Source organism: Aulonocara sp. 'chitande type north' Nkhata Bay, linkage group LG12 (assembly GCF_057382095.1).
Source record: "Aulonocara sp. 'chitande type north' Nkhata Bay isolate Kocher_YH1m ecotype deep benthic linkage group LG12, A_spYH_male_GT1.1, whole genome shotgun sequence".
NCBI classification, from domain to species: domain Eukaryota; kingdom Metazoa; phylum Chordata; class Actinopteri; order Cichliformes; family Cichlidae; genus Aulonocara; species Aulonocara sp. 'chitande type north' Nkhata Bay.
In genome coordinates this window covers 15445212-15554202 of record NC_141355.1, presented here as the reverse complement: position 1 = coordinate 15554202, position 108991 = coordinate 15445212, and the positions used below count along the sequence as shown (strand labels likewise).

Genomic DNA, 108991 nt, shown 5'->3' with positions numbered 1-108991 from the left:
TGAGCCTCATTGTGGACAATATAATTACAAGTACAGCTGTACTGTGAACTCTATGATTAGCGGCGTGGGCCACAGTCTGTGAGCTACAACATCCAAAATGTAATATTTCAAAATATAAAAAAATTACAATTCTGTGTAGGTATGACAATGATTAATGAAGAGCTGTCCAGGTTGGATTTTCAGGTACCTCTGAGGTTGTTATCATCCCACATAACATTTCTTTCCATCAACCACCAATATTCTTCTAAAATGACATACATACATTTTAACTGTACAGCCACATATTTGTAAAGCTTTTAGTGCCCTAATACAATTTTTTTAAACACACTGTTGAGTTTTTGATGAAAAGATATGCTGGTTTTCAAAAGATTCCCTCTCTCTCTTTTTTTTGCTTATTTCACTACTTTTCCCTGAAGCACTTGACTCATTTGCCGATAAAGGCATTTATTCAACTGTTATGTACATGTTAGTCATAAACATGTGTTTTGGTATGATGTAATGATGCTGTGTGATTCATATTGGATACACAAGTGCTTTGAAAATGTGTGGTAAGTGGGTTGCACTTATACAGCTCTCACATCCAGGTGGCAGCACTGAGAGCAGTTGTCTTTCTCCGGGACACTGACTTGTCAGACAACTCTATCATAGTCCCCTCAAACTCCTAAGTTCCCAATATATGTATATCATTTTGCTGTGGATGGATGTAAAACGGATAGTGAGTGCATGTTTAATGTAGGTTATCTTGACCCAACTATGAGCTGCAAGAATCAGTCAGGATTTAATGTAGAAAGTGTGTGAAAAGAAAAGGAATAAGATGAACTTAACCTAAGTTTCACTGTTGTTTTTTTCCCCGGAAAGTACTTTGGTCAACCATGTTGTTTTTAAAGTGCTCTATAAGGTTGGATTGTTGTCTTTAAAGAGGAGAGTACTGTATGTTCCTGTTTGTGGCCCCATATAACTTCCATCGCCTTTGCACATCTGGCTACAGCATCTGTCACTTTCCACTAGTCGGAGTCTCTGAGGCCACCGAGGCCTCGGTCACACCCAATGACAGACAAATAGGGAGAGGATGACACAGATAAGGTTCTGCATCCATCAGTGAAACAAATTATAGGTTAAGTCTGTGTGATAGTGGAAAGAGACCGTTAGCAATGTAGTGTGATTCCACTGCATCAGTTACATGGTGTACTCACTCTTCTGTCATATCGGGTTCAGAAGATGTGGTCAGTGATTAATAATGCTTTGTCACTGGCATAAGATTCAGGTTGGAAATCCATCGCATTTTAGCTGTGTGTCCAGACAATGTGATCTTTGTGGTCCTCTGTCACAGCAACACCACATGAGGACACCTCAGCTGTCTGTCTGAGCAGCTGCTCCCGTTAACGCCATCTGCGAACTGCCTTCGCCCTGGGGCTCCAAACAGGAGTGTGAGAAGTGTCCCTGAAACACGCTCATAAGCATCCTACCTACACGGTGTTCCGCAATCTGGGGATTAATACTTCCTGTGTGACCCAGACCTCGGCCTGAGGTCAGGTTAGCCTGGTTTAGGAATTAATGACGGGGGAAATGGTGCTCCTACTCTAGTCTTGTCCTGACTGAAAATAATCCAGCCACGTTCAGTCAAGTTGTCCTGTGCACAGTCATCCAAAACCTGCTTGTTTTGGCCACATTTTCTATCTTAACGTTTAATCAAACCGGCAATAAAAAAACCCCCCCAAAAACAATAAGCAAAATGGGACACTGAATCAGCACACACTCAGCCTTTTGTAATGTCTCTCTGTACAGTTTTATTTACATGATACTATTCTGTTGTAATGCTGGATAGCAAGATTATATGTAATACATAAATATCAACACAGTTTTGTTTTTTCTTTTTTGTACAAATTTGCATATAACTAAGAATCAGAAAGGAAAAACTCAAACGGATACATACAGTTAACTTTAAATGAAAAAACAAAACAAAAAACACATCCATACGGGGGAGAAACAAGTCACAAACATACATCGGTTTCAATGTGTCAGGCAGCCATGAAAACACACTGTCGCACAGGTATGTGCACGTGCACTCACACAAAAACACACGCACACTTTTTTCCCCTCCCTTTTTTCCCCCTTACAGTGCTCTATAGCAGAGACACAGAGACCAATAGCTGTTAGACAGATGAGAAGTTACATCTAATCTTGGTATCTATTATTTTTCATAAATCTAGCTCTGGCATGCTCCTGTAGTTCTGTAAACATGTGCTGATAAACTGGGTAGCTCTACAGTCAAAAGGGATAAGGAAGAGGTGAGGACAGAACACATGCACACAGCCCAACACACACACACACACACACACACTGTGCTCACACGAATGTTTTGTTAGCGCATTTAAAAAAAAGAAATCATGGTTCACATACCCTAACTCCATCAATGCACTGAATACATGTGCTAACATCAGTACAATGGAAGAGAAAAATAAGCTAATAAAACATAACAGATAATTGTCTTTCAGCAAATAAAACATCTGAAACCCTAAGTTGAATGATATTTGTGAAACACTAAACACAGATGAAGAGTGACTCATGCATTTATCCCATTCATTCATGCCCCTACAATATTGAAGCCTACATTGACCCTACCAGACCCATGGGGGAAGGGTGCCATCCTTCCCCTCAGGCCACACGTCGGCTCACACACACATACACACAGTCCGGCAACAGTTGGTGGAACTCCTTCAGCGAGTAATTTGTGTGTCCCCGTCTAGCATGATACCTCCAAACAGCCTCAATCAAAACCCATCAAAGTGAAAGCAAGGTGTGCCGATTGGAGGGGTTAGGGGAATTCACCGACGCCGACTGTCACGATGATCAACTGCTCTGATGGGGTCGAAGCTGACGAAAAAAGTAAAAGGGAAGACAACGTAGCTTAACGCGGCAGCCGTGAGGTAGGTAAAGCTAGGAAAAGACATCGCAACAAATCCCCCCCTCCTCGTGCGAGGCAGGAGACGCTGACCGACTCCAGCGCCGACGGAGCACAGAGCGAGAAGTTCAAAGGTTGAGGGACACAACTTGTATGGACTGTTTCTGTGTAGTCTGAATGCTTTTGAGAGACCAGCCAGTGTCTTGACACGTGGCGGCGCGTGTTAAATGGCCGTCTACGGTTTGGCACAATAATGGCGCCTGGTATGGGTGAGAGGAGCACAGCTTATCCTGGACATGTAGCCTGGTCTGCTCTTAGTAAGACAATACATATTCTTAGAAAAAACAAAACGTCGGACTGAACGGCGGCAAAAAACGAGAAAAACAAAAAACCACACCACAGAAAACAGGATAAAAACTAATGAGTTAATCAAAAAAAAAAAAAAAGAGGGAGAAAAGTGATCATTCATGCATCTTCCTCAGACAGGATCTTTTACGTTTTTCTTTTTTTCCTCTCCATGATCTTCTTGAGGTTGTAATTTTGTAAATCAAGTCTGTTCCATTCTCATTTATGCTCATTTCAAAGGTTCGCACTCATACTCCAGTCTTTTGTCAATGGTGTTTCATTGTTGCTGCCACTGCTGCTCTGTCTCATCTATTATATTCTCTGGATCTTGTCAGCCACCACCACGGGGTTCTCTTTGCGGATCTTGGCGGCAGCCTCGGCCTTGTAATCATAGGGACAGTTGTGCTTGTCAGAGTACCGGTGGATGCCGCAGAACAGGTTGCCACAGCGACAGTCGAAACCTGGAGGCGCAAAAATCAAGGGTTAAAAGCTGGAATGGGAGCGTTTCACAAGTGCACTGACAGAAATTCATGCTGAACTGCGACCTGCTCACTCACCTGTGAGGCCCACTCTCTTGCGGCACATGAAGCACCTGTTCTTCTTAGGTTTGGGGGTGTCACTCTTACTTTCTTCACTGCTAGAAGAGGCTACAGGAGTAGGGCTAGAAGCAGCAGGCTGGCTTACAACTACGCAGAAAGAAAGACAACGGGAGGGAAAAAAAAAAAGTCATAAGTCACGGAAGCCTTTAATGTGTCATTATCCCTTTAATTCCCAGAGCAGCAAACAAGGCTGTTTGTCATACTTTTACAAGACAATGAAAGCCAGTGGCCTCTAAAATGTTGCATTGTTGTCCAAGATAATAGTAATTAGTATTTTCCTTATCTCTAAATTGCCCCTCTTGTTGTTGGCAGCAAAGAATACACTATTCTGAGCAAGCCTCTGGCAGGCAACGTTAAATCTGAGTGTCCTGAGAGTGGAGGTATTTTTAAACAGGTTTATTTTTAGACACCCTCTCTTTCTTGGAGGCTGTAAGTGAAAACCAACAGCGGAGCTTAAGGTATGCAGCGAAGCATCAAAAATAAAACTGAGGCTACAGAAAGAACTATGTAGCAGTGTTTGCCTCGAGAAGTGTGTTTTTTAGCTGTCAACTAGGTATGTGTAAAATGCCTGCAATGTTGCCAGCAACCAATAGGAATGAAAGCATGTTTTTACCAGGCTCTAGGGGTTCAGGTTTGTCCTCTCTGGAGATGCTCATCTCGGTCATTTGCTGAGTCACAGGAAGAGATCCTTGAATGGTTCTGCAGGTTTAACCAGCGGGGAGCGAGGTGAGTCAGTCATCACATTGCTCATTCAATTTCAAGAAAAGTAACCAGCAAACATCACGAGAGCTAATGGCAGCGGATACTGACCTAGACATGTCTGGTGAAGGGGCAGGGGAGGCATCAACCTTTGCTAGACTGGCTTCTAGTCTCTGGATGGCAGAAGCCTCTGAGGTAGGACTAGCAGTTGAGCCTGTATGATGACAATGATAATAAATTTAAAAATCCAAATAAATATAATCCAAGTGATGTGGGTTTGCATGCCAACAAGTGAGCTGAATAATAGAAACTGTTTTCAGCAGTTTCAGGCCTATCTAAAAATGTATTCAACGTCACTTCTCTTTTGGGACATATTCTCCCTTGTTCCTTGTTTCAAAGTACTGATAGTGTTTTGCATCAAGAAAAACTTTAATGTTGGATCACAGAAGTGCTTAAAGGAGCACCCCATCACCCTGACCCTGTCTGTTATTATCCACAGTGGAGTAAAAGCTTTAAATATACTGATTAAAGTTCATGTATTTGTTTACATAGAAACTGATGTAATCAGTCTGAGCTGCAGTAACTCTGAAGGAGAAGACAAATCAAATTTGTGTGTGCGGTCTTACCCATTGGGCCGAGGGGGCTCATGCGGTCGCTGCTCTGCTGCCGTGTCAGGTGTTCCTTGTAGCATACGGAGCACATACCATTGGTTCTTGGGTTGCCATAGAAACCGCAACCTGTGGCACAAAGCATGGGCACTGGACTCTGGTTCGTCTCTTGAGCCATTGCTGAAAGAACGAGGGAGACAGAGTGAGAATGCTTCTTAGACCGACGTGCAGTTTGCAACACCAACACCTCGATCTGACACGTGCATGGAAGAAAGAAAAAAAAAAAAAAGAACTGAAATGTTTTCCTGGACGCATTTCCACCCCTACCGCTCTTCCTGTTAGTCTGGTTCCAGAGAAACTGGTTGCAGTATCAACATAGCTGACTGATAACACGGCTGTCATTTTATGTAAATTCAGCTTTCTGTTTTGACTTGCCCTTTAGCCTGAATACAGTAATGAATGTGTCTCCGCAGGAATCCCACAGAACAAACAACACTCACTGTTCTCTGTTCAACACCTTTGGCAAAGGCTCGTATGTGCTCTGTTCTACAGCTTTGTTCACTGCAGTGTCACCTCTTCCCTCCTGCCGGCTCTTTTGGTGGTTCTGAGAAAAACTGAGAGGTATTCCCATTATCCCCCCCATCCTCTGCTTTTTGTAGGCTTTAGTGTCAGCTGTTCTTCTTCCTCATACCAAATTCAGGCCCTTACTTCCTCCATCTAATTAAAAACAAAAGCTCTGACTCACTCGCGGTATCATGATCGCAAAAGAACACACGAAACACTTCAGATTAAATAAGATTCTGTTTTTGCTAAATGGCACAAGGCTATAAGCGATAAACAAAGTAGGTCAGCTGTTTCACAAAGTGTTCCCCTCCCTACCCTTGGCTCTTGCCTTACAAGGCATTTCAAAACCTCCCTAGTCATTTCTCACCACGCATACGCCCAGAAAATGAGCGTGCATGTGCGTAACTTGGCAAAACAAGTAGTCCTGTGACGTTTGCTACCCGTCTTTGTGCAACAGCGCAGGAAGTTGTGTAATGGGAGACGGTGACTTTGAGGTGATTGATCAAAAACAGCCACATGAAAGGAAAGATACACATGGAAGGCCTGGATTAGATAGGAAAGAAGAGCTGTGCCTGCCAGCCCTGTCCGGGCCATTTTACAACTCAGCCGATCACCTATGATTCTTCTCCCCGCCCCCCACACACAGAAAATAAATAAAAATAAAATATAAAATCCACACACAGCAACGGGCTCATATTTCCTCTGTGGACAACCTTTGCCCTGTTCTGGTGCAACACAGCAGCTGCTTGCGTTGGTGTGAAGCTCGTCTATATTCTGGTCACGGACACAAACAGGGCAGGCGAGCTCAATGTTCTGGCAGTTGGTTTAGAACGTCCTGTCAGTCCACCCGAGGTGTCCTAAATAACAAGCACCATTAGCTATCAGACCCCCACCCAAACCTGTCTTCCTACCACTTCCTCGTTTCTCTTCACCTGGATGTTTTCACCAGTATGTCAATAAAGGGTCTCCTTGGAAAAGCCCACAAAGACCTTTTTTTCCCTTTCATTTGTGTCACGTGTCCAACTGCTGACTGCTGAAAAATACCAGACAGGGGGACTCAGCTAAAAGCTAGTAACTAATGCGTAGCTCAAAATGCTTTTCATTTCAACCCCCTTTATATGGATCATCAGTAATTTCCTTTTAAAGCTGACTGACTTATCAGTTTATCGTGTTGACTAGATGTAGACTGGACGATTTTAGCTCCACGTTACGCAGAAACACTTCAATAAAAGAAAAGGTATTGATTTAAATTGCGACTAAATCACATCTGACGATGCAAAAACATATTACAAAAGAGGCCCATAGCAGTTAACACATTAACTTTATGACACAAAGGAACAATGGGTCCAGGTGTTTGATAAACAGCAGGCATGGTAACCTAATATTTACCAAGACCTTATAAGCACAGCGATAAGGTAAAAAAGACATGGCCACGCTGAATACTTCAAAAGACTTGCATGTTTTTCGAAACAAAGGGGGATCTTCCAGAGATACATAAAGCATACTGAGGGTCATTACACATTCACCTCAATCAGTCCCTACCTATAACAAAACATGCACTTGTGAATTATTCCAGACAATCCTATGAAACACTACAGATGTGAAATTGTAAAATACCCCAAACAAAAGGAAGTCGGGGGCTTTCCAGCACAGAGCAGATCATCAGTCACGACCAATAAACCCAACTTCCTTTCACAAAGGATCCAAACCCTTCACTATAACCAAATGTGAAAACTGGTCTGACTAGAAACTATGCCATTTGATTTCTGCGGACAACAAAAACTACTGCGGAAACAAAAAACGTACGTGTGATAATCTCCAGCAAACAAAAGGGGGAAACTGTGCTTCTTTATCAGGCGCAAGCCAAGCTCATATTTCAGGCCCTGCTGGGCTTAAAAAGTCCTGAGTCACACTGAAGGGCAGGGGAGAGAAGAAAAAAAACAAAACATTTGGGCTTGTCACATGCTGTAAAATTTGCTCTTTAAAAATGGACAGTGTTGAAAACAAACCACGAGAAGCCTACGGGAAGATAACGGCACTAATGTTTTCTGAAAACCCACTGTCTAGACAGTGAGGTATCGGCTCCCTTTGTTTCTTCTTTCTTCCTTTGTCTGCAATCTCCCTGCTTCCTGTTTAGACATCGTTTTGTAGTTCGCTTTAATCACTTTATTTGTACTGAAATGCGGTGTTCTGCGTGATTTAAGCGAAGCTATGCGGACAACCACGGTTATATAATCACACTAAGGCACTTAGAAAGAGACTTGGTGATGCCACATAGTTCTACACATCGAGCAAAGCTCGTCTGAGCCAAAGCTGAAACTACTTCCTCCATCGGCCGAAGCCGTGCGAGAACTTATATTCAAGAAAATGTTCTGTAGCAATTTCGAAAGCAACTCTCTCGCCCTGCTTGCCTATTCAGCTTATGAATTTTCTATTTCTAGACAGGAATTAGCTGGCTTTGGTGCCCCATCCCCCAGCTCTCGGGACAAACAGAAAAATAGGCACAGCAACCAACTAGCTCGCTCCCTCCCTTGTTATTTTCACCTCCTTGAAAGAGACGGAATCACGTTCGAGGGCTTTTGACATTTCTACTCAGGAGGAGGAGATGGTGGTGATGGCAACTTTAACAAGCTAAAGAAATGGGGGGTGGAAAAAGCTTGTTTATCACACTCAGCCATCACGCAACGCACCGCCTGACCTTTCAATCCACCGTTAAAGGTCGCCATCACCGACCGCCACCTCTGCAAACACCCATCGTTTGGCTGATTACCTCGATAAGCCGAGCTCACTTCCAAAATCATCCATATTCAGAAAAAAATCCCAAAAAACAATAATCCAAGATCATCACCTGCTAAAAATCGATGAAGTTTCTCGCGAGACGACGGGGAAAAGTGGCCGTTAGTGTGGGCAGCTGGAAAATGTCGATTGATTTCAGGTCCCGGTGAGGTCCTTTTCTCTTTCTTGCTTCGGTTATGTGCCGTCGTCCTCGGTGCCAGACAGGTTTAGAGGGGTTTTAAGTCTCCCTTCCTCGGCCTCCTACCTTCCTTCCTCTCTCTCTTCCTCTCCCGTTCCTTCTGTATGGATGTTTGTTTCCCTCTTTAGTCAGAGGAGTGGCGGTGATGTCACGGGTAAAACAACGTGTCCCCATTGGCTACCCGCGGAGCCCTCGAGCTCTGTGTACAGCTCTGCCAGAAAGGGAGGGCGCTGAAACTCAGTCTGCGCTTGCGCCACTTCGTGATTGCGTTATTACACATCTATTCGTCATCCTCCTACAAGGACGACCATATTGAGTAATCCACCTAAATGATAGGATGAATGAATAATGGTGCTGACAATGAGTGAATTAAAACAAGAAGAATGCAGGTCCGTGATCCGTGATGCCTCTTTGTAGAAGATTCTACACACTTATCTGTGAGATGGCACTATTAATGTGACAGCCTCGCCCCTCCTGCTACTCACATGGCCTATGATTATTTCTGTCAGAAGAACAAAGCAAGTACAGGTTGTAAACATGTTTTCCAGGAGACAAGCCAAGCGGACTCATTTCACAACATTTGGCTACAAACTGCTAATGTCCCAGTTACTGATACTAAATAGTGACCTTGACATTATCAATACTGTTAGGCCCAGTGAGGGCCCAGTCAGTCGTTAGGCCCTGATTTTAACCCTATTTCAAATCAAAACTGCTAACATCAAACAGCTCTTACAAATTGTGGATGAAGTTAAAAATGTTCAGACATTGTAACTATTTTGTCGAGTCAAACTAGTCTTCACAAAGATAGCTGTATAAGAGAAAAACACCCGAGCACCTGTGTTGATGTTGGGGAAGTTTTCAAGAAAAACACGTGAGCAGCACCATAAGATTGGAATTTTTTTAAAGGTGTACATCTGTTAGAATAATGCCTTGAGGAAATAATAAAGGCTGGCGCTAGTTACTGGACTGTGACCACTGAAAGAGCTTAGTGGGATTTCTGGGAATTTATAAAAGAAACTGAAAAGAGATTTTAGTCACAAAACATTACTCAAAGTGAGCTTTTAGAACAGCAAAATATCTTATTCTGCACAAATACAAGTAGTAGTCCAAATTGTGCCATTATGGGTAAGGCTATATTACCAAAGTAGCTGTGTTAAATATTCCAGTTAAATTAATTTACTAAAAGTAGAAAACATCTTATAAATTATTTTTGGTGGCTTGTCAAATGTCAAATTGGCAGCAAAGGCACTTTGGCCCTCAGTATTTCTAAAATAAAGTCTTTCCTTGTGGTAAAAAATGTTTATAGTGAAACAAAATAGTTGACACAAAGTTTGAGGGGTCGCTTTAATTGACTTAACCCATTGTTTTTACATCAACAGCCACCAGAGCATTACATCCACTGGATTTGTTTTTATGATACAAAATACACCTGTACTCTCCACTCACTTGCAAATGCGTCATACTACATAATTAAGTACATACATAGGGTACTGTGCCTTAAGGTCTAACAAGTCTCTACATATCCCCTCCCACCTTGTCAGCATAACATCACACAAATCCCCAGGCACTACAGGTCAGAGCTGAAAAAAACAAAAAAGTGTTGAAGTCGGGTGGTGTGAGCTTGTGTTTGGGGCGGGGGGATGTTGTCATCTCTCTGTGTGTCGATTCGTGGAAATCTAGAAGCTTACAGAAGTCTGGAAATCACTGAGATTTCTCAGTGTGTTTGATCCGGTTCAAACTAGCTTTATATGGAAACTGAAAAATGGTGGTAGCTAAGTGAAAGCAAAAGTGACTGCTGATCTTCAGCTGACTTTTTCAAGGGGAAGTCCTTCTCTTTCCTTCTTACACACACACACACACACACACACACACACACACACACACACACACACACACATGCGGAAACATTGCTGCTAAAACTGGTTTCATCATACACAGATGAACAGAGGACAGCTTGTGGTCTGACCTACTTGTCTTTTATTAGCTTCCTGTGCTGTGTCCATTTGGACAGGTTTACTTGATTGCATATTTACTCGTTATTTTTATGGTATATTTTAAGAGTAAAGTATTTTAAAAGAAGAAAGGTAAAAATCATGAAACGACTGAAATGCTTTGTGTTTGACTGGGTGATTTGGAGAGTTAATAAAGCAACTGATCTCCAATAAGCAACATAACTAAAGGAACATAGTGCATGCATGCCAACAAACCCTAAGGAAGACTCCTTACATTATCATAAAACAGCGTGTTTTTTGTACAAGTTAATATCACGTGGCATCACAGTTTTATTATCTTTTGAGATTTTCAGAAAGACAAGCTTTGATGACCATGACTTCTTTTATATAGCCTTTATAACCCGGTCTTTCTTCTCTAATCAAACCTCAGTAAAAAGATTCCAGTTATAGTTTAACTCACAGCTCACATATTACAACACAGGCTCAAAACAGTGCTTGTGGCAACCCACCACGCTGCAGTTTCATGCTAATGGTCTTCTGTGTGTACATACATGCGTGTAGCACTATCCCTCTGTTGACATTAGCCCGAAAGCTTTTCATATGTGAATGAAGAAGGGTGGATGGAAGACTGGGATTACACTGAGGTCTTTGTGCGCATGTGTTGTGTTAATACACAGCCCTGCAGGGAGCAGACGAGAAGGAGCATGTGTTGAAACGTATATCTGTTCAGTATGTGAAGGTTCACGGTTTTCAGTGAGAGGAGGGGGCAGCCGAGGAGAGAGTGGGAGGTGTTGAGTATCGTTACCCATCCCCCTCGCTGTCATAGCTAGGCTTTTGTATCTGTTTGTTGAAGCAGTATGTCCCTTTTTTATACATTAACATGTCATACACGTGAGGGGCTGAGTAACAATGCTGCCGTGGCAACAGATGCCTACAATTTCTTTTGTTTTCTTTTGTTGTGTGTTTTCTTGTGCGTGTGTGTGTTTGTGTAAGGGTGTGAGGATTACTTATGTGAATCTGGAGCAGTCTGTCTGTAGTTACTAGGCAGATATTGGTCGACCCAACACAAACACACACACACACATGCATGTGCAAACACACACAGAGGCACAGCTTGCCTGTGTCTGGCGTCGGTGTGGTGAGACACTGTCGATAAAGGGGCTAGTGGTGGAGATGGCAGCTTATCCATTTACATAAGCTGTGTGTGGGGCTTGATAAGCTCTGACTAAAACCATCGGTTCTAAACTTGATCTCCCTACCCTGCTCTGTCTACGCTCGGCTTCATGCGCAGCCCCCATAAAGAAGGGGGTGGTACTGTTTGTGTGTAGATGTTTGTGTGGTCTACAGTAAAAAAAAGAGAAGCATTTTTCATGAACAGACTGTGTCTATCTGATGTGGTGGGAGATCAGGGAGAGATTTGCTGAAAATTCCTGTTGCTGAAAATGTTCAGGAAACATTCAGTGAAGCACTTTGGAATTAGAGAATGCTTCCAAGAGATAGGCAGACAGAAAATTAAAGAGACTCAAACCATTAAAGGGGAAGAATGAGCAGCACAACAGGCTCAAATTAAGGACCACTGAGTCTGTTGCTTGTTCTGGTACTGCACACCTCCCCTGAACCTCTCGTGAATGTGCTTCTTGTTATTTGTGAGCAGGGAGGAGTTCCCCAAAAGTTTCCCACCACAGTCTCTATCTAAAGTCCCTCCTCCTCCTTCTTTCCTCTTCACACACAGGCCTCACTGTACACGGGTATCTGGGTAATTGTTGGATTAATATGGAGAGTGTGTATAGACTTGTGCACACATGGTTCATGTAAAAGGCCAATGAAGAGGTGATGCATATGCATTTAAAAAAAAAATCAGTTTCCATTTACAGGCTCTGTGTGGGTTTGCCCTTCACAGCTGATATAAGACACTCTATGTATGACCTGACCACATGTCTGCATGTGGTGATCAAATGTGAACCCCTGCATGTGTGCGTGTGTGTGTGTTGGTGTGCAGCAGATGTCCTGTGGCCCAGACTGGCTGGTCTTTGTTGCTGCTCCCTCGTGCAGACGGGCCTAGCCACGTGCTCCTCTGACTGCAAGGGCAAGCCACGCCTCCACCACTGTAATCTGTCAATTGCAGCAGCCAAGTCCCACCCATAAAAACACCCACAGTCTGCCAAGGCCTGCTTGCCTGCTCGATGACGCTGCTTTACTCACGCATACTTACCATGCTCTCTGTTTGTCTCTCGCTCACACCTACACACATCTGTTGCTGGCCCGTGAACATGGTGTGCAAATTTGAGCAGCTCACTTTCTCTTCATCCATGTAAACCGTTTATTTTCCCCTTTCCCCCTCTGCCTGCTTTTGATATATTGCAGTGTGAAGGTATTTTTTTAAGCATTTATTTCCGTGTTGGAGAAATAGTCAAATCCCCTCCTCAGAAACACCCAGAAACAGGAAGAAGGAATTTCTTGAGGGAAAAAAACACAAGACAGGGAAACATCTAGATGGGCAAGTAGTAAAGACTTGCTATTAATCCTGGCAAAATGCCAACAGCAACACTTAAAGACGCCTGTTTTTCTACAGTCTGTACTATTGATAAATGGGTCTAATCTTTGCTCAGGTGCAGTCACTCATCCCAGATAGTCTTTGGGGTAAATAATCTATTGAAAGTGCACATCAAACATTGTGCCTTAGACATCCTTATATGCCAGGTCTCTGTTTACAATGATTACGTCATTTTTAGTCCCCCCTGGCAAATGTCTATAGTCTGAGTCACACCTGGATTAGCTTGCACTGTCCTCTCAGCTCTCTTCTTTCTCCCTGACAATAACAGCCAAGTTTTACCCTTAGGGCCAAAACCTCCTGCTGCTTTACATTTAGTGTCAACAGTCGTGCAACTCAGGCAAAATAAATGCTATACAAAGTTCACTGGTAGATTGTTGTTATCACACACACACACACACACACGCACAAACACAAAAACTCCACATATTTATTTTGGCATAGTACAGTACAGTGCCTGTAACCCTCACTAGACATCCTTCCTCTAAGTCTATGCTGCTTTTCTCTGGCCTGCATTAGGGGACAGGGGGCTTGGCTACAGACATATTCTGTTACAGAAATGCTATTTGACTCATACAGTACATGCAGGCAGTTTGCAGGTCTCAGTAGTCTTTTATCAAATGATGAATCACTGTCTAACGCCTGCACACTGATATCTACATTGGCTGTTTAACTAAAGAGCAACAGAAATGCACAGATAAACTCTGCGTTGCATGCACTTCAACATGCTCCTATCATTTCATGCTCACTCGCTCAGTCTCTTAGACATGTATGAGTTTATGTATATTTCTGTATAATTTCTATTATTATTATTATTCCCAGTAAATACGCCTCTTTTGGGTTTTGTTTTGTATACTTTTACAAATATTTTTTATATATATAATATTTTCCAGCAACCAATCAAGGCAATATTTTTTTTATTCTTAAATGTCATCTATACTATATTTTAGACAGTGTGAAGCTAAAAAAAGATGAAAGGTGGGCTTGTTTGTACAGGCTTCTGAACCGTTAAGGCTTGTTGCTCCCACATGCTAAGAAAGCATGGTGGTGCAGCGGTAAACAATGCCAACTCATAGCAAGAAAGGCGTGGGTTGTCTGAGGAATTTGCAGTAGTGCTGAGGACGAAAAGTGTGCTTTCACCTTTCCCCCAAACAAAGTGGGCATGTTTTTCTGTTTTTCCGAGTCTTTTTTCTTTTTCATCGACCTGAAACATTTCATCTTTTATTTTTAACAAAATCTTAACTGCATTTGGCCATTTGGCAAAATTGTCTTTTAAGCAGCTTCTCAAGTTTTGCTGGATGAGTAAAATCTAAGAGAAAATGACCGGTCATCAGCTCACTTGTGTCTTACAAATTCCAAGTTTTTAATAAGTTTCATTTTGGTCTCTATTGGTTGCATTCAGTAGCAACTGCTGCTCTCAGAGTCCTTTAAATTGTTTAAATTTTGTTTCACAATCATTTTTGTACTGGAATAAATGTGAATGTGTTGCTTTTGAATATGCTTTAAATCTACAAGTAATGAGTAACAAGCAGTTTCATAGCAAGGTAACTTTATTCCCTGATTATTCCATAACAAACTTTGCAGTCAGTGATTCCCAGTGAGTGTTGAACTTGCATTTGGGAGCAAGTTCAATTCTTGGAATGCTCATATGAGGCTCAAAGAGATGTTGACGCAAATGATGGAATCTGTATTTAGACTGAGTAATCCAAACGAATATACAGCAAAATTTTAGGACACAAGTAAGATCAGTTAGACCAAAAGTCCTGGAAGAAAAAGGAAGACAACTAAAGTGAATGATTGCCAAATTCGTTCTTTAAGAAAACCACTTTACAATATCCAACAAGTTGAGGACAGTCTCATTGAACTATTATTGTCAAAGTCTACAATGAAGAGAGACCTTCATTAATTGAAATACAAGTTTATAGAATATTTGGTTTACAACAAGGTCCAAACCAATGGTTGAATTCAAGTACAGAAAGACCAGATTAGACTTTGCCAGAACAAATCTAAACGAAGCTGCACTGGTTCTTCTTTGGACAGAAGAAAGATTAACCACATTATCAAACATGTTTTAGGAAGCGTTACAGCATTGGTATGTGCGGCTGCCAGTAGAACAGGATCTCAGGTATTTACTATTTTTATGTGACTGCTAATAGAAATAGAAAGATACAATTCTGAAGTGTACAGGGTTATACTCTCTGCTCAGATTTAGCTAAATGCTCCAAAAACTGATTAGCTAACACTTCACTGGGCAAATCAATAATGAGCCAAAGCAAACTCCAAAAGCAACCGATGAGTTTCTCAAGGTAAAGAAATTGGATATTATTCAATGGTCAACACAGTCACCTGACTGCAACCCAACAGAGCATGCTTTGCAATTACTGAAGACAAAAATTAAAGGTGGGCGGTAGAGACCCACAAGCGAGCAGCAACTGATGGTTGCTGTAGTAAAGACCTAGCAGAACATATTTGGTGAAGTGCGCAGATTCTAGACTTCAGGCAGTCATTGACCGAGTATTAAAAGCAATCCTCATATCTGAAAATTGAATCCACTGTGGTTACAAAATTGCAAAAATTGTGCCATTCTCCAAGTACTTACAACCTAATATGTATACCTGTATGTTGGCTGTGAGGTTCAGGCAGGGAAGTATCTCTAGAACAGCTTTTGTATCTGTCAGACAGGACTTTCTTGCTTACCGTATCACACCTTCGTAACTGAATCTCTGTCTTGTGATCTGTCATGTGCCTCTGGCTGTATGCATTGTGCTTCCTTTTGTGCAAAAAATAGATATTCTTAACAGGTATCTCCTACCTTTGTTATGCAGAAAATATTTAATTGCACACCTCAGACACGCCTCTGATGATCTGTATTAACTCTATATAAGATGATACATACTTTTCTTACACCTAAAAATTTTCAAGACATTGTTTTAAACGTGATGTAAACTACTATCTCTTTATCTTCTTTCATTAAACTTATCCTGCTTAATGTAGGTATCTCAACACACCAGGCTTTGAAGTTCAACAATCTTGTGAATTGCTTATTCCCTTATGTTTCTGCCAATTCAATTCAATTCAATTCAATTCAATTCAATTTTATTTATATAGCGCCAAATCACAACATAAGTCGCCTCAAGGCGCTTCATAGATACAGAGAAAAAAAACCAACAATCATATGACCCCCTATGAGCAAGCACTTTGGCAACAGTGGGAAGGAAAAACTCCCTTTTAACAGGAAGAAACCTCCGGCAGAACCAGGCTCAGGGAGGGGCGGCCATCTGCTGCGACCGGTTGGGGTGAGAGAAGGAAGACAGGATAAAAGACATGCTGTGGAAGAGAGACAGAGATTAATAACAGATATGATTCAATGCAGAGAGGTCTATTAACACATAGTGAGTGAGAAAGGTGACTGGAAAGGAAAAACTCAATGCATCATGGGAATCCCCCGGCAGCCTATGTCTATTGCAGCATAACTAAGGGAGGATTCACGGTCACCTGGTCCAGCCCTAACTATATGCTTTAGCAAAAAGGAAAGTTTTAAGCCTAATCTTAAAAGTAGAGATAGTGTCTGTCTCCCGAATCCAAACTGGAAGCTGGTTCCACAGAAGAGGGGCCTGAAAACTGAAGGCTCTCCCTCCCATTCTACTTTTAATTACTCTAGGAACAACAAGTAGGCCTGCAGAGCGAAGTGCTCTTTTTTTTTTTTTTTTGCCTGTCCCGTTTGGCTCTTTTGCCATCAGAATTGTTGTCTAAAGGCAAACAAAGATGCCCAACGGATTTACTTTACCAAATTGACCATCCCAGCCTTGCCGTAATGGTCCATTTGATTCACCTTTTATTGTTTATTTTATTTTCACTTACTGAATACGGGACAGACTTGACTGGGGGAAAGAAGGGGAGAAAGAAAGAGGGAAAGAGAAACAGCTGAGAAGAGGGACGGGGGAGAAGGGCACAAAACAAAAACCAACAGAACGGGCAGAGAGAAAAAAAAATGCATATATCAATCACCTGGATCACCTGCTGAGAAAGAAAAAAGAAAACAAGCAGAAGAGAACAAGAGTAATAGAATAAACAACATCACAATGATATATGGGAATATGACAGTAAATACTAAATATTAAACATTATTGTGCAGCACATAAGATCAACAGAACACAGTGTGCTTTGAGGTAGGAGCCAAAAAGGGTGTAGTTTGTGGGTGTGATCACCCGTGTGTACACCTGTGAGCATGGACGCGTTTGTTTTTTGTTTTTTAAAAGGTTCCTTCATGTAATAATCTGCTAGAGGGTGTGGGGGGGCCACAGCCCCGTCCTCCAGGGCATGAAGCAGGTATGGAGGAGATCAAAACTCCAGACATCCATAGGCCCCCAGAACACAAGAGACCAAGGAAGACCAACAGAGGGGCAGCTGCGCCACTGTCCCAGAGAGAGCTGAGGAGAGTCCCAGATGAGGGCTCACTCAGCAGCCGTGGAGCAGAAGCCAGGGGGAGTTGCAGTGACGCGCCCGTGAGCTCCGCCGGCAGCCAGCCGCGCCTGAGTGACCAAGCCCCAGGCCGAGAGGCCGGGGGCACCCCACCTCCGAAGTGGCCCGAGCGAGCCCCAGGCTCCAGGCCCCGATAAGCGGCCGCCAAGGAGTGAGCCGGTGTGTACCTGGACGCCCATCCCCGGACACAAAGAACCACCAACGCACCGATGTCTGAGGGAGTCCGCCACTGGCAGGGGAGGTAGTGGTAGGGGGAGATAGGCCTCCAAACCTTGGAGGGCCTGAGATGTCCCCAGAGAGGTGGCGTCTGATACCCAACCTGACATATAGACACAGACATACAGGCACACACAGATACAAACATCCATTCCCACCCTCATGCTCTCATATGCACTTACTCCACACTCAACCAACGTGGAGACAGACATAAAGAGACACTGTACACACGATCACACTCCCCAAGCGTACTCTACAAACCGGGTCTAGGTACCCTTGCCCCTGGAGGGGGGAACTGCACCCAGACCCAGGTGGTGTTACCCTTTTCCCTGCGGTGGGGGGAGGCAGACCGCCCCGACTCCGCAGCAGCAGGAAGGCCCCACACTCCAGACCGCAGTCGGACGGCCAACTCCTCCTCCTAGCCCCCCCGCTCCAGCAGGTCGCAGAGAATGGGGGTGAGAGAAGACTCCAAACCTCCCTCCACCCGCTCATTGTAGTGTTGATGCATGTGTGTTCTAAGGTGCATTTAAAACCCAGGAGGGCATGGAGCTACCTGCCAGAGAGCAGCAGGTAAGCGCATGGTCCCTCCTGCTAGCCCTCAATGTCTACGTGTATTTAAAATTGAGAGGTGGGCAACGACGCCAGGGGTGAGGTGTACACCCTGATGGTACTTTGGATTCCGTGTATCGTGCCCACCCCCAAGATCCTATATGTATGTGTAATGAGAGTGTGAGTAATGTGAATGTCTAAGTTGTGGGATAAAATTGAGGCAGAGGCAGCCAGAAGGGGACGGGGGGGGGGGGGGGGGGGGGTAGCCTCCTCTGCACCCTGGTGACATACCCCTACTCCAAGGTCCTGCATGTGTGGGTGGTTGTGGTGGAGCGGGAAGAGGGAGGCAGCTGGAGATGGGGAGGGAAGGAAGGGAGGGGCAAGTGACCCCTCCCTGGGGCCAGCTCCCCCGCTGACCCCAGTAGGCACCCCCATACTCCGCGACCCGCCAGGGAAAGGGGGCCCAGGCCCATCCAGACCGGGGCCCAGTGCAGCAGCGCCTCCCGGCCCCACAGAGCCCGGGACAGTCCACCCAACCGCACCACAGAGAAAACTGCACCCACCCCACCATCCACTCATCTTCCAGACTACATAAGACAATAAACACCCAGGCTGAGCTCTTCCTCCACCTCTCCTGTATCTCCCCCTCCTGCAGAGGGAGCTCCTGAGGAGAGGAAAGCTCCTGCAAGATGTGACAATCTCCCCCACCAGTTGAAGAGCCCCCCAGGTGGCTCGATGCACCGGCGGCACCCTGCTCCAGGGCTGGGCCCCCATGCACCCACCCGCCCACAACCCCGGCAACACACCAACCAGGACCCAAGCCCCCGAGGCCCGGTCCGGGTCCCAGCCCAGAGACGGAGCGCCCCCAGAACCTCACGCCCATCCCGGACCCACCCAGGGGCAGCCAGGCTACCAGGTCAGTAACCCACGTCCGTCAGCACAGACCCTCCCCTAGCCCCGCTGCACGCAGCTGCGAGGAAACAGTCACCTGAGAGCCAACAGAGCCCCTAACCGGACATGACCGCTACCCCGGGTTGAGCCCCCCAAGGAAGATGCCTCCGGGGAACCCCCCGACGCCCTAAGCCTGTCCCTACCCCCACACCAATCACAACAGTGAAGGCGGGACCAAACTATGACCCCCCACCCCCACTAGGTGATGGAGCTGATCAAAGGAGCCCAGAGCAATTGATCTGATGTGGTGGCAGAGGCTGTATCAAGACTAATGTAATCTAATAGATAATTTCTATATTGGTTAGAATTAAGATTATTTTTATTTTTCCAGTTCATGAGGACTGTTTTCTTGGCTATGCATAGGGCAGTGAAAACCATATGGGCGATATTCTTTTCTGAAGTGACATTATCTAAGCTGCCCAACAAACACACTAAGGGGGAAGTTGGAATGTTACATTTCAGACACTTTGATAAGTCTTCACATATCTCGCGCCAAAACTTCTGAACTGGTGGACAGAACCAAAGAGCGTGGATATAATTGTCCGGTGAATTGGTTTGGCAGTGTGAGCAGTTGTTGGTAGACGTAAAGCCCATCTTGAACATCCGATGACCTGTATAGTGCACTCTATGTAATATTTTGTATTGAATTAATTGAAGACTGGGATTTCTAATTAGATGAAAGGTTTTTAAGCAAATCTGAGACCAGAAGTTTAGGTCTAAGTTAACTGATAAATCCGCTTCCCATTTTGCAATAGGAAGTGATATTGATTCATCTGTTTTAGAAAGCATTCTGTATATTTTGGATAGTAATTTGGGGGTTTTAAGAGTAAGAAATTGAACCACACTTGGTGGTGTTTGTAGTTCAACTTGACCCGGTTTAAATTTCTTTTTTACTATGGATTTAATTTGTTGATATTCTAAAAATCTTTTCTTGTTGATCCCATATTGTGTAACTAGTCCATCAAATGAAATAAATTCTGTTCCTTCTAGTATATGTTCTAAATATTTGATTCCTTTACCACTCCAATCTGAAAAGTTTATCATATTATTGTTTTGTAATATGTCAGGGTTGTTCCAGATAGGTGTACGTTTGCATGGGATTAATGAAGACGCCGTCAATTTTAGAAACTCCCACCATGCTGTCAGAGAAGAGCTGATGTTGATGCTTTTAAAGCATTCATGTCGTTGGATGTTTGAACTGATAAATGGTAGGTCTGAGCGAAGTGCTCTAATAGGGTGATATGGTACTACAAGGTCATTGAGATAAGATGGGGCCTGATTATTTAAGACCTTGTATGTGAGGAGCAGGATTTTGAATTCAATTCTGGATTTAACAGGAAGCCAATGAAGGGAAGCCAAAACAGGAGAAATATGCTCTCTCTTTCTAGTCCCTGTCAGTACTCTTGCTGCAGCATTTTGGATTAGCTGAAGGCTTTTCAGTGAGTTTTTGGACATCCTGATAATAATGAATTACATTAGTCCAGCCTGGAAGTAATAAATGCATGAACTAGTTTTTCAGCGTCACTCTGAGACATGATATTTCTAATTTTAGAGATGTTGCACAAATGGAAGAACGCAGTCTTACATATTTGTTTAATATGTGCATTGAAGGACATGTCCTGGTCAAAAATGACTCCAAGGTTCCTCACAGTGTTACTGGAGGCCAAGGTAACGCCATCCAGAGTAAGAATCTGGTTAGATACCATATTTCTAGGCTTTTCAGGGCCGAGTACAATAACCTCAGTTTTATCTGAATTAAGAAGCAGAAAGTTAGCGGCCATCCAGGTCTTTATGTCTTTAAGATTGCCAGGAAAGGGATATTGCTATATTCACACTCAGGTGAGATAACTTTGTTTTTATTGTATTGTTTAACCTATTCTTATACAGGCAATTCCATTGAGACTCAATGTCTCATTTACAATAGAGGCCTGTTTTAGACAAGTTTTACTCCAAATTTGCAATACCCTGTCCTCTGCCTTGGCAATGCTTTGTCCAAATTCTGCTGCCAAGCTTTTGGCCACATCATCCAAGAGGTCTCATGTAACACAGGTTTAGACTGTCGGTTCATTTGTTTGGAGCCTTGTGTGGCAAAAACCTCTGGCTACAAAGCAGCAGAATACAAATTTTGCTTTTTAAAAAAAAAACAAAAACGTCACTCTCTGCTCTAGTAGCCTTGTCAACCTTCCTCATCTTGCCACTTCACTGACACTCTCATAGCTGCATCTCACTTTAGCTTTAGAAAGCCGATACCCTTCCCATTTTTTTCTTGTACACATGCACACAAACATGGTGTCATGTCTCTGAAACTCTGGGCTTTCCTGCACAAGGTTACAGACAGTCATGCAGAAAACAAGTCACGTGACTATAAAACATAACTTTAAGAAGGTTGATGTGTCATCCTGTCTCTTCCTGTTGTTTGGAATCCACTTTGGACTCAGTGTAGAGCAACACCACCCTCTACAGGTTCTTTAACCTTGATTTCATCTCTCCGTATCTAAGAGTTACATTTTTATGAGCTATAAGTTCATCCAATTCTTTTAATCGTCTGAGTCTAATATCCATCATTTATTCTGTTGTTATTATATATTAATGTGATTTCTTTAACTGAAAAAAAAATCTTTCTACATCTGATTTAATGATCACATGGTTTGTTGTGTATGAGCCACTTTCTAAAATGTAAATATTTTCACCTTCTCTCTAAATCCAAAGAAGAAACTAAGGTCTAACTAACCAACCAACAAAAAAAAGGATATTTAAGCTCAAATGTAAGTTTTAAAAACATTCATACTTTTGTGTAGCCACAGAGCAGACTCAAAACAGACTTAATGGCTCTGAATTAGGCTCAAAACCAGACATACTGGAGTCAGACAAGACCACTTTTACAGTATGTTCTTCAACAGTTTGCATCAAAACACAATTAAATCCAAATTTATTTATTTCAAACACATACTACGTGGCACATATTACTATTTATTCAGAAATGACGGGGATATATGTTGAAGAAAGTGTGTGGGAAAACAGTTTCATTGAACTGCTGGGTATGTAAATAAAGAAAATCGGAACCCTTTACCCTCCTTGAATCAAGGGTCCAGTTTACTTCTCGGGTGGGCAAGGATCCGGAGCTGGTGCATGAGGTTGAGAAATAGTGGCTAAATATAACTGTCCTCACCTCAGTGTAAAGCTTGGGCTCTGGAACCAGTTTCCTGTAGAGGGGCTGAATTCTGTTCCACTCTGGAGTTGGTTTAGGTAGTGGCGGTAATCCCACAACCAGACTGCGGACATCGGAGGTGAAGGGAGCTGTCAGGCTTATTGGGCTTATTGAACCCCAGGGGCAGCTGACAGGTACTGGCACCACCAGTGGAGTGCACCTTTAGTCGTAGCTGGGGTGAAAATTCAGGTGCATGAGGAATTCAGTAAGACAAAGGAACAAGACTTGCAAGACAAGACTCATGTCTCTGCAACATTGCCTGATGAACTGAGGTGGTGATTCTGGATTGGGAGAATGGGGTGATTGTTGCCCTGGGGGACCAGAGTGGGACCCCCAAATATAGGGGGCTCACACTCATCATTTTTTCCAAGGAAGTCGATACCAAGGTACCCAAGGTACTGCAGGGGAGACTCAGGAGGAGCAATTCGGTTTGCGCCCTGGATGAGGAACACTGGACCAGGTCTTTATCGTCTTGAGGATATTTAAAGGTGCTTTGAAGTTTGCCCATCCAGTCTACAGTGACAGAAATTGAAATCACCAATTGAGTATGTCTGGGTATTGTCCATGAGTGAGGGGAGAGTGGAGCGTGAAAAGAGAGACATGCACTTCAAAGTGCTGCTAAAAGTGGTTGAAATTAGTTTCCTTCAATAGGTGGCTTGGTTCTTCTTTAGAGATAGAATTAGGAGCTCAGTTATCTGACAGGGACTTGGAGTAGAGAGTAGGTGGTTCAGGCATCTGGCTAGGATACCTCCTGGGCAAGGTTTTTTGTCGTACTGGGAAGATGTCCTGGGGCAGCCCTCGGACTCACTTGAGAAATTTTATCTCTCAGCTGGCTTGAGAATGACTCATCGTCCTCCCAGATGAGGTGAAAAAGGTGGCTGGGGTGAGGCAAGTCTGGGCTTCTCTGCTGAAGCTGCCTCCACGACATAAACACAGGTAAGTGGTAGAAAATGGATGGATGGATTGAATGCTTTCAGGACACTGATAGATATTGGTATTGGTAGTATTTTTAGGTATTTCAGGTATTGTAAGGTGAATGCAACTTTTTAAACGTCACTTTTCCATTTCTCACTGAACCCCAGCAACTCAATCACAATGAAATTACACAAAGCCATATGTCAAACAGTACTGACCTTCACTTTGGCTGGCTGCTCAATTAACCCCCTCTGCTTTGGTCTTTCCACCTGCATAGTTACAAGTACACACTCGCTCATAAACATTCACACACAGCCACATAAAGAAAGTCATAACTGTTTTGAATAATTGATTGCTAGTGAAATTGTGTGGCTCTAGGGTTTCCAGGCTATCAATGTCCCTGTTTCGGGTCAATGGGTGGCGAGGAAAAAGTAAACTTCTCATGCGAATTACTCATCATGTACCAGCCCTAAACACTCACCCCCACCCCCACACACATTTGGATAAGTTGCATCCTCACCTGAGATGCAGAAGATGTAAAAGGAGGGAGACCAGTGTAAGACCACTGAAACACTGTAGCTTTACTCTTTTTCTAGCTTACATGACCTCTGGATGGTGGAGAAATTCTTCCAGGACCATGAGAGGAAGATGCCTCGGGACAGTCTGATCACCTCTGAGAATGACAGTAAGCCCATTAGCATGCTTTTACATATTCTTCAGAGTTTTTATGACGGCAACACATTAATTCTTTGTGGCTGGGATGATACAAGTCGATTAGATTTACAGGCCTTTACTGGAAAAAAAAATCTAATTTCTACACAAATATCAACATGTTTATTAGGGAAAATGTTGATATTGGTAAATACTCATTAGTTAAATAGAGGAAGAGCTTTTGGTCTTTGTGGTAGTTGTAGCTATGATAACTGATTTGAGTGTATTTTTCTGACAAAACATCCTAATTTATTGAGGTTAATGTTCAGTAAGATGAAGTACAGTTACTTGATGTCTGCCTCTAATTAATAAAATCATTAAAACGCCAGCTATTGCCCAGCACAAAGATGTTTAATCACCCAGTTCTTGCCTCCTGTTCACTTTGCTGCATATTTGGGAGCTGGCCTCTTGCCCTTGGCTGTCTCCCCCATCCTTGTGGGCTTAGTCATCCCGTCTCCCTTCATTAAGCCATTGTTTGCCTCTTTTGTGCCCTTCTGCTGCACCCAGCCATAATGACCCATGTGATGGCCACTCCGGTTACACTAAGGACACACATCAAAAGGCCGACTACATAAATATCTGTTCAGTCTGTCAGTGGTCCTCTTTGTTTTCCTCTTCATCCCCCTTTAGTGCACAATAGTTCGAGGTGCATAATGAGGTAGGTTAAGCTCCACCAGTGAAAGGGTTCACTGTGGTATTGGAGATGTGAAAAAAAAAACAAAAACAGAAGGGCTGGATTTATAAAGAGGTTATCTAAAAGGTTTAGTTATGTTGTAAAGAAGTCAGATGTATTTATCTTAAAAATAACAAATGTAAAGTTGCAGGAAAAACACAGCACGATAATGTTAAAAATGTTTTATATCATGGAATACAATATTCAGAAAGAGAAAGAATTAATACTACTCATCTCGCTGCAAACCTAAAAAAGCTCTTAAAACAACATCTGGTCTGTGAAATAGCAGGAAGCCTACATGTCTTGCTTTCAGCAAATCTTTCCTTTCTTATTGTTTTTGTAGTTTCTGTGTTTGCAATATGTACTTTATACTAAATCTGCACTTTAAAACATCATTATACTGTATCAATTATGACTTAACATGATCAATAATGACACACATTTGTCAGTTTTTAACCAGGAGATCTTGAACTTTCCAGTAATCTAATTATGATCATCACTCATGCTGAGTAACTTAAAAAAGTTGTCTAAGACCTAAGTTTGTCTTTTCTGTGGACCCTTAAATTAAAGGCATCACTTTAAAAGGCACATTCTTTGCTACAAATATGCTCCCATACAACTAAACTACAGTCTTAATTTTTAAATTCATATATACTCAATGGACATTTTATGGAAACTTATCCTACTGGAATCAGAAATTTTGACTCTACAATCCAAACATCACAGCAGAAATCACCCAGAGAAAAAGCCTTGAGAACTGCTGCTCACTGGACATTTTCAAACCATTCTCTGTAAACACTAAAGCATCTCTGAAACACTCAGACCATCTGGCACCAATGACGATGACACATTCAAAGTCACTTAGAGCAGCTTTCTTCCCCATTCTGATGCTCAGTTTAAGCTTCAGCAGGTCATCTTGACCTCGTCTATGCGTCTAAATGCATTGAGTTGGTGCCATATGATTTGCTGATTAAATATTGATTTTAAAAGACAGCTGAACAAGTGTAACTAATGAAGTAGCCACTGACTGTATTAAGCTGGGACTCTGGTAACAGAAAATAGAGGGGAGCCTCAAGGTCATGAAAATTGCAAAGACTTAATGGGTTCCAATGTGATGAACACTCATCTATTTGTAGTGTGCTCATATCAAACTTGCCCTGATGATTAAAACAAAGTTTAGTTTGTGTGAGAACATAATTTTTAAAAGACATGATACCACAGATTATCGAATTTAAAAATGAAGCATAAGATAAAACGATTATGAGGCAAATGCAGTTATTATGGCTAAGATGAAAAAAACAAGGTATACTCAATTCTTTAATTAATTTTCATTGATAAAATATCTGTCTCCCATTGTTCACACTGGACTGGATTTTGCAGGTACTTATGCAGATGAAGGTTAGTCTTCAGCTTGTTTATTAAAAATACTTTAAATAAGCAAAATTACTAGAAAAAACAAAACAAAACAAAAAAACTTTATTAGACTTTATTTATGTTCGACTTTTGGCAGAAAAATAATTCCATGCTCGTGTTTCGTTTCTTCACACAGATGCTCCACTACTGTTGCCACCAACACACTTTGAAAATCATTTGAAGTTCTTTTGATTTTCCTCAGTCATCACAGTACTATCATGCCTTAAAACATGTGATAGCATGAGAGAGGAAAGGAAACTATTTAATTTAGCACGAGCCAACTTCACAGTATCAAAAGATAACTTTCTGTGAGCATCGCAGTGAAAAGAAAGCAACAGTACTGACAGATTGACAGTGTTATGTGAGTATAAATAGTAAGAAGTTAACAAAAAGTAATGTTTAAATGTCAACTGCAGGTGAACAAGATGCAGATTTGTCCTTGCAAGAGGAACATGAGAGTAAAACACACAGAACAAAAAGAAGAGATGGTGACAGGCAGAAAAAGAAGAGGAGAAATGAGAGAAGAAAAGGAGGAACAAGAGCGGGAGAAGGGGAAGAGGATTTACAGGCCGTATCTGAGAAAAGAGAAAGAAGCAAGCGAAAAAGAGCTAAGAGTAAACAAGAAACAAGCAGAAGAGAGAACAACGAAGAGGAAGAAGCTCAACTGACAGGTGGCAAGGGAACAAAAGCAAGAAAGGATATCAGAAATGAAAAAACACGCAGAATGGAGAAGGAGGAAGTGCGAGAAGTTGATGAAAATGTTGATAAGGGAAAAAAGAAACAGGGAAGTACCAAAAAGGGAGAGAAGAAAGAAGATGGAGGTAAACAGCTGGTAAAGGAAAAAGCCCGGGACATAAAAAAAAAAAAGCACAAGAAGGCTGAAACAAGGTAGTGTATCATCTTATAATTTCACCTTATCTATGGAAAACTCTGTCAGTTAGACAAAAAAAGGGCCCTAAAAGACATTAATGCTTCAGTTCAGAGCCAGAGACAAGCGAAGAGGATGATGATGAAGAAGAGGACAATGACAAGGATGTGGTGAGGCCGGAGTGTCTCTCTCCAGAGGAGCTGGAGAAGCTGAAGGAGGCAGTGGATGAGAGGAAGAAACTGATCCAAAGTCTAAGGGGAAAACCCTGGCCAATGAAAAAGAAACTTGTCACTTTAAGGTACTTCATATGGATAAATCATTCTGATTTGTTCTGCTGTAATTCAAAATACCAGAAGTATTTTGAACTCTAATATTTGCTTTTTTATTTCAGGGAGTCTCAGGAGTTTGTGGAAAAATATGAAGGTGCCTTGGGAAAGGGAAAAGGCAGGAAGCTCTATGCATACAAAGTCCTGATGACCAAGGTGAGGACTTACTTTTACTTCTTTATGTAATCATTAAATAACATAAACAAATACACGATTCATTAAAAAAATTATTCATATCATTAGAAATGGATGAAATTCCAACGGGACTTTGAAAACTTCAAAACTGCATGCATCCCATGGGAGATGAAAATAAAGGAGATTGAAAGTAGGTGTGCTTTTATTTTTTAAATACAAAGGGCTGCTCAATAGTCGCATATATCATTTCTAATTTCCAAGGCCTTATCTTTTCTGTGAGAAGCAGGATAGCTTACATTGTGGTTTTATAGCAGATGCACATATTCATTTGTTCATATGTTATTTTGTACTCTGCTCTGCAGGTCATTTTGGCTCCTCAGTTGCCTCATACTTTATCTTTCTGAGGTGGATGTATGGCATCAATATGATCTTGTTTGGTCTGACCTTTGGCCTGGTTATGGTACCGGAGGTATGCTGTCTTTTTTTTCATGCACCGCACCTGAATTATGTCTTTTGCATTTCCCCCCAAAAACGATGTAATCCTTCTCTGTGCATTTTGCTTACAGGCATTAATGGGGCGACCTTATGGGAGCATGCCAAGAAAGACTGTCCCCAGAGCTGAGGAGGCCAGTGCGATGGACTTTGCTGTTCTTTGGGACTTTGGGGTCAGTGGGTATTATTTTATTTGTCTTTGTTGGCAATTTCTCCTCTGATGTAGTAATAAATAGTCACCCCCAATTAAAGTATTGTATCCACAGGGTTACGCACAGTACTCAGTCCTCTTCTATGGCTACTACAACAATCAACGTACGGTGGGCTGGCTCAAGTTTCGCATGCCTCTGTCTTACTTCCTGGTTGGTGTCGGTACAGTGGCCTATAGCTACATGGTGGTCATCAGAACGTATGTTTGCTATGTCTATATACAAAAGACAAATCTATTCTATCCACAGTGTTTTAGTGAATCATGTACTTACTTTTAAATTAAAGGATGGCACGTAATGCAAATGAATCAGGGGTCGGCGATGATAACAGCTTCAATTTCAGCTGGAAAATGTTCACCAGCTGGGACTACCTGATAGGAAATGCTGAAACAGCAGACAATAAGTTTGCTTCCATCACCACCAGCTTCAAGGTTAGTGCAGCTCACTGTCTGCTTTCCAGTATGCTGATTAATGCAAGCCAAGTATCATACAGTACATTACACTCTACCACTTCTTCTACCACTATAGGAGGCAATCTTAGAGGAGCAAGAGAGCCACAAGGATGACAACATCCATCTGACTCGATTCTTGCGTGTGCTGGCCAACTTCCTGGTCTTGTGCTGCTTAGCAGGAAGTGGATACCTCATCTACTTTGTAGTGCGGCGTTCTCAGAAATTTGCCTTAGATGGACTGGAGAATCACACGTGGTGGGAAAGGAATGAGGTAGACATGAGAGAAAGAGAGAGGGGGAATTAATGAGAAATAACATTTACAAAAGGAAGTTTATGAATAATTTTGGCTGCAAGCAAAACTTGCTGAGGTTTAATTAAATAATATTTAGAATTTGTCCTGCAGTTCTTGTCCAAGGCCAAAATAGTGACAATAAAAAGTGCAATCCAAACCCAAAGAAAGGAGTTTTATAGTTTAACATAGTCACTAAGGAGCATTTTGGGAAAGTGATCAGGTCATTTGGAGAGGGGGTGTGGTGGGTGAGTCCAGATAAGATTCTTTACACAAGGTGAGAGCAGGTGAGAGTGCTGTGAGTATTTCTGGAGGAATGGACCAGTTTGACTGTGACGGGTAAGTAAATCTGAGAAGTGAACTTCTCTATGGGAACTGGGGGACACTGGAAAGCATCGAAATAAAGGCGTTAGACTTTAAAGTTTACAGGAGAGCATAAAGAAGCCTGCTTAGCAGTCAGGAGAAACGCGTAATCTGACTGGATGTTGGAGATGTTTCTTAAATATTGGCTGATGATGAAGCAGATAAGTAACAAGTTCCATACCTGAGCAAACTCACCTAGACCCAGATCTAAATGTTGAAGTTCGTTAGCTGTAGCACATACCACGTGTTCTACATAAAGCTGTTTGAGGTGAGTTGTTAAAATATTCTCAGTTTGCTCTGTGAATTACACTGAGGAAGAAATTTTAAACTGACATTTTGAGTCATGTGAAAAATAAAGTTTTCACAAGACTTTATGTAGACCATGTTGAAGACAGCAACACAGTTTACGTTTGTAAATTTCACCTGAAAAAACCACAAGACATCTGGACCAATGTCCTCTGAACTGACAAGACCAAAGTGGAGATGTTTCGCCATTAGCACCATGTTTGTGAAAAACACAGTAAAAACCAAACACAGAATATCAGCAAAACTGCCTCATACCAACTATTAAGCATGGTAGTGGAGGGCTGATGATTTAGGGTTATTTCACAGCCACAGGAACTAGGACCTTGCAGATATTGAACTGAATAAATGCATACTAAAGTATTCTAGAGTCAAATGTTCATCAAAGGACATCTGTCTGAAAATCTGTCTGAAAGCTAAAGACCTGCCTATGAGCTACAACTCTGCAATCATGGCATGTACTTAGTTTTCACAGGAGTGCACACCGTTCATGTCAATGGTAATATTCTGCCCAGATTTACAGCGATCACAGCCACCAGCTATTCAGTTGCATCAAATGTCATTTTTGTAAGGCGTTATACAAAGTTACACACTAAATAAAAAACCCATGCACTCCCAAGTTGTCCTCAGAGTAATTACATTAGTTTTCTGATGTATTTCTCAGGTGAACATGGTCATGTCATTACTGGGGATGTTCTGTCCGATGCTGTTTGATGTAATCAGCACCCTGGAGAACTACCACCCGCGGGTTGCCCTGCAGTGGCAGCTCGGTCGCATCTTTGCCCTCTTCTTGGGAAATCTCTACACCTTCATTATTGCACTCATGGATGAGATCAACCTTAAAGTGAGAAGTCATTGTGTATCGATTTATGAGATTGTAATTTTATAGGATGATTAATCCAAAGTGTTTGTCTCAGAGGAAAGAGGAAAAGGTAGTGAAGTTTAATATAACCATGTGGGAGGCCAGTCTTTACAATGGCACCGTTTTAGAAAACAGTACTGCTCCACCCGTCACAATCCACCCTGCTGATGTGCCCAGAGGGCCTTGCTGGGAGACAATGGTAGGCCAGGTCAGTGTGCATGTGTGCGTCTGTACTATTATGTAACTAAGTGATGTAATTGTTGTTATGGCATTAGGCTGTGGATACCAATAAATAAGGAAATGATAAAATTAATGACAATATGAAACAATCACATGAATATAGTGGGTAAAATAATTTAACTGCAATGAGGGGCCACTGGACGAGGCCATGAAGTATTTAGCCATGTTTTGTTTGGAGGTCAAATCATTATTTCACTCAATGACATGCAAATAAATTAATACTTCTGAGCTGAAATGAACTAACTTACAAATTCAAATAATTATTTCCCCCATTATTATAATGCTTTAGTTGAAAATCAAAGTAAACATTGTAGTTGCAGTTTGTACTTTAGTTAACTTTGTATTAATGGATTTCTGTTGCATTAACTAAGGAAACATACTCTGATCTTATTGTTAAAAGCAATAAACATTACAAATGTTCAGGGGCTTTTATGTTGAAATAAAACTGTTGTTTTCAGAGTGGGTGATGATGTTAATTTTGATGTTGACAAGAAATTAATGCTAAATGATTTCTTAATTTGTAGGAGTTTGTTCGCTTGATCATATCTGACACAATGACAACTTACATCACACTGCTGATTGGTGATTTCCTGAGAGCAGTTCTTGTTCGTTTTCTCAACTACTGCTGGTGTTGGGACCTAGAGGCTGGCTTTGTGAGTCATCTTTTCTATCACTTATTTGTTACTCGAATTTAAAAATGTCACTCTTTGGAGAAAAAAAAAGTGTGGCAAAAGTAATAGTTGCCTTTAATTTCTCATTTGTAAAAGCCATCCTACTCTGAGTTTGACGTCAGTGGGAACGTTTTGGGCCTGATCTTCAATCAAGGAATGATATGGTAGGAAAGCAGCAATTGTTTCACTCAGAAGATTCTTATTTCAGGATGGTGTTTTACTTTCAGCTAGGTTCATCATGGTTTTCATATTGATAAAAGCCTCTTACTAGCTCAGCATCTGTCCTGCTTTTTCTAATCTTTGCTTTCAGGATGGGTTCCTTCTATGCGCCCTGTCTGCCTGCCTTAAACGTCATCCGGCTCCATGTCTCCATGTACCTGCAGTGCTGGGCTGTTATGTGCTGTAATGTGCCACAAGAAAGGGTCTTCAAAGCCTCTGGTTCCAACAACTTCTACATGGCCATGTTGCTGGTCATCCTCTTTCTGTCCACACTGCCTGCCATCTACACCATTGTCTCCATTCCCCCTTCATTTGACTGTGGACCTTTCAGGTAATGACACTAGTTCAGGGTATCTAGCTTTAAAATAAAAATGACTTGGGTTTTTATAACCACTACCATCTTTTTGACAGTGGTAAGAACCGCATGTTTGATGTGATCCACGAGACTCTGGAGTCTGACTTTCCTCCATGGTTTAGCAAAGTTTTCAGCTATGCCTCTAACCCTGGATTGGTGCTACCCTTCATACTTCTTATGGTGTGAGTTAACAGCAGACTATGTAAATCCATAAATAAGTATATTTCACAATGCTGTCATCATTTTCTTTCAGTGTTAAAGTGGTAAGAACTTTGGTGGTAATCATGTGTTATTTTATCTTTCAGACTGGCCATTTATTACTTGCAATCTACATCCAAAAGCTACAGAGAAGCAAATGTGGAGCTGAAGAAAAAGCTACAAATGGTAATTTCAGTTTTGCTTTTCCTCTAATGTAGCACGTACTGCTGTAGCTGTTTTGTGGTTTCTCTGACCAGAAATTGCACCTGAATAGCATTCAGAATCAAGTGACGAGTTTTGAGAGTAAAAAATATCCCAAGAAATTTCATGTATCTAAGTTGGATGTTCTCTAGGTTTGTTTTCATAGTTAATTTTAGCAGTTGGTATGCTTTCAAACAGCACTGAAGTTCACAAAGAGACCGCCCGAGGCCACTGTGATGCATGACTGCTGTCACGCAATTGTATTAGTGTTATCTCTCCAGCAGAGAGCAGCAAAGCCTGACAGTTCAGATCTATCCAAAAACCCACTACAGGTTCCACCAATAACAAATCTGCAGAAGAGATGCTGGGTAAATGTACGTGCTTGCTCTGAGTGATCTGAAAAATAACACGTGTGGGTATCTTTTGTTTTTGTTTTGTTTTTGTCTCTTGGTGATTTTTTTTAAGCAAAATGAGGAGAACAAGAGGAAGAACAAACGAGCAGCACTGAAAGCTCAAATGGATTTGGAGGAGGCCAGAAAGACTGCACAAGAGCAACAAAGGAACAACAATGCTTCAGTACAGGATCAAGAAGGTGAGTCTTTTGATTTCAAATATTAATAAAGAAGGTAAACCTGAAGATTTAAGATGATTTAAGATAATTCACAACTTCAAGATTCATCTTATTGTTTTAGGAAATTTGACTTTGTTGTGAAATTAACAAACATAAAAGTAAAAGTTGGGATGCTGTAAAATGAAAGAGAAATATTAACAGCACCATCAGTGTTATATTAATATCAAATACTGGATTTAAAAAAAAATGTATTTATTTACTTTTTACCATTTGAGAAAAATATCAGCTTATTTTGAATTTGATGACAGCAACACATCTCAAAAACCTTGGGGCAGGGGCACGTCCCCTCTTCTTTTATGCTGTTTACAACCCTTTTCACCTTTTCAACCCCAAGTTACCCAATTAGTTGGATGATCTATTGTAGTGTTTCAGAATAATTCAGAGTGAATAATCAGAGATTTCAGTCTAATCCACCCATTTTAAAATGGAGCCTTAAAGTGATCAAACCTGCGGCAAAGGCTCAGTTATTAAAGGAGTTTAAGAAGTAAGATGAAAAACATGCACAACATTATGTCAGTCTCTAATTACATAGAGGCAGTCCACCAAATCATCAAGCACTTAAAGTAGCATTATTCAGTATAGACACTGGAAAATCACCCTGCCACTCCATAGACTTGTACATGAAGCGAACTGTAATAGTTGTTTTATATTAAAGTTTTTGAATTCATATGAATACTCCCTTTGTTATGCAACCTCAGCACAGAGCAACATGTACCCCAATTTCACGAGTGGATAACATATTTGTATTCCATCACATCAATGTAGTGGGAGTCATCCTGCCATGTTTAGAGTGGAGTTAATCCTGTAAAATGCTGCCATTCATACCAATATACTCTTTTTAGAATCTCTGTCTTGTCTCTCGCTCTTTCCACCCTCTACACTTAACTAGAAAATACCAAAAATATAATCTCATAATAATTATTATAAGAGCAAGTAAGGGATCCACAATGGACAACAGTACAACACACAGCTGTGAAATTATCATTATTGACTATGGGTAAAACAGAAGTTGCGCCTTTATCATTTTTGATAAATTTGACCACATGTTCTCTTTGACCTGCCTCTTTTTGCTCTCTCTCTCTCTCTCTTTGCTGTCATCAGCCCTCTCTATCCTCTTCTCTCAGTCTTTGTGCCGTCACCGAAAAGTTAAATGTGAATGAAAGACATAAACTGATCCACATCAGTTTATACCAATATTAAGACTTATTTAGTGTATTGATGACAAGCCACACTGCTGAAGCATCAACACCTCTGTAGGAGCGCGCTGTAACATCATGACATCAACAACACTGGATATTAAACCTGTTTTCATTCTATCCTGTACTTCTGTCAATAGAAAACTTAGGAAAATATAACATCTGAAGATAATGAGGATGAATGAAGAGTACTAAGATATGCTGTCATCACAATTATTATTTTAGTTACTTTTAGGGGTGCTCTGAATTTCCAGTGCTCTAAATTTGGGGGTGCTGGAGAACCCTCAAAGGTCTAAACTTGCCTTTGCAGAGGCTATAGCATCCATGTTTTCCAAAAAGAGTTTGAAATTTCAATTCATCTAAGCATAATGCTGTTTTCCACTTTGGCTCAGTTGGTTTTGAATGAGTGTTGACCCAGAGAAGACAGCATGTCTTCTTTGCATGTGCTTTAATGTCCATTTGTAGGTGCTCAGGAGTGTTGGCAAAAGTACAGACATTCTGTGCTTAAGTAGAAGTACAAATACTACTGTTAAAAATACTCCAGAAAAACTGAAGTACTAATTCAACTAATTTATTCAAGTAAAAGTAAAAAAGTACTGGCTCTGAAATATAGTCAAACCAAGAAAGTGAAAAGCAGCTCTTTGGATGAGGTTTCTATTTTTTTGTGCAAAGCTAACTGAACCTTGTGTTATATTAAAATAATGATAAAATAATGTCAGTAGATGTGAATACAAACTATAACTCTATTTATATAGTATATATAACATATAGATATATCTACATTTATCCTATTTTCTGTTGCATACATAATAGAGGTTGACGTTGCTTCTAAACAGTAAAAGATACACATGAAAAGTGCTTGCAGTTTCATGCGACAAATTTGGAAACACAAGTTTTTTGCAGATGGATGAGCCTCTGCTTATCTTTGCTTCTGAGAAACTCTACCTCTCCAAGACACTCTTAGAAAGAACCCAATCAATGTTACTGACCTATTGCATGTTAACCTTCTGAGATATTTTCCTATCATAAATTCAAAATAAGTCAGTATTTTTCTTAAAATTGTACATCTTCTCAGTTTAAACATATGATATATTTTCTTTCTTCTATTGTGAATAAAATATGATTTGTAAAGTTGAGTGAGCTTGCAAATCATTGCATTCTGTTTTTATTTAGATTTTACATAGCATGACAACTTTTGCTGAATTAGCTAATGAGATTTTTTTTTCAAGAATAGAGATTAATCTGGAACACAGAAGCAGTATTAGTCTTCGTAATATTAGCAGTAAAGGTTTACAGTGTGAACTGTCAAATGTTATTTTCCCCACTGGATTATACTCTGTGTTGATGGCGGTTAGCAGTGTCATTGTTTTGTCCCCACACCTGAAATCATAGATTCCTCTTATTTTGATTGCAGATGATACAGATATCCACGTCAGCGGTCAGAACCCTCCTCCTGTTGGCGGCAGAGGAAGCCAGATGCCGTCCAGCAGAGACTCAGGCTCAAGGACCCACGACCGTGGCAACCACGGGCCTTCTGGATACCTGCCTGGTTTTGCTCGGCAAACTGAGCCCAGGATGTACAGGGTGCCGAGCCTGCAGAGACACTGACACAACAACACAAAACAAATATGGGAAAATAAAGCACTTTACTGAGAAATTCATGCTGGACTGATAGTAGTTAGTGCACATTAATCGCTTCTTATGAATACGTTTTTTTTCTCCTTTACAGTCTGTGTATATGATGAAAAGATAGATGAACTGTACTGTCACTCCTTTGTTTACTAAATATATGTTAACAAAATCAGTGCTTTGTTTTCTTTTTAATTTTACATTAAAGTTCTCATGTAGTCCTTGTCTTAAAGCTATTAACCAAATAAGGCACCCTCTGGATCTGCAGACTTCCAACAAGGTTAACAGTCCACTTCTCTATGATGTGTAGAACCATGTTTTTAGCCTGGAAATTTCAAATACCGCAAATATCTGTATTTCATCTGTATTTCTAAGAATATAAATATCTGTATTTCCTAAGAATGGCTCCAGAGTCCAGTAACCTAGCTTTTTTTTTTTGATCGGTCAAGATAAAACCGTACTTTCTGTGTTGCAGGTTAAGCCAAATTTGACTGTATTCCTCTGGATTGATTATATTGAATGTGGGGAAAAACTAGATTGTGAAAAAAACCCTCTTAAGCCTTTTTAAAAAAAATACAATTTCAGATGTCTTGCTTTGAAATGATCTTGAACTGTGGAATCCAGCAATGCCTCATTTGGACATATATGAATAAAACTCAACCCTTTACTGGTGCTATGACACCAAAATATAATGGGGTCTTCCTTCACTTCTTCAGCCTTCAAAGTAACCAGCCTGGTAGTTTCTTAGAACTGTGACCGGGCCAAAGTATTAAACAATTCATTAGACACGGAGGCCATTTAACCTAACTACCAAGGTTTAAATGAATCATTCACCTCTTGCTGGACTAGATGCTCAGCTTGACTCTAATTTTTTATCTACATGTGGTAAATATGATACAATCCATGAGTTTTAAGTGCCACATCAGAAGCCAGGTTATTAATTTTTGCCAAAGCAAAATGAACAAAACTGTGCCAAAAATTCAGATTTGACCCGCATCATGTAGCAGAGATATCTGACTCGTATCATCTGATAAATGAGCGGCCTTATCAAGTGTCCCTACAGCTAATTGCACTCTGCACTTGCTGGACACTGAACAGTCCTGTCAGTCAACCTGACATTTAAATCAATGACGTAACACCGTTAGCCAAAACTAACATTAATTGAACTTTAGTAACATGACAGTCTATATTTACACTTCTTTCATCTCAGTTTTGTGCAGATTTGATTTGATGAAGTTTTAGATCTGTACAATTTCCAGGTGGCTGCTGAGGAATAACTGTTGTTTCTACATTATTTATGACAACAGGCTAGCAAGCTCATAATGCGACAGACCTTCAGTGTCAGTCAAATCCACTTCTACTGATGCTCATGATCAATTCATGGCGAGTAAGCATTAAGTATTAATTCTGCAGTTATTTGAGATCCTGAGAATTGAGTAAGTCTCTATGCTTTGTTCTTTCACCGGCAGCCAAGGGGCTGTCAATCACAATATTTAGTGAAAGCTGACGCAACTTTGATAAGCAATAAAGAATCTGCATCCTCTCTGTACACCAAGACTCAGTCATAATCTGCCCCACACTCTATTTGTCCAGGTAATTTCAGTCCTCTGATGACCCCTGTTTCACCCTCCTTCTGGAGTTGTGTTTTGGCTCTGTCCCCCAGTGTCCCTCTCTTCTGGTGTCCCTCTCTTCAATGTGGCAGAAAACTGAGCCATGACAGGTTGCACATTACCGGATATCTCAACGTCAGGTGATTGCAATGGGCATCTTTTATTCACTAATAACAGAGAAGGAAGAAGTGAGGCATTGTGGTAGTATAAGCACTGATTTGATTCCTTGGAGGGTGTCCAGTTTTGGGTTTGAGAGCAAAGGTCAGTACGGTTGTCTCTCTAGCCCTGCCTGAGTTTTCACAGAAGACTCAACATGCTTCACAGAAACATGTGAAATTGTTGAGACCAAGCACAGGCAATGCTCAAGTGCCAAAAACTGCACTTCTTAAAGGAGCTACTTGAGACCAGCCTTTTAAACAAAGTCGGGCCCTGATAATGAGCAGCATTTCACTAGAAATAAGCATATGTACAGAAATGTTTACACAGGAAGTGGAAGCTCACTTCAGCTTCACTAAATGGACCTGCTGACTGTGTTTTTGGTATCAGTGCCTTTTGGAGCATTTAATTAAATGATCTATTCTATGATTGCTTTGGGTGATAGCCTGGACTTTGAGCTTGGGCAGTTCTTTACTTGTAGATGCGGCCGCAGAACCTGAACCCGGTTACATATACCTGTAATTGTGGAGAATTGTGCTTTGCAGAGACCTTTACAAAATGGTGAAACATTTCTTGATTTAAGTTTTATCCATATGTATCAAATCTAGGCTATCTATCTCTATCTGTCTGTCCGTCCAGTGGACAACCTCATGTTTAGCAGCATTCAGCTGTGTTAGTTTAAGGAATTCTTCCAGGCAGTTTTATCACAAACAACCTGTCAAAACACTGAATGAATTTGACCAATCAAAAATTGCTGCTTCCTGTTAATTTAAACTGAATTTATTTGCAGTTTTGTTTCACTTTAACAGAAGAAATGACAGCAGCTATCACCTTCTCTTATTATTCTACAGGGTGGGCCATTTATATGGATACACCGTAATAAAATGTGAATGGTTGGTGATATTAAAGTCCTGTTTGTGGCACATTAGTATATGTGAGGGGGCAAACTCCTCACGATGGGTGGTGACCATGATGGCCATTTAGAAGTCGGCCATTTTGGATGCAACTTTTGTTTTTTCAATAGGAAGAGGACCATGTGACACATCAAACTTATTGGTAATATCACAAGAAAAACAATGGTGTGCTTGGTTTCAATGTAACTTTATTCTTTCATGAGTTATTTACAAGTTTCTCTTTGTTCACAGCCATTGACATGTCAAAGAGGTTAACACGTGAGGAGCGAATCGAAATCGTGTTGATATCTGGTGAACGCAGTAACCGGGTCATTGCAGCAGATTTCAATGCAAGACACCCTACGAGACCACCCATCTCCCATGCTACAGTTAGCAAACTTCTTGCTAAGTTTCGTGAAACTGGTTTAGTGTTGGATTTGCCAAAATGTGGATGCAAGAAAACTGTCACTAATGAAGAAACATCAGTGGCTGTCCTAGCTTCTTTCAGCAAGAGCCCACAGCATAGCACTCGCTAACCCACATTGGATCGATCCCTCCAAGACTGTTGGAATAACAGAAGTGATGGTTTGGTGTGGTATATGGGGTACAACGATAGTGGGTCCATTCTTCATCAATGGAAACCTCACGGCCACTGGATACTTGAAATTGCTACATGATGATGTGTTTCCCTCTTTATTCACTGAAGCTGGCACGTTCCCTGAGTTTTTCCAGCAAGATGGTGCAACCTGTCACGGCTGCCGAGGCGAGCCGTGTGGAGTTAGAAGAAGGACCCAAGATGCATGCAGTGGATGAGATGCCGTTGAGTTTATTAACAGAGGTGTAGTGGCAAACAGACAGTGGGGCATAACAAATAACTGAAAACACCTAAACTGGGAGAACTAAAAAATAACAGACCTAGGAGCATACGACAAAGGGCAGAGAGGCAGACGACGAGCAGGACACCGAGTAACACAGACTGGCACGGAGGAACACAGACGAACCGGCAACAGGCAGAAGAACACACTGGGCTTAAATACACACACCAGTAATCAGGGGATGAGAGACAGGAGGGCAACACAGCTGGGAGGAATCTGAGCTGACGGGACAGGGGAAACGTAAACTGAGCACACTCACATATGACACAGACCTTCACAATAAAACATCACACGCAGGCTCGACATCGAGAGACAGACAGGAAATGACATAAGAAACTAAACCCGCATCTTAAACCCAGATAAACAGAAACATGGAACTCTAATAATAAACATCATAATCATCATCATAAACACAACAAGAGAACAAGAAAACAATCCCCGATGCAAACTAAAACCCAAACATAATAAAACTCAAAATACTGACCCAGAACCGTGACAGCACCACCTCATTATGGGTGCCAGGTCCGAGCATTCCTAGATGAACAGTTTCCTGGAAAGTGGATTGGTCGTCGTGGGCCAGTTGAATGGCCCCCAAGGTCTCCCGATCTGACCCCCTTAGACTTTTATCTTTGGGGTCATCTGAAGGCAATTGTCTATGGTGTGAATATATGAGATGTGCAGCACCTGAAACTACGGATACTGGATGCCTGTGATGGCATTTCTCCTGCGGTGTTGCTATCAGTGTGTGAAGAGTGGGAGAAGAGGGTTGCATTGACAATCCAACACAATGGGCAGCACATTGAACACATTTTATAAGTGGCCAGAAACTTGTAAATAACCCATGAAAGAATGAAGTTACATTGAAACCAAGCACACCATTGTTTTTCTTGTGACATTACCAATAAGTTTGATGTGTCACGTGGCCCTCTTCCTATTGAAAAAACAAAAGTTGCATCCAAGATGGCCGACTTCTAAATGGCCATCATGGTCACCACCCATCGTGAGGAGTTTGCCCCCTCACATATACTGATGTGCTACAAACAGGACTTTAATATCGCCAACCATTCCCATTTTATTACGGTGTATCCATATAAATGGTCCACCCTGTACTTTAACCTAAAAATCAGGATCCATTATTGAATCAACAGCTTGTGTCTTGCCTTTAAAGTAACATAACTGATTTTTACTCCACTAGTTTGCTCGTTCTACACCCTAGAAGACGTTGTGTATAGTATTTAAATACAGCGACTTGTTTCACTCAGGATTACTTAAGCTTTCATCCAACTTTAATGTGGCCCAACCTTTATTTCTGCATTTGCTTGGGTGTCTCCTAACGGGGTGGCAAGTAAGTGAAGGCGACCATCAGTTTTCCTTTTCAAAACGGTTTTGTTGCATTGCTAGATGTTGTATATGACAGTGACTCAAGATATTGGTCATTATCCAATTCAAATAAACTTGAGTGTTAAATCACCAAAAATTTATATCTTCTTATATCTCTCCCCTGTATAATATCAGTTAACATTTTGATAGACAAGTCCATTGTCTCTCAGATTCTCTCTGGCTCCTGATTATCATCTAAGGGCTGGGTTTCTTTGGCTGTTGTCATGGAGCCCAGCCTTTGAGCAGCACAAACAGAGGTGTGTGTGTGCTTATGTGGTTATGTATACTGACTTTCTTTCTGTACCTTCACAGTGTACTGTGTCAGTGAACTGAGTGACTCATGGATGAAGATGAGACTGAGTTGGAAGTGAGTAGGGGACAAAAAGAATATATAAATAACTAAAAGATCAGAAGGATGCCTCCAAAAAGGAAAAACGATGCTATAATTCAGGCTGAAGATGGTGAGAAGATGTTTTAATGCTATTATAGGGAAAACTGACTCATTCATTCATTGCTATATTTATTTAAACATTTGAATCTAAATGGTTGTATTCATGCATCTGTTCAGTTGGGATGGAGGTGGATGCTACGTTGGACAGTGGGAGTGAAGGTAAGTCATATGGGACAATTTTTCTGTCTTTAGTTTAATTTAAAGAAAACGTTTTGAAAATGTTTATAGCTTTTAAGGCATTTTCGGCCCTTTTTGTCAGTTCTTATTGTTGATGGTTGTATTTGTTCAGGGACATGTTATTGCATTTTCAATATCAAACCTTGTGTAAAAAAATAATATATATTTGTATGTGTGTGTGTGTGTGTGTCTTAGATGAGACCAGAAGGAGAAGCAAAAACAGAAGAGCCAAAGCACAGCGTAAAACCAAACAGGTCAGTGATGATGAGGATGATGAAGAAGATGAAGATGAGGCACCGAGGAAAAGGGGACGAAGGAAGAGGACCAAGCCCCAAGACAGTGACCAAGACGATGAGGAAGACAAACGAAGGGTGAGACAGAAAGGAGCCAAAGCTCCCAGGAGGAAAGCTGCAAATGAGGAGCGTGATGAGGAGAGCGAAGAAGATCAGGGTAAAAGGAAGAAAGGAGGAAGAGCGCCTTCCAAACAGGAGAAAGAGGATCAGAATAAGGAGAAGAAGGGAAATGTTAAAGGCAAAGACGAGACAAATAAAGGCAGTGAGAAGGACAAGAAAAAGAAGAATGGAAAGCAGAGCAGGTGCAGTATTCTCTGAGAGCTGTACCTACGGTTTCGTCCATAAATATTTACAGATATAGGTGTAGTTTTTTTCTTGGCTCTGTAAATTACCACTATGAAATTTAATTCAAACAACTCAGATGCAGTTGAAGTGCAGACTTTCAGCCTTAATTCAGTGGGTTGTCCAAAATAAATTGCATAAAAATTTGAGGGACTAAAGCAATTTCTTTAAACACAATCCCTTCATTTCAGGGGCTCAAAAGTAATTGGACAAATTAAATAACTGAAAATAAAATGTTCATTTCTAATACTTGGTTGAAAACCTTTTGCTGACAATGATGGCATGAAGTCTTGAGCTCATGGACATCACCAGATGCTGTTTTATTTCCTTTTAAATGCTCTGTCAGGCCTTTAATGCAGCGGCTGTATGTTTTGGGTTATTGTCCATCTGTACTATCAAATGCCAATCAATTTGACCGCATTGCTGGGACGGGATTGCTGTTATCAAATTCAAAACGTGCTTCAAAATGGTACATCTTCACATTTACACATCTGTTGTCTTTGTTCCATTGTGAATAAAATATGTGTTTATGAGATTTGCTACTCAATGCATTGTGTTTTTATTTACATTTTACACAGAATCCCAGCTTTTTTGGAACTGGGTTTATTAAGTGAACACTGCACCGTGTGCAGTTAGATATAAATCTACTAATTAAAACCACCAGGAAAGCTTTTCTTGAGGTGATGAATCGTGTGAGAATTATGCCTTCTCAAAGTCATTGCGAGTGACGGTTGCTTCCCTTTGGCAGCTCTCCAGCTTCTTCCTCTGAAGACGAGTCTGAAGACGAGTCTGATGAAGAGTCGATGTCAGAGGGAGAGATCGCTGCCCTGAAAGAACAAGTAGAAGAAAAGAAGAAGCTGATTGCTACATTAAGGAACAAACCTTGGCGGATGAAGAGGAGGCTTGTACTGCTAAAGTAAAAATGAAAACAAAAAACTGTGGCCAACTCTTAATCCTCTTCTTTGGCCTGCTTTTTGTTACAACCGTAACTTCTGTTCATTAAAGATGTTGTTCATTTTGAGTGCCTTTTTAAAATTGCTTATTACTCCATTTTTGCTGGTGCACATTTTCTTTTAATACCATGTGAAGTTGGACATTTATTATTAAATCTTGCTCACTGCTACTTTACCTCTTTGGTACTTCCACTCATCAATGCTCAACTATACAAACAGACAAAACTACTTTTAAAAAATGTGTTTTTAGACAGGGCAAAGCATGTTTCTTCTTTTGAGTCCTGCAACCTATGCAAATGTTTAGATCTAGGCTTTTATTCATCTACAGTGCATCTGGAAAGTATTCACAGCACTTCACTTGTTCCACATTGTTTTACAGCCTTATTCCAATATTCCAACATAATCTGTAAATGGAAGAAGTTTGGGACCACCAGGACTCTTCCTAGAGCTGACCGCATGGCCAATCTGAGTGATCGGGTAGAAGGGCCTTAGACAGGGAGGTGACTGAGAACCTGATGGTCATTTTGACAGAGTTCCAGTATTGTTCTGTGGAGAAAGGAGAACCTTTCACAAGGACATCCATTTCTGCAGCACACCACCAATCAGGCCCATGTGGCAGAATGGCCAGACAGAAGCCACCTGAATGCCAACTCGTTGGCCCGTCATGTCTGCATCATCATGCAGACACCTCTCATCACCTGGCCAATACCATTCCTACAGTGAAGCATGGTGGTGGCATCATCATGCTGTGGCGATGTTTTTCAGCAGCAGGAACTAGATGCTTTATGGACCTCAGACTGGTCTGGTTTATGTTCCAGCAAGACTGCGACCCTAAACGCACAGCCAGGATGACAAGAGTGGCTTTGTGACCGCTCTGTGAATGTCCTTGAGTGGCCAACTCTGAGCCCAGACTTGAAGCACAGTCATCTGAATATGGCTGTGCTCTCCATCCAATCTGATGGAAGGGTTCTGAAAAGAAGAATGGGAGAAACTGCCCAGAAATAGGTGTTTCAAGCTTGTAGCATCATAATCATAAAGACTTGAGGCTACAATCATTGCTAAAGTATTGAGCAAAGTGTAAGAATACTTACAGTACATGTATGTGATTTTTGCAAGAATTTCAAGGAAAATTTTGTTTACTCAACATCACAATGGACATATTGAATGCAGAACAAAATGAACTTAATCCATTTTGGAACAAGGCTGTAACATGACAAAATGTGAAACAAGTGAAGTGGTCTGAACACTTTCTGGATGCACTGTATGGAAATTCTGCCCTTTGTGGAATTTGTATACATGACAACAGGGTCCTATAAAATCTCAGCACAAGCCAAGCTGGCTGTATCTCAGCCTGTTAGATATGTTAGAAGACAGCAAACTGTTCTGGCTTCCTAGCTAGGGGTAAGGCTTGTGTAAGTCAGTGTGTGTTTGTGAGGTAAGTATGTATGTTTGTTATGTATGTAGGCAAGTTTCTGGAAAGGGAACATGATAGCTGAGTTGCCTTAACTTTTCATGAGCTTGACACTGTTTAATGCATGTTGTTGTGGTGAGCTGACCTCCTGCTTGCTGTGTCTTCCTGCCAGTGCTCTTAACATATGCAGCGTGTCATCAGTCAGTAAATCATTCCAAACCTGTTGTTTGTACATCCTGTTCACTAACTAAATAATTAATTCACTGAGTAGATCATGATTTTCAGTTGGATGTGGGCATGGATGGTATTTCATTGCTGAACATTTGTGTACTGCCTGAAACAGGGAGGCCCAGGAGTTTGTTGAAAAATTCGAAGGTGCTCTCGGGAAAGGAAAAGGCAAGAAGTTGTATGCGTTTAAAGTCATGATGACCAAGGTAATGTCCTCACTGTGCAAAATGCATTGATTTATAATTTGAGTAATATTGTTTAAGTTTGCTTCTCTGCACTCTCCCCTAGAAACTTATCAAGTTTAATCGGGACTTTGAGAACTTCAAAACAGCTTGTATACCCTGGGAGAGGAAGATAAAGGAAGTAGAAAGTTGGTACCACAAAACCAAATAATCACTAAGCTATAATCTTACATTTGCTAATAAGCTGTCCTCACAATTATGTATTTTCACCCCACCCCCTTCCCCCCAGGTCATTTTGGATCATCGGTGGCATCTTACTTCATTTTTCTGAGATGGATGTATGGCCTGAACCTGATCCTGTTCGGGTTCATGTTTGGTCTGGTGGTGCTGCCAGAGGTAGGCTTTGTCTATATGTATGCTAGCAGCCAATAGCTAATGTGGCAAATGCTGAGCTCTCTCCATCCATCTCTCCATCCCTCTTCTCTGCATTTAGGTTCTCATGGGTCTCCCCTATGGCTCCATTCCCCGGAAAACTGTGCCACGATCTGAACAGGACACAGCCATGGACTTCTCAGTGCTCTTTGACTTTGGTGTGAGGATCCTAGCTTCATGCATCCCTTAATTCATTTTTTCCTCACACACGAGCTCTCTTTTTTCCCCAGACTGGCTAACAGTAGTTTTTGCCCTTATACCAAAGAAAAGAAAAATACATTTTTTTTTAAATTTCTAATACTTGTTTTTTTTTTTTTTTTTTAACTTTTGATAATGTTTTGGTAAGATCTGGTGACTGTGGATGCCATAAGAGTTCAGTTAACTCAGTGTCAAGTTCAAGTAGCCAGCCTGAGTTTCTTGTTCTTAGATGAGGGGAGCATCACCTGCTGTTGTAGCTCACCTGCTTCAAGGTTTAAGATGTTTAGAGAGGCTTTCTGCATATCTTGGTTTTAGTTCCCTTTCTATCAGCTTAAAGGCTTCTTGCCATTCTCCTCTGACCTCTGGCATTGAAACAGCATTTTATCCCAGAAAATTACAGCTCACTGGATATTTTCTCTTTTTTGGACCATTCTCTATAAACTCTAGAGATGGTTGTGTAGGAAGGCACAAGTTGATCAGCAGTTTCTGAACTACTCAGACCGGCCTGCTGGCACCAACAAGAATTCCTGGATCACTTAAATCACTTTCTTCTGAATTCTGGTACTCAATTTGAACTTCATGGCAGCACAATGGTGGTTATGAGGATCAGCACCTCCAAATCTGAGGCCATGGTTCTCAGCCGGAAAAGGGTGGAGTGCCCACTCCGGGTCGGGGATGAGTTCCTGCCCCAAGTGGAGGAGTTCAAGTATCTCGGGGTCTTGTTCGCAAGTGATGGGAGAAGGGAGCCGGAGATCGACAGACGGATTGGGGCTGCAGCTGCAGTAATGCGGACGCCGCACCGGTCCGTCGTGGTGAAGAGGGAGCTGAGTGTAAAAGCGAAGCTCTCAATTTACCGGTCAATCTACGTCCCTACCCTCACCTATGGCCACGAGCTGTGGGTAGTGACCGAAAGAACGAGATCGCGGATACAGGCGGCAGAAATGAGCTTCCTCCGAAGGGTGGCTGGCCTCTCCCTTAGAGATAGGGTAAGAAGTTCGGCCATCCGGGAGGGGCTCAGAGTAGAGCCGCTGCTGCTCCACATCGAAAGGAGCCAGCTGAGGTGGTTCGGGCATCTGACAAGGATGCCCCCTGGGCGCCTCCTGGGTGAGGTGTTCCAGGCATGTCCCACCGGGAGGAGGCCCCGGGGCAGACCCAGGACACGCTGGAGAGATTATATCTCTCGGCTGGCCTGGGAACGCCTTGGTATTCCCCCGGATAAACTGGAGGAGGTGGCTGGGGAGAGGAAGGTCTGGGCCTCTTTGCTTAGGCTGCTGCCCCCGCGACCCAGCCTCGGATAAAGCAGATGAAGATGGATGGATGGATGGACAATGGTGCTTAGCACTGATACCTCAAGGCAAGAACAGTCATGAGTTTGACTACATCATCTGGGTGGGGTTGGGTTAATTAGTGCTTCTTAATTGCCCAAATGTGTAAGTCTGAATGGTTGTCTGTCGCTCTGTGTTAGCCCTGTGTCAGGGTGGCAGCTTGCTCAGGGTGTACCCTGCCTGTTGCCCTATTTTAGCTGGGATAGGCTCCAGCCCCCTGTGACCCTGATAAGCAGAAGAGAATGAACATTCGCATGTTAGCAATATAGATAGCAGCCTTTACACCCTCAGAGATGATAGCATGGCTGTTTCAGTCACCATTTTGATATTTTCTAATGTTATTTATACATTGGTGTGGTGAGAAACTTACCTTGAGTACAGACTGTATTTGCATGTATGCGTGACTATACCTTTCTGTTTCTCATCAACAGGGATACTGCAAGTACTCTATTTTGTTTTATGGCTACTACAACAACGAACGAAACATTGGCGTGCTGAAGTTCAGACTCCCTCTGTCATACCTGCTCACTGGTGTTGGAATATTTGGATACAGCCTAATGGTTGTCATTAGAATGTAGGCAAGACATATGCGGGCATTCAGATGAAAATCATGTAGAAGTTTTTTTTTTTTTTTTTAGGGTTTCTTTATCATTTCTTTTTGTTTGTCTCTTCAGGATGGCTCGTAATGCAAATGAGGGAGGAGATGGGGGTGATGAAGGAGAGTTCACCTTCAGCTGGAAGATGTTCACCAGCTGGGACTACCTCATAGGAAACCCCGAAACTGCAGATAATAAGTACGCCTCCATAACCACCAGCTTTAAGGTTAGCGTGTGTGTGTGCATGTTGGAGGATTTTCAGAAGGAAGTTTTCATATGTGGTGTAAATAAAATAGGTCCATGTTGGGCATGTCATTCCTGCTGCCAGCAAACACATCCCACTTGTTAATTTGCCACTGATTTCTCCATCCCCTATAGTGTTACAGCGAAGAGAGAGGTGCGAGCATAATGTACTCCACGTCAACATTTTCATATGCTGAGCCCCAATTTAAGATGGTTAATCATAAAAATCTACTTAATAAGGAAAGTGGGGAAAACTGTTCTGGCGCCATTTGCAGGGAGATTTAAACTTCTGAAATGTGAAGGTGCTAAATTGTGTAACTTGAAACTGAAAGAGATCTTAAGTGCTTCTTTATTTGTAATGCAGGAGTCCATTGTAGATGAAAAGGAGAACCAGAAGGATGAAAACATCCATCTCCAACGTTTCCTCAGGATTCTGGCAAATATTATGATCCTGTGCTGTCTCGGTGGCAGTGGTTATCTCATCTACTTTGTGGTGAAACGTTCTCAGGATTTTGCTAAGATGGATCCAGCGTCTCTCACGTGGTTTCAAAAGAACGAGGCAGGTTTACACTGAGCACATGGTGTTCTTTTCCGACACAAGGAGCGATGAAAAGTTGGGATAGTTGAGGCTTGAAAAAATAAATGTTTACATTCTCTCTTGTCTTTTGTATCAGGTGGAGTTTGTGATGTCTCTATTGGGACTAGTGTGTCCTCCACTGTTTGAAACCATTGCAGAGTTGGAAGCTTATCATCCCCGTATTGCCCTTAAGTGGCAGCTGGGGAGAATTTTCGCCCTCTTCCTGGGAAATCTTTACACCTTCCTCTTTGCTCTCTTTGATGAAGTTAATGACAAGGTATGGCTGATGTGCCTTCATGCATTAGTTACAGTTGCATTTATACACTGATGTGAAAAGTAATGTACACTGCAGAAGTCTTGGTTTTTTTGCATATTTGTCACACATGTTTAGACACATTTATGAGGACAGAAAATTGACATGCCACTATACGTGTGTTGACCAACAGTCACTTGGGGACAAAATGTGCGTCCCCACAACGTTGAAGGCACTTTTGATGCTCGAAATGTGGTTTTAGTGTCAGGGTTACAATTAGGTCATGGTTAGGTTTAGGCTGAGGATTAAGGTTAGGCGTTCATTTATTGATGATGACGGTTAGGGTAAGCGGCTAGGGAAAGCATTATGTCAATTAGATATCCTTGCTAAGATATGAAAATGAGTGTGTGTGTTTGTGTGTATGTGTGTGAAATATTGCCCCCTAAACCTCATAGCCGGTCATGCAGGTTTTGTTTTCCTCAGTCAGATCCTGGCTACTGTTCCTGTGTTTGTGCTAAATTAAGCGACAGTGGTATCGGACCTTTAACTCACATCTTAAGCAGAAAATAAACAGTCCTTCCCAAATTCCCAATAATCAGTTATTTTTTAAAACCTGGAAACTACATTTATGTGTGTATGAAATATGCTACATGAACACTGACACCTTAATTTTTCTTTGATGCATTAAATGTTTTTCAGCTGGAAACGGAGCAGGAGCTCAAGAATGCCACTGAATGGGCTATACATGAGTACAATGCCAACTACAGCTCCTACTACAACACGACGGATGTGCCTCCACTGGTCGTGAATCCTGCAGATGCTGTCAGAGGACCTTGTTGGGAGACTGCAGTGGGAATAGTTAGTAGAAGCTTTATGTATAACAGTGCTGAGGGAAACACATTACAAAGTACTGCATTACTGTAATTACACTAAATTGTCTGTAACACAATAATCACATCACAGTTACTCATAGAATCACCGGTCACAATTTGTGTTGCACAAGTTCATTAATAACCTGCATAGTTAAAAAAATAAATCTCCAAACTGGTCTATTTATCTATGCTAGTGCAGTGATCAGTGCAACATTGTTTCAATTTGGTAGGGGTCATAGACTCTACATATGTTCTGCCCATGATGCTGACTAATTTCATTACATGTAAATGTTCCATGTAATCTTGTTACATAGGTACATTATAAAATGTGAATTTTCTGATCAAACAAAACTTATTTGATTGGTATATATTTAGTTCATACCAAGCATATTCCCTTAAAAATTAAGTATTTGAATAAATAAACATTTGATTTTAAGTATTTGGGGACAACATCACAATTCTTTCTTTTCTTTATGTCTTTACTTTTACCTTGCAGGAATTTGTGAAACTTATCGTATCAGACATGCAGGTAACCTTTTTGACTATCTTGATCGGTGACTTTGCGCGAGCTATCATTGTTCGCTTCCTCAACTACTGCTGGTGCTGGGACCTGGAGGCCGGATTCGTGAGTACTCCTAATTGTGTGTCAGTGGGTCACAGTGTCCCGTGCCCTTAACATATGTCCATCTTAGTTTGTTTGACTGAAATAATGTCGTGCTCATCAGCAATGTTTGCAGGGAACAGGCCTCAGCAGGCCTCAAAACTGATTGTTGCTCAATTGCCGTTAACACAATTAAAATAAATAAATAAATAAAACGTTTAAGTCTGCACTTGCACCACTTGTCTCAAGTCCTGCATGGGAATTTAAGGTGATTGTGTCAGTTTAAGTAGTGGTTATGTCATTATCATTCAGGTATTACTGAACACATGAACAGAGGAGGAGGTGCAGACTTTCTGCTTTAATTCAAGGGTTTACCACCGCAGTTCGTAATGCATCTACATCAACCTGATACTTTGCAATGACATCTGGCAAGACAGGTGATCCTGAACATAGAATGAAACAGGACACTACAATGAGAACTTAATTACAGAGTGAAAGAGAGAGAGAGCAACAAATGCAAAGTGTATTGACCTGCTGTTTATTAATTCAGGAGTACATACAAATCATGTTGTTTGTGTGTTTATTCCAGCCATCATATGCAGAGTTTGACATCAGTGGGAATGTGCTGGGGCTTATCTTCAATCAAGGAATGATATGGTGAATTACTCCATCGATGATTTTATTTTCTGACTCCTTTCTGCTTCACTGGAGATTCTCTAATGAGATGAATAGCTCACTAATAAGCTTCCCTCTGCTGAAACACAGCTCACGTTTCTTTGATCCGCCTATCATTAATGCAGCAATCACAAAATCTCTAATAACACTAATTACACTATTCAGTGGCTGATTAGTTTGAAATTGCATCGTGATCTTTTTCCTTTTTGAACAGTGTTGCTTAATATGTTGTTTTTCTTAGGATGGGAGCATTTTACGCTCCAGGTCTGGTGGGTCTGAATGTGCTGCGTCTCCTGACGTCGATGTACTTCCAGTGCTGGGCAGTGATGGCCTGTAATGTTCCTCACGAGCGAGTTTTCAAGGCATCGAGGTCCAACAACTTCTACATGGGCCTGCTGCTCCTCGTGCTCTTCCTTAGCTTGCTTCCTGTCGTTTACACGATAATGACCCTGCCCCCGTCCTTCGACTGTGGTCCATTCAGGTCAGTATGAGGTTAAAATAAGAGATCTAAGGTGGTGCATGAATATCTTTTTTCTTTTTCTGCAGATTTACATTTTTTATTCGGTTAATAATCTGCATGAACAAGCTTATTCAGATTCACTAGATGATCATTAACATAATTATTAGAGTCAACTTAAAGAATGAACATAATAAAAGTTTTTAATCTGCAGCGTCTTGGCAGGTTTCTCAAGCATACTTCTGCATGCACATGTTTTTTTTGTTTTTGTGTTTTTTTAAATCCAAGGGTTAGTAACAATAATGATAACAGCAACAATATCCCCCCAGTGGTCAGGACAGGATGTACGATGTGGTTATGGAGACTATAACACAGGATTTACCAGCTTTCATAGGGACCATTTTTACATATGCCACCAATCCTGGACTCATCATGCCTGTCGTCCTCCTCATGGTGTAAGTATAATTTAAATAATAAGTCAAACATGGCTTCTGTACCTGCTAAATGAAGATACATTTTTACATTTTGTGTGTTTTTAAGCGTGCATGATAAATGTAAGAAAACAAATGAAACCTTTTGTGCACTGCTAATATATTTAAGGTTGCCTACACAATCTTATTATTTATTTAGAAAAACAAATTGTGTGCATTTCAGTTGTCTCTATCTTAGTGAATACTGATAATGTGGTGATGTTACCCTTACACTGTCTTTTTTGACACTACCACACAGTGGCAGCAAAAGTCAGCCTTTCTTGGAGGAGTACAGTGAAAATGTGGGCCGTGATAATCGGAGGGTAGTCTTGGTTGGTCTCTATGGAATGTGTTTGTCAGATACTCACCCAGATTAGGATCTGAAGAATTCAGAGAGTAGAGAGATTTTAAGGTGTCCATCTGTTCCTGATTTTGTGGTGTGGCGGATCACATTGTCCTAACTGAGTGGCACTGATTTTGAGGAATTCACTTTAGCCCCACATCACAACAAGAGTCCCCTCAAGGTGCTTTATATTGGAAGGTAAAAACCCTACGATAATACAGAGAAAATCCCAACAATCAGATGACCCCTTATGAACAGGCAATGGACAGGAAAAACTCCCTTATAACAGGAAGAAACCTTGGGCAGAACCAGACTTAATGAGGGGCGGCCATCTGCCGCAACCGACTGGGGATGAGGGCAGGGAAAGAGGACAAAAGCAGTACCAGTGGCATCTATAGTTGTGGTGAAGATGTGGTCAAGTAAGCAAACACATTTTACAGTTAACAAACAATCTCTTTTCTTAATAAATTTAATTACTGTGGTCAGCTGGCAGGTCTAGTTTCTGTACAGGTGCTCCTAAAGAAAGGACCAGCTTTAATCCTCCATTTAAATTTAAATCCACAAATAAAACATGTGTGCTGTCCTGTGGATTTTTTTTGTTAGTCTTTATCCTTGTTATGGCTCTTAATGGGGAAAACGAATGCTTGTGAATATTTTTGTGGTAGTTGCCGTACAAACATCTCTGTCATCTCTTCTCACAAGCAACAAGTTTCCCTGCAGACAAACCCAACCTAGCTTTCTTGCTTTTTACACCTGGCTCAGTATTTTGAATTTTCCATTCTTCCATTTGTTTTTGTGGCCTACCCCGTGGCAGGTGGCTACAGTGGATACTTTTTGTGCTGTCTTTCTCATATGCATGTAGCTGGCCTGAGCCCTGGAGTGGTATATCTAAGCAGGCAGCTTAAGTTTCAGGAGGCTATTCATTACCTGCTTTTCAGTGTAGTGGCATTTTATTTGCTCACCCTAAGCTTTCTGGCAAGAAAACCAGTGTTTGCGAACAGTGTTTTGTTTCCACTCTGACATTATCACATTACGTTTGGGTAGATAACAAAGAGCAGATAAGCTACCTGTGCAGCTTATGAATTTAACAACAGTTCTTTTACACTTGTAACTGATGAGGCGAAGTAACACACGTCATGGCACCCAGACAAAATATAAATTTGCCTAAAATTTCCATGATCAGTGCATGTACATAAACACAGAACAAAATGACAGAACAATATGATCTAGCACTGTGTGCAAAGCCTGACTGTAATCTAATCCATCTGCAGTGGCACAGTAAAAGACTTATACTGTGTAACAGGTTGGCCATCTACTACCTTAACACAGTGTCAAAGGGATACCAACAGGCAAACCTGGACCTTAAAAAGAAGATGAAAATGGTCAGTATGAATTTCTCTTAATTTCCCATATTTAAGCAAAAGTTCAAGATTAGATTCAAATCAAATGACTGTCGGGTTTGTTGGTCATCACTTCAGGCCCGAGACGAGGAGAAGAACCGCAGGAACAACAAGGACAGCACTAATCAAGTAATGAAAGACTTGGAGGACCTTCTGCCAAATAAATCTCTAATACCGCCTCCCACTGAGGAAGAGCCGCCTCATGGTACACTCATATACAGGCTTCAGCTGCATATACTGTAGGATAATTAACACCCCACTGACCTGACCACGTTTTCCAACTCTCAATCTGTCTTTTTAGATATTGTAATTGAGAAGGGAAGCAAGTCTACCAAAATGAAGCCAGGATCAGCGGGGAAAGGGGTCAACCTGCAAAAGGAGGTGTCACTGGCTGCCACAAACCCCAGAGGGCCAGTAGCCCATCCTCCTCGGGCACGGGGAGGGCCTCCTGGACATCTCAGGGGCCCTCTACCTGGGCCTGGCAGAGGGAGAGGTCGGGGCGCTCCTCCGAGGACATAAGAAGCATGATTCACAGTTACAGATATCTGCTAGGATGGCTCCAGCTGCATATGGAGGAGGAATCAATTTGGGGTTTACTGCAATGATGCAAATGAACACAAATTTCATAACATCATTTCTTATTGGAATTTTATTATATGAATGAAAAGCATTCAATTAGTATTTTCAACATGGTAGATGAGACATCAGTCATACCTAACACTGGAAAAAGTCTGTAGTTACTGCAGCGACTCAGTTAAAAGATACAGAAATGGTGTGTTATCTGTGTCAGTAGTATTACAACTGCAAAAATGTCAACAAACTCTATGTCTCAGCAACTTCTACCAAGGACTCGGCTTTTTTTCCTGTTTACTACAGTGGAATCAGTCTACAGTTTACTGCTTATCTATACAGACGACTGATTTCATGTGGAAATCCCTGTACATAGTTTTTAAAGTGACTTTCTAATTTTTTGCATGACATCTATTAAAATGTTCTATTTATGAAAAATTGCCATTTACGGTGTAACTAAACTATCAAACACACGAGAAGCAAAACTTCAAAGAACAATCTGTTTACAAACCTGTACACTAGAGGACCACCATAGATAAAAGTCATGTAACCCTGGCGGTATATGACAAAAATAAAGAAAGTCTGTGCAGAAAATGGAATAAATATTCACAAAGTGGCTACAAAACATGCAGGTGCAGCATGATCTAATGATCTGACTCTGGCTGATGGTTTAAACAGGAGAAATGTAGACTGGCAGTATCATGAGCTCTTCTGTGATATTCTGATTGTGACTGCCTTGATTTCAGTGTACTCCTGCAGTGCATATTCCCCCCTGAAATAAGAAAAACAAGCACTACTGATTAAAAAGAGAAAGAGTTTACTAGTCAAGTTGCAGTGCATTGTTACAAAGTCTCAAAGCAACGATTACGTAGTTGTTTGATGGACATTAATGCAGCAAATGTAAAGGTTAATTTCCTTAGATTTCAAAATGGCAACACTCACAGTTCTCTCCCATTCCCAGACATCTTGAAGCCACCAGATGGACACTGAATACTCATGGCATTGTAGCAGTTCACCCTAGAATTAAAGCAGCATTAGTTTCACCTTATTCCTTAAAAACAGGCATACAATAGTAGTAGCTGCACTATTCCAAAGTCTAATGGGACTTTAAGAGAGGCTTCAGTTATCATGCTCTGTGCAAAGGATGTGATCCATACCAGACCATGCCGGCTTGCAGAGCAGAGGAGACTGTAAGGGCTTTGTTGATGTCATTAGTGAAGACTCCTGCTGCCAACCCGTATTGTGTGGCATTGGCTCTCTCGATGACTTCACTTATGCTGCGGAAACACATAATCTGCTGCACCGGGCCAAATATCTGCAAGAGGATGGTAGAGAAATCTTACAAAAGCAAAAAAATGAGCAGTAGAATTAGACTACGTATTTTAATATGTGCTCCACCGTTGGGGGTGTGAGTACCTCTTCTTTAGCGATACGCATATGGTCTCTGACATTTGAGAACACGGTGGGTTGGATGAAAAGTCCCTGCTGACCCCCTGGAGAGCCACCGCACTCCAGAGTTGCACCTTCTCTCTTCCCGCTTTCTATTAGCTCCATTATCTTATTAAACTGCTTCTGGTTGATCTGAGGAAAAAATAAACAAAGCTCATATTATTCTGACCTGTCTGACTTGTTAGTTGGTGTAACAGTATTCAGGCCACAGTATACCTGTGGTCCCTGGTCCACGCCTGGCAAGAGTGGGTTTCCCAGGACTTTGGATCTGGCTTTCTCTACACTGCGGCGGACAAATTCCTCGTAGATTGGTTCCTCTACAAACACCCTGGATCCTGCCAGACAGCACTGGCCCTGATTGAAGAACAGACCACTGTGTGCCTGCTCCACTGCGTACTCTACTGCAAGACATATACACAGAAAAGCCACCTTTAACTGCTGGTAGTTGGCAGATTTCTTTTTAACAACAGATGCCCTTTGTGACACGACCCCAAAGGGATTCTTCTACTCCCAGGTTCAAACGAGGGATCATTCACTTGTTAGGGAAAACCACTACAGTAAGATAATACTACTACAAGATATATCATATAAAGATATCAAATCTAAAAGAAAGATTTATACACCACAAGTGTGACTTAATATGGTGCTGCACTTTATTTGTTCAATTCAGAAATGGTTAGACATGGTAAAGGTATAAAAGAATATGACATTTAAAGAGAGAAATGTGACGTAATCAAGTGAAAAAAGGTCCCACTCACAGTCACAGTCTGCAAAGACAATATTAGGATTTTTTCCACCAAGTTCCAGTGTGACTCTCTTCAGGTTGCTTTCACCTGCAGCCTTCTGGATGAGTTTTCCAACCTGGTAACCAGTGACAACCATGTGAGCTGCATGGTTACAGTAAAGGAGTTCATTTGTACATGAGTGAAATGCACAAAACCAGAAGAGAGCAAGCTGTTCACACAGACACACTGTGCTGAGATTTATACTAACAGCAGTAGATCCGGTAAAGGCTACTTTGTCTATATCCATGTGGTGAGAAATGGCACAGCCTGCTGTCTGACCATAACCAGGCAACACATTAACCACTCCAGGAGGAAACCCAGCCTGAACACAGAGAGTTGAAAAGAGAGCCACTCAGTCATCTTCTTTCAGTAAGAAATGGACTTGCGCCAGTTTTTGCACTTATATAATTGCATAAGATTGTTGTGGGTGATTAGTAATTTGAATCTAACTACCTCTTTGATGAGTGCAGCCATATGCAGAGCTGATAAAGGGGTCTGTTCAGCTGGCTTGATGACTACAGTGTTCCCACAGCACAGAGCAGGAGCAATCTTCCACACGAACATCATCAGTGGGAAGTTCCACTGAATGCCAAAGTGCAAACTCAATTTTCAGTTTTCGCTTCATAAGACTTTTTGGCTTAAAAGATTTATGTGATAATGAATGTGACACAATCAGAACCAATCAACAAATTATCTCAGGTTCAGCTAAAAAACAGGTTAAAATTTTTTTCACCACATTCAGGACCATTACTTTACTCACAGCTGGCTGAATGTAAACACTGAAAAAACACAAAAACTTGGTAACATAACAGTTGAATGTTTGCCATCCTTTAGTGTTTATTTCACTTACAGGAATGATCTGACCACATACTCCAATGGGCTCATGCCGTGTGTAGGTAAAATATTCTCCATCTAAAAAACAAAAAAAGAAAAAACACACACAGTTCATTTATTATAGCACTGAATGCATCCAGTTTTTGTTGTGCTGATGGTTTTAAATATGGAAACACGTGTAACCTCTGATCTAAATAAAAAAAAAACGAATTTAACTCACCTACGGGGATGGTTTTTCCGTGAATCTTGTCTGCCCAGCCGCTGTAATATCTCAAGGTCTTGATTGTAGCCATCAGATCTACAAAATATGCCACGAGGAAAACTTTGCCACAGTTTAGAGCTTCTAGTGTCTGGAAAACAAGAAAAAAAGCACACACAGCGTCATTATAATCCAGTCGTGATGTTTTGTGGAGCAACATTTACTGATGATTTACTTCAGGTACGTGTATGTGTGTTTCTCACCGCTAGCAAGAGCCGGTCTCGCTCCACCAAGTCAGCAAGTCTGTTAAGTAAATGGCCTCGGTCTGAGGCATCCATGGATCTCCACGGTGATCCCATCTGGAAAGCAGCTCTGGCACTCCTCACTGCCTTGTCTACATCGTCCTGTTATTAGCACAAGTTAAGGAGGTTTCCACCACAATCACGCCAGATCAAGTTTATGTGTTTACTTGAAAAATTTGCTTTAAGGAGATTCCCAATCTACACAGCATACAACACGTTAGACGTTGTACAAAAAAGTGCTCACAATGTAAGTCATAATAATGCTCCATAAACATTCAAAAGCTTTTCTTGTAAAGCTCATCTAACTTACTAGCGACGTGTAAAATACTCACTGAGTCGGCCTCCTCCACTTCACACAGCAGCTTCTCGGTGGTGGGATTATACACAGGAATCTTTCTGCCACTGCATGACTCATGCCACTCGTTACCGATGAACACCTGATGGTGAAAGATAGAGACAAAGATTGTGTGATATATCCCCCTCACTCTTTGACTTTACAGTGATAAGCACACAGTGTGGGGTATCATCTCTGAATGCTGTTCCAGGTAATTACTGCATCCTAACTGATAAAGGACTGGTAAATATTTCCTATATTCAAATTATTTCATCTTATAAATATGCTTTGCTTCTTGGCTTGCAGCTTACCTTAGTGTAAACAATTTGGGGGTTTGCAATTGGAGTGGGCAGTGCATTTGTCTCCAATCCATCTGCATTCTGGGAATTGTGGTCCTGGTGGTTGAACCCATTTCCAGACTGATGTTCATAACCATTGGCTGGCTGGGAGCTCAGGCTGTAATTTTTTCTTTCTGAAAAAACAAAAAACAGAAATGGAACACAATGTTGTTCAAGTCTCTTTGTCTGATTAGGTGTGTGAATACACAGATACATACACACACACGTGATTGCGAAAGCTAACATTTGGGTCACTGAGTGAGGATAGTAACCCTGTGCACACGATGCTATCCCAACCCAGTGGAGTAAATAGAAACTGTGCCAAATTAGTTATTGGCATTGTCAGCTTTTTTAAACCGGATGGTCAAGGGTCATGACCATGCACTGACATGGTTTGCTAGCTCAGAAGAATGGACTAGACCTTAATTAAACTGAGAGAATCTGAGAACATCAAGTGCTGTGCCAGGGCAAAATATGAGCAGAGGTGCATTTCACTGTAATTGCTGAAAAACCTGATCATGCATGGGCTCATATGGAAGAAACAAGTTTAATTAAGGCATTGTGGATTTCTGTGTCAGATAAAAGACAGTTTGAATATGTTACTATATCACTTGTATAATTTTGTAGAGAAGCCAGACAATAGATTATGTATACATAACTATGTGTCAATATAGCACTTACAGACTTTTAAATCTGGCAAATTAAGCCTATTACTTTTGAACATTTATGTCTGTCACAATAATAAAAATAATGATAATAATTATTTTTATTTTTATTATTATAAAAGCACTTTTATCTGGTCTTTCAACAAACATTAGAAAATGGTTGTGGAATTACATTACGTAAACATAAAAAATTGTTCTACCTGTGGGTGATGCTGATGCAGTTCCCCCCGACTGGTGTATTCCCACTCCGATCACAGGCATGTTGCAGCTGCTCTCTCCTTCCTCTCGGTGTCAGCTGACCGGAGAGTCTCCGAGCTTCTTTATATACTTTCAGCTCTCAGCGTCAGAAAGCAGAAATGCGCAGGATTGCGCGCTGTCACAGAAGGATTTCTCCTGGGTCATTTGAGGGTCTGCCTGCACGTGCAAATAACCATTAAGATGGACCCAATCCCAGTTTACCTCATGTGTCCCGGGAGGCGGCAAGCTCACTAATCATCTGACGTGACAATGGAAGTACAGTATGGTTAGACACATTTTTAATTATTAGCCATTTTTGCAATCAGCGGGAATTTATCAACTTGACAGTGTTTAAATAATTCTTCTACTTCACTATTTTTATTCCTTCACTACAATTTGAATCCTGCAGATTTACTATTACTGCTTATTAATATTTTACTCAGAAAGCTTCTAGTACACTGGCAATAAATAATAAATAAATAATTAGCACCATCTATATCAGAATACTGATTGGTGGTAATATAAAGGGACTCTGTGGATAATTTTAACACCCCTGAGTTACATTTTTCTGCTAAGCTAAGATTATTAGATGTTATCTTACCTTGTTAAATCTTTGTTAAATCTTTCTGTGCATAAATCTTCCATTTCAAAATCGCCTTAAGTTAAGCACACTTCTAAACATTTACCAAGATAATTTTACAATACAATAAACTTTTTAGATGTTGAAGAGGAAGAACCAAGCCCGAAAATCTTGAAAATCTTGAATTTGCCATCATTTTTACTTCTGTCTTCTATGAATCAGTTCAGCCCAGTTGCCTGGTTAGACCCACCTCCAAGTCAACAAGCATAATTGGGAAGATGTTTGCTTTGATAAGGGGCCTCCTGCTGCTTCACTGTCTCCCAGGAACAATGTGATCACATAATTTTGTCTGGTGTGCCCATTTTCTGTCTCGATATACACACATCCTTTTGAGAATTATCCCCTTTGACAACACAACCTGATTTAACCCTCATTAAACAAAGAGAAGATTTGTAGAGCTGCAACTAGGGAGTGTTGAAAACATAGTGAAAACCATCCTCCCATACTAATGCGTTCACCTCTTATTTGTCACACACTTGACTTGAAGCCTTTTTCTATGAAAGAGTTTGGACTGGAACTACAGCACACTGTAAATAAGTAACCTAGATTCTTTGGGTCTACTTATCTCCAAAGGGTTTGTTCCTCATTAGGGAAGCACATAGTCAATGTTGATCAACACATACTCGATCCTAGTGTCAGGTGGGGTCTGCGTAACAACAACAACAACAACCTTTATTTATAGAGCACATTAAAAGCCTTAGGCATACCAAAGTGCTTTACAAAAAAACAATAAAATAATACAGTTAAGAGCATTAATAACAAATATAATAAGAACAGCAGACAATGTTCACAGTAGAAAGCCACTAATAAAATGGACTGCAACACATAGATTATAGCAGACCCAGTGCCGCATGATAGAGAACACCAAGAATGAAGGAATAGTAAAAAGTTAATGCAATAGGTCACAGTTAACAGTCAGCATTTAACGGGTAGAGAAGGCAAGTTCAAAAAGATAAGTTTTAAGGCGTGCTTTAAAAGAAAGAATAGAATCAGACTCCCGAATGCCAATCGGGAGGCTGTTCCATAACTCAGGTGCAGCAAAGGCAAACGATCGATCGCCTCTAGATTTCAACCGAGATCTGGGCTGAACTAACAATAACTGCGAGGATGACCTTAAAGCCCTGGCAGGGACATAAGGGTTTAAAAGTTCCTTAAGATAGGTTGGTGCAGTATTATTGATAATTTTAAACATAAGCAGCAAAATTTTAAATTGAATACGGTATTTGATAGGCAGCCAATGCAGCTCAGCAAGAACCGGAGTGATATGGTCAAACTTCTTGGTTTTAGTAAGAATACGTGCCGCAGCATTCTGAACTGTCTGTAATCTATGTAGAAGGGTAACATGGAGACCAGAATAGAGTGAGTTACAGTAATCTAGTCTTGACGTTACAAAAGCATGAATGAGCTTTTCTAAGTCATTATACGGGATATAGTGTCTGGCCCTGGAGATGAGACGAAGCTGATAAAAACTAGATCTGACAACAGCAGACACCTGTTTATCAAGTTTAAAGGAGCTGTCAAACAAGACACCCAGATTCCTGACAGTATCAGAGAAAGAACTAGTAAGAAAGCCAAAGGCATCTTGAAGTTTGGCGCGAAGGGCATTACTGCCAAAAATCATGATTTCAGTCTTTTTTTCATTGAGAATAAGAGTATTTGCCAACAGCCATTTCTTGACCTCACTCATGCACTCACGAAAGTTATTTAAAGATAAAGCGAGATCATCATGTAACTCAAAATAAATCTGGATGTCATCCGCATAATAGTGAAAAGCAATGTGGTATTTCTCAAAGATAGCGCTTAAAGGAAGCATATACAGTGAGAAAAGGGTCGGGCCTAACACAGAACCCTGGGGGACACCACAGCAAACAGGTACAGGGGAAGAGGAAGATGAGGCCAGATGTACCGAAGAAAGCCGATTGGAGAGGTAAGATTTGAACCAGTCCAAGGCAGTGCCCTTAATGCCAACAGAGTGCTCTAATCTTGCGACTAGGATGTTATGGTCAACCATATCAAATGCAGATGAAAGATCCAATAGAACTAAAACAGAAGGACGACCATTATCAGCCATAAGTAAAAGATCATTAAAAACACGAAGCAGCGCTGATTCAGTGCTATGATGTTGTTTAAAGGCTGATTGGAATTTATCATTTATATTATTCTCGTCCAGGTAGGTCTGCAGTTGAAGTAGAACCACCTTCTCAAGGATTTTAGCCAAGAAAGGAAGCTTGGAAATCGGTCTATAGTTGGCAAAATCACTATGATCCAGGTTATTTTTCTTTAAAACGGGTTGAATAAAAGCATGTTTAAGAACTGAAGGTACATAACCAGAAAGCAAGGAGAGGTTCACTATAGACAATAGACAGGGTCCAATTACATTAAAACAATCCTTGACTATACGAGATGGAAGAACATCATGTACACAATTAGTATTGTTTAGTTTCTCAGTTATACGCTTCAGAGTGGGAAGTGAAATTAATTCAAATTGATGTAAGGCAGCAGAACAGTCAGGATTAGACATACTGTCAGCCACCAAAGGAAGCGTAGATCTAAGAGATAAAACTTTATCTAGAAAGTAGTTTGAAATTTTTTCACAGAGACCTGGGGAGCACGAGAGTGGCATAGAGGGACGAGGATTCACCACTGAGTTAAAAATTTTAAATAGGATGCGAGGATTGTCACCATTAGAAGTAATAATCTTAGCGAAGAAGGCTGCGTAGGTTAGCTATACATTGAGCATGTACACAAACTCATTCAGACGTTTTGAATGGAGTATTAAATCTGTAACTCTGGCCTTGTTTTAATGTTCGAACATATGGAGCACAATTGCTTCATAGAAATTCTACCATCCAGAGAGTCAGTGTGTGTCTGCCAGAGTTAAGGACAAAACTGGACTGCCTCTGTCTACATAGGATGTGGACCACCAGGTCAAAGGAGCTGTCGGTCGGCCTCAGACGCCCGTGTGTCCCACAGCTGAACTTGACCTAAATTGACAGTTTGATAGAGGGCAAGAAAAAAGAAAGGGAATAAAAAATGGAAAGTAGGAGATGGTGAAAGAACTGGAGACAGTGCAGTCATGCATGGGGTGGCTGTAGCTCAGGTGGCAGAGCAGGTCAGCCACTAATCAGAAGGTCGGTGGTTCGATCCCAGGCTGCCTCCTGGCTGCATGCTAAATATCCTTGGGCAAAATACTAACTCCATGTTTGCCTACTGGTGGTGGTCATAGGGCCCGGTGGCACCAGTGTCTGGCAGCCTCGCCTCTGTCAGTGAGCCCCAGGGCACCTGTGGCTACAATGTAGCTTGCCATTGCCAGTGTGTGAATGGGGAATGACTGAATGTAGTGTAAAGTGCTTTGGGGTCCTTAGGGACCGAGTACAGCGCTATACAAATGCAGGCCATTTACATTTTTACCATGAGAATGAGAGAAAAGGTGAGTGAGCAGACACTGGAATTAGTTAGGGCTATTTATTAGTCGAATTTATTAGAAAAAGGAGTAGAAATGAAAAAAATGAGAGGTAGAGGAATGCAAAGACTTGTGTTTGTAATTTACTGCATTGTTCTGAAATTAGGTGAATATGTCATTCTCTTAGGATTAGTAAATATTCCCAACATGAAGCACTAATGATTTAATTCACAGCCTAAATATATGCAGCTACATGTAGTAAGCAGCAATGATTTGGGAATGCATGTCAGTGGACAATCAGATGAAGAGCACTCCCTTGTGACACATTACAGAAATTACATTGTTCATACCAGGGGTCCAGTACAGGCAGATCACAAGGTGTCATAATTCATTCTCAGTAAAATTCTCAGGAATTTGCACTTCAAAGGTTTTACTGCTCACGTCAGTGTATAAAAACAACACATGTCGTATGGGATATTGCAACCCCCACATGGCCTAGGTGAAGACACTTCTCACTCCTTTAATAATGCAGATGACCAGTGATGACATAAACACAGTGAAGTACATGTCCTCTTCTATTTCTATTACCTATGGCGTGCCACAAGGTTCTGTTTTAGGGCCCTTTCTGTTATATCTGATGGCTCTTCAGCACGTTTTGAACATTTTTTTAATCACTGCTACATTCAGATGACATTCAGTTATATATCTCTTTTTAGTCCCAAGATAATTCTTAGCTACAGATCCTACATACAGTGGGGCAAAAAAGTATTTAGTCAGCCACCGATTGTGCAAGTTCCCCCACTTAAAATGATGACAGAGGTCAGTAATTTGCACCAGAGGTACACTTCAACTGTGAGAGACAGAATGTGAAAAAAAAAAAATCCATGAATACACATGGTAGGATTTGTAAAGAATTTATTTGTAAATTAGGGTGGAAAATAAGTATTTGGTCAATAACACAAATACAACTCAATAGGCTACTTTGTAACACAACCTTTGTTGGCAATAACAGAGGTCAAACGTTTACTATAGGTCTTTACCAGGTTTGCACACACAGTAGCTGGTATTTTGGCCCATTCCTCCATGCAGATCTTCTCGAGAGCAGTGATGTTTTGGGGCTGTCGCCGAGCAACACAGACTTTCAACTCCCGCCACAGATTTTCTATGGGGTTGAGGTCTGGAGACTGGCTAGGCCACTCCAGGATTTTCAAATGCTTCTTACGGAGCCACTCCTTTGTTGCCCGGGCGGTGTGTTTTGGATCATTGTCATATTGGAAGACCCAGCCTCGTTTCATCTTCAAAGTTCTCACTGATGGGAGGAGGTTTTGGCTCAAAATCTCACGATACATGGCCCCATTCATTCTGTCCTTAACACGGATCAGTCGTCCTGTCCCCTTGGCAGAAAAACAGCCCCATAGCATGATGTTTCCACCCCCATGCTTCACAGTAGGTATGGTGTTCTTGGGATGCAACTCAGTATTCTTCTTCCTCCAAACACGACGAGTTGAGTTTATACCAAAAAGTTCTACTTTGGTTTCATCTGACCACATGACATTCTCCCAATCCTCTGCTGTATCATCCATGTGCTCTCTGGCAAACTTCAGACGGGCCTGGACATGCACTGGCTTCAGCAGCGGAACACGTCTGGCACTGCGGGATTTGATTCCCTGCCGTTGTAGTGTGTTACTGATGGTGACCTTTGTTACTTTGGTCCCAGCTCTCTGCAGGTCATTCACCAGGTCCCCCCGTGTGGTTCTGGGATCTTTGCTCACCGTTCTCATGATCATTTTGACCCCACGGGATGAGATCTTGCGTGGAGCCCCAGATCGAGGGAGATTATCAGTGGTCTTGTATGTCTTCCATTTTCTGATGATTGCTCCCACAGTTGATTTTTTCCACACCAAGCTGCTTGCCTATTGTAGATTCACTCTTCCCAGTCTGGTGCAGGTCTACAATACTTTTCCTGGTGTCCTTCGAAAGCTCTTTGGTCTTGGCCATGGCGGAGTTTGGAGTCTGACTGTTTGAGGCTGTGGACAGGTGTCTTTTATACAGATGATGAGTTCAAACAGGTGCCATTCATACAGGTAACGAGTGGGGGACAGAAAAGCGTCTTACAGAAGACGTTACAGGTCTGTGAGAGCCAGAGATTTTCCTTGTTTGAGGTGACCAAATACTTATTTTCCACCCTAATTTACGAATAAATTCTTTACAAATCCTACCATGTGTATTCATGGATTTTTTTTCACATTCTGTCTCTCACAGTTGAAGTGTACCTCTGGTGCAAATTACTGACCTCTGTCATCATTTTAAGTGGGGGAACTTGCACAATCGGTGGCTGACTAAATACTTTTTTGCCCCACTGTAGGTGCTCTGACTTAATAAAGAAAAAGCAGAAGTCCTTATTTGTCCCCTGACAGATTTAAGTCTAAGATAATGGAAACTCGGTCCTTGTGCCACATTTGCTAAATCTTCTCTCTGGAACTTTTGTCACGGTTGCAGCGGCAGCCATGTGGAGTCGTGAACGAGAGACCCAAAAGCCAGGCACTGGCTTTGATGTGAGTGAACTTTATTTTCAAAATGGTGAGAATACAGACTGAGTGGACATGGGAACAACAGAAACTAAGATAAACCTAAACTGGGAAAAACTTACTAAACAAACCTGAAACCATGACTCGCAGAAGAAAATGCAGAAAGTCACGCAGAATGATATGCATGATAACACACAGTGCGAAACATGGGATGACACGTGATATGACATGGACATGGCAACAGGGAGGGAACACAGAGACGTAGGACCAGGGCAGGCACAGAGACACAGAACAGGAGGAGCTAAGAATACAAAACAGAAACCAAACCATAAGAACAAGAAAATCTTAACAAGAATTAACCTGAAACATAAGATAATAATCAAAACCACTGAGTCCACAGACTCAGGGCCATGATAACCTTGGCGTAACCTTTGCATGTTGGACGTTCATGTCAAATCGCTTGCTTGTGTTACTTAAGAAATATTTCCAAGTAAAGTCTCATTGTGTCACACTCTGAACTGGAAACTGTTATTCATGCATTTATTTCATCACGTATAAAATATTGTAATTCAGTGTTTGCTTGTCAGAGCAAGTGAACAATGAATTACTGAACTTGAAATCTGTGGACTCTGTGATCGCCTTCATAAAACAGCTAAAACCGCATGTTTTCACACTTGCATTTGGTTAACCTTTATTTCTATTCTCTGGTATTTTGTTATAAAGAATTCTGTAGTTTTTGTGTAAAAATGTGCTATGCAAATACGTTCTTACATGTGAGTCCACGTCAGCACATGACCTTCACAATCTGCTCCCATGTTTTAAGGTCTTCCCCTCATCAAGAACACCTCAGCTAAGTCGGGCTTGTGAGCTGTTGCTAGTTAGCTTTGTTGTCTACCAGCTTAAAGTTAGCTTATATGACCCTGTTGTTGTCAGTTATAAGACTGTAGGTGATGAATATGCTGTCTGTGAGGCCCAAATTTTGAGTTTTTTTGTTTTTTTTGTTACAGTTTATAAGCTTTCTGGATGGTGGATAGTACTTGGACCTGACACCACTGAAAAGTCTGGCTTGAGTAATTTACTGACTCTGGAGCCATCCATGGTAGCTTATCTAGCACAAGGTGTGCACAGCACTGTATGTTTTATTGAAGCTTGCTTCTGCCACTGAAAAAAACTTTTTGTTGGCCTGGAGTAACATTATTTTCCCTCAAGAGGGCAGTGTCATCTGCCACTGGGGAGATGTGGGGAGATGACACTGCTCTCTTGTGAGACAGGAACCAATCTCTCAGTCAGAGAAACTAGTTGGCTCACTCACCTCCAGGCCTCTGGAGAGAATGTGTGTTAAATATTTCTTAGGTAACTGCAGCAACTGTTCAGGTTTTGTCACTTCAGTGCCCAAACAAAGGTGGTTCATGGTCACTGGGTAAATGTTAATGTTGCATTATGCAACATTAACATTCTTTAATGTATGCAACTTGCATACATTAAAGAAAGCATCCTGCATTTGCCTAACTCAAAACAGATCTGAGACCTTGGGTAGAGACACGCATCCCTGGGAGTGTTGCGTCAAGAAATGGTATATAATAAAATCAAAGAGAACAGGAAAGACAAGGGGCATTCCCATCAGTTGTGGTTCCAGGTCAAACAAGGTCATTTCCTTTTAGCAGAACTTTGGACTCACTTCTCTCTTGCTTGTGTTCAGTCACCTTTGCGTAGTAACCTGGAAGCTTCTGCAGCTGTTCAAATTCTCAAAAAGCTGCTCCAGCACCTCCTTTATTACTTCCTTCAGCAACAGAACTGGACTATCCTTTGTGAAAGGGAAAGAGAAAAATAAATGAGTATAACTGATGAGTGATGCAGCTTATCCATCTTATTAGTGTAATTTTACAATTTTGTGCCATCCATCCTCCTGCCTGTAACCTGGAAATCAATCTAAGTGCACCAGCAGGTCCGTTACTAAAATGTATCTGGAGGACAGTGGAGGGGGAGAGTGGAGGTAGGGGAGCTGTAATGCATACTTTGCAGAAAAGATTAACAGGATCAACAAGTCTTAAGATCCTTTATGTTTGTAGATTATTTTAGTTCAGCTGTGTTCAATGTTCAGCTGTCTGATCATATCAGTTTTGTATTTCATCAAACTGTTATATTTATCTGACATCTGAGGTCATCAAATTCAGTGGCAGGCGGTTATAGCAAACCATAATTCTTATACTTTAAGCAAAAATATCTGTTACCGCCCCCCCCCCCACACACACACTCCTTTCACTGCAAGCCTCTTCGTCTGCTCCTCGGCCTGTATCTATTGTGGGAGGGATTAAAACGCAAAAGAAAGTAGGATGTACAAACTGAGAGATGAGGAGGGGGACGCTTCTCTGAGTAAATCTGCAGCAGCTGCTTGAGGAAACACTGTAAATAAACTGCAGAGCGAGAGCAGTCCCGGTGGCCCGTGCATCGGAGACAAATAAAGGTTGGTACAGCCGTTGCTTCCAAGAAGTACAGGGGGGAGAGGGGTGGGCCTTGTCCAATTTTGGACCTGAGGATATAAAAGAAAGGTGAACGTATAGATTCAAAATGCTCAAACACTCTTGCAGCTTCTGAACGCACAGACCGGTTAATAGCAACCGCTCTCAAAGATGCGCAAGGTCGTTAGCTATATATGCGTATGCGCACCACAGTCAAGCTTACATTTGAGGGTAGCCTGTACGTACTTTCCGCCCTGTGACCACCAACAAGCACCTTCACCGAGTGCTCCAAAGCTCCCCTCCCAGAGAGGGGCGTCCACTCTGTAGCCTATCAGGACGCTCCGGCTTTGATAGAAGTACTGATGTCACATAATCAAGCCCCGGGCTTCTGAGTGAATTTTCAGGAATAAGTAAATAAATAAATGAATAACTCCCAGCAGAGGTTGGTCGCTGTTCGTCACTGAGTTTCTCAATTTCAACGAGGAGCTAATTTAATTTACGAGAGCCTAAACTATCCCCACAGTGGCCTCCAGCAGTCTGCTCTCACCGACACAGTGCTTCTTGTCCTTTCAAGAAGTGGATGGCAATTATTAGTGGCTCCACTGACTCTATATAAAACATGGACGTAGCCACTGTGCTGTCACTCATTCCTTATGGAAACAATAGTAATTTTAAAAAAAAAGAAAAAGAAAGAAAAAAAAAGAAGAAGCTTGTTTTAGATTCTTTGCCACTGTGTTGTTCTATGTTCAGGTTCGGGGTTTCTCTCCATTATTGTGGGGTCTTTAACTTTAAATAATAAACTGCTTTGAGATTTTGGGATTTTGGTGCTATATATATTGTAACGTTCACAAGAACCAGACGGTTGGGGTCTCAGTTTGTCCGTTTATTCGGCACATAAGCCAGCGGGTTGTTAACTCAGGGGGAAGCGCTCTCGAACTACACCTCTCTTCAGCCTGGCACCCACACAGAACAACCAGGTCCCCCCACCCCTTCCTGTACACCACCCTCACTACTTCCTGCAGCCCAACCAAACATGAATCTTAAAGGAACAACAACAGTGTGCAGAGAAAACCAACATGTCACTGTCCAGTAACACTTAACCATCGTTACACTGCCCCCCCAGCAATAAGTTCCTCGTCCCCGAGGGAACGACACAGTCTCTGAGGCGGGGCGGTAGCCTACGTTCCCTCCTTGACCTCCTGAGCCCCTGAGGAGGACGCGGAGCTTCGGGGCTTTGGGGTGAAGAGTCCGAGGGGGGGGAACGCAGCCCCGGTCGGGGGCCCCTCTGAGCAGGGTCATGGACGCTCTGTACACGTCCCTCTGGAAAGGAGGGGAGGGACTGTCCTCTGTAGGGGGCCATCCGGTCTCTGTGCAGCGCTACTATCCTCCCCCTAGGAGGCAACTGCACCCTGTAAACAACCTCCCCCACTCGCTCTAGGACGCTGCAAGGCCCCACCCAGCTGCTATCCAGTTTAGGACACCGTCCCTTCTTCCTCTTTGGGCTGTAGACCCACACCAGCTCCCCAGCACGGAAGTGCCTCCCTTTAGTGGTGATGTCGTAATTCCTCTTTTGGCGCAGGCCTGCCTTCGCCAGCTGCTCTCGGGCGTAGGAATGTGCAGAATCCAGCCGGTCCTGCAGCTTCCTTGCGTAGTCCCGGCCCGGTGGTGCCTCTGGCGCGTCCGGGGGTTTCCCAAAAGCCAACTCTGCAGGAGTTCTCAGCTCTCTCCCTAACATGAGCAGGGCAGGCGTACATTGGGTGGAGTCCTGCACTGCCGACCTGTAGGCCATGAGGGTAAGGGGAAGATGGTAATCCCAGTCCCGTTGGTGTTCTGAGGTAAGGATGGCTAACTGCTGGGCCAGCGTCCTGTTAAACCTTTCCACCAGCCCATCGCTTTGGGGGTGAAGTGGGGTGGTGCGGGTTTTCTTAGTCCCAAGGCGTTCACACATGGCAGCAAATACCTTGGACTCAAAGTTACGCCCCTGGTCACTGTGGAGGGTCTCTGCTGTTCCAAAGCGGCTGAACATCCCCTCCACTAATACATCAGCGACCGTCTCAGCCTCCTGATCTGGGATGGCGTATGCTTCCGGCCACTTGGTAAAATAGTCCATGGCCACAAGAACATAGCGGTTTCCTCTGTCTGTGCGAGGAAATGGGCCCATGACGTCCACAGCTACTCGCTCCATTGGGGCTCCTGCTGGTTGCTGCTGAAGCTGAGCCCGGGACTGGTCTTGTGGCCCTTTGTGTGAGGAACATGCATCACAGCTGCGGCAAAAGTCCTCCACATCCCTCCGCTGTTGACCCCAGTAATAGCCCTGGCGGAGGCGGCGAAGAGTCTTGGAGACCCCAAAGTGGCCAGAGCCAGTGCTCCCATGGCAGGCTCCCAGCACAGCTGACCTCAGCGACCTTGGCACCACAACCTGCCACCTCTCCTCCCCCGTGGCAGGATCCTTCCAGGCACGCTCCAACACCCCCTCCTTCAGCCTGAGAGCTGCAAACTTGGCCCACAGCCCCCTGGTACAGATGGAAAACCCAGTGACCTCATCCCAAAGGGGTTGCTCCCCCTTCTCCAGCCACTGCAGGACCGGCAGCAGGTCTGTGTCTTGTTCCTGCCGTGCCCTCCACTCCGCTGCATCCACCACCAGAAGAACCCTGCAGGCGAGCTGTGCTGCTCCGTCTATTGTCGTGAGTTCCCGCTCTATTTCCTCTCGCTTCTCACAGTAACGGCAGCCAGCTGCAGCACATGGGCGGCGAGAGAGGGCGTCTGCGTTAGAATGGTGCGTCCCTGCTCTGTGCTCCACGGTGAAATTGAAGGCTTGGAGCTCCTCCAGCCAGCGAGCCACCTGTCCCTCTGGCTCCCTGAAAGACATCAGCCACTGAAGGGCAGCATGATCAGTTCTGACAACAAATGCTGTGCCGCACAGGTAGTATTTAAAGTGTCTCACCCCCGCCACCACAGCCAACAGCTCTCGTCGTGTGACACAGTAGCGCCGCTCGCTCCTGTTCAGGACCCGGCTGAAGTACGCCACCACCTTCTCCCCTTCCGGTCCAACCTGTGACAACACCGCTCCCAGCCCCACATTACTTGCGTCAGTGTCCAGGACAAAAGGCAGGGCGGGGTCAGGGGGGGCAAGGACTGGAGACTCTGTCAGCAATCTGCGGAGGGTGTCGAACGCCTGCTGACAGTCCTGGGTCCAGATGAAGTCACGGTCCTTCTGCAGCAGGTGGAAGAGTGGTGCGGCTATGGAGGAAAAGCCCTTCACAAACCTCCTGTAATAAGACGCCAGTCCTAGGAAGCTTTTGAGCTGTTTCTGGTCTGCTGGTGTGGGCCACTCGGTAATGGTGTGAATTTTTTCCTCCAAAGTGCTGATGCCCTCACGACCCAGCTTGTGGCCCAGAAACTCCACCTCCCTCCTCATGAAGTGGCACTTGTCGGGATGCAGCTTCAGGCCTGCAGCCGCCACCCTCTCCAACACTTGTCTCAGGGCATCCAGGGCAGCATCAAAGGAGCTCCCGTGCACTAGAAGATCATCCAGGTAAACCAGACACCGTTGCCGTGGGACGCCAGCCAGCACACTGTCCATGAGCCTCTCGAAGGTCGCAGGAGCGTTGCAAAGGCCAAAACTCAGGACTTTGAACTGCCATAGTCCCCTGTTAGTGCAGAAGGCTGTCTTCGGTCTGGATTCCGGGGACAGTGGCACCTGCCAGTAGCCACTCCGCAGGTCCAGGGTGGAAAACCAGGAGGACCCGGCTACTAAGTCGAGGGACTCATCAATCCTGGGAAGGGGGTAAGAGTCTTTCTTCGTCACTTTGTTGAGTGGTCTGTAGTCCACACAGAAACGCATCCTAGGACTTTTTTTCTTAGGCACCATCACCACCGCGGAGGCCCACGGGCTATCAGATGGTTCTATGATGCCCGCCTTCATCATTTCACACAGCTCCCTGTCTGCAGCCTCCTGATGAGCCAGGGGCAGGCGGCACTTTAATAGGCTGGGCATCCCCGGTCTCAATGACGTGCTCTACCAAGTGTGTCAAGCCAACATCACTTTCTTTCAGGGCAAAAATGTCACTAAACTCTTTTAGTACCTGCCATAGACTCTCTTGCTGCTGTGGAGTCAGCCCCTCACAGTTCTTTGACCAGATACTCCTCACTGCTGAGAGCCTCTCCTCCTCCTCCTCCTCCGCTCGCTGTTCTGCTGGCGGGTCTGCAGGGGTCTCTGCGGTGGAGGTGGACGCCGCGGCAGATGCTGTGCAGACCGGGGGAGGAATAAGCGGCACCTTCTTCCCATCAGAGAGTACGAGGAGGCCTTTGCCTAAGTCCAGTACACCACCAATGGCTCGTAAAAAATCCAGCCCAAGGATGCAGGCGTCCTGCACGTCAGCCACCCAGGCAGCATAAGACACACCGAGGTCCCCCACCTTGAACTGGAACACTCCCTTCCCTCTCATTGGGGCCAGATCACCGGTCACAGTCTTAAGTTGCACGTTAGTCGGTTGTACAGCAGCTCCGGTTGGGACAATATCGGGTCGGACCAGCGTTGCATTGGATCCCGTGTCCAGCAGGGCCGTACAGGACACCCCCGCAATCGTCACTGGAACATGGCAAAAGCCGCCAACCTGGGTCCAGCCCACAGTGATGGCCGCACCGGGTGGAGGTGGCGGTGGTGTGGGGATGTCGTTCTCCCAGGCCCGTGTACTCCCGCCTACACGGGCCCGTGGGCGTTTCCCTGAACCGCTGCAAGCTTGGGGCACTGCCTGATGAGGTGTCCAACTTGTCCACATCCCCAGCAGCTCTGAGGTCGGCGGTGTGGGCCAGCCCGAGGGGAAGGCGACTGCAGCGAAGCTGTCTGCACCAAACTGCACAGGCCCGCTGGCGTCTCCATCTGTTCCACAGGTGCTGACACAGCCCTCACCACGTGTGCGTCGTCAGCGCCCCCAGAGGATCCTGCAAGCATCTCCCTCTCCAACGCTAGCTCCAGGGCTGCACTGAGTGTGGCCGGCCGAGCAAGCTGAGTTTGCATGCGGAGCTCTTTAGGGCTCAGGGCCTGCAGGAACTGGTCCCGAGCTAACTCCGCCTGCACTGATGGTGGCATGCTGTCATACGCCCTCCGGCAAAGGCACTCGACTTCATGGGCCAAAATGCGGAGGGGCTCACCTGGCAATCTGCGTCTGTTGTGGAACTCCGACCTCAGCAGCACTGGTTGGTTATACTGCCCGAAGCGCCTCTGAAGTGCTCCGACCAGAGCATTATAATCTCCCCTCTGCTCCTCGGTCAGCAGCAGCAGGCATGCAGCTGCATCCTCACACAGGCACAAAGCCAATTGGAGAGCTTTATGTTCCTCAGACCAGCCAGCTGCAACAGCTAACAGCTCGAACTGTGCGATAAACACTTCCCATGGCGTCTTGCCGCTGAACTTAGGCGTTTTTATATTCGCTGCAGCTTGCTGGGCGCCGCCATGTTTGTTTACATCACGTGACGGCGCGCCAAGCGAGGTCGACTCCTTCCTGCCGGAATCGCGGCCGCTGTGCGAACAGTTCCCGAGCCTAGTCAAACCTGGAGAAAATCCAGCCTCGGCAGACAGCCGCAGCGCCGTTTCCCTCACTCCATGGGCGGGCGAGCGCGGACGAACCTCCCTCTCCTCCGTCTCCTTCTTAATCCTGCCCGGCAACATCCTCGTCTCGTAACGGCAAGCGTCGCCGGCAACAGGGTCTCGGGCGTTCTGGGGTTCTTTTTTCTTTCTTCACTTCTGACACCAATGTAACGTTCACAAGAACCAGACGGTTGGGGTCTCAGTTTGTCCGTTTATTCGGCACATAAGCCAGCGGGTTGTTAACTCAGGGGGAAGCGCTCTCGAACTACACCTCTCTTCAGCCTGGCACCCACACAGAACAACCAGGTCCCCCCACCCCTTCCTGTACACCACCCTCACTACTTCCTGCAGCCCAACCAAACATGAATCTTAAAGGAACAACAACAGTGTGCAGAGAAAACCAACATGTCACTGTCCAGTAACACTTAACCATCGTTACAATATATTAGGGGTGCAACGATATTCGTATCGATATTGAACCGTTCGATACAGTGCTTTCGGTTCGGTACGCATATGTATCGAACAATACAACATTTGTAATTTATTTTATCAATTTTCCTTCTGACGATGCTGTCTGTGTTGAGCGCTCAGTGAATCTGTGTTCGACTACTCCGCCTAGGCTGCACTGTCGAGCGCAGATCCACTGAGCGCTCAACACAGACAGCATAGTCAGAAGGAAGAGCGCAGGGCAAGCTAGCGAGACAGAAGTTAAACTCTCCTTGCAAGATGGACCTCCCCACCCTCATTCAGATCTGGCGTTTGGAATTATTTTGGTTTTCATGTGACGTATGACCCTGAAGGTAAGCGAGTCATGGACTAAAGTAAAACAGTATGTTGGATGTGCCATGCAATGCTCAATTACATTGGTGTGAACTAGTGTGTTAGCGCAGTTAGCTCGTTAACGTGTTGGCCGTCTAGCCCCATGCACGGAGCGATCGGCGGTAGCTCGTTAACGGAGATTTGCCGTGTTGTGGCGTTAAGGTCATTTCAACGAGATTAACCTGAAAGCACTAGTGGGAACACAACGAATATGACTGCACATTTATGCCGACATCATCCTAGTGCAAAGACAAGTGGAAGCAGAAAAAAAAAAGCAAGCATGCTACTAACTTTAGCCGAGTCATTTAGACAGCTGTTAGCACATGATTCTCCTTATGCTGCTGAGAATATAGCCCAGAAGAAGCGGATAGTATCGCTTTTATTTTGGAAAGAGCCATTTCTCTGTAATAAACTCTCTTTTCCAAAGATGAGTGATTCCTCAATCAGATACAGGGCTCGCAATATCGCTAGCCCGACGTCCCGGAGCTAGCGATTTTTTTCAGTCGGGCTACCAAAATCTATCTCTTCCCTGCCCGTCAGGCTATTGTAGGAAGGAAAAATATATGTTAATGCTTTTGCATTCTTTCGGAAATGTAGCTGGGTAATTATGTCATTGGCATCGGTGAGCCACTGTCAATATGTGACATATTGAAATCGCGTTTGAATTTGCGCTTGTTTTTTTGCTTTCACTTTGCAATCGTGCGAACTGTGTATAGAGAGCGACAGTACTGATCTGTGAGTGATGATAATTTGTGCACCAATTCCTCTGACATCGTCTTATTAATCGTTAGCTTACTATGCAAACATGACAAGTGAAATCTCCCGCAGCTTACACATGTGAGAGGTTGATCGCGCAGAGAATCGCTGAGCTTATGTGAGTGCGTGTGTAAAAGCATTTCAGTTCTGCTGAGCCAAATAAGACAGGTCATGGTGAAGAAGTGACAGCCAAAGAAAAGCTTACCACAAAACGGAGAAGTTATGACAAATCAGACTATAAGGCAAAAAGAAAGTGCAGCTTTATGGTTTCATGGACAAAAGAATTTCTGTGGCTGCAATATGATGAGCTAAATAACCAGGGCTGCACATAAGTGGTCCGCAGGTGCGCATTCGCTGTCAAAATAAAAAACACGCACAAGGGTTAGGGTTAAATTTAAAAACTGTACTTTTGAGTTAAAATATATATTTATAATTTTAATAAATGACAAATTAAAAATGCATGAACATTTTTTTGTATCGAAAAAATATCGAACCGTGACACCAAAGTATCGAACCGAACCGAACCGTGAATTTTGTGTATCGTTGCACCCCTAATATATATATATATATATAAAAAAAAGAAATTGTTTTGAACTGAATTATGAAATCTACTTAAATATGAACACCCTTTTCTAAGGCGCTTTCCCAAAGTTGCAAATTGTTTTACAGCTTCATAAAAAGTATATTTGAATAAAGCAGTGTTGTGTTTAGGCATCAGCCATTAGTTTAACGCATTTTAAAAGGTTAAAACATACAAAATTATGGCAAAGATGGAAAAGCAGTAGTTTCTGATGACTGACGTCACTTGTCGTCAGTTGTGTTCGTCATTTGTTTTTGTTAATGGTCGGCTGCTTTTTTTCTTTATATCGTGAGACAAGAAATGATGGTCCAGTGTATCCTATGTGAGAGAAAGTGATAAAGGGAACACTGAAGTGGCTTTCCTCAACATTTAGAGGGAATTTAACCAGGAATTGGTGTTATCAGCAAACTTAGCAGGCTGAATAAATACAGAGACCCACATATCCGGTATTTATTGTGTGCTATGGACTACTTTAAATCAAAATCGTTGAAAAGAAACTGGCAGCTCAAACATGTGGTCCATTTCAGTGATTCAAATTAGCAGAGATTAGGACTGGCATGTAGCGACTAGCTGCAGCTTCCTGTGTTGGGAAATCTGTCACTTATGTCTATAACGTTAAGCCATAGCGTATCCACTATGGCTTGAGTACACAGTGGATAATTATTATGAAGGGGGAAACTATCCATAGAGGGCCAAACCATTTTTTTGCACTAGACTGTAAACAAGCTTTTTAATGATATAAAGTTAACATTTTTACACTGGACTGTATGGGGACTGACTGGATTGAAGGCTGAAGCGCCTGTATGATGGTGTGGCAGTGAGTGGAGAGGGCTAGACTTCTGGAAGCCATTTGGAGTTGCTAAATACTTTCCTAGCTCAAAATAGTTTTTTTTTTTGGGTGGTCCAGCATGTTCTGACCAGGCAGCAGATAAACAGGCAGGGTGGGACACAGTCATTTCCCATTGTTAAGCTGTTTCGCTCAATGCTGCTGTGTTGCAGTCTTCATTTCCTGCCTATCAGACAGGAACATGCAGGGTAGCCTAAATCTCACATTTTCTCCACTTATAAGTGAATGAAGAACTGTTGGCGTGGGTCAGGTATCAGATCCTTTTGGCAGGGTTGAAATCCATCTCTTTGCTTTCAGGGCAATCACCCATTACACCGCGTCTTGTTTCTTCGACAGAGGATTGGAATACATGCAGTTGCACATGGATTTCCTAATACACTCCATACATTTCATTTCACTCTGATACTACTGGTTCTGAAGAGCAGTGATCCTCAACCTGGTGGCTCCTTGGTGATGATGAAATCCTGTTATGTCTAGATAATCGGTCCACAGGCAGTGGGGCAGTCTGGCAGTTTATTTTCCAGTCTACAGCCTAAAACATCAAGAGAGAACTGAATCATGCACAGTGAAGACATAAGTAGTCAGATTTTAGCTGAAGAGGCAGTGCAGTATTAAATTATAAACAAATCATCCAACTAACAACTAACATTGTTTGTATAAGTGTTAAGTTTTTATTTAAAAACATCTCTGGTGGTCAGGGCCAGGAAGCTGGTAATGATACCACATAATGAGTTTGAAAAACATTTTTAGCCTTTGCACTGCATCACACAGTCTCCATGTATGAAGTGCTTTGGTTGCTCCAGTGGAGTAGGAAATGCGCTATATAAAAACCATTTACAATTTACCTTTGCTAGTCAAGGTAAGAACTGGCGAGGAGGAGCCCGTGCTGTGTAAGATTCCAGTCTGTAGTTAAATTGGCTGATGCAGTCCTCTGGCTGGCTCAGTCGGACTCATCCAAAACCCTGAGCCAAGTTTCTCACTATGTGTGCCTCTCTTTTGTGAATGGGCGGCAGCTCCCTCTGCAGGGGGCCTGGCTGCTGTTGCTGCATGGGACATCCTGTAATGCAAGCCACTCTCATCACAAGTTCCCAAGGGTCAGACCTCAAACCTCTGACTACCTAATATTTTGGTGTCTGCTCTTTGCTGTCTAAATTGAGTTGGAAATTTTTTTCTCCGCCAAGTTTCCGAGGGCCCTGTATGGTGAGTTTATCTTACTGTATGGCTTTCTTATCATTTCTTTATTTTTTAATATTCTTTCCTTGTTTGGTTTTTACAGGACACAGTATGAGGCACATTTTCTTTTCTTTTAACGAGGATCTGATCTGTTTTCTCCCTTTCAAGGATAAATCTGTTTTTTTTGTTTCTTCACTTTCAACTTTCTCTCTCTTATCTCTCAGTATTTCTACTTGCAACATGAGGCCGCTGCTGTTTGGGATTCTGCCAATCAAGGAGAACTCTTTTGGCTCTCTATCTAGTGTAACTGTTGCACTCTGTCTTTTAACCCTCCTCCTGATGGTTATCTGGGGTCAAAAGAGTAAGAGATCCTTCTTCCACTTCCATCTTGACTCCCAGCTGGACCACACAAAATATCCCCCACCTCCTGGCCCCAAACCGTGGCCCCTTGTCGGGAATCTGCTCCAGGTCGGGGATCAGATTCATCTCTCTCTAACTGGGTTGAGGCTTCAGTATGGAGACATCTTCAAGGTACATATAGTTATATATAGTTTTTGTATTATTAGTTTCAGATCAACAGAGTGAGCATGAGTTAATTTATTTGTTTGTGTCATGAATCCAGCTCCGCCTTGGCTCTTTGACTGTTGTCGTTCTGAGTGGGTACAACACCATCAGGCAGGCTCTGGTTCGACACGGGGAAGCTTTTGCGGGGCGACCTAACCTTTTCATCTTCTCTGCTATAGCCAATGGGACCAGCATGACTTTCAATGAGAACTACGGACCTGTGTGGCTGCTCCATAAGAAGCTGTGTAAGAATGCCCTCAGGTCTTTCTCCCAGGCTGAGCCAAGGGGTTTTGGTGCCACCTGCCTCTTAGAGGAGCACATATGTGCAGAGGCTGCAGGGATGGTGCAGGTGATTCGAGAAAAAGCTGCAAAAGAAGAAACAGAGGGTATAGACCCAGCAACGACCTTGGTAACCTCAGTGGCAAATGTCATTTGTGCGCTTTGTTTTGGGAAACGGTATGACTACAGTGATAAGGAGTTTCTCACTATTGTTGATGTCAACAACGAGGTCCTGAAGCTCTTTGCAGCGGGGAACCTGGCTGATTTTTTCCCTGTGTTTCGCTACTTTCCGAGTCCATCTCTGAGAAAGATAGTCCAGTACGTTCGCAGGATGAACAGATTCATGGAGCGGAACATTGAGGAACACATTGACACCTTTGATAAGGTAATTAAGTATGCAGACTTACATATAGGCAAGAATTTAGTTTAAATGGGGGAAAATGACAGTACAATCTATGCCATATAATCACTGTTTGCTTAAGTTCTATTTATTTCATTTTTGCACATGACTTACTGACATAAACTTCAGTTTCATAATAATCAGCAACTAGGCTTCTTAATGATTTGTGAATATTGCATTTTATTTATATTTTTTTTATATTATCTTAACTTTAACTGATCTTTTGCACAGTGACCTTTAATAGATGTCGCCACAGCCTTATGTTGTAAATAATGTGTCTATTGGTGTTGTTTTCTTTAGATCTGTGCCACTAATTTGCATCCCGGCTCTTTAATATGACATTGAACTCATACATTGGTAGCTATGATCGTAACTGTAGCCAAAAAAATAACTAACAAGTTCCATGTGATGGACCTTTTTTGTTCTTGTGGAGAGATGGCTAAAATGTTCGCACGCACTCTAATTAGGAATTAGCAACTCTACTGGAAGACACGCGTCTTACCACAATTGATTACTGTCCCTTCCCTAATTACTTTTAAGGTTTAAAGCAAGCTGGCAGTTAAAGTAGATAACTTTATATTTGAGCAGTGACAGCTGCTTGATGTTGGAAGGAGTAAAGTTATCTGTGTTCGCAGAACCGTATCCGGGACATTACAGACGCTCTAATTGCACTTTGTGAAGAAAGAGAAGAAAGCAAGGATACTTCGATGCTCTCTAACGACCAGATCATTCACACTGTCATAGACATCTTTGGAGCAGGTTAGGCAAACTACAAATTTCACATTATGATGCTTTTACGCTTGTATTATGCCAGTAATAAATCCTAATGGTGATAATGAATTTTCCCCCTTTTTTGTGGTTTTCCAAAGGATTCGACACCATCATCGCTGGTTTGCAGTGGAGCCTGTTGTACCTCATCAAGTTTCCTGACATCCAGGATAAAATAAACCAGGAAATAGGTGATGCCTTATGCTCCAATAAAACAAACTCATATGCTGTACAGTGTGCTCGGCTCTTCACCAAAGTCACCCATTGTTAGAAACTGGTAAATACACGGCTTACAGAGAATTCAGGGTATGCTAAATAGGAAAGTCCTCTCTTGTTCCTGCTCTGATGACGGACTCATAATCATTCTGTTTCTCATAGACCAAAAATAGGAGGTTGCTCCTTAATCGTTTTAAGTCCCACATCACTGATGAGCATAAGTCAGTAGTAAATGTAGTTCTTATCTATTAAAATATTCACCACAAATGGGATTCACACAGTTTACAAGAAATGGGTGGAAATGCACCTCTCATTAGCAGCTATGCACAGGCCATACATGAGCATGCAGCCGTCTGTGATGTCTGCAGTATCAGGGAGAATCCTTATTAAAAAGACTGAACAACGGCCAACCGAGCACGCTTTTTGGAGAGACAGAATCAGACCAGAGAAACTCACAAAAGATCAGTCCAATTTGCTGACGCTTTTTGAAGTGGGCTCAGAGAACTGGTGCTGTCTGTTCTGAGGCACGTTGTATTTTCACAGAGGGCGAGATGAAGCGAGAGAGAGAGAGACAGAGAGAACTAAGAGGAGGCAGGATGAATCAGAACAGGAGAGGGGTTAGAGGGTTCCCCGGAGACACAAAGGCGCTGACACGCAAGGCAGTGAACAGACATAGTCTGACATTATTCCCTTTTTCATCTCTTACATTTCATTTAATTAAGAGGCTTTAATTCTGTTGTTTACAGTACCGAAAGCCTTATTAGTGGAGCAATATTTGTAAAGTAATCTAAAGGATCAGCATATTTTAAATTGTAATTTTTTATGATGCACATGTGCATAAAGTTTTTACAAACTGAAAGAAAGCAAACCACAGCCTGGAAATCAGTTTATGTTAAGTTTAAATTAAAAAAAAAAAAAAAAAAAGACATATTATTAGAATACAAGAATAAAAATGAAAATAAAAATGTAAATAACGTTAACAAAATTGCAAGTTTATCACAACTTATGTCACATTTTTTTAGACCCAAAAGATGAGATACAGATTATGTTTTATTATTTATCATTATTTTTTTAAGATGAGCATATCGGCAAACTCCAGCTGCCCAGGTTTTCCAACAAAGCCAAGATGCCTTTCACAGAGGCCTTCATATATGAAGTATTTCGTCATGCTTCATATGTCCCTTTTACCATACCACACTGGTAAGACCTAAAGTTTTGACAGCAGTAAATTTGTTTTTTCAGCATGTAGATTGTTTTTTTTTATCACTTTCCTCTGATTATATTTTTCCTCTCCAGCACCACGAGAGACATCACATTTAATGGGTATTTCATTCCCAAAGACACATGCGTCTTCATTAATCAATATCAAGTCAACCATGATACGTGAGTAGCCGAAAGCAGTAAAAATCTACTTTGTCTCGTTCTTTTTATCTTTTAAGACTATGGATTTTTTTTAACATTTTTGTTTATTTGTTAAAATGTTCATTCTTTCCCAGTGATCTTTGGGGCGATCCTGAGACATTTCGTCCACAGCGTTTCTTGAATCCATGTGGACTCCTGAACAAAGAGCTGACAGAGAAAGTCCAGATCTTCGGCATGGGAAAAAGACGCTGTCTTGGCGATGAATTTGCACGTTTGGAGATGTTTGTGTTTCTTACCACGCTTCTTCATGGGCTACGTATTGAAAATGTTCCAGGGCAGGAGCTGGATCTCAGCACTGATTTTGGTCTAACTATGAAACCACGTCCATATAGGATTACCATTTCCCAGAGATTTTAGACCGTCTGAAAACTCAAATGATGATCTTTCGGATGTTTTGGAATGTCACAGTGGAAATTAATTGTAGTTATTACTATTTTGTGCTCAGTTTGGCAAATGTGGTCAAAGCACAGACACAAAGATAAATATACACAAAGCGAACATGAGGTCATTTTACAGCATTCAGTCCATCTGCCTGCTACATTAGTATCTTAAGTGACTGGTCACAGTTTAAAACGGAGGAATGAGGATGAGTGTCACTGGCAGCAGGGTAAGCCACAATGACTTCATTAATAGTTTTGTAAATAGAAATAGAATAGACACTTTTAGCTGTTGTTAAACTTTTGTTTGTGAACATTTGATGAGTGCCTTCTTTTGGAAACTATGAAGGACAGACTTCAGCTGATAGCTCTTAATGAACTGTTTCACCTGAATATTACAAGTTGAATAACTTATTCTTATTGTAAATACCTGACCTCTATACGTCATGTTGAGGTAAAATAATATCACATAAAAAAAAGTGTGCTATATAAACTACAAACATACTAACAAATATTCAAATTATCTCAAAGCACTAATACCACTAGGTTTAAGGCAGTTATTGTTTATAATGTATGCATAAAATGTTAACTTTTGGACTATTTTTGAAAGAAAAAGTAGAGCTGATGTTGGAAATTGTTTTTTTTTTAAAAGCATATACAGCCTACAGTTAGCCTCTTTCTATAGTAATTATAGAAAGAGTAAAACTGAGTCACATAAAACAGCTGCAGACAGTGGCTTTGTATAAAACATGCAATCTGAAAACAATAATGTGCCTGTGCTTGTGTGGTAATGTTTACTGGCTTTCTGTCTGTACCTTCACACTGTTCTGAGTGACTCATGGATGATGATGGCAGTGAGGCTGACTCTGAAGTGAGTAGGGGAGGACTAGCTCAGAAGGGTGCCTCCAAAACACAAAAACGAAAAAAACAATCTTATCTACCTAGATAGATATGTTAAGTACAGAAAACCAAGCTATGGAAATGTATTAAGTAAAGTAGAATGCAAGCATTTTAATCCTATTTTAATTTTTTAATAGATTATTTTAATAATAAATATTAACTAAGGATACATATTAAATAATAAATATTGTTTTCGTCACGAGATCTGTGTCACAGTGCCGTATTTTTATATTCCGTAGATTTTTGTGTACAAGTGGACAAATTTTCTTTGATACATTAACAGATTTTAACATTTCCTACAATTCCCCTGACCTTTGAACTAAAGCTTTAATTTTACAAACTCATCGGTATAACTCTTGTCAACAACAGTGTAACATTGCGTGCTATTGCATGTCTATTCACAGCCACTGAACTCACTGGCCACACACAAACACGTGCAAACTGAATGACCTACTGATTTCTATTCACATCTTCATTTACACATGGAGCCTTTTATTGTGGGGGCCCGTTTCTATACATTCATTAAGAAACCACACGCAATCCTCACAGCAACTGTCAGTAACTGCACTGTGATGTCTGTCCAACTAATTATGGCTAAATTAATATGTGAACATCTCTAACAATCTTTACTCATAACTTTATTCACTATTACGACGCAGAACGGTTCAAACATCTTCCTCTTCCACGCTCTGCCCAGATCTCAGTTTCATGATCACCTGGAAAAAAATACATTCACATTATTTTATGGTTTAATTCTAAATAGAAATGTACATATTTGAATAGCTGACTGTGAAAGTGGCATGCACCTCTTTCAGCTGGGCAATCTCTTTGCTTTCCACATTTCTCTGAGCGTTGTTGGTTATGGCCTTCACTCTTGTTGCATAACTGCAAAGTTCAGAGAGTTCAAGTGTTATTCTGTTGAGTTTTTTAGTGCTAAAATACAATAAAACACTGTTTTTTCTCTCTCTGTTACATAAGAGATGTGAGCGTCTCGTCAAGATTGTATTCTGTAGGAGAGGTGTTGACGATCATCAGAGTTTTAGCATTTCCACCCAAAGAGTCTTGCATCACCTGAGAGAGATGAAACACATTTTGGTTGAACTGCTTGTCTACGTTGGAGTTCAGAATTGAAAAACTAGAATACTGCCTTTTTAATTTATTACCTGTGTTAGCTTGCTATTCCTGTATGGCACATGGGGCAGTTCAGCAGATAAAGCTGAGATCACATCACCCAGTGCACTCAAAGACTTGTTAATGGAGTTTGCCTCCTGCACAGAGGAGAACATGGAAGAATTTAAAGAAGTCATGACAAATCTTTCAACCACTCACTGACCCATGAAACAAGATAGGAGCAGACCTTCAGCTGGTGGTCCTTGGCACCTGTTTTGGCTGCTCGCTCACTGCCTGCCAGGTCTACAAGGCTCAGCTTCCCACTGCTTACACTCCCATTTGTCAGATTCCTGCTCTCCAACATGATGCCAACAATAAGATGAGAGCGGGAACTCTCCACGTTCATCTCTTAAAAAATGACAAAAATACAACACGACAAAGAAAGATGGATTTTTATATATTTCTGGTATTTTAAGAAGTGCGACTTCAGAAGATGCTGATTAATAATCAGTCCTCAGATTCTCTCTCTCTCTCTCTCTCTCTCTCTCTCTCTCTCTCTCTCTCTCTCACTATATATATATATATATATATATATATATATATATATATATATATATATATATATATACATATATAAACACCCAGCACGCCCCTGCGGGCGGTTTATCCTTCAAGCTCGGGTCCTCTACCAGAGGCCTGGGAGCTTGAGGGTCCTGCGCAGTATCTTAGCTGTTCCCAGGACTGCGCTCTTCTGGACAGAGATCTCCGATGTTATTCCCGGGATCTGCTGGAGCCACTCGCCTAGCTTGGGAGTCACCGCACCTAGTGCTCCGATTACCACGGGGACCACCGTTACCTTCACCCTCCACATCCTCTCGAGCTCTTCTCTGAGCCCTTGGTATTTCTCCAGCTTCTCGTGTTCCTTCTTCCTGATATTGCTGTCATTCGGAACCGCTACATCGATCACTACGGCCGCCTTCTTCTGTTTGTCTACCACCACTATGTCCGGTTGGTTAGCCACCACCATTTTGTCCGTCTGTATCTGGAAGTCCCACAGGATCTTAGCTCGGTCATTCTCCACCACCCTTGGGGGCATCTCCCATTTTGACCTCGGGACTTCCAGGTTGTACTCAGCACAGATGTTCCTGTACACTATGCCGGCCACTTGGTTATGGCGTTCCATGTATGCCTTGCCTGCTAGCATCTTGCACCCTGCTGTTATGTGCTGGATTGTCTCTGGGGCATCTTTACACAGCCTGCACCTGGGGTCTTGCCTGGTGTGATAGACCCCAGCCTCTATGGATCTTGTGCTCAGAGCTTGTTCTTGTGCTGCCATGATTAGTGCCTCTGTGCTGTCTTTCAGTCCAGCTTTGTCCAGCCACTGGTAGGATTTCTGGATATCAGCCACCTCCTCTATCTGCCGGTGGTACATACCGTGCAGGGGCCTGTCCTTCCATGATGGTTCCTCGTCTCCCTCCTCTTTCTTGGGTTTCTGCTGCCTGAGGTATTCACTGAGCACTCGGTCAGTTGGGGCCATCTTCCCAATGTATTCTTGGATGTTCCTTGTCTCATCCTGGACTGTGGTGCTGACACTCACCAGTCCCCGGCCCCCTTCCTTCCGCTTATCGTACAGCCTCAGGGTGCTGGACTTGGGGTGAAACCCTCCATGCATGGTAAGGAGCTTTCTTGTCTTTATGTCAGTGGTTTCTATCTCCTCCTTTGGCCAGCTTATTACCCCAGCAGGGTATCTGATCACGGGCAGGGCGTATGTGTTGATGGCCCGGATCTTGTTCTTACCATTCAGCTGACTCCTCAGGACTTGCCTGACCCTCTGCAGGTACTTGGTGGTTGCAGCCTTTCTAGCGGCCTCTTCATGGTTCCCATTTGCCTGCGGGATCCCCAGGTACTTGTAACTGTCCTCTATGTCTGCAATGTTGCCTTCTGGTAGTTCAATCCCCTCAGTTCTGACTACCTTCCCTCTCTTTGTTACCATCCGACTACACTTCTCCAGTCCGAACGACATTCCAATGTCATTGCTGTATAGCCTGGTAGTGTGGATCAGTGAATCGATGTCTCGTTCACTCTTGGCATACAGCTTGATGTCATCCATGTACAGGAGGTGGCTGACAACTGCTCCGTTCCGTAGTCGGTATCCGTAGCCAGTCTTGTTAATGATCTCACTGAGGGGGTTCAGGCCTATGCAGAACAGCAGTGGGGACAGAGCATCTCCTTGGTAGATCCCGCACTTGATGGTAACTTGTGCTATGGGCTTGGAGTTGGCCTCTAGTGTTGTACGCCACATCCCCATTGAGTTCCTGATGAAGGCTCTTAGGGTCCCATTGATCTTGTACAATTCTAGGCATTCCAGTATCCAGCTGTGGGGCATTGAGTCATAGGCCTTCTTGTAATCAATCCAGGCAGTGCACAGGTTGGTCAGTCTGGTCTTGCAGTCTCGGCTGATTGTTCTGTCTACCAGTAGCTGGTGTTTTGCACCTCTGGTATTCTTGCCAATTCCTTTCTGTGTCCCGCTCATGTATTGACCCATGTGCCTGTTCATCTTAGCCGATATGATACCTGACAGGAGCTTCCATGTAGTACTGAGGCAGGTTATTGGTCGGTAGTTGGAGGGGACCGGTCCCTTCTTGGGGTCCTTGGGGATCAGGACCGTCCGGCCTTCAGTTAGCCATTCCGGGTGTCTTTCGTTAACTAGCAGCTGGTTCATTTGTGCTGCCAGACGCTCGTGGAGTGCAGTCAGCTTCTTCAGCCAGTAGGTGTGAACCATGTCGGGCCCTGGTGCTGTCCAACTCTTCATACTGGAGACCCTTTCTTGGATATCTGCCACTGTGATGGTTACTGGACCCTGTTCAGGGAGGTCGCTGTGGTCTGCCCTCAGATCCTCTAGCCACTGAGCATTGCCGTTATGGGTTGCATCCTTCTCCCATATGCTCTTCCAGTATTGTTCTGTCTCCAGCCTTGGTGGTGCTGTTCTCTTATTGTTCCCTTGCCACTGAGAGTACACCTTTGCTGGTTCTGTGGAGAACAGCTGGTTTATTCTCCTGCCTTCTATCTCTCTGGTGTACCTCCTCAAGCGGCTGGCCAAGGCTGTGAGTCTTTGCTTGGCAGTTTCCAAGGCCTCAGGTATGGACAGCTTGCTGTATTTCTTAGGCACCTTATTTGTCGCACCTTTCTGCAACTCCGTTAGTTGGCTAACCTCCCTCCGTGCTACTTTGATCTTGCCCTCTAGCCTCCTTCTCCATGGAGGGTACTGCCCCTTGTGGCTGTTCAACTTGTAGCCAAGCATCTCACTGATCACTGCTGCCGTATTGTAGATCAGCTTGTTAGTGTCGGTAACCGTGGTTGTAGGTATTGTCCGTAGTGCTGCATTAACATCATCTAGCAGACCTTCTGAGGGTACTTCACGTAATCTTGGTAACCGGCTACGGGGGATCCAGGTTTCAAGCTTGGCCATGATCCTATTTTTCAGGTCAGTTCCTCTCGCACTCAACGATCCTTCTCCTATCACACTTGGGGCTATGTACCCAATCTCGGGTGGGGGTGATGATATCTCCCCCCTGACCTGGCGTCCTGACTCCTCCTTGCCGTAGCATTTGTGTTGTACCTCGTCAATCTCTAGCTGTGAGAGCAGTCCCTTCTTTCGAATGTTGGAACACTGAGCTACTAGTTGTTTCGCCGTCATTGTGGATGTTGGGTATCGAAGAATCCATAGGTCCCTCATCCTATTCATGTAGCCCCTTCCGCCGGGGTTACTTGCGTAGTAGCATTCCAACAACGCCCTGTTTTCGTCCCTTGCCCACCGATGCCTTCTTGTTCCAGTAGCCCACTATATATATATATATATATATATACATATATATAAAAGGTTTAGCATCAGCATATTGTTGCTCTGCTGCTTTCCAGATCTGTAATGATGTACCTAAATGCCACCCCACTGCTATAACTGTAACTAACACGATTAATCCAAACCAATTAGCAGGACCCTATTTGAGGCTTTTGCACGGCATCAAGAGCTCACTGGTGGCAGAGATGTGTCGGTTTGCGCAGGCCTGCTGGAACAGAGCGTAGAGCTCCTGGGCACTGGAAGCCTCTTTTGTCTCTGCTCCTTGGGCGAACACAACTCCCTTTCTGTTCCTCTTGATCTCCACCCGCCTGGCCTGGCCATGGGATTGAGTGTGTACGTGGGCCTCACCAGCCTGGCTCGCAAAGAGGTCCTGCAGCCTGTCATTGTAGAGCTCCAGCATATAGGCTGAAACCTAAAAGGAAGCACAGTAACCAGGAAGAGAGGAACAAAGGGAAGCAACGTCTTTTCTCTCCCAAACATGGTTTGTTTATATGCTGGTGAAATAATGTCTGCTACCTTAAAACTGACTAAATGACCAGAAAAGGAGTCCTTTTTAGAAGCAGAAAGAAATTTATTGCAGTTTGATGAGGGAAACCCAGATCTTGAGTTGTCTGGTGAAGAAGATCATAAGGAATAAGCCCTTGAAGAAGAAAGATGGAGGAGCATCAGGGATGGTACTCAGACCTGAACTTGCTGTCATTAAGTGGTTGGACAACAAGACAGTTGTCATGGCATCCTCTGCCTATGGCAATCAACCTCAGGACAGACGCACCAGATGGTCTAAGAAAAGCAAAAGGTTTGTCCATGTGCCAAGGCCACTGGCAATTGCTGAGTAGGCTATACTACCAATATAGGTGACGTGGACCTTGTTGCAGAATGTTGAGTTTCTACAGGATGGTCTCTCGCACTCAGAAATTGACAGTATGTGCAGTTCTCTACTTTTTGATCTGGCAATCACCAACTCGTGGCTTCAGTATAGCAATGACTTGCAGTTTTGGGGGAAGAAACCACTACAGTTCCTTGAGTACTAGCTCAGAAGGGTGCCTCCAAAACACAAAAACGAAAAAAACAATCTTATCTACCTAGATAGATATGTTAAGTACAGAAAACCAAGCTATGGAAATGTATTAAGTAAAGTAGAATGCAAGCATTTTAACCCTATTTAAATTTTTTAATAGATTATTTTAATAATAAATATTAACTAAGGATACATATTAAATAATAAATATTGTTTTCGTCACGAGATCTGTGTCACAGTGCCGTATTTTTATATTCCGTAGATTTTTGTGTACAAGTGGACAAATTTTCTTTGATACATTAACAGATTTTAACATTTCCTACAATTCCCCTGACCTTTGAACTAAAGCTTTAATTTTACAAACTCATCGGTATAACTCTTGTCAACAACAGTGTAACATTGCGTGCTATTGCATGTCTATTCACAGCCACTGAACTCACTGGCCACACACAAACACGTGCAAACTGAATGACCTACTGATTTCTATTCACATCTTCATTTACACATGGAGCCTTTTATTGTGGGGGCCCGTTTCTATACATTCATTAAGAAACCACACGCAATCCTCACAGCAACTGTCAGTAACTGCACTGTGATGTCTGTCCAACTAATTATGGCTAAATTAATATGTGAACATCTCTAACAATCTTTACTCATAACTTTATTCACTATTACGACGCAGAACGGTTCAAACATCTTCCTCTTCCACGCTCTGCCCAGATCTCAGTTTCATGATCACCTGGAAAAAAATACATTCACATTATTTTATGGTTTAATTCTAAATAGAAATGTACATATTTGAATAGCTGACTGTGAAAGTGGCATGCACCTCTTTCAGCTGGGCAATCTCTTTGCTTTCCACATTTCTCTGAGCGTTGTTGGTTATGGCCTTCACTCTTGTTGCATAACTGCAAAGTTCAGAGAGTTCAAGTGTTATTCTGTTGAGTTTTTTAGTGCTAAAATACAATAAAACACTGTTTTTTCTCTCTCTGTTACATAAGAGATGTGAGCGTCTCGTCAAGATTGTATTCTGTAGGAGAGGTGTTGACGATCATCAGAGTTTTAGCATTTCCACCCAAAGAGTCTTGCATCACCTGAGAGAGATGAAACACATTTTGGTTGAACTGCTTGTCTACGTTGGAGTTCAGAATTGAAAAACTAGAATACTGCCTTTTTAATTTATTACCTGTGTTAGCTTGCTATTCCTGTATGGCACATGGGGCAGTTCAGCAGATAAAGCTGAGATCACATCACCCAGTGCACTCAAAGACTTGTTAATGGAGTTTGCCTCCTGCACAGAGGAGAACATGGAAGAATTTAAAGAAGTCATGACAAATCTTTCAACCACTCACTGACCCATGAAACAAGATAGGAGCAGACCTTCAGCTGGTGGTCCTTGGCACCTGTTTTGGCTGCTCGCTCACTGCCTGCCAGGTCTACAAGGCTCAGCTTCCCACTGCTTACACTCCCATTTGTCAGATTCCTGCTCTCCAACATGATGCCAACAATAAGATGAGAGCGGGAACTCTCCACGTTCATCTCTTAAAAAATGACAAAAATACAACAGGACAAAGAAAGATGGATTTTTATATATTTCTGGTATTTTAAGAAGTGCGACTTCAGAAGACTTCAGAAGATGCTGATTAATAATCAGTCCTCAGATTCTCTCTCTCTCCCTCTCTCTCTCTCTCTCTCTCTCTCTCTCTCTCTCTCTATATATATATATATATATATATATATATATATATATATATATATATATATATATACATATATATATATATATGTATATATATATATATATATATATATATATATACACATATATATAAAAGGTTTAGCATCAGCATATTGTTGCTCTGCTGCTTTCCAGATCTGTAATGATGTACCTAAATGCCACCCCACTGCTATAACTGTAACTAACACGATTAATCCAAACCAATTAGCAGGACCCTATTTGAGGCTTTTGCACGGCATCAAGAGCTCACTGGTGGCAGAGATGTGTCGGTTTGCGCAGGCCTGCTGGAACAGAGCGTAGAGCTCCTGGGCACTGGAAGCCTCTTTTGTCTCTGCTCCTTGGGCGAACACAACTCCCTTTCTGTTCCTCTTGATCTCCACCCGCCTGGCCTGGCCATGGGATTGAGTGTGTACGTGGGCCTCACCAGCCTGGCTCGCAAAGAGGTCCTGCAGCCTGTCATTGTAGAGCTCCAGCATATAGGCTGAAACCTAAAAGGAAGCACAGTAACCAGGAAGAGAGGAACAAAGGGAAGCAACGTCTTTTCTCTCCCAAACATGGTTTGTTTATATGCTGGTGAAATAATGTCTGCTACCTTAAAACTGAATTTAGAGCTGTTCTCGCGCATGATATCAAACATGGCATTGAAAGCTCTCGGGATGATCCCGGGATTCTTCTGTTCCTTGTCCCCAACCATAGTGAAGGTCTTCCCTGAGCCCGTCTGGCCATATGCAAAGACACAAACGTTGTAACCGTCGATAGCTAACTGGATCAGCCTGTGGGAAAAACATTTTCTTCAGCTGAAAGCATCAAAATATATGGAAGGCTTGATGTCAAGTTACCTCAGGAGCTACCTCACTGTTTCTACTTTTCCATCAACTCTTGAAATCTGTTTTTGAACATAATTTGCTCCCTTTCAATGCTACTAAATAGCCATAACATTACACAGCAGCAGAATCCCAAACTGAGCGAAACAGTCTACAGAGGTGGCACAGCAGCATGAGCAAATGCAGCATCAGCTGTCGTCTGTGTACTGGCAATGAAGGAATTTTATTTTGTCTAACGCATAAGAGCTCCCACTCATCACAAATCCCAATTTAACCCAAGCTTGAGTGCCTCCATGCAGCACATGTTAGGTAACTGTAGCTTTGGTTAGCCTGAGCTGGTACCTTAAAATAGTAGAAGCTACTTTTTAGATTCACAGAGGTTGCTATGATACAAATCTGGAACTCCCTGTGTCTGTTATGTCACATTGAATAAACGGGGCCGGGCCCCTCACCTGCTGGTGTCATGAAACAAGTCTTCCTGAGAGGCTTCAGCACTGAACACCTTGTCAAACTGAAACTCCCTTGGTCCACGAGGGGTTTCTACGGTGACAGAGTATTCATCTATTTTTTCCACAACGATGGCGCCACCCTGCGCAGCTTCGGCTCGGCTCGCAGGGCGAATCCGACAAAACACTCTAATTTTACCTGAAGAAACATGTTTTTCTTTTTAGTTTAGGTCGAAACTAAAATGCGCTACATGCAGTACAGACACACATGCATACCTTTCATATCTTCAACCATATTGTAATATTTTTTCCTCAGGGTCCTTTCTGAAGTGTAGTTCTCAATTATTTTCTTTTTCTCTTCTTTTTCTTGCTTCAGCTTGAAAAAAAACCCATGATGATAAGGGAAGAGTTATCATAGTGAGGAATGCTTTACATAAAATCAAGTATTTACAGCACTTTGTGCTAAAATATTCTATAATCAATGTTTAGAATAACAATGGGGCTGCTTTGGTACCCTGTTGGACTGTTGATTTATAATATAAGTGATACCTAATGAGTAGCATGTATCTGTAAAAGCTCACTGTGGACAGATTAATGCCTCTGTCTGTGGTTTCTGTAGTGTTTGGGTGGACAGATCTGACCTGATGTGGTAAAAAACTAACCTGATCCTGCAGCAATAGAAGCTGCTGACCGGCACTCTTAACTCCACCCGTGGTTTGGCTTGCCTCCTGACCCAGGATATCCTCCAGTTCTGAAACTGCACAGTCTGAGTGGAGATGGAAAATAAAAGAGTGATATGTAAAAGACTAATTACTTACTACTAGTTACTAATATATTATGACAATGAGATGTACATTTTTGTTATATAAAAGAAGTGAAGAATGTATGTGATGTGACTATATGAATTCATTTACTATTACTGGCTGGAGCCAACATATTCAGGAAATATAAGATGTATTTACCATTCATCACAGGGCTCTCTCCATTTTTAATGCAGCCTAAAGCGATTTGACAGACCTCAGTTTCCTTCACTGTTTCTTGCAATAGAGACAGATTTGAGTTGTATTTCTCTGACCTGTAAAATATAAGAAAACCTTTAAAGTAAAGTGTGTAACTTAACTTAAACCTCCTGACTACCCGCAATGCAAATTTGTCCTCTGTAGAGCACCTTTCTAAACCTGAATATCACCCATGCACTGCATACTAAAGAATTGCCTCCTTTTGGTATCTACAGAGGACATTTAGGGTTTTCCAATGATACCAAATGTGAAGGGGTGGAGCTTTGGGAACTTTAGTTTTTTCATTAAGGAACATGGCGGCCATCGCTGCAAGCACATTTTATGGGAAGAAGAAAAGTAAGTGCATAAAACTTCTTATTGAGCAATTTTTAGCTATAAATGTTGTTAACATATTTTAAATAAGTCTCTTAATAACACATTAAAACATAGTATGCTTAATTCTAACTTCATTTTAGTATAGTATTGAAGTGTTTAACAAATGGCCTCCGTAGTGGACATTTGTAGTCATTTCCTCCATTTTGTTCTGTTTTTTTAAATGACCAGAAAAGGAGTCCTTTTTAGAAGCAGAAAGAAATTTATTGCAGTTTGATGAGGGAAACCCAGATCTTGAGTTGTCTGGTGAAGAAGATCATAGGGAATAAGCCCTTGAAGAAGAAAGATGGAGGAGCATCAGGGATGGTACTCAGACCTGAACTTGCTGTCATTAAGTGGTTGGACAACAAGACAGTTGTCATGGCATCCTCTGCCTATGGCAATCAACCTCAGGACAGACGCACCAGATGGTCTAAGAAAAGCAAAAGGTTTGTCCATGTGCCAAGGCCACTGGCAATTGCTGAGTAGGCTATACTACCAATATAGGTGACGTGGACCTTGTTGCAGAATGTTGAGTTTCTACAGGATGGTCTCTCGCACTCAGAAATTGACAGTATGTGCAGTTCTCTACTTTTTGATCTGGCAATCACCAACTCGTGGCTTCAGTATAGCAATGACTTGCAGTTTTGGGGGAAGAAACCACTACAGTTCCTTGAGTTCAAACTTCTCCTTGGTGAAGAGTTGGAGCAAATATTTGCCATCAAAGTTCATTTTTACATGTTTGGCCTTCCAATGTCCTCTGCAGTGGACATGTGATATCTAAAAATATTTTAACTTTTTTTTCCCAAAAAATTATTTCAGTCTTCTAATTGCCTTACAAACATTGGGGGATTTAAAAAAAATTGATTGGACAACACTTTTTTTCCTGGTAGTCAGGAGGTTAACCTGATATTTTGAAATTAAGCAGTTATTACAACCATTAAGAAATCATTTTTTCCCTTTTCTTTCTTTTTTTTTTTTGTTTGTTTGTTTGTTTGTTTTTTTCAATTTCTAACCCCTCTTTGTCAGTGGCATCCTCTCTGTCATTGCTTTCTTCTTGAACATTCTTGAGTCGGTCCAGTTTGTTTCTGGCTGAGGCCAGAGCAACCCGATTGTCCTCAATCATCTGGTCTAACAGGGCTCTGGTTTCAGGCACTGCACTGCAGATTTCATGAGCCTAAAGAAAGAGAAATTGATGCAACAGCCTAAATAAATCGGGGAGGAAAAGAGATGATTTTTCTTTGATTTTGTTGCTGGCAGTTGATTTTCCACATAGTTTAATATTAACTAATGTGTGAGCAGCACCTTGTGTATGACGAGGGAAAGCAGAACGCCGCAGGGTGGCTGAGGCACCGGAGGAATGGGGCTTCTCTCTGCCTCCAGCAGTTCGGTGATCTCCCTCTCCCTCTGGTACAGGCTCTCCTTTAGTTCCTCTAGACGAGCTTTAGCGCCCTCCAGTGGTTTATCAGAATCACTGCAGTCCTTCATTAAAAAAGTGGGTTAGTCCACCAAACATAAATCAAAACAAAACAGAAAAAGCAACACTCTAAACTTTTCTTCTTATTGTACTTTTCATGCTTTATCCTTTATTTGAGAAACAAGCTGTCACAACAACAAATTCAAACCCACCCTTGTTTGTTGCTGTGCTGACAGTCCTTCAATCTCCAGGTTTTCACCTTCCCCTGTGGTTTCCTGCTGCTCCTGTGTGGAGACCACCAACATTTCTTGGACTTTTCCTATTTCTTGTCGGGCCATCTGTAGCTCCTGCAATGCTGCTTAAGGCAAAATGGTATGAATAATTTGTTAGGCACAAACATTTGGTGTTTCACAGACTTTAACATCATGGCAGATAAACTCACTGGAGGCCTGCTGACTGTGCAGGGCATCCAGTCTGTTGGAGAACAGTTCCAGCATTTTGCTCTAATTGAAAGAAAAGAAGAAAATCTATGTGATTATATTGTTAAAATAGACTCAATGTTCTTCTCAAATATAGCCACAAGAGTGTGCTCTCATTCAGAAGATCAATGATTGATGTAAGAGGCCATGAAGTCTGCCAGACTGCTATGCAACCTTTTCTCTGTGCCACTGCAGGGCCTCTTCCATGCTCCTCTTCCTCTCAGCTCTCTGCTCCTTCAGCAACAGCTCGTTTTGAGCTTTCAGGGTCTGCAGGAAACAGGAACACGAATGCATGTAAATATGCATCCGGCCACTCAATATTTCAGATGTGGATTACAAGGAATATGAACTGGAAAATTAAAAGTAGAAATGTACCACAACAAATTTGCAGTAAAATGAGCAAGATTAAAACAATAGCGGTGTTCATGTACGGCAAATAGGAGAAGGACTGCGACCTCAACTTTAGCCTCCCAGTTGGCTTTCTTCTTCTCCACCTTCTCCTGGTAGATGTCCAGGATTTTTCGCAGAGTGTTTAACTTGTTCTGATAGTGAGATCTGATCTTCTGCACGGTACAATCCTGATGAGAGAGGACCGTTGTCAGTACTGTTTTGTTTTAGTAGACTCCCTCACACAGACACTCACACACATCATCACCTGGTTCTCCTGCATTGTCATCTGGAAGTTCTCTTCCAGCTCCTGGACCATTTCCAGATGCCTTTTACTCATGCTTTCCATGTCCTTGGCTATCTGTTTTTACAGCGCACAGTCACTAACAGATATCAGATAGACACAAAAATGCATCCTGGTATCATGATCCTGATCAAATGCCTTCGAGGGCAACAGTGGCACAATCAAGGCAGCCATGTGAGTGTGAATGAGAGCAAAACAACAGTGTCTGACAGTGTCTTCATTGTGTGTTTGCATGCCCGCAACCAGCCAAAGCACTAAGTAAAAGGTCTGAAGAAATATTTATCATCCACTGAGAAAGAAGAATAAGCTACTTTGTCTTTTTTGACCATGCTAACATGCATCACAGGCTGATTGAGATTAGGATGTTAATTTTTGGTTTTTCTTCTTCTTTTTGCTATTTCACTTTGGAGTTGCCCAAGCAGGTCATCTGTTTCCATCTGCAAGTTCAAACAAACTAATTATATCCTTTCTTACTTTGTCCCTGAATCATCCAACCTGAGCTGTCTCTGTAACACATTAATCCGTGATACCTCCACTAGTGTAAAACTGGTTCTACTTTAAATAAAACTCCACTGGTCTGCACGACTGTCCTGTGATGATCCTCATTGTTTTACCTGAGCAATGCAGAGTTCAGCAGACTCATAGGGGATGTAGATCTTGCCACCTGGTGACTGCCCAACTTGATCTGCATCACTCCTGCCTGGCAGCTGAGATTCTGATGAGCCTGCAGAAAGAGCACGCTGCAAATGACTGTTTATTACAGAGAATGGGGCTTAGTTAAAGTGATAATTAGTAGCAAACCTATCTCTCTAGTGCCATGCACAAGGAGCATGATTTTAAATCTGTACACAGGTAAAGTTCTCAATGTATACTTGGAAATCATGTTAAAATGATGACTAAGCTTGTAAAAGCAAACGCACAAACTAGATAGACTGCATTGATCTACCTGTCTGCCAGTTCATGTTGGGCAATCAGCATGTGGCACATAAAACTTCACTGAAACAGTTTCTAAAAAGGGATCAACAATGCAGCCATGAATAATCTGCTTGTATTCCTATGTTAACTTGTGCTCTCTTTGTCCATTTATGTATATTCTATAGATAGCCAATTTAAGGTCTGCCTAGAGAATGAATTACAAATCAAATTAGGACATGAATGCAGGGGTGTGTCGCAAGATTCACAATTCATACTCCTCCCTGTATTAAAACTAACAATAATAAAAAGTAACTTTTCCACACTCCACCACACCCACTGTCACACTCGTCTCACAGCAGAGAAAGAAACTAAATTGCAAATTTAAAGTACTATTAAATTAACATATATGTTTTTGCTCTGAATCTGTGGTTCCCAACCATTTTGTCCTTTGATTCCTTAAAATGAAAGTGTTTTTTGTATTTTTCGCATGTATTTCTGTTTTTTTGTACTTAGCTGTTTTTTTTATTATTATTCCTGTCTCAGCATATCAGATATGATTTAGCTTTTGAGGTTTTCTGGCCTTAGTTTGGGATTTATAAAACCTAGCTACTCCTCATCCAAATGCAACAGTGAGATGCTGCTTTAACACTGATGCTTTAGAAATTTAATAATGTTGTGCACTATAAAACACGGTCACCTTCACCAGCACTTTTATTATTGCTACTTTACGTATTTTTTTTTAATTTTTTCGTGATTTGTCACAGACTGTTTTACATTGTTGCATTTTTTACTTTTACTTCAACGCAATTACTGTGTAAGCAGAAACTGAACACCCATACTGCAGGGGAAACACACACACACACTATAACCCCCATTTCCTCTCATACAATATCCTTTGTAGGATATTGTAGGTAGTGCACTTTTCTTTTCTTTTTCTTTTTTTTTACAGCACCTTGGTTGACCTCTTGTCCATTGTGTTTCCTTCGGCTGGCAGTGATCCAGCGCCTGAACGCGGCCCACCTCTTCATCCAAAGAGTTTGGGGATGAGCAACAGCTTGAACAGTTAAACACATGTTTTTGGAGAGTTGCAATCAAAACTGAATAGATATGAAAAAGCAGAAGGCACAGGTTCTGTAAGCACATATTGTCTATTGGAAGCTTTTTTTGTAATCCCTGTGTAAACATAAACAGTTTCCCTATTTTTTTAAGTCGCTTAAGTGAAGAAAATTGTAAATTTTCACCCAACTATCTAATTATATTTATATAATTTATATATTTATATATACAATTTTCTTTGGATACACCTTCTCATTTAATGGTTTTACTTTATTTTCATGACTCTTTACGTTACATTTCTCACTGAAGGTACAAAACTATGAATGAACACATATGGAAATATGTAGTAAATAAAAGCATGTGAAATAACCCAAAACTAAGTTTTATATTCACTCTATGGTCCATTTCATCCCAAACCATCTCCACTGGGTTTAGGTCAGGGGACTGTGGAGGCCAAGCCATCTGGTGCAGCACTCCATCTCTCTCCTTCTTGGTCAAATAGGCCTTACACTGCCTGGAGGTGTGTTTGGGGTCTTTGTCCTGCTGAAAAATAATTGATGATCCAACTAAATGCAAACTTCCGCAGGATGCAGTGGTAGCCATGCTGGTTCAGTGTGCCTTCAATTTTGAATAAATCCCCAACAGTGTCACCAGCAAATCACCACCACACTATCACACCTCCTCCTCCATGCTTCATGGTGGGAACCAGAGACTGTCCATTCACCTTTTCTGCCTCGCACAAAGACATGGCAGGACACTTTTCCTTAGTAGTGGTTTCTTAGCAGCTATTTGACCATAAAGGCCTCATTCACACAGTCTCGTCTGAACAGTTGATGTAGAGATGTTTTGCAATTTCTGAGACTGGTAACTCGGATGAATTTATCTTCAGCAGAAGAGGTGACCCTTGGTCTTCCTTTTTAGGGGCGGTCCTTGCGTGAGCAATTTTCCAGACTGACCGACCTTCAGTTCTTAAAGTAATGATGGACTGTCGTTTTTCTATACTTAGCTGATTGGTTCTTGTTATTATATGAATTCTAAGAGTTGTCAAATAGGGCTGTCAGGTGTGTACCAACCTGACTTCTGCACTACACAACTGATCTCCCAGCCGAAATTAAGAGGGCAAGAAATTCCACAAATGAACCCTGACAAGGCACACCTGTGAAGTGAAAACCATTTCAGGTGACTACATCATGAAGCTCACAAGGGTTTGCAGAGCTGTCAGCAAAGCAAAGAGTGGTGACTTTCACAAATATGAAATATTAATCTGATTAATATTTAGAGTTATTAATCAGATTTCTTTCCGACGTAGTTTCATAGATCTTGCTTCATATATTTGACGTCTATAGTTAGTTAGTATATACACTTTACAAAGTAGTAAAAGATAAAGAAAAACATTCAATGACAAGGTGTGTCCAGATTTTTGACTGGTATTGTATGTATATATAGAATTAAATAGTAATGATACTTTACAGGTGGAAGCTTGTGAAATACTTTCATTGTTTGCTTGTCTACTTTTTTTTTTTTACCCAGCTTGCTTGTAGACCCACATAGCAAGCAGGTCTGGCCCAGATCTGGTATCAAGCTGGCACTGCTGGCTGACTTCTGGCATGATAAGACATATGTCACCCAGATATGGGCCAGGCCTGCCATAGATGGCACTGTCGATGTGATGGCATGCCATATCTGGCTCGATTGTGATTTGGTTTATGTGGCCGGGCTCATAGAAAACAGGTCTTCCCTGGATCCAGCATCAAGCTGGCACTTCTGACTGACCGGTGTCGTGGCAGAGTGTATGTCAACCAGAAGTGGGCCAGGTCTGGCAATGATGGCACTATTTATGTTCCTATTTTCCTATTTTAGTTAGAAGACCCAAATGCCATGTTGCAATACTATACTGCTATGGTAGCCAACGTTTCAAATGCAGATTTGACAGGTTTGTGAGTGTACGCTTTATCCAAAACCTAGTGACGGTTTACTCGTCATTGCCTGTAGGTGGCTGTAGCTCAGGAGGTAGAGCAGGTCACCTACTAATTGGAAGGTTAGAGGTTCGATCCCTAGTTCTTCCAGTCTGCATGTCGTGAATGTGTATGAATGTAGTTAGGAAGCACTCGTTTTAGAGAAAGTGTGTAAATGTGGCATGTTGTATAAAACACACTGAGTAATCTGGGAGCATATAAAAGCATCAGGCACTGTCTGAACAGAGTTTCATCATGTTACTTTCGCACTATTATATTCCGGCACATGTTGCCATTACATGGATTGCAGCTCGTGGCTGCACACAACTTACACATGGCCCACATACCGCAAAGAATGACGGCCGTTTGGTGGCCCAGATCAGGTTTGCCAGAGGTAATCCACACATGGGCCAGCACAGGACCACCAGTGTGTCTGCAACTGGCCTTGTGCTGGCCCATGTACTGTCAACATATATATATAAAAGGTAGCATAGAAAGGTTTAAAATATTATGTCACATTTGAACTCTGACCTCTCGTTCAAGCTCAATGCATTGATCTCAAGGTCAAAGTGATAATACAGTAATGCCATAAAGAGCATTTAAAAATGTTTCTTACTGTCATTGTTTGCATTGACAGCGTATATGCATTTATGGAATAATATATGGGGATTCTTAATATAACATTACTTTGGACCTTGGGCCTTTTCTTCAAGGTCAAATAAGGTTAAACCTCAATAAAATGTATTTTATTTTTTCTTGAATGCTTAAAATTCTACTGCATCGGTTTGTATTGGGAGCATTCAGATTATGATACTGATATATGGGGATTCTTACTGTCACATTTCAGCTGGTATCCAAATATCATGTGACATTTGACCTCTGACCTCACTTTTGCATTTCACATCTGACTTTTTTTCAAGTTGGGCCCAACATGTTAACTATCTTTACACAATGTATTGTCAAGAGAATGAGCTGCCTAGATAGAAAAAAAATGAAGGCCTCTTGTTCTCCAGCCACCTCCTCCAGCTTATCCCAGGGAACACCAAGGCATTCCCAGGCCAGCCGAGTGGAGGAGTAGTGACTCTACTCTAAGGGAGCGTCCACCCATACAATACTATTGTCCTACAAGTAAATACTGCTCAGAGTGAGCTAACCTGGTTGAGGTTTGTACTCTCATGGCGCCTCTTTTTTATAACGCATTTATGATCATGTTATTGCACTTACATGGAAGGACTCTTGGGAAAAAGAAAACACATAAATCACTTGGAAACATTTCCATTTTATTTCTAAGATTCCAAACATGTCTTACATTTTTATGTTGAGTGATTCATGGTATTCAGTTTAATGTCTATTTACATTTCTGAAGGCTGCAATCAAAAAGTAGATTATAACACAATTAATATGTTCTAGTTAACTAAAAACTTAGTTCTGGCTTACTTTCTCTCTCAGTTCGAAGCTTTGCCACTCACAGCCTAATCAAAAATATTCCACAAGTTGGCCCTGTTTGACAGCTTCATCATTCTCCGTGTCATGCCGAACCCATCCCACCCTCTCCCCTCTTTTGTTCCTCGTACAGGAATGTGGGTGTGTTGTAACTTTCCTCACAGAAACACCTTTCAGCAGAGAAACAGAAATTATGTCAGGAATTGGAGAGGAAGTTACTGGAATACAAACACAGTTATCCAGTTGAATGAGTCTAAAAGCAGGCTATAGAAGAGCCCAGCGGTAAAAGGCAGAAAACAGGGCAAAACTGAAAGTCAGCTGGTCTGACCTGCTGTGGTTTTCTCATACTGGTCAAGCTGTGTGTTGTGAATAATCGGGCATGGCCTTTCATCTTGAAGCTCTGGTACACTGCCTGGTAGCTCTTCCAGCATCTGCGCTGCCACAGGGACTTTAGCAACCCTCGAAGACACCACACGGTCCTCGGGGCAAGCAGACCTGAAAGTCGTCTCCCAGGCAACTGAGAGAAACATATTACATATGAACTTTAAATACAGACAGTAAAATGAAAAGATGAGGTATGATCCTTCCCTCCACTGCCAGACTTTTGATGGCTGTAGACAGAGAAAAGGTGAAAGAACAAAAAAGGAGGTGCAGCATGAGGACACACAGCTTTAAGGTACTGATAACATCTTCATGGGATATAAAGACCTTTAAACCCATGAGAATTCAATTGCACATAAAAAATAATTGTGAAAAACACACCTGGTGTGATTTCTATTCAGATATAGTGGCTACCAGTTATTAATGCAACTGCCATGTAAGTCTGTGTACTTGTCAGTGAGTATGTGTGCTTGCATGTGCTTCGATCTGGTTCCACAGGTTCTCATATCTAGATTTTCAACCAGGTTCTTTTAGGAACAATGTGTTCTGTTTTTTTCAATGCACTGGCTGCTTCAATGCTTTACAAAGGAGGCAGCCAAGCAGCTGAAATATTTAACCCATGTCCAACTTCATCTGTCTGCCCCCAATACCCTCTGTCAGCTCTATTCTTATGTGATATTAGATACAACAACAACAACAACAACAACAAAAAACCCAAGGATGCTGTTTTCACCATGCATACAAATAAAAGCCATTAGTAATGGGACTTTGTTTTTAAACTCACATTGCTTGCCTGCAGGAGCTACAGATCGATGTCTTCCTACTTTCTTTCCCAGGAAGGTCAGTGAATAGGATCCACCCTCAGCTCCGGGAGAGTTCACGTACATTATGTATATAAATATGTGGTGCAGGTCACTGCTACACTGAAAAAAAAGGCCATGTTGGATTTACTTCATTCAATAGTGGACATTGGTTGCACACAACTGTTTTGCTTTGGCAGAAACAACTGAGTTAAAACAACACAACTTATTCATATTCAATAAACCTGTGCATTTTGTGTTGATAAAGCATAATTGAAACATGTTCAGATGAAGTAAGTTGAGCTCTTGGAATATTTTAATCCTTCACAATTTTGTCATTTTATTTCAACACTATTCAATAACTTTTACCCCAATACTACTTGGTCACTTAAATACTACATGTTGTAGCTATGATTTCAAGGCTTGATGCAGAATTTTCTGTACGTTTTTGTCCTTGACAGGTTACACCACAATAAATAGCAACAGCATACATGTGGTGTGTGTGTGTAGTTGTCTGCCTCTTATGACTCCAGTGATTTTCCTGCAGTTTGAAATCTTGTGCGATCTTGTGAATTTCATGAGTCCAGCAACTAACCACTCTTAAGAGCAAACACTTTGGCGACAGTGAGAAGGAAAAACTCCCTTTTAACAGGAAGAAACCTCCAGCAGAACCAGGCTCAGGGAGGGGCGGCCATCTGCTGCGACCGGTTGGGGTGAGAGAAGGAAAACAGGATGAAAGACATGCTGTGGAAGAGAGACTGAGGTTAATAACAGGTATGATTCAATGCAGAGAGGTCTATTAACACATAGTGAGTGAGAAAGGTGACTGGAAAGGAAAAACTCAATGCATCATGGGAAACCCGGCAGCCTACGTCTATTGCAGCATAACTAAGGGAGGATTCAGGGTCACCTGGTCCAGCCCTAACTATATGCTTTAGCAAAAAGGAAAGTTTTAAGTCTAATCTTGAAAGTAGAGATAGTGTCTGTCTCCCGAATCCAAACTGGAGGCTGGTTCCACAGAAGAGGGGCCTGAAAACTGAAGGCTCTCCCTCCCATTCTACTTTTAAATACTCTAGGAACAACAAGTAGGCCTGCAGAGCGAGAGCGAAGTGCTCTAATAGGGTGATATGGTACTACAAGGTCATTAAGATAAGATGGGGCCTGATTATGTATGTATGTACTTATGTATGTATGTATGTATATATATGTATATATTGTACTATTCTTAGTTAGCGTATTGTCTGTCTTGTCTTAATGTTGGTTTAAAATGGAGCACTGTAACAAAAAATAATTTCCCCCAGGGATCAATAAAGTATTCTGATTCTGATTCTGATTCTGATTATTTAAGACAGGGGTGTCAAACTCAAATACACAGTGGGCCAAAATTCAAAACTGGAACAAAGTCGCGGGCTAACGTTAATATTTATTGAAATATATTTATTCCTCCAGATATAAGAATGAATCTTTTCTTATGGACTCAAACACGTTTTGCTGAAAAACTGAATATGGAACAAGCAAAGCTTAATACTAAACAATATATATATATTAGCTGTATAATACCAGTAGGCCAGCTCTAATAGTAATTTGGTATGGCTTCGCGGGCCAAATGTAATTAGGCTGCGGGCCAAATTTGGCCTGCGGGCCAGAGTTTGACACCTATGATTTAAGACCTTGTATGTGAGGAGCAGGATTTTGAATTCAATTCTGGATTTAACAGGAAGCCAATGAAGGGAAGCCAAAACAGGAGAAATATGCTCTCTCTTTCTAGTCCCTGTCAGGACTCTTGCTGCAGCATTTTGGATTAGCTGAAGGCTTTTCAGTGAGTTTTTTGGACATCCTGATAATAATGAATTACATTAGTCCAGCCTGGAAGTAATAAAAGCATGAACTAGTTTTTCAGCGTCACTCTGTGACAGGATATTTCTAACTTTAGAGATGTTGCGCAAATGGAAGAAAGCAGTCTTACATAATTGTCTAATATGTGCGTTGAAGGACATGTCCTGGTCAAAAATGACTCCAGGGTTCCTCACAGCGTTACTGGAGGCCAAGGTAATGCCATCCAGAGTAAGAATCTGGATAGATACCACTCGGCCCTAAAAATTTCTAAGATTTTTAGGGCCGAGTACAATAACCTCAGTTTTATCTGAATTAAGAAGCAGAAAGTTAGCAGCCATCCAGGTCTTTATGTCTTTAAGACATTCCTGCAGTTTAACAACTTGGTGTGTGTTACCTGGCTTCATGGATAGATAGAGCTGCGTGTCATCTGCATAGCAGTGAAAATTTATGCTATGTCTTCTAATGATGCTGCCTAAGGGAAGCATGTATAATGTAAACAGAATTATAGCACCGAACCCTGTGGAACTCCATAATTAACCTCAGTGTGTGAAGAGGACTCTCCATTTACATGTACAAATTGGAGTCTATTAGATAGATATGATTCAAACCACTGCAGCACAGTACCTGTAATACCTACAGCATGTTCTAATCGCTCTAATAGGATATTATGGTCAACAGTATCGAATGCTGCACTGAGGTCTAGCAGGACAAGCACAGAGATGAGTCCACTGTCAGAGGCCATAAGAAGATCATTTGTAACCTTCACTAAAGCTGTTTCTGTGCTGTGATGAGCTCTGAAACCTGACTGAAACCCTTCAAAGAAGCCATTCCTCTGCAGATGATCTGTTAGCTGTGTGACAACTACTCTTTCAAGGATTTTTGATATGAAAGGAAGGTTGGAGATTGGCCTATAATTAGCTAAGACTGCTGGGTCTAGAGATGGCTTTTTGAAGGTTTAACTACAGCCACCTCGAAGGCCTGTGGTACATAGCCGATTATTAGAGATAGGTTGATCATATTTAGGGTCGAAGAATTAATTAATGGCAGGACTTCTTTGAGCAGTTTTGTAGGAATGGGGTCTAAAAGACACATTGATGGTTTGGAGGAAGTAATTATTGAAGTTAACTCAGAAAGATCAATTGGAGAAAAAGAGTCTAACTTAACATCAATGGTACTAAGAGTAACTGTAGATGATATTACATCTGTGGGATGATTATTGGCATTATTTTCTCTAATGATAAGAATTTTATTTGTGAAGAAGTTCATGAAGTCATTACTAGTTAACGTTAAAGGGATGGTTGGCTTAAAACATGACATTTTTGTGTTCAAATTACAAGGTAGCCTTTTTTAATTTAACAACCACCTAATTTATATTTTTCGGTATACCGAAAAAGGTAGAGGCAGCTGCTCGACTTGACTGAGATGGATGCCTTCCTCACACCACGATCCAAAGCACACGAGACTGAAATCCCATGCAGTGTCGCGAGATTAAACATTGATATATTATTGACTTACTTCACTCGAACATGATATGAACAATTTAATCTACCCTCTCTGCATATCATGTAGTTTCTACACTATATAGTTACACTTAACTTTAAAACATGAGGCAATTGTGTTAAATACACGCAAGATGCTTACATAAATCCAAGAGATGGACAATCCCTTTTTTTCAGTGTATTCTTTAGGTTGATCTCTGTTAAGTTGACACATGAGAGTGGACCCGTCTGAAACACACAAAAAGGAAAAATCATGTTGAATTTTGAAAGCTAAAAAAAATGAACTTATAGACTGAAAATCCTCAAATATTTTGATCTATATCTTGAACTTTCAATCGCGCCCTCAAACTATGTGCAGATGTCTAAATGCCCACTCAGCAGCTTCACTGAAGGAGTGTAATCCTTCAGTCAGCCACTCCAAGCTACTATAAGCTGCAAGCTTCAGAACAGGAAAAACTGAAAATCCCAAACTTTCATTGTGGACCTATTTTTATTTTCAGATTCTCTCATTTCACTGTGCCGTATCAGGACAAATCTTCAGCTTCCTTTACTAAACTTGTGCAAATTTACTATAACAGCATCCACTAAACAGTAAAAATATGCAAATGAATGTATATTTAAATACAAAAAAGTAAAAAAGAGAGAGAAAAAAGCAGAACTACCTGGTTGTCAGAGCAGCTCAGATCCCTTCGATGTGATTCAGGCCAGGGTGCTGCTGTGCTGATCAGGAGAACGAGATGATCCTGATCTCTTATGGGAACCAAACTCTAAACAGTCTTTAAATATTAAACCTGCAGAGATGGAGTTTCACCGGGTACCAGCTTAAACTCTGCACAGCCAGAGGGTAAAAAGATGCCATAAACAGTCCTCAGGTTTCCCGTGTGTGAGATAGAGATTGTAACTGGATGCTTCCTCATACTAACAGACACATATATAGGTTACACACACACTCTTCACTTGGGCTCTGTTTTTTTCTCTTTCTTTCCTTGGAAACCTACACTTTCCCAAATAAAGTTAATAAAACTGAAAACACACCACCTACAGAAAATAAGAAGAGAATGAAGACAAAATCAGAAATTCTTGCTAATAGAATTTATTTTGTAATAAAATCATATCAGTTGCAGCTGCTAATGTTGTCCTTTTGTCCTTGGCTGAGGGTCTCTGTTACAGTTTCCTTTTTTTTCTTTCTTAGACTGAGAAACTCATTTGGAACATTTGGCCCACAGCTTGAGCATCTGTTTAACACACCTTCCTTAGAGGTAAATCCACCCGTGATACCACTTTAATGAAAATGCAGCTTTGCCTGCTGTTTCCCTTTATTTCTCCACATTCGCAACCCTAACCCTGGATATCAAACTCACCCTTTTTCTCCAGTCTGGAAACTCCAACCAATTAATCACACAAGTCTTTCATCACTGGAAAATATCAGGACATATCGTATATGTAACAGAGGTTTTATTGCATGTCGCCACTAGCCTCTGGGAATTCGATTGTTCCGTCTGATTACAAAGTCTGACGGGGTTAAAATATTGTAATCACTGACAGCATTAACACTCTGTTGAGACATGCAGACTTCAAGGAGTATGACAACCTGACCCTGCTGTCATGACAACACAACACACCTCAGACATCACTCCAAGGCTTAGACTTTGGAGAAATTTTGAGGTCTTGGTTAGCTTGGTTATTCATACAGACAATGTAATGCTGGACTCCCACATAAATACATGACAGTAGTGCTGTCATACTGTTTAACGTCACTTGTTGCAAAGACAAGAGAAAACAGCAGGAACGTCAAAGACAGATATTTGATCTACCAACCAGTAAGACCAGTAGAGGTCCTAACATGTTTGACGCCCTGGACGAACACTCCCTTTGGCGAAACACACACACACACACACACAAACATATATATGAAGAGAGAGAGAGAGTATGCATAGTATGCAAACACTTAACAAACAGCCATCATAATTCATCATACAATGAGAATAGGACAAATCAACAACTGACAATGGTAAATGGCCTGTATTTATATAGCGCTTTACTAGTCCCTAAGGACCCCAAAGCGCTTTACATATCCAGTCATCCACCCATTCACACACACATTCACACACTGGTGATGGCAGCTACATTGTAGCCACAGCCACCCTGGGGCGCACTGACAGAGGCGAGGCTGCCGGACACTGGCGCCACCGGGCCCTCTGACCACCACCAGTAGGCAACGGGTGAAGTGTCTTGCCCAAGGACACAACGACCGAGACTGCCCAAGCCGGGGCTCGAACCGGCAACCTTCCGATTACAAGGCGAACTCCCAACTCTTGAGCCACGATCACCCCGACAATGACTAATTAATATTGTGCTGAACACAGTCCAAAAGATTCAGTAAGCTACATCAGTGTCTGCGGTTTACTATCATAGCCAAGTGGCTAACAAACGTAAACAGAAGTTTTCACTATCCCTACTAATTAGTGTTATCTTGGTGTATCTCTGTTGTGGTCAGTGCTATCCTCTATGCTGTTGCATGCTGGGGCAGCAGGTTGAGGGTCACAGATGGCAACAGACTAAATAAACTGATCCACAAGCCCAGTAATGTTGTAGGGATGGAGCTGGACTCCGTTAGGGTGGTGTCTGAGAGGCAGATGTTGTCCAAGATAAGGACCATCTTGGATAATACCTCCCACCCACTCCATGCCATGCTGGCTACTAACAGGAGCACGTTCAGTGAGAGACTGAGATTACCAAAAAGCACCACTGAATGACACAGGAAATCATTCCTGCCCGTGGCCATCTCCCTGTACAACCTCTCCATCTAATACAATGTCAACACTGCAATAGTTACACCCTTTATCCATACGCTCTTTTCTACTCTATAATGTTCTTGTCAATTTTCTTGATATTTATTTATAATCACCTTTGTTAATCCTTGATATTTATAATTGAGTGATCTGTATATATTGGTACTATTTCTTAAATGTGTAAAATCTGTAACATAATGTATTGTTTGGAGTTTAGCCTGTTACTGTTACTATTTTTACACTTTCTTCTTGGAGCAACTGTAACCCACATAATTTCCTTAGGGATTAATAAAGAATTATGATTATGATTGTTTCAGGATACATGACCTGCCATTATCCAATGACACATCTGCTTATCTGTATCTTTTGCTCATTTCTCCTCCTCTTCTTTTCTCTTTTTTCTAAACTGAGCACCTGATGGCTTTGACCTTTTCTTGTCCATCTCCCATTGGTTTTAATTTTGCACTCCAGTATGAACAAACATCCCCCAACCAGAGGATCACCACAACATAACCTAACAGACCTACACCTTAGTTCACGGATTCACTTTGTCTAGGGTACCGGTCCGTGAGTCGTTTGGTACC

General features: G+C 42.1%; 7 protein-coding genes and 1 long non-coding RNA gene across 12 annotated transcripts; 3 read left to right on the top strand and 5 right to left on the bottom strand.

Annotated features, from left to right (window-relative positions):
* Positions 1–1762: 1762 nt before the first annotated feature.
* On the bottom strand, positions 1763–8820 carry zfand5a (zinc finger, AN1-type domain 5a). Of its 2 annotated transcripts, none has more exons than XM_086313786.1 (6): positions 8488–8820; positions 5172–5333; positions 4657–4759; positions 4460–4545; positions 3805–3933; positions 1763–3708 (listed from the first exon to the last, which is right to left on the bottom strand). In XM_086313786.1, exons 1-6 carry the CDS (start codon positions 8516–8518, stop codon positions 3560–3562), a joined length of 660 nt encoding a protein of 219 aa, XP_086169912.1. In that variant the 5' UTR covers positions 8519–8820; the 3' UTR covers positions 1763–3559. The 2 variants fall into 2 exon arrangements, with proteins under 2 accessions (XP_086169912.1, XP_086169913.1); XM_086313787.1 differs by having other exon boundaries at positions 8566–8818.
* Positions 8821–23444: 14624 nt separating this feature from the next.
* tmc1 (transmembrane channel-like 1) lies at positions 23445–36586 on the top strand. Its single transcript, XM_086312865.1, has 22 exons — positions 23445–23536; positions 24112–24200; positions 26256–26279; positions 26729–27200; positions 27290–27478; positions 27572–27662; positions 27750–27831; positions 28004–28110; positions 28208–28306; positions 28400–28542; positions 28629–28773; positions 28871–29065; positions 30414–30593; positions 30667–30819; positions 31376–31504; positions 31619–31686; positions 31833–32072; positions 32153–32278; positions 32402–32480; positions 32961–33087; positions 33151–33180; positions 35737–36586. The coding sequence occupies exons 2-22, from the start codon at positions 24128–24130 to the stop codon at positions 35928–35930; spliced, it is 2946 nt and encodes a 981-aa protein (XP_086168991.1). The 5' UTR covers positions 23445–23536; positions 24112–24127; the 3' UTR covers positions 35931–36586.
* A 4602-nt stretch (positions 36587–41188) lies between these two features.
* Positions 41189–53901, top strand: tmc2b (transmembrane channel-like 2b). The gene is made up of 20 exons (XM_086313782.1): positions 41189–41326; positions 41434–41475; positions 41689–42088; positions 42877–43044; positions 44836–44926; positions 45009–45090; positions 45192–45298; positions 45396–45494; positions 47289–47431; positions 47532–47679; positions 48061–48255; positions 48371–48550; positions 49226–49384; positions 49895–50023; positions 50589–50656; positions 50916–51155; positions 51461–51586; positions 53248–53326; positions 53423–53549; positions 53646–53901. Exons 1-20 carry the CDS (start codon positions 41281–41283, stop codon positions 53861–53863), a joined length of 2847 nt encoding a protein of 948 aa, XP_086169908.1. The 5' UTR covers positions 41189–41280; the 3' UTR covers positions 53864–53901.
* An 82-nt stretch (positions 53902–53983) lies between these two features.
* Positions 53984–59805, bottom strand: LOC147317117 (aldehyde dehydrogenase 1A1-like). 3 transcript variants are annotated; one of them, XM_086313784.1, is made up of 15 exons: positions 59659–59805; positions 59021–59234; positions 58129–58289; positions 57816–57920; positions 57445–57585; positions 57203–57332; positions 56999–57060; positions 56602–56730; positions 56357–56470; positions 56122–56224; positions 55580–55764; positions 55331–55495; positions 55072–55229; positions 54857–54931; positions 53984–54686 (listed from the first exon to the last, which is right to left on the bottom strand). In XM_086313784.1, the coding sequence occupies exons 2-15, from the start codon at positions 59079–59081 to the stop codon at positions 54614–54616; spliced, it is 1662 nt and encodes a 553-aa protein (XP_086169910.1). In that variant the 5' UTR covers positions 59082–59234; positions 59659–59805; the 3' UTR covers positions 53984–54613. The 3 variants fall into 3 exon arrangements, with proteins under 3 accessions (XP_086169910.1, XP_086169909.1, XP_086169911.1); XM_086313783.1 differs by having other exon boundaries at positions 56122–56470; XM_086313785.1 differs by lacking the exons at positions 56357–56470; positions 56602–56730.
* Positions 59806–77672: 17867 nt separating this feature from the next.
* On the top strand, positions 77673–83009 carry cyp1d1 (cytochrome P450, family 1, subfamily D, polypeptide 1). Of its 2 annotated transcripts, XM_086313779.1 has the most exons (8): positions 77673–77879; positions 78077–78383; positions 78475–79080; positions 79731–79854; positions 79965–80054; positions 81156–81279; positions 81376–81462; positions 81576–83009. In XM_086313779.1, the coding sequence occupies exons 2-8, from the start codon at positions 78093–78095 to the stop codon at positions 81856–81858; spliced, it is 1605 nt and encodes a 534-aa protein (XP_086169905.1). In that variant the 5' UTR covers positions 77673–77879; positions 78077–78092; the 3' UTR covers positions 81859–83009. The 2 variants fall into 2 exon arrangements, with proteins under 2 accessions (XP_086169905.1, XP_086169904.1); XM_086313778.1 differs by having other exon boundaries at positions 77673–78383.
* On the bottom strand, positions 82708–88147 carry LOC147317115 (uncharacterized). Its single transcript, XM_086313075.1, has 6 exons — positions 87922–88147; positions 84136–84296; positions 83942–84046; positions 83752–83849; positions 83585–83663; positions 82708–83494 (listed from the first exon to the last, which is right to left on the bottom strand). Exons 1-6 carry the CDS (start codon positions 88145–88147, stop codon positions 83444–83446), a joined length of 720 nt encoding a protein of 239 aa, XP_086169201.1. The 3' UTR covers positions 82708–83443.
* An 879-nt stretch (positions 88148–89026) lies between these two features.
* LOC147317114 (uncharacterized) lies at positions 89027–97805 on the bottom strand. Its single transcript, XM_086313780.1, has 20 exons — positions 97598–97805; positions 96345–96454; positions 95695–95787; positions 95495–95617; positions 95214–95306; positions 95003–95063; positions 94773–94915; positions 94449–94625; positions 94160–94320; positions 92736–92848; positions 92436–92539; positions 92050–92149; positions 91780–91972; positions 91096–91276; positions 90754–90991; positions 90146–90306; positions 89952–90056; positions 89762–89859; positions 89595–89673; positions 89027–89504 (listed from the first exon to the last, which is right to left on the bottom strand). Exons 1-20 carry the CDS (start codon positions 97716–97718, stop codon positions 89454–89456), a joined length of 2505 nt encoding a protein of 834 aa, XP_086169906.1. The 5' UTR covers positions 97719–97805; the 3' UTR covers positions 89027–89453.
* Positions 97806–102267: 4462 nt separating this feature from the next.
* On the bottom strand, positions 102268–106495 carry LOC147317113 (uncharacterized). Its single transcript, XR_015131806.1, has 3 exons — positions 106278–106495; positions 105758–105843; positions 102268–102403 (listed from the first exon to the last, which is right to left on the bottom strand). It is a non-coding gene; the product is annotated as an uncharacterized LOC147317113 (long non-coding RNA).
* Between the last annotated feature and the right edge of the window lie 2496 nt (positions 106496–108991).

What these genes read in the sequence shown, in the direction of transcription:
- zfand5a (XM_086313786.1), bottom strand. Translation starts at nt 8,518, where the DNA reads ATGATTTTGGAAGTGAGCTCGGCTTATCGAG. An exon ending in CCTTCACCAGACATGTCTAG is followed by an intron (nt 4,546 to 4,656) that starts GTCAGTATCCGC and finishes TTAAACCTGCAG; the next exon opens with AACCATTCAAGGATCTCTTC. An exon ending in CAAGAGAGTGGGCCTCACAG is followed by an intron (nt 3,709 to 3,804) that starts GTGAGTGAGCAG and finishes TTGCGCCTCCAG; the next exon opens with GTTTCGACTGTCGCTGTGGC.
- tmc1 (XM_086312865.1), top strand. Translation starts at nt 24,128, where the DNA reads ATGGTGGAGAAATTCTTCCAGGACCATGAGAGGAAGATGCCTCGGGAC. An exon ending in AAGAAACTTGTCACTTTAAG is followed by an intron (nt 27,479 to 27,571) that starts GTACTTCATATG and finishes TTTTTATTTCAG; the next exon opens with GGAGTCTCAGGAGTTTGTGG. An exon ending in TTCAGTACAGGATCAAGAAG is followed by an intron (nt 33,088 to 33,150) that starts GTGAGTCTTTTG and finishes AGATGATTTAAG; the next exon opens with ATAATTCACAACTTCAAGAT.
- tmc2b (XM_086313782.1), top strand. Translation starts at nt 41,281, where the DNA reads ATGCCTCCAAAAAGGAAAAACGATGCTATAATTCAGGCTGAAGATG. An exon ending in GAAGATAAAGGAAGTAGAAA is followed by an intron (nt 45,091 to 45,191) that starts GTTGGTACCACA and finishes CCTTCCCCCCAG; the next exon opens with GTCATTTTGGATCATCGGTG. An exon ending in CCATAACCACCAGCTTTAAG is followed by an intron (nt 47,680 to 48,060) that starts GTTAGCGTGTGT and finishes TTTGTAATGCAG; the next exon opens with GAGTCCATTGTAGATGAAAA.
- LOC147317117 (XM_086313783.1), bottom strand. Translation starts at nt 59,081, where the DNA reads ATGCCTGTGATCGGAGTGGGAATACACCAGTCGGGGGGAACTGCATCA. An exon ending in AAGTGGAGGAGGCCGACTCA is followed by an intron (nt 57,586 to 57,815) that starts GTGAGTATTTTA and finishes TGCTAATAACAG; the next exon opens with GACGATGTAGACAAGGCAGT. An exon ending in TGTCTTTGCAGACTGTGACT is followed by an intron (nt 55,765 to 56,121) that starts GTGAGTGGGACC and finishes TATGTCTTGCAG; the next exon opens with TAGAGTACGCAGTGGAGCAG.
- cyp1d1 (XM_086313778.1), top strand. Translation starts at nt 77,877, where the DNA reads ATGGTGAGTTTATCTTACTGTATGGCTTTCTTATCATTTCTTTATTTT. An exon ending in ACATTGACACCTTTGATAAG is followed by an intron (nt 79,081 to 79,730) that starts GTAATTAAGTAT and finishes CTGTGTTCGCAG; the next exon opens with AACCGTATCCGGGACATTAC. An exon ending in TATCAAGTCAACCATGATAC is followed by an intron (nt 81,463 to 81,575) that starts GTGAGTAGCCGA and finishes ATTCTTTCCCAG; the next exon opens with TGATCTTTGGGGCGATCCTG.
- LOC147317115 (XM_086313075.1), bottom strand. Translation starts at nt 88,147, where the DNA reads ATGCTGGAGCTCTACAATGACAGGCTGCAGGACCTCTTTGCGAGCCAG. An exon ending in CCGACACATCTCTGCCACCA is followed by an intron (nt 84,297 to 87,921) that starts GTGAGCTCTTGA and finishes TCATTTTTTAAG; the next exon opens with AGATGAACGTGGAGAGTTCC. An exon ending in AGATTGCCCAGCTGAAAGAG is followed by an intron (nt 83,495 to 83,584) that starts GTGCATGCCACT and finishes ATTTTTTTCCAG; the next exon opens with GTGATCATGAAACTGAGATC.
- LOC147317114 (XM_086313780.1), bottom strand. Translation starts at nt 97,718, where the DNA reads ATGTGTTTAACTGTTCAAGCTGTTGCTCATCCCCAAACTCTTTGGATG. An exon ending in ACTGGGAGGCTAAAGTTGAG is followed by an intron (nt 95,307 to 95,494) that starts GTCGCAGTCCTT and finishes TGTTTCCTGCAG; the next exon opens with ACCCTGAAAGCTCAAAACGA. An exon ending in TTTCCCTCGTCATACACAAG is followed by an intron (nt 94,321 to 94,448) that starts GTGCTGCTCACA and finishes CTCTTTCTTTAG; the next exon opens with GCTCATGAAATCTGCAGTGC.